The 142,777-nt window shown below is 42.5% G+C and overlaps 6 protein-coding genes and 1 pseudogene across 12 annotated transcripts in view; 3 read left to right on the forward strand and 4 right to left on the reverse strand.

Annotated features, from left to right (window-relative positions):
* The first annotated feature begins 2,109 nt into the window (after window positions 1-2,109).
* TMEM140 (transmembrane protein 140) lies at window positions 2,110-8,369 on the forward strand. The gene is made up of 4 exons (XM_056513332.1): window positions 2,110-2,576; window positions 4,478-4,595; window positions 5,810-5,961; window positions 6,771-8,369. Exon 4 carries the CDS (start codon window positions 6,794-6,796, stop codon window positions 7,406-7,408), a length of 615 nt encoding a protein of 204 aa, XP_056369307.1. The 5' UTR covers window positions 2,110-2,576; window positions 4,478-4,595; window positions 5,810-5,961; window positions 6,771-6,793; the 3' UTR covers window positions 7,409-8,369.
* Window positions 8,370-8,880: 511 nt separating this feature from the next.
* On the reverse strand, window positions 8,881-9,960 carry CYREN (cell cycle regulator of NHEJ). The gene is made up of 3 exons (XM_056513345.1): window positions 9,810-9,960; window positions 9,667-9,733; window positions 8,881-9,373 (listed from the first exon to the last, which is right to left on the reverse strand). Exons 1-3 carry the CDS (start codon window positions 9,920-9,922, stop codon window positions 9,140-9,142), a joined length of 414 nt encoding a protein of 137 aa, XP_056369320.1. The 5' UTR covers window positions 9,923-9,960; the 3' UTR covers window positions 8,881-9,139.
* A 1,673-nt stretch (window positions 9,961-11,633) lies between these two features.
* On the reverse strand, window positions 11,634-29,829 carry WDR91 (WD repeat domain 91). Of its 2 annotated transcripts, XM_056481963.1 has the most exons (15): window positions 29,663-29,829; window positions 27,921-28,100; window positions 26,742-26,949; window positions 25,812-25,894; window positions 23,585-23,709; window positions 21,677-21,854; window positions 21,254-21,412; window positions 19,049-19,248; window positions 18,459-18,609; window positions 16,903-16,997; window positions 16,428-16,596; window positions 15,613-15,721; window positions 14,059-14,171; window positions 13,129-13,326; window positions 11,634-12,273 (listed from the first exon to the last, which is right to left on the reverse strand). In XM_056481963.1, exons 1-15 carry the CDS (start codon window positions 29,783-29,785, stop codon window positions 12,109-12,111), a joined length of 2,256 nt encoding a protein of 751 aa, XP_056337938.1. In that variant the 5' UTR covers window positions 29,786-29,829; the 3' UTR covers window positions 11,634-12,108. The 2 variants fall into 2 exon arrangements, with proteins under 2 accessions (XP_056337938.1, XP_056337939.1); XM_056481964.1 differs by lacking the exons at window positions 26,742-26,949; window positions 27,921-28,100; window positions 29,663-29,829 and having other exon boundaries at window positions 25,772-25,840.
* Window positions 29,830-30,068: 239 nt separating this feature from the next.
* STRA8 (stimulated by retinoic acid 8) lies at window positions 30,069-44,024 on the forward strand. Of its 2 annotated transcripts, none has more exons than XM_056482411.1 (9): window positions 30,069-30,370; window positions 30,765-30,960; window positions 32,619-32,694; window positions 33,562-33,646; window positions 34,050-34,202; window positions 36,884-37,166; window positions 38,422-38,498; window positions 40,190-40,301; window positions 43,204-44,024. In XM_056482411.1, the coding sequence occupies exons 2-9, from the start codon at window positions 30,853-30,855 to the stop codon at window positions 43,276-43,278; spliced, it is 969 nt and encodes a 322-aa protein (XP_056338386.1). In that variant the 5' UTR covers window positions 30,069-30,370; window positions 30,765-30,852; the 3' UTR covers window positions 43,279-44,024. The 2 variants fall into 2 exon arrangements, with proteins under 2 accessions (XP_056338386.1, XP_056338387.1); XM_056482412.1 differs by having other exon boundaries at window positions 30,093-30,379; window positions 43,204-43,949.
* A 579-nt stretch (window positions 44,025-44,603) lies between these two features.
* On the reverse strand, window positions 44,604-66,602 carry LOC130248559 (solute carrier family 23 member 1-like). The gene is made up of 12 exons (XM_056482408.1): window positions 66,011-66,602; window positions 62,315-62,473; window positions 60,897-61,054; window positions 57,774-57,933; window positions 56,256-56,437; window positions 53,100-53,220; window positions 52,638-52,794; window positions 52,221-52,474; window positions 49,184-49,348; window positions 48,239-48,347; window positions 47,087-47,182; window positions 44,604-45,945 (listed from the first exon to the last, which is right to left on the reverse strand). The coding sequence occupies exons 1-12, from the start codon at window positions 66,062-66,064 to the stop codon at window positions 45,677-45,679; spliced, it is 1,884 nt and encodes a 627-aa protein (XP_056338383.1). The 5' UTR covers window positions 66,065-66,602; the 3' UTR covers window positions 44,604-45,676.
* Window positions 66,603-72,991: 6,389 nt separating this feature from the next.
* On the forward strand, window positions 72,992-78,645 carry LOC130266952 (sushi domain-containing protein 3-like; annotated as a pseudogene).
* Window positions 78,646-87,109: 8,464 nt separating this feature from the next.
* CNOT4 (CCR4-NOT transcription complex subunit 4) overlaps window positions 87,110-142,777 on the reverse strand; it is a 75,581-nt gene continuing 19,913 nt past the window's right edge. For 2 of the 5 annotated variants that reach the window (XM_056516221.1, XM_056516241.1), the window contains exons 2-13: window positions 129,915-130,158; window positions 122,475-122,672; window positions 119,633-119,719; window positions 118,995-119,096; window positions 118,123-118,248; window positions 113,405-113,529; window positions 109,291-109,446; window positions 106,633-106,690; window positions 105,947-106,196; window positions 103,582-104,079; window positions 89,026-89,238; window positions 87,110-88,243 (exon numbers count right to left, since the gene is read on the reverse strand). In XM_056516221.1, coding sequence (XP_056372196.1) covers window positions 87,942-88,243; window positions 89,026-89,238; window positions 103,582-104,079; window positions 105,947-106,196; window positions 106,633-106,690; window positions 109,291-109,446; window positions 113,405-113,529; window positions 118,123-118,248; window positions 118,995-119,096; window positions 119,633-119,719; window positions 122,475-122,672; window positions 129,915-130,088 — 2,289 coding nt within the window. In that variant the 5' untranslated portion in view covers window positions 130,089-130,158 and the 3' untranslated portion in view covers window positions 87,110-87,941. The remainder of the gene's footprint in view (window positions 88,244-89,025; window positions 89,239-103,581; window positions 104,080-105,946; window positions 106,197-106,632; window positions 106,691-109,290; window positions 109,447-113,404; window positions 113,530-118,122; window positions 118,249-118,994; window positions 119,097-119,632; window positions 119,720-122,474; window positions 122,673-129,914; window positions 130,159-142,777) is intronic. The other 3 variants (XM_056516226.1, XM_056516228.1, XM_056516235.1) reach the window with 3 other exon arrangements.

A 142,777-nucleotide genomic window follows, 5' to 3' on the forward strand; every position in this document is an offset into this window, starting at 1 on the left:
CTTGGCACTTCCTTCCCCAGCTGCAGATTTCATTCCTAGATGTTGTGTACTGTACCCAAGGGGAGGAACATAAGAGATCACATTCTTCTAGGCTTTCTTGGAATTGGTGGTATTTAGAGGAAGTTTAACAAACAAATAAATATATATCCTGGCTCTTAATAATTTGTTTCTGTGTTTTATAGCCAGACTGGAGTATTATCTGACAGAATCATGGGTGGGATAAGGTGCAGTAGTTTACTTTTAAAACAGGAGAGTAAAATAAGCAAAAAATTTTGGAAAGTCCCAGTTCATCTCATGGTTTCCTTGTGATTCCTAATATTACTAAATTGCTGAGTGTTTGCTTTAACTGCACAATGAGAAATCAAGAACTGCAGAGCAGTTAATTCCACTTTAAAGCCACATAAACCTTCTTAATGCAAGCAAAAAAATTACGTCTATTACAGGAATCAATTCCAGGAAGCAATGCTCATACAGGAATTCAGTAGAAGCTGGCTCCTGGAACATGGGCTTCTTTCCCACCCACAGAAAACAGAACCCAGCAGCCCAAATACTCCATCCAGTCTCTCCTACCTCCAGGCACACACGGGTAGAAGCCCTGCTCTCTTTCTCCTCTCCCTCCCCATTCTTTCTCCATGAGACATGCTGATGATCATCCCCATCAGACCTATCCTTCCCAACCACTCTATTATCAGACAGACTCTGGCACTGGAAGCCCAGGAGGCAGTAAGAACACACCTGAGAAACATCCCTAGGAAGGCGAATGGAAAGGCATACTGCACCCTGCCCAGCCTTTGGGCACAACATTCCCTGCACAAGCACTGGAAGGAGAAGGCAGGGGAACTACCTGCTAGAGAGGCAGCCAAAGGTGTGGAAGGAAGCCTCCAGAATCAGAAGGTCAGCTGGGACCAAGGGCAAGTCTTGAGTCAAATTTTGACTGGCCTTCTCCCGTCGGGCAGCTATGGCATCCCAGAAGGTATTAAAAGCAGCAGAGACTGAGATCCTGCTGGGAAGGGGACATGGGGCCCCTCAGGAAACACTGGAAAGTGTTTCTGCCACAGGTGCACAATCAGGCAGCCAGCTCTGGCCGTGAGATGCCACACTCCAAAAGTAACATTCCCAAATGATGCATTTTAAATATTTTAACTTTTAACCATCACCTCTTAAGGGCACACTAACCAGCAATTCCAAAATGCTGGAAGTCAAACAGATGAGGCAGCAGACCAGCTTGGCTGAGCAGAGCTCTTCTCTTGGGGAAAAAGTCAAAAAAGGAAGGTGTGTGACCAGGGGAAGCAAGGTCAGGGTGGGCTGGTGCTGGAACAGCTGCCCCTCTGTGGGGACAGTGGCTCCAGGGAGAAATGCTCTGGCATGATGGAGCAGACCCACTGTGGCAGCCTCAGAAGTCTCTTATTCCTCAGTTTCCCAGCCACCAGCCCCAGTCCTAGAAGATGGCCATGTTCAGCCCCAAGGCTTCCTCCTCCACTTTCAGCTCAGCAGCTCTGGACTGCTGGGCTTCATTTGCTGCAAGATTTCTGTCCCCACCCACCAGAACCACTGCCTAAGCCACCCATGATCTGAACTCCCTTGTACCAGACCCTTGTCCCTCTCCATCCTAAAGTAATTCCACACACAGAGGCACACAGGACGGCATCCCCCCACCACCACTTGCATGATCTCTCTGTCCACTGAGCTTGTCTTAGGACTTCCTCCCATATTTCTCTTCACTTACTTGGTGCTCTTGGATGTGAGTGCCAGTATTACAGGCTCACAACACGTGTACCACATGGAGATTTCTAGATCATGCCTAAACATGGAATTACTAGGTGAAAATCTGTGAACAGCTTCACAGCCAGGTGTCCTGCATGCATCAACCCCCAACACACAGCCCTGCTAACAGACCCACCACAAAGTAGGACAAACAGCTCCAGACTGCCCAGGAGGACTAAAGGAAGGAGACTTTTGCCCCTTACATAACGAGGTTTCAGTGGTTCCCTGTAGCAGCAGGCACCTAGCACTGTGCCTGCATTAGAGGCTGCAGGCGAGGGAACTTGGGCGGTGTCTGGGAAGCAGAGGGAGGAGGATCAGTGTCCAAAGTGCAAGAAGGGCCATGTTGGCAGTGAACTCTGGCATTGCTGAGGTACTGAGGTCCGTGCTGGGACTGTCAGTCACCTCCAAGAAAGTGTCCAAACAAAACTAAACAAATTCATCTAAGCCCTCATGGACACCGAAGCTACTCCAAAAACAGCACAACAATCTGGGTGAGCTTAGCCCTTTCAGTTATTGCTGCTGGTTAGCACAGCAGAGAGAAGGAAAGGAAACACAAGCCTGGCTCAGATTGTGGAGCTGGGCTTGGCTTGTTTTCTCAGTAATACGCAGCTGACTCGATATCAGGAAACAGCACTGGCCTCAGAACCGAAAGAGAAAGCAGATAACAGATATCTGCACGTGACAAAACAGGCTGTGGTGGCAGACGGCAGCCAGCAAGCACCGGCAGCAGCCACAAACTCGCTTGGCTCCTACAGCGGCACCACAGCCCTCGCCAGAGTGTTCCAGCTCCACACCCACCCAATGGGCAGCCCGTGAGTATCCTCCACTGAGCCCCCCACTGTTTTACTGCCACTGGCTTGGGGGAGAACTGCCAGCAGAAGTGGTGTTGGAGGGTGCAGATGTCCTGGAGGGTCCTTCCCCTGCTGTCAGATGCTTTAAGGGCAGTTCCCCCCCAGTCTGCTCCATTTGCTGCTGGTTGGTTTCTGTTTATCAGCAATCCTTAGCTTGTCAGTGGCCTTTCCTCACCCATGGTTTCTCTGCAGCTAATCCTGCCTGGGGGGAAAGACAAACCAGTTAGCTGGGGTGGGGAGGTGGTAACGGGCCAGGAGGAGAAGTGTCATGTCCAAAGCTTGACACTTTCCCATCATTCTTGTACAGCATTTCTCCCCTCAGCAGCCAGGGAGAGGGATGTGGGAAAGCCAGGTTGTTTGGGGGGGCTCTTCAGTGCAAAAGGAAATGCCCATTGCCTCGGCCCCTTGCACTCAGCCCCAGTGCAGTGGCACCCAGGGGCTCACAGAGATGCTCATCCCTGCACAGAGACCAGATCCTGTGCCACAGCTGGGTGCCTTCCTGTCCCCTTACCCAGCTGCTCTGCCAGCCACTTGCTGGAGGAAGGCACAGCCCAGCCTAGGAAGGTTGCCCACCTGCCTGTGAGCAGCAGAGGAAAGGGCTGTGCAGCCCCAAAAGCACAGGGGTTGCCTAGGAGCCTTATCTCCCCCACAAAAAGACCTCAGGGGAGACTGAGACACAAAGCTCTCCTACAGTGAAACCCAGTGTTTCCATCAATGCCAGTCCAGGAACAAGGAGGCTAAATCCAGGCTGGGGCTTGCTGTACCATGTTCAGGTTTCTCTTTTTTGCTCCATTGAGGAAGAGACAGAGGCATAGACACCTCCTTAGAGGCAGCGAGGCTGCTGCTGTCTGGGAAAAACCCAAGCTGTACACTGGTGAAAGCTCTTTCCTGTTTATCCCTTGCTTCTGAGCCAGGCTGCTGTGAAACCTGCCTCAGTGATGAGCTGCAGAGCTCACAAATGTCCTACCTGTGGCTGCACTGTGGCAGGGTGCCAGGTCTCAGCCCTCACTGCCAGCCCAGTCACGAGTTCTCTGTCCAGCTGGCACAGGGCCATCCCAGGCATGTTTCTGGTCCTATCAGTCACACGTAGGGACAGGGATTTACCTGCTGGGTTGGGCTGGGCAGATGAGGCAGCAGGAGGCAAAGACACCAGCAATTTGTCAGTGAAGAGAGGGACATCACTGGGAAATATATGTCCTTTACACACATGAGCCTCAAAGCAGAGGAGAGGGCAGAGATGGGCTTTCCCCACATTCCCTTACATGCAGAGATCACACAGCAGCACAGGGTCTCTGGCGTGGCTGTCCTCCACCCCTGCCATATGTTACCACAAACCTGATAGGAATTTAGTTCTCTGTCCCCTCTCTAGTAAACTTGTGCAACTAGGACAATTTTTAATAGCTTTTATATTTTATGGATGCCAAGGAAGTGAGAAAGAGAACAAAAAGCCACATTTCTACAAGAATGCCTTCCTTAGGAAACTAGTCCAAAGAAAAATGACAGCAAGGGTTGGTGGATGGGCAGGAGTAGGCTGGGCTGTAGTGGTCCCAGCCCTGAGGTCTAACAGAAATCCCTGGAGACCTGGTCAGCCAGCCAAGAGCTCCCTCCAAGTTCAGCTTGTTCTTGCTCTGAGGGCAGGACAGCATGGAAAACAATGAGTGGTGTGAGCCCTGGTGGAACAGGGAGAGGAAGAGCAGCAATGCCTGGGTGCAGGAGACCATGTGAAAGACAGGGAAAGCAAGGGGCAATACTAGGGGCAAGACAAACCACTGTGAAATTACATCTGGCAGAGGTCTTACTGTGCAGCACACTCTGTGCTCAAGCATAGGTTATTTTCCTGCTTGCTTGTGTCTTCATTGCAGATTCAGAACAATGGGCATCCTCCATGGGACTTTCCAGTCTCTCCAGATGCCTGTTGTGAAGAAGCCCTCCAAGAGACACCACAAGAAGTGAGGGGAAAGTGACCAGAGAAGTGGACAGGTTGGTGTCTGATGCTCTGAACCCTCTTCTAAGCTGTGTATGTGCTGCTGCTGGGAGAAGTTTGGGACTGAGAAGCTTCATCTTTGTGCTAATTAACAGAGCTGCCCCACTTCCAAGTTTCCAGGGAGACATTAGGAGTGGCAGGGGGATGGTGAAAGGTCTCTAGTCACCAGCACCACCACCAGACGCTGAGCACAGATTGAGTAGAATCTCTCCTGGCATTCTAAAACCTCTGAGGCTGTACCAAATTCACAATCAGCTTTGGGTGATGGTCTAGGAGGACATCCAGGGTATCACAGTGTGAGATGTTACATAGTGATTTGTGTCATTATAATCAATATAAACAAGAATACTGAATACAAAGTAAAGCATAGACACAAGAAAATCTAATTTCATTATATTTGTTTAAACCACTTTGTTGTAAATTGTTGTTTTTTGTTTTTATGTCTTTTTATTATTTTGTCACTATAATCATTAATTGTATCCACTCTTATGTATAAGGAAAACGTGGACTTGTTTGAACATGAGCAGACTTGTCCCTACTGTTACCTGCCTGCTAGGAGTGTAACCTGAGAACAGGTTCAAGGCTTGTCCAGACCTGGTGGAGGCTTGTAGCCACAGCTGCTGGAGTGCTAGCCAACATGTTTGGGCTTGCTCAGACTTGTACCCCAGCATCTGTGGGCATGTCACAGCCCACCAAGAAACTGCCTATAAAAGGGGCAGTGACCAAAGGTGAGATGGACATGTTGGCAGAGCACAGATTCCCCATGTCCCCAGCACTGCTTTACCTGTTCCTTATCAATGAATTAATAAATTGCCTTCTTGACTGACCTGCCCAATTGTGGTGAGTGATTTATAACAACAAACAGATTCACCAACTATTCTGAACTGAAAGGACTCAGGGTCGAATTTCTACATAAATGGCCCACACAGGTTTGAAGAATGACACACCACTGGGTAATAGGCAGTGGAAGGGGACAGTAGGGCCAATATGAACTTCTTGAAGGAAAGTGGCAAACGCCTGTCAGCAGATAAAGCTTGTCAGAAGGAGGAAGAGCTATTTGCAAAGTGTCAAGCCTGAGGCTGGGCTTGAAGCCAAGGTCTCAGAGTCCTGTGTCTATGCCTCTCTGCAGACTTGGGTGGACAGTTCTTCAATGCCATGTGGCCCTGCAGCCAGTGATATCCTTTCCTGATGCCACTTCCCTGTTTTTCAGTGTGAAGCAGAAGCTTGCAAGACAGCACTGAGGACAGTACAAGTTCCGGGGAGAGGAGCAGATTCGGGTTTGCCACCCAGTCTGAGAGAGGAGCAAGGTGGGTGGCAACCACAGGTGTGTCTCAGCAGCACCCACCTGGGCCTCAGAGGAAGGTGAGTGGCTGCAGGTAGATCCAGGGTGCCTCTCTGAGCTGGGCACTGTCTGTATGTACAGGACACTGGTAGGCAACCAAGAAAAGCACCATGTCTACCAGCCTCAGTGGGTAGCACAGCTGCAGGTATTCAGTCCTGCTGTGCTTAGGCAAGGACCTGCCTGTGGAGCTCAGATGCTGGAAGTGGTGATATCAATGGCACTGGGTCTCCCAGAGCTTTGGAACAAGGGCAGGGAGGCAACAGGAGCCCTGCAGCTCAGATCCTGTCATGTCTGCACTTTACTCAGTAGTCCAAAGACCACAAGGGATGTCTGATCTTAACTGAAAGAAAGCCATTTTCCTAGAACAGCTCTTAACCCCTACTTCTTTTACTCAATAGTCCAAAGATCACAAAGGATGTCATTGTCTGATAAAAAATGAAAGAAAGGCATTATCCCAGAGTAGCTCTTATCCTGCTTCTTACCAGACAGCAGTTTTTCTCTCTTCCTGTCCCTGCAGTTTGCTGACAAATGCCTCTTTTCCAGTGAGACCACAGTGTAAAGGGCATGTTTGGGGCTGAGTCATACTCTCCTCCCAGTTCTGGTCCATGCACAGGACATCATTAAAACACCTTTGCTGTGACCAAAAGTGCACCAAATGCACCCCCTCAACCCAGTAACACATGTGCAGTACAGTCCTAGGCAGGACTGAGACACTCCTGCTCTACTGGCAAGGGGAGTCCCTAGACCCCAGCCATAAGGCTCAGGGCCCATCTCAGGAAAGGTGCCATAAGAGACAACTGAGGGGTTCCATCTTCATGTTTTGCAACAGGCATCCCCACAACAGCTTTTACCATGGCAGCAGGAGAGCATGCAGGCACTAGGATGGGTCTGCTGCAGCAGAGGTGCATTGAGAAGCTGCTCCACGTGCTGGCTTTACTGGAGACTCTTGGGACCTTTGCCTTGATGTCCTATGCACTGGTGTACGAAGCTGGAAACCTGGTGAACCTCCCTGACAAACGCATTGGCTTTTACAACTTCTGCCTGTGGAACGACACAGCTGGGGAACTGCAGTGCCTGGACAACCAGCATCTACAGGCAATGGGCATCAGCCTACTGGAAATAGCACTAGCCAGGGTTTGTGTGTATACCTGCCTGGTCTTCATCCTCTTCCACCTCGTTTTTGTTTTAACTGTGAATTGCACTGGGCAGAGAGAGGGCTGGAAGATGATCCGCACCATAACCCTCATCAAGATGATAGTCCTGTCTGGAGGCCTGGGTATGTTTATTTCACAAACCTCACAGTGGATTCATCCCTCTGATTTCACTGGAGGCTTCCTGGCACTGCTTGGGACTCAGGCTCTGCTACTGCTCCAGATTCTCACTGCCACTGTGTACCTCAGCTGGGCCAGGTACACACATACATACCAAAGCTATTTAAATGAGGAGGCCCTGCCCACTAAGATTTGACAGTGAAGATGCAAGAGCTATTGGTAAGATGATTTAAAATAGCAGTCCCAATACAGCTTTACTCCCTAGCAAAAATCTGATTCCCAGTCCAAAGGGTCATGTCAAGCCATGTTCTGGCACATTGCTGTGTGCAGCACTCCTGCATCAAGCTGGCAGCAGACACCAACAGCCACAGCACAGAACCCTCCCAGGTACAACAGCATGAAACACCCCTCAGTTTGGGGAAGTGACAGCACTTCTGGGCCCCAAAGAGCAGTGAAGGCAGCAGAACCAGCATACAGTAGACACAGCCCTCTGCCCATATGTGGTCTAAGTAAAAAAATTTGCTAGTATCTTAAAGTATGTGACTAATCTGTAATCAATAAATAAAATGCTGTTATTACCTTTTGCTCTACCATATAACAAAGGGAGCTTAAAAACAGGATCTGCAGATTATGTTTAACTAAGAACTAACAAATGTTGAGGAAAATGTAATCAAATAGGTAATTTCTGTGCAAGTAGACATAAATCACTTAAATAAGCAGCCAATCAACCTACCTTCAAGGCTGTGAAGAAAGCCATCTAGGACGATATAGAAATAACACCAGATAAACCAAGTTTGAAAACAAGATAACAGACTGAGCATGCACCAATTAAGAAAGTGCAATAAAAGGACAAGTGATGAAGATGATTAAATGACCACCAAAATCCTGAAGGGGTTGTATTAAGCCCTAAAGGACACTAGATGGCAGGAAAGACTCAATAGTTAACTTCTGTTGGTATTATTTTTCAAAATAGGCCTTTTATGTTATTATATTGATTGTTAAACTGTTGTTGATATTATATTGATATATCCAATGTTGACTGTTATACTGATTTGTCTGTGTAGTGAATATTAAACAGCCTTTTAAACAGAAACTGCATTAATTCATGCAGGGCTGGAAGAACTTGTGCAAATAAAGAATGCCTGTTTTAATAGTGATATCCTTTGCTGTAGAGTGAATTTGCTTCAAGGCACATGAGGATGTGTTTTCTCTCTTGCTTCAGCCTTGGTGGGGATGAGGCTGGTGATGCTGATTTGACTGATTCTTCATTTCAATACATGCTCTCACACCTGGCCTCATGTGGTTTGTTCATCCCCTTTTTGGATTGGGAAGAGGATACTGAGCCATCTTCATCCCTTCCTAGACCCCCAGGCATGATGCCACAGGGTCAGCACCCTCAGAACAGTGCCAGGCCCTGCCAGTCTGCTCTTGCACATCTTCCCCAGCATTGGGAGGGCTGCTGGAGTCTGGAGGCAAATTCAGCCCCAGGCCAAATGGGAACAGCCTGCCAGGCCCCACTGCATCTGGGACAGAGGGACCACAAGGACAAAGGAACCCCCAAGGCTGAACCATGACCATGTAGCTCTGCCAGCAAAGGTCTTCCAGGTCAGCAACTCCCTGCTCCCCTCCATGCCCAACAATGACCCACCAAAGGGATACCCACAGAAATCCGAATGTCCTCCTTTAATCTGTCCATGCTTTGAAATGTGAAACAAACTAACACATCCCAATCTGAAGCCAAATCGCACTGAGCTCAGCATAGAGTGGGAGTAGCTCCTTCCCCCTCTGCCCTCCATGGGTATCCTACACAGGGCACCACCACAGCAGAGGGATGCACAGCCTTCCAGGCCCTCCTCCCACCGGGGCCGCGGGAGGAAACACCCTCTCCACTGTGCCCTCTTCTCCTGGGAAGCCAAGAGAAGAGATGTTAGCTGAAAAAGATCTCCCTGACGTATTTCAGGGCATCGTCCTCAGAGTCCTCCCCGCCTGTCCTCTCTGCGACAGCACCAGCGCCAGGAGGGGACGGAAGCGCCGGACCGCGGCCACCGCCTCCATCCGAGCTGGCCGTGCTTCCAGGAGCCTCGTTCGGTGTGGGCGGGAGCTCCTGCTCCTCTTCGCTGCGGGACCGGGCCTTCTCCTCATTTTCCTCGCACTGCAGGTTCTGAGCAGAGGGAGAACAACAAGCGGCGGCCGTGCGTGACTTCCCGCCGGGAGCAGCCCGAGGAGAAGCAGGGCAGCCCACCCCCGAGAGCCAGGCCGAGCCAGGCCCCGCGGCTCTGCTCGGCAGCGCCCGGCAGGGGGCACAGGCTGCAGCGCTGCCGGGACAGAGGGCAGGGGGCCGGGAAAGCCGTGCGGGACCCGCCCAGACAGCCGCGGGCAGCTGCGCTCCCCGCCGCTCCCCGGAGCCCGGCCAGGGCCAGGGCCGCGTCCCCGCCCGCGGAGCTGCCGGCTCACCTCGGCCAGGACCGCCAGGGCCGCCTCCACCAGCTCCGCCTCGTTCATGCAGTACAGCGCCGCGGGCCTGGGCAGGGCACGGGGGACGCTCAGCGCGGGCAGCGCTCGCCCTCCCGCCCTAGCGCTCCCCGCCCCAGCGCTACCTGCGCCCCGCCGCCCGCCGCCGCCCGGGCCTGGGGGACGGGGCCGCCGCCCGCTCGTCCCCCGCCGCCCCCATCCAGGCCGGGAGCTGCCGCCGCCGCCCGCCCGCCGCCATGCCGCGGGGCGGTGCCGCCTTCCGCCCGGCCCGCCCGCCTGCTTCCTCGGCTGGATGGGGCTGCGGGGCAGCTGGAAGAGCGGCCCCCAAACCCAAGTGACCGCAGAGCCCCGCGTTTGATCGGGCAGGCAGGCGCTCAGTGAGGCCGCGTCCCTCGATAGGGGGAGCGGACGTGGCTCTGGGCCTGCCGCGGAGCAGACGGCACGTTCGGAAGGGGCAGCCCGGTTGGCCGGTGAGGGGCCCGGCAGCTCCGCTCTGCCGGAGAAGCGAGGAGAGAGGGGAGCCTGGGCCAAGAATGGATCAAAGCCCCTCCGGGAATACAGCGCGTTGGGCATTGTTCTAGCAAAACACGTTCATTCCTTCCCCCCAGGCCTCTGGCACGCTATCGATGTTGTGCTAATGCGTCATTTTGCATAGGAGCCTTGGGCTGGCGCGTGTTTTTTACACTTTCTTTCCCTGTTTGGGGGTTTTTGTTTTGTTATGATGCAAACCTGAAAGTAGTCTCTCTTCAGAAATCTCAACTCACCCTCTGTGAAGGCTGGAAGACAACATCTGGAAGAAAGTAGTATTTATGGTAGTGGTCAAGGCCAGGTTGAATGGCACTTTGGACAGCCTGGTCTAGTGGAAGGTGGCAGTGCCCATAGCAGAAATTTGGAATGAGAAAAGCTTTGGGCCCCCTCCACTCCAGACCATTCTATAATTCTGTAATTCCAAATTCTAAAACACTGATGCAATGTAGTCAACCCTGCAGGGCTTGGAATACAGCCACAATCTTTCTTGGCCTTTTGAAAGGCCAACCAAGGCTCCCATTTGAGAGCTCTAAACTCTGACTAACCCTGGGAATTCCTGAAGCCAGTTTGAAGTCAGCACTGGAGTTGAGGAGACAGCTCAGACTGGCATGAAGAGCAACTGCACCGTTAGTATCAAATCCCACTGAGGTGGAAACCCCGAACTTAAATGTCAGTCTGGCAATCTTGGAGGCCCTTGAAATGGAAGGTGGGGTTATCAGATCAGTGTAGTCAGCAGGAGCAAGTTACTCCACGGACAACATACCATAAGCATACCTGTAGTGAGGACTTCAGTATCCTGCAGTGTTGCCCCTGAGCAGCTGTCTGTGAGTATGGCTACCCACACGGTTCATGAGTGGCTGTTCATTTTCCAGCAGAGTGCATGCTCTGCCAAGGAACACACTACTATAAACTCCTAACACAGGCCAAGGATAGAAGCAGCAGAAAGCTCCATGGCAGTGTGTAAGCAGATGAAATGTATCTGCTTAGTCCATTCAAAGACTATGCAATACATGAGCACAGCACTTGCCCTGATGCTGGGGGGCTTAGGGGGAGAGACAGCCCAAGAGACAGAGAGCCCTTTACAAGACCAGACTGGTCTTGGCCTCCCTCCCCCTATCCATCATCAGGTAGCCACTAGGCACAATGTAGATTCTGAGCTCCAACACAAGTATTTCAAAGTCTGACTCAGGATTTCTGCTCTGGTTGGTGGCAGAAACCTGTGGCAAGGTAACACAATACATCCAAGTGAACACAGCTGATTTTGTTCCTGGATGTTTGGTTCATCCTGCTGTGCAGGAGTGGGGCTGGAAGCACCTGATGAAAATGCAAGCACTTTTTTGCATGCAGGAGACTTGGCACATCACTGTCCTCACCACCCTCCATGTTTTGCAGCAACTGCTCAACAAAGCATAGAGTTCAAATGCAAGGGAATATTTTCTCTTTATGGAAAAAAAACACAAATAAAAACAAACTAGCAAAATCATAACAACAAATGTTATACCCAAAGAATACTCGGGTTTCTCATCAGCCTTTCCAGTTGGAGTCATCTTATTGTCATGCACTGTGCTGCCTCAAGCTTGCTTCCACCAGCCTCACCTTCTTCTGCAGAACCCTGACATGACCACAGCCTTTTAGCCCCGAGCTACTCAAGACTCCCTAACAGGGGGAAGTCCAGCTGCCACAATGGATTAGTGGAGACTTATTTTTCAGTGCTGCCACTGATCCAGTCCCACACTGGCATTCTGTTGCACAGTGGTTTGGCAAACATATTTGTCAAGAGGCAAAAGCTACAATGAGAAGAGGGACTTTGCTTTGCCTTCTCTCCCATGCAGTTGGTTCCTGTGAGTTAACACTGGTTTTGTCAAGTCTGTTGCTCTTTCCCCCCTCAGTACTGGGTTAAGACTTTTGAGCCAGTAAGGTTGTTAATTTAATTTTCCCATCCATAGAAGCAGTGAGGCAGGTCCCGCAGTCCATGGCTGTGCTCCAATCCACTGTGACAACAGGAGCTCGGTGTCCTCCCAGGGAAAGGCAGCTCTCCAGAACCTTTTCCTCACCATTTAACTAAAAAGAAGGAAAGCATAAGATTTTAAGGGGGTAAGTTTCTGCAGTGGGGGCAATGCACCTGACAAGACAAGCCAAAGCCTGATAGAGACTCCGTATCTCTAAGAGCATGCATAAGTAAGCAAAAATCAGAGAGATACTGAGATATGTGTAGCACACACATGAAAGGAAGCTTCCAGTCTCACTGTAGAAGTGTTCTCAAGCAGCTCAGCTTTTGACATCAGCTGAACTTCAGTAATTGAACAAGGCAAGCTAAGAGCATACACTGATGAGAAGCACATAAGCCTAAGCTATAGCTCATGTTAGTTCAGGTGCTCTGAGTGCCCCAGATGCAAAGTAAAAATTCTATCTAATCTGCCCTGCAAGAGCATGGGAATGTGATCATTAACACCTGTTACTGAAGCACAGAATTTTAGGCATTCAGAACCATTCAGCTATGCCCTTCATTAATTTCAGTAAGGGAAGAGAATCAAGCTGGGTATAATATAGAATCAGCAGGCACAGAAGGCAGATTGAACATGAACACCAATCAACAATCATACATTTTGCATTGAACTGAATCCATATTAAAAAGGTAATTAGAACTTTGTCCTAGGCACCTGGACTAAAAACTAAGTTTAAGAAGGAGCACAAATACTGCAGCTACACATATAGGACAAACACTTGCTGTACACCACACACTGCTAAAATGCACACTGTGAGAAACTAAACAACTTTGGCAGACCAAGGATGGGTATGTGCTGTTTAAGAACTTCCAGTGGCTGCTGCTGCACCCTTGTAATCAACAGCAGCTTGTATGGATACTTAAGAGTACTCCCCAACACTTCTCAGAAAGTGTCACCACTTCTCACTTACCTTAAAAATTACTCCCCCAGTAGAAGAACATGTCAACATGTAATTGCCCTCGGAGTCAAAAGCAAAAAGCCGTCCTCGTGGGAACTGGACTTGCTTGTAGCCACTGTACCCAGACAGAATAAAAGGGCCTGTAGCTTCCCTGGGAAGGTCATACTCAGACACCTTCAAGCCACTTTTATGGATATTCCACTGAATAAACTAGAATGAGAAAAAGAGATGACAAAAACCTATAATGAAATTAACTGATGCAAGTACAGTTGCCTTTTTTGCTTTTAAGCAAAACAGTGGGTATTCCTCACAAACCAAAGATGGCATTTTGACATCCATATCTAAGTGGCTGTATTAATAAAACACAGGCTGCAAAGGCTGTAAGAGTGCCTTCTATCCAGGCAAAGATATGCCCTGCCTTCCTCAAGCACTACTGCCTATGTGTCCTTCACATAGTACTGCATGCAGTACTCTGGTGAGAACTTGCTTAACTCTTCAGCCATGGTCCTCTTGAGCCACACCACTACTGCTGAAGACTGAGTAACTGCAGAACTGAAGTATTTGTTATAAACATAACAGGGAGCTGCTGATGAGATTATGCAAAGTGGTCAATGATATGCTTCCCTGTGAATTCCAGATCTCAAATGTGGTGATCTCGGGGGCAGAGAAAGGTCATCCTCACATGGACTATTTAGGAAAGGGATGTCACCAACAGTAGGATTTGCACACAAGGTCCAAGACAGCTCCAACTATTAATACATTTTCAGCCACTCTCTGCATATTGCATGGAGCAGGGTGGTATTGCACACCTAAGACTGCAATTAGCAGCCCACATTTCATCCAGAATCTGAGTGTATCTTTACAACTGTCCCCACCATATGGAGAAGACTCCAGCAGTGATCTCTCTGCCAGCTGACCACCAGGAGGTCATTCACAGCCTACCTTGCCATCCTCTCCTATGCTGTAGACAGTGTTCTCATCATAGCTGAACTCGACAGAGTAGACTTCTCCATCATGTGCCTTCCAGCTCATGGCGCACTCGTGCTGCTGCATATCTGAGGGGAGAACAGTACTGAACACTCCTTGTACTCACACAGAGCTCAGGTGAACACAGTCAGGCCTTCTATGTTCCTGAGGTCTCTGTGACAGCCCTCCAAACCAGCCTGGGGGAGCCCAGTCCAGTCCCAGCACTCTGTGCCTATACTCCCAATTTCACTTTGGCCACAAAAATCATTGTCTGTAACTACTCGACTTTACAGGGCTGCTCACACACTCACTGTCCACTGCAGGCATTCTGCATCCAAGCACCCACTGGCACTCCTCCTCCCCTTGTTATCATACCATCCTCCCAGCTGCTGACAGCTCTGTCCTCCCAAAGCCCTGGCACTGCAGCCTCCCCCTGTGCCAGAAGCAGATTCTTCATTCAAAGGCAGGAGGCCTGAAATCCTTCATTGCAAGGACAGGCTGAAGAGGACAAAAACCTGAGAAACAGAAATTGCTTCCAGAAGGAGGACTGATGTGAAGCCCTTGCATTTAAATGGAAGGTCTCACATGAATTGCTTTCCTTATGACTCTGCCTCTAGTGTCTAGTTGTACTGCTATCTGGCACAGCACAAGACCACAAGGGTTAAGCATAAATTCACTCTCCTCTTCAGCAGGAGAGAAACAACAAATCCAGAAGTAGTACCAGGGTCTCCAGCCAATGTCCTCTAGAAAAAGTCTGTCAATTCACTCCTGAGAGCTCCTGTGGAGACAATAGCTTCCACCTTGGTCTCCAAGCATATCCTACAGCTGCCTCCCTACTAGGGGCATCCAGCTGAGGACTAGGGGCCACCTCACTACTCAGTTTCACAGAAACATTTAAGTTAGAAAAGACCTCCAAAATAATCAAACCCAACTTTAACACTGCCAAGTGCACCACTAAACTATACTCCTAAGTGCCATATCTGTAACATCTTTTAAATACTTCCAGGGATGGTGACTCCAGCACTTTCCCAGGCAGCCTGCTCCACGCCGGACAATCCCTTTGGTGATGGAAGTTTTCCTAATATCCAATCTAAACCTCCCCTGATGCAGCCTGAGACTGTTTCCTCCTATCTGATCCCTTGTTACCTGGGAGAAGAGACTGACTCCAACCTGGCTACAACCTTCTTTCAGGTAGCTGTAGAAAGCAGTAAGGTGTCCCCTCAGCCTTCTTTTCCCTAAGCTAAAAATCATCAGTTCCTGCAGCCACTCCTCATGTTCTCCAGACCCTTCACCGTTTTGGTTTTGCTCTTTGGACATGCTCCAGCCCCTCAATGTTTTTCATGCAGTGAGGGGCCCAAAACTGAACATGCTGTTTGAGGTGCAACCTCAGCAGTGCCAGGTGCAGGGGGACAATCACTTCCCTCACCCTGCTGGCCACACTATTTGTGATACAAGTCCAGATGCCAGTTTTGGCTGCCTGCCCCCACAGCTGGCTATCAACCAACACCCCCAGGTCCCTCTCCACCGTACCAAAGAGACGAACGATGCCATCTGCAGCCCCGGTGACCAGAAGGTTGCCATTGTGGTTGAAGGCTGTGCAGTTAATAGCAATGGGCTCAGGCTCCAGGGAGAACTGCAGCTGGAAGGGAAAATCTGCATTAATGCTGAGAAATGGAGCTGGAGGTGCTGAAGAACTAAACTCCAGGGGAAGGAAGGAAGAAAGAAAGATGGTATTTAGTAACCAGAACTCTGGTTTGGAGCCCTACACCTCTACTGACTACAAACTTCAATGTCTGGCAGCTGTATTTTACTGTGACACTAAACCAGCAATTCACCTCAGCCAAGCCACAGCTTTCTTGGCCATGGCCTCAAGGTTGCAAAACCAGCTTCTGGCAGGCATAAGCTTGAGTATGTTGCTTTCTCCTACATGTCAGAGATAGCACTTCACTTAAAAACAGGGAAGGCAAGGGAAACAGCAGCAACGAAAACCCTTCAGTACAGCTCTACTGGAGAAAGCCTGAGCAAAGCATCATTCAATCCACTTGGGATATTTCCAGTCACAAACTCTGCAGCCAGGACAGAAACAAGGCCATGGACTACTCTGAAGAATTCTTTAGAAAAACCCCAACACACCAATAAAACAAAAGAAAATTTCACCCAATCCAGCAGCTACTTACATTATTTATTTTTATCCTGAATGTGACAAAGGGGAAAGGAGGAAGGAGGAAAAAGAAGGGTGTTGAGAAGAAAGTCAGCATAATTTAGAATGAGGGCTCCTACACATTGAAACAGAAGACACTCATTCTTGGCAAGCAACTGAGAAAGTAAAGCAACCCAGCAAGTACCTGCTGTTTCATTGTCTTTGTGTCCCACAGTAGCAGCTTCCCAGGAACCTGGTTCATGCTTTTGCCCCCAGAGTTGATTACTGAGAAGTCAATGTGGGAGACAGGGCTCTGGGCTGCTGCAGAGCAGACAAAGGAAGCACCACTTGGGCTGCAGGCAAGCGAGAGGATCCTGAAACACAGATACAGGGTCTGAATTACCTTCCTCCTGCAACTGCCTCAAGCAAAACACCCACCTATGAGCTCTCCTATTAAGACCCCACAAGACAGGGTGCACTGTAAAGGAGGACAGGATTCATGTGCTTAGTTTTTGAGTGTCTCACATTTAACTGAGCAGTTTTGCTCAGGCAGGGACTGCCTCTAGGAGACTAGATAGTCCTGCAGTTGCAGAAAAGCAGCAGGAACATTGAGATGTTCACTATTAAAACCAAAACCATTTATTTATATTTATATATAGAAGTCAGTATTCCAGAGTTACCTGGGCATGTCTTCATCAATGCTGATTTCACAGAGATTCTTCTTTGCTTCTGTGTCATAAAGACGAACTGTCCCGACCCCACTGCCAAGCAATAGCTTGAAACCAGCAAGGAAGCAGATGGAAAGAGTGAGTGAGCAGTACAATGATGCTGGCCAACAACCACCAAGACTTAGTATTTTTTTTCTATTTATGCATTCAGGCTAAATATTACTCCATTATGGTACATCCTGTCTTCCTGTGCAATCACACTGAGTAGGACTACCCCAAAGCCACAGAAGTCAGAGTAAAAGCCCTGCTTCCCAGTGAGAAAAAGATCTAATAGGCACCAGGGTGGCATAAACACCACTTTCTAGATCATGGCTCAACCCTATAGGATGGAAAACATGTATGGAGTCTCAATATCTAGGGGTCCAAGGAAAGAAAGGCTTGAGATTGTTAACTGTATGCTAAAGAGAAAATCAAGCAGAAGCCAACTCCCTTCACCCTTGGGAGGGTGAAATCATCCAGAAGAGCTCAGACATGTTTTATCAGTGTTGCTAAAATTTCAGTTAAAATTTAAGTCATGGAGAGATGCATTATAAAAGAAATTTGAGCAAGCCAGATCTTTGTCACTTCAGTGTCTAATTTGCTGGTGAATCCTACATGTATTTCACAATGAAGAATCTTTCTGTTAGCAAGAAAGAAATAAATCCCACAAAGCAGAAGAAACATCATCACAACAAACAAAGCACAACAAGTACATCAACAACTTGCTTTCTAAAAGCAAAAGAAGAGACAAGCTGTAGCACCAGCTCTTGACAGGTGGCATTTTGGGGTTAGCAAGCCACACACTGTCTGTGCCAAAATGTGAAAAATACTGCCTCATTTGCAGGCCAGCCTTCTCATACAGGCCTGTATGTGCCAAGGGAGGGCATGAAACACTAGCAACAGTTCTAGGACTCAGAGGAATGCATATAATTTAAGGCTCCTCTCTAGTAACAGAACTGGAGAAAAAGGCATACAGGAAACATTTAAACTGCCACGTTATTTAAACAAGCTCCAAGCTCCTTATGCACACACAAACCCTCAGCTCTTAAGACACCAGTTTAAGCTCCATGGAGCTTTTTTTACACCTGCACAAGTAAAATGCCACCCCCACAACCCCGTTTCCCCTTCTCTGCTGCTGGCTCAGGGTATGAGTAAAGCTCTCTGCTGCAGGCCTCCCACAGACTGTACTTGGCTGCCTCTGCCTGTCTTCACAAGTTGCTGTGTGATCTGTGTGAAAACAGGCATTCCTCTCAAAGGCACTACTTCTATCCTGCAGCTGTACCCACACTGCAGCTTGGGAATTTCTGTTTCAGGGCAAGTGCTGGTGAACTCCTTGCCCAATACAAATCATCCACTCCTCACTGTACTTTTCTTAGACCCTAGAGGCATTGGTTCCCTGTGTGCCACTAAAAGTGGAAACTACCTGCTGCCCCAATCTTATCCACATGCAGCTGTCTAGAAGTGAACATGCAACATGTAGCAACACAGCCCCAAATCAGCTGCTGTTCTTCCACACACACACTACTCACCAGCCGATCCCGCTTGGTGGCCCATTCCAGGGACAGCAGAGGAGATTTGGAAATGGATGAAGCTTTTGTTTGCATTATGGGGTTAAAAGACCACACTTTGATGACCCCATCCACATCCAAGCTGGCCACCCTCCGTCCAGAACAATCAACCCTGTGTGTAGAATGAAACTGATGGGATATTTTTCTCCCTCAAATTCTTAGATACAGCCCATTAATCCTTCCTTTCCTGGCCAAACACCAGTTCCTTCTGCAGGAATTAGAATTTCTTTGCACTACTTCTGCTCACTTCACAGTAACTGGCACAACAAAGCATACTAAGCTCCAGACATAAAGCATAATGCCCTTAAGCAATACCTGCTTTCCAAAGGAGATTCTTCCTGGCTAGCACTGCCCAATCACAAAAATCTCTGTCCATCCTCACTGCACAAGCTACATGCTATTTTCAGTCACACTGACTTGAGTGCCCTACAACTGAGAGTATATGTCCAACTCACTGGACAGAACAGAGGCTGGGAGAAAGAGGCCAGACACAGCTGATCCTTCTGCAGAGGCTTCTACAAGACAGCCCCCTTCTGCCAGGGCATTGTTACCTGCAGTACATGATGGATGAATGGTGCTCCCCATACTCCTCCTGGCTCAGGACGATGAAAGGCTGCTCCTGACGAACCCCCACAGCCTCTGCACTGCTGCCTGGCATTTTGGATGAAGTCTCTGTTTGCTCAGCATGCAGCTCTGAGACTGGTTCTGCCTCAGCAATGCTAGTATCTGTTTTCTTCTCAGCACTTTGGCCCTGAAGGAAGAAATCCTGTGTGAAATACAAGGAAGCAGCTCCATATCAAGCTCCTCAGCTACCCCAGCCTGCTGGGAGAGAAAAAAAAAAAAAAAAACAAAGAAGCTGCAACAAAACAGAAGCACTGTCAGCCCAACACTCCTTCTGCCAGGGACTTTTCTGAGTACAAGGACCATTTGTTGCACCGACTGCACTATTTAATAGGACCTGCTTAGTTGCTGAGTTCCTTATATCCCTCTCCATGTGCCCAGCTATACACTTTCCTGTAAGAATTAAAAGAACCTAGCATAGCTCAGCCAATATCAGAGGCCCATTTACATGCCATCAGAGCACAGATTCACAAGTAAATCAACATATTTCAGGGAATTCTTGCATTCAGCAATATAAGTTAAGTCTGTATTTTATGCAGTTCAAGAAGAACTTGGCTCTCAAGCCCAGTGGATGGATTATCTTCATCTGACAGAGATTTAGATTGTCACACTGGAGCCAACTGACTGATGACAACAGTAGAGCTGACACATGAGTCCAAAGGCTTAAAATCCAATTTGACAGGGCACACAGAACAAATGGAGTTTTAGGAGGTGATGGTATCTGGATGAGACAAAATCTGCACTGCAGAAAGATCTGGAAGCAGCTTAGTCTTCCCTTTTCACCAGAAGTTGAACGAGAAGCAGATACAGCATATTAGGTAATAAATCATCTGCTAGCATTCTTTTGATAAACCATCCTCTGAAAACTAAGTGTCCTCAAAATGGTATTGGTATTGAGAGTTATGAATTCCTGTTCTCTAACCCATGCCTGCCTAATTTACAGTAGCTTCTCATCAGGACCAATGGATCAAGCACTGCATAATCAAATAATCTGAAATCACAGAGCTGGAAAAGACTGGGAAATAAATCCAAGAATTATTCTGCTAGTTAATGTGGAGAGGTAACAACCAGTGAATGACACTCATGTGAAAGAAACAGTGCTGCCTTTCAGTTTTCTTTTTGCTCACATGCATTTGAGTACAAGAGAAGGAATATCAAGATTCCCAAGAGCGCAAGGACCAATCTTCACACAGCCCAAAAATCACTGCCTTAGCCTGGAACATTGTAGAAAAAGAAAAGTCAAAGGAAACTTACTGGGAAATCAGGCTTTGTAATTTTCCAACCAATGCTGAAAGTGTTTTAGATGAACCATGAATAAAAAAGTTCTCTAGAGGCCTTGAATGCTGAGTGATAGAGTAACATCTCTTTAACCAGCTCTCCCACACACACAACAGCCACAAGGCAACAGTTCCTCAGCACTGTCCACAAGGCAGAATCTCATACAGACAAAATAACAACAGCTGAGATGCTGCCTGTGCTCTGTATTTTTTGACAACATGGCTGCTGAAAGCCAGACAACACACAGGTGAACAGAAGTAGTGTGCTGACCTTCAGCAGTTAAAATCCAGGACACAGTTTTATTATTTCATTTGATTTTAGAGCAGGGAATACCCCCCAGGCAAAACTGCAACAATAAAGTACAAAAAACTCCAAAAAGCAAATGTTGCTAGGAAAACAACTTCCATTCCTATCCAGGAAAATTTTCTATTCATTTTTATTGTCCCACACAGAGCCTGCATAAATGAGCATAAGAACCTCTAGGAAAAGAAGTCACTTTGGCTGGATGAGTGAGCCAAGTTCATTACCATTGAGGAATGGGGATTTTAACTAGGTATTTGAAAACAACCATTAAGAGTGAGTGAAATCTTAATGAAGATTCAGGATCAGGCTGTTGAAAAACATGGAGAAAAAAGACAACTCTTCTTCCATTTGAAATGCCAATACTGATTAACTTCCAGGGACACAGAAATAAACCAAGTGCAGAAAGAGTTGATTAACTACACACATTAACCTTTGATACAGTTATTTCTGGCTAGCAATTCCAAAGCTTAAAGGAAACACTTGTACTTGTTTTACCACTCTGTTTTACAGAAATCAAGCCTTCTGCTTCTCAGCCTTGCAGTGCTGAGCAGTACCTGGAAAGTCCCTTTTGACAACAGCTCCTTCCTTTCTTTTCCATGCTCTTGCAGACGCTTCTGCCGCTGCTGCAGGGAACTTGACTCGCCTGCCACTAAACCACTGAAGTGGCTCTTCCCATCCTTACAGCTCGCTGTTCCTTCTTTTCCTTTGGCACTCTGGAAGACAGAGAAGTGACTGGGCAGTTATGCTTCTAGTTAGTGCAAAACAAAGAGCAAAAGCAGCAGCAAAGCAACCAAGCACCTGCAAGGGTCCACAAGCTCTTAGAAAACAATAGCTGTTCTTGTGCTGCATTCAGGCCCAGCATACATTTCCAAGGCAGGAAAGGACATTTAATTTTTCAGGTGGAAGCAAAAGCTTGGAGCAGTGCCACACTGCAAGTTAACTCATTGGAGACTGAGCAACTTTCAGTTGAGAATTACCTGGTGATTTGTGGGTTCTTTCTTCCCCAGCAGCATACTGCCAGTCTGCACTGGAGAAGCCCCAATTGAATGGGTTGGTCTGGAAGGGCCCTTTTTATTTTGGGAGAGAAAAGAGGACAGAAAGCCTCCCCGAGATTGAAGAGAATGTGCTGTACTCCTCTGATTGCAGGTCATATCACTAATGAAAAAACAAAACAGAGTATGAAAGTGTAGCGAGGCAACCTGATCAGAGATCACCCAGTTAAGTGAAGTGGCAGCTGTTTGAACCACTGGAAGACAGACACTCATTTCCAAGCCCCTATGCAGTAAAAGACTATTTGAAAATACCCTGTTAGTGCCTGGAGCAGGTGATTATAGTTACTGTAATCAAAAGCTCACTTCTAAGAGATCACACTGAGACAGTGAGCTCAAACTGTTGCTGAATCCCCTGCAGGGCCCCCTAAAACTCCTTCCACTCCATCTGGTTTATTTAGAAAGACCCTAAGGGAAAGGTAGGGGAATTCTGTAGAACTCATTCAGATGGGATTCCCAATTCAAAGCATAAAACAGACCTACTTTGAGAGACATTCAGCATCCAATGTTTCACTGAAACATTGGTAATCAGCAAGCTAGGTTCAATGATTTTACAGCACAGGCCCTCAGTATCTCAAAATCCAGACCCAAAGAGAACAAGAGTGCTACAGCCCATTTCTGTGGCTATAAACACGTCCTTTCTCAGTCCACAATGCCAAGAGCAGCAGCTGCTTCCCAGAACATAACTGTCTGACCTCACTCTGCTACAGCTTCCTCTGAGAGCAGAATGATAGCAAGGGCAAGGGGAATACAATAATCTTCACTGTCTCTATCCACTCTTCAAGGATGGAACTATTCTACCAAAGCTGGGCTTTGGGTTAAGCAGAGACACAAAAATAAGCAACCAGAACTGGCCCCCAGATTAGGAGATAAGTTGCACAGGCGAGAAATGCCACTTCTTAGGCAAGTTTTTCTAATTCAAATGGACAAAAATAAATACAGGAATAAATTACCCCATCCCTCATGTCACACTCCTCCATACATGCAGATAGCATCAGGGCTTTCCACATAGTTAAAAAAAAAAAAACAGCATAACAAACTAAATTCTGTAGTCCTGTGCAAACACTGCAGAGCAGTTATCAGGATAGTTCAATAGACACTTGAGTCTATTCAATCAAATTTTAGATTAAAACATTTTGTGTGTAGTTCCTGCTACAACTTCTGTCACTGGCAACAGGATAATTTAATCAATCCTATTCCTGTCCTGTGCTGGGATAAAAAAGTAAAAGTTAAAGAAGATGTATCACTGTGTATGTTGCCTAATTTCCAGAGATAGGCATAAAACAGATGCAGCCATAAAATGCACTTTTAATTGCAGCAAGTTCATGGGGAATTCTGTGCCTAGCTGAGCCTCACAGAAGAGAAGCTCCTTTTCCCTTGACTTTGCAAAAGCAAGAAAACATCCCTGTGTAACAAGAATCCCTTTGGTCATACAGTAACAGTATCTACAAAACAACGCAGGGCATTCACCTATGGCACTGCAGGCACTCAAGTAAATTGGAGTCGAGACAATCCACTTCATTTGAGCAATACTGTAGGTACTGCATTGCTACCAGTGCCCTAGATGACCAGAACACCTTGGTGCAATGCTGACAGCAAAACAAAATCACTTCCATGTGTGCTTGGGCTCTCACTGGTTTGCAAGAACCTCCCAAATGATGGGAGTGACACTTGTCATGAATTCCATTAACCCACTGAAGTCACCATAATTTCTGCCTGGATGTCTTTCTGCGTTGAATCCCAGGGCAGGGGGCATGGAAATTACCCTCCAGGAAGCTTCCTGACCCAACAAAATTAGCAGAGCCTGTCCCCAGTTTTTCTCCTGCAGGCACTTACAGTTCAGAGTCCCCAAGTCGATCCATGTTGGCCACATATGCAGGCAACTTGTGATGCATAACTGCTTGTTCCACCTCCAGTTCCTCTTTCTTCATGCGGGAGGATTCAGCCTGCAGAGCAAACAGCTACACAGGAGAAAAGAGCCAAGTAAACACAGGGTCACTGAGATTCACCTCCTTCCCACTCACTGAAGTGTTTACTCCTTTTATTTCAACAGCTCTAGAAGGGTAGGGAAGGAAAAAAGCTGCTCTGACTGGCTGAGCACCACTTTAGTGCAATTAGTCAAAACAATCAGTACTTTATGCACATGAAACTGGAGCCTACTTAAAACCCTTCACTCCTCGGGCTGTGGGGGCATTAGTGGAGCTGGGAAACAAGAGCTGGGCAGGGCAGAGCCTACCAGTCCCTCTCTGTGCAGGCACTTTGGGGCCAGGGCAGGAGCCAGGAAGGTAATCTTCTTCCCACAGCCAAGGGTTTGCTGAACTGGTAGGGTGCACCAAGGTCAGTGAAACCAGGTCACCCTGAAATCCAGCTCCATACCCTGTGCAACTCTTTCCCAAGCATGATAGTGAGATTTATCTCCACATTATGGAGAAAGAAAACCATCTGTTTTTCCCTTTAGCAGAGAAGAACCTCACAATGAAGTTTTCTGGAACAGATGTGGTTTATGCCTGTGACTCTTACTCACACAAAGAGTTCCTCAGGCTTTTCTGTTTCTGTACATTTGTTTTTCAGATAAGTTTCATTTTAACATAGTATTTAAAGAAAGAAAATGCAGGAAGAAAAACGACCTTTAGAAATCTAGCTTGCTGTTTATGCATTTGTATTGTTTCAGCAGCAAAAAACAGAATTGCTACTTAATTTCAGCTAGCATAAAATTCAATATTTATTGACATCTTATATTAAAACTTGTATTCTAGAGGTAGCTGGTTCCCCCTCTGACCTGAGGAGCTGACTAAAAGGGAAAGTCTAGTTTTACTTATGTCAATTTGCCAGAAAACTCTTATCCAGACTGCAAATGATATCAGCCAACAAGAAAAACATAAACCATAGCTTTAATTTGACTAAAAGTAAAGAATACAAAATTTGAGGAAATAAAAGAGCTCTATTTCAAAACCTTATCATCTGTCCCTATTCACTGACCATTTTGCAGAACCCTCCTGTCAGTATTTGACTAACCTACTAACTCCATACAGTACACAGTGAGGAATCTTCGGTTTTTTTCCCCAAAAACTGCCTCCTTTTTGAAATCAATTATTCTATTTTACTTCAATTTTTAGGACAGTGTTGAGCAGCTACTAACAGTACCAACAGGAAACAAAACATGCAATGTTTTGTAACACAAGAGTTAAAGCACAAACTTTACTGAAGTATTTATACAGAAAGAGTTTTTCTTGGTATGTTTGAGGAAGTGAAATTAAAGTTCTGCTTACATGGATTAGCCTTCCTGCTTGTATGTGATCATCCACATATAAGCTACAGTTTAGAAAGTTCTTAAAATGCAGATTTCACAAATTTCTCTAATGGAAGTTATACTTGGAAATGACTGACCCATGTTACACCCTTTCCCTAAGTATCTGCTGGTGATACTGTCAAACACAAGACATGGAACTGGGCAACATTTTGTCTGAACCAACAAATCCTTCTTATGGTTTACTGTAAGATCTAGAGTTGGGAAACGGACATTCACAACATTTCCATTAGCTGGTCTAAACTGCTTTAAGTGCACATCAAACATGGTGAAGGAGGCATTTCAGAAGTAACAGTTTCTGTCTCTTTGCCAGAATTACTGCCCATTTCTGTTGCTCTATCAGCTAAAATCTGGAAGTGACTGAATACTCACAAAATCAAGGATACATCCCTTCCAACCCATTCTATAACTCTACAACATACATACTTCATCTCCATCAGTTTCACTTTGCTGTGACTTTGCAGTGTAACAGAAAAGGAGTTTGTGTAGTTGTATAGCATTCAGTCACCTGTTGGACAGCACAGGGAGGGCAGACAATCACCTCCAGCAGAGGACAAGCATTTCACAATATAATCACAACCCTAAGTCTGCTGGAGACAATTGAAAGATTAATCAAAATAAAACAAAAGACTTAAAGAATCTGCCTTAGAATAACTGCACCAAACAGAACAGTTACAATGTTCTCAAATGGACGGAATCAATTTCACAAAACTCACATCTCACAGTCAGCAGCTAAAGAGTGATCTCAGTTCTGACCTTATGCCGCAGCGATTCGTTTTCTTCTTGTATGAGACTGCTCCTGAGACATTCAGCTTCGAAGTTCAGTATGACTGGAACTGGTAAGCAATGTTAAAGAAAATCGAGGCAATAACTTGTGTGCACCTGGCTCAATTCTAAAAGCCAGCACTCCACACCAGCCATTTATCTAGAAAAACAAAGCTGCCCAGTCCATACAATAAGGAAAAACTACGTGCATGACCAGAAGATTAGCAACAGCTGAATTACTTTAGTCAACTTTTTACTTTGCTGTTGCACAAACTATTTCATGCAGACTCTGCAAGGTTTTTTAGATTATTTCTTTTTAGAGTTAGAAGTGGAGGTCAAGACAGGTTCTGTTACTGTTTTACTGTATACTGAAGAAACAGTTCAAGATGAGCTGTATTCCAGCTGCAGCATAAGCCTGCCCATTACCAAACAAGTAAGACAGAAAGAACTCTTTAGAGTGGGGCAAAAAACTTATTTCTGCCAACAACCAACTGCTCTATTATAATGAGCTGTCACTAGGCAATGTTGTGAACATAATGTACCCAAAGAAGGATGTAACATAAGATGCCAGTACAGTTATGGATTATGACCCAAGGTTCTATGCCTGTTTAGTATTGTGTCAAGCAAAGAGTAAAACCATTTCAGAACAAGGTGTGCAGACGATTTCTAGTCACTAGCATCAGAATGATTCAGCATCAGCAACGACCACAATTGTTTTACCCAGGGAATACAACAGATCATCAGATAATTGAGCAGTAACTATTCCAACACCATCTGGTAAACACCAACTTTCTATTTAGTCTTGGCTGTAAAATATCACCTGAAAGCAGAGGGTTCAATAGTACTATATCCTTGGCATGACTGTTGAAAGTATAACACCAGGGCAAGGGAGATTTAACTAGTAGCTGCAAAAAAGGATATGCATGCACTGAAATAGGACGCTCAGGAAGTTGTGCAGAGACACAATGAATGTATCTGCCCACTGGCGTGAGAAATAGGTAGCAAAGGTGGGGTTGGAGTCTGGAGTAGGGAGGAAGGGCAGGACAAACCAATCCTTCCACTCCACCTGGTTCTGGAGCTCAGAGGCCTGCTTGAGGAAAAACTCTTGTGCCTTGTCATTGCGGCCATTCTGAAACACAGCAAGAAGAACAGGACTCACACTTCTGCTAATGCCACCAGGGTAGGTCTAGGAATGTTTGCTTTTTGTTATGAACACAACAAGAACTGTTTTCACCACCCTGACACAACAACTGGTTAGTTACAGATTCACCAGGAAATGAAGGAATCCCAAATACACTAGGAGAAGATCACAAATGCACTTAATCCAGCCTTCTTTCTAGCCCCCAAATCCTGTTTTAAGGCTGAGGCCAATCGAACCAAACACACTGATTTCCAGTTCAACCAGTGCAAAGTGCACTGACATGAGACATGAGCTTTCATATACAGAACCACAGTATAATTCAAATTACTCAAGTCTGCAGCAGATGCAGCTCGAGAAGGTTTCCATCTGATACATTATTCAGATAGGACTGTCACACCCCAGGCTAAGCACCTAGCAAAACAAAACCACACTTCTGGAAAGCTGGATTAGATTTTGACTCCTCCACCAACACCCAGAACCTCAGTCAGGGAATGGAACCAAGAAGAATCAAGGGGACAATATATACTCCACTGACTTAAAGGGTCTGAACAGAAAAAATCTCAGTTCTATTTTAATTTAAGCTCATTATTTTCTGTTCTATTCAAAGCAAGCAAAAAGATATTCATTTTCTCTCCCACATTTCCTTGTTCTGGTTTGAACCTTGTATTCTCTGCCAGAACCTAAGTTAATTGAGCAGGACTGAGCTAGCAGTACTGTTATCCCTTCTGAGGGAAAACCTGAGTGTGAATATCTTGCACCCAGCAAACCATATTTCCCTATCCTGCACACCAGCTTGTCATGTGAGTCTGCATCAAAAACTCCATACTACACTCCTGACCATGACACACGAATTGCTTGTTCCTAATCCAGCAGGCCTGGCAGAGGCTGCCAAGGGTACTTCATTGCTTTGGTTTCAACCAGGATGTTCATAAAGCAGTTGCCTAAAAACCAAGCACTACCTGAACAGCGTGGACGAGGTAGTAGCGGAATAAGCTGGTTTTGAGCTTGTTCACCGTGGGCCGATAGACGTCCTCCAAACGGCTGAAAAGGCGCCGGTCCAGATAACTCCAGTAATCCCGCAGCGCAGCCAGATCGTAGCTCTGCACAAACTGCTGCAGCTGCTCCACTATCTTATCCACCTGAGGAGGGCAAACCAGGGAAGGCTTCAGTCATGGGAGGGCTCTGTAACAGTGCTGAGAAGCTTTAACTGTGCAAGTAGTACGGTACAATCCTTATGCATTAGCTATTTTCTAATCCTGGAAACACTCTGCATTTTGTATTAGCATTCTTCCACTCTGCAGCACTTTGCAAATGAAGGAAAAAGAAATATGACAGAGCATAGCCAACAGATTTTGACAGAAATACATTTTGTTGAACCCAACTGATGGGTTTTATTGCAAGTAAGCAAAACCTTCTACCTCTTTTAAAAGCCAGTTGATAATAAAAAACAATTATGTGACTAAATGTTGAAAACTCAAGTGCAGCACCTGAAAAAAAAAGTATTATTTTTAGACTAAAAGGAAAAATACCTGCATTTAGCCAACAGAAAGAGGAAGTCAGTTCTGCTCTATTACAGTCTTTGAAGTACCTTCAGCTTTAGTAACATCATCTACTAATATAAAATTTTGCAGAAAGTTTTTTTTTTTTTTGTCATTATGTCTCTTTGGAAAACATTTCTGCAATATCAATAAGGCAGAATGGTGGTGTGGGAATAGATTTTTTTTTTATTCAGTGGTTTCTGATTGCCAAGACAGGTGTCAGAAAAAGAAAAAACTGCATCCTGTATAAAATTAAAGCTGCTTAATATGTGGTTTGCTCTCCCCTCATCAGTTTGTATCTCAGGACATACCCAACTTTTATCTCTGTGGTTTCCTACAGATGCAGAAAACTGAAGTTTGTAACCCTAGCAGACCTTTCTTGGACAACAATTCCGATTAAGTCAGCTGTTTGCAGACCTCTAAACATTAGCTGGTGTTTTAAAAAATAAAAGCAAGATATTACATTAATGAAAAAGTAGTGCTTATTTGCAGGTCAAAGAAAAATCTGACTGTTCAAAGCATTAATTTCGGTGCCCAAAACTTGATGCAGGAATATGAAGCTCGCACAATGGACTGAAACCGTATTTTTGAGACTGGTAAATTCTGTGCCAACTTCCTCACGTTAGCCAAGGCAGCCGGTACTCAAGACATACAAACTAAAGAGCGGAGGGGTAAAGCCGCTGGATAAGAATCTCATGACCGAGAAAAGATGCGGACAAAGGAATGTCTTCCTGCCCTCTCGGTCCGCGGGGCTCCTCGCTCTTCTCTGGAAGCCGAGGATCGGCTGGCGGGTCCCAGCCCGGTGCAGGCTCGGCAGGCAGGGGGGCGAGGGGATGGAGCCCTGTGCCCGCGCTGCCGGCGCTCTCCGGAACGGGAGCGAGCGCTCAGGGAATGCTCAGGGAGCGCTCCCCCGCCAGAGCGGCGCGTCCCGAGCGGCGGCAGGGCGGCTGCGGGATGCGGGTCCCGCGGGCCGGCGGGCCGGGCCCCGGCACCCAGCCCAGCCCAGCCCAGCACACCGGGGGCTCCCCCCGCCGCCAGGCCCGCGCCCTCGCCCAGCCCCTGCAGCGCCGAGAGGCGCCCGCGGCCCGCCCGGGAGCGCGTCCTCCCCGCGGGGCACCCGCGCCCAGCGCCCCAACGGGAACGGGGACGCGGCCGCCGCTCACCCGGAATCCCTTCTCCCGGTCCGCCTTGATCTCGGCGTCCAGCTGCTTCAGGGCGGCGGTGAAGCCGCGGAAGAGCAGATACTCCCGCACCAGCTCGTCCGTGCGCTCCGCTGCCGCCGCCATGGGGGCCCCGCGGCGCCGCCGGCTCCGCCCGCCGCGGGCGGGAGGGGATGGCCCGACCCTGCACCACGGGACTACAGCTCCCAGCGTGCCTTGCCCGCCCGCCCCTTCCCTGCCCCGCTCCCCGCCCCGCTGACGCGTCCAGCCCGCGCTTTTCCCGCTTTCTGATTGGCCGGCGCCGGGCGGCGGCTGCGTGCCGATTGGCCGCCCGCCACGTGCGGCTGGTGTTGCTCGGCGCGGGCGGCAGAGGCGCGGCGGGCGGGGCGGGCTGCGGGCGGCGCGGAGTGATTGATGGAGTGATTGATGGCTGGATTGATGGTCAGACCGAGCGACACAGCCGTCCCTGAGGCTCCGCCGCGGCCCCTCACGGGCTTCCCCCGGCCGGCCTGTCCCTCCCGGCCTCCGAAGGAGCAGCAGGGGCGGGACTCTTCCCTCTAGGCTGTGCTTGCGGTCGGTAGCGAGGCAGGGGGCGTTAATCCAGTGGAAGGCCGGGAAGGGCTTTCCAGGCGGGCGCCTCAGGCTGTGTCAGGCCGGCGAGGCAGCTGCAGCAGGCCCGGCTGGGCCTGGAGCTGGCCCTCTCGTGCAAGAGTATGTCTGGTATCGTTGCCCACACCAATGTGTCACAATTTATTGGGAAAAAAAATCAATGTCATTTAGCAATATCGGTGGGAGCAGAGGAGTCTCTGCTTTGTGAAGCCAAGCCCTGGATATTCCATGGAAATGAAACATAAATCATTGTAGGGAAGGGTGCAGAGATGGGAGGCTGGCTTCAGCTGGGTTGCTTTTGTTAGTGGTGAATTAGGTTTTAGTAAGAACAGGCAAGTATCTCTCAGGCAAAGAGAATATTTCAAACTCCATGATATTCTACAGAAAGATAAGCTGTCAGTCAAATTTTTCTTTTAGTCTATCCACTATGCAGGCTGTAAGATTTCTTTCTCTTCACTTAAACATTTATTCAGTATAGATAAATGTTGCATTGCAGCTTTCGACAGGCACAGCTGGAGACTGTAGGAAGCCACATGCCAAAGTGAGTCAATCCCCTGAGACACCTGCAAGAGGTAGAACACTGCATGGCAAAGCAGCACTTGCCACAGGCACACCACTGGGTTCCTCTGGCAAGACTCTTCAGCAGCTTGCGGGGAAGAGTTTTATCCCAGTCAGACAACTGTGCCTCAAAGGTGCGGAACAGTCACTGTTTCTCTGTGCATCATTATAATACATGAGGGTGTTCAGATTTAACCAGGTTTAGGCTCAGTCTGTGAGGATAATCACTCTGTCTTTATGGGTGCCAGTATGTGTGTAATTTCACTGTATGCACCTTTCCTGGACCTCTTTAACGCTGCCAACTCAGCCCAAGCGAGTTGTTCAGTCTGTAGTTGCTGGGTCATGGGTTTATCATGTGCCTTATCTGTACTTTTCTTACAGGCTTTTTGCAGCATTTTTATGGCTTTGCCTTTTCTTTTATAGTATTTTGAAAACAAACCAAGGGATCCCATGATGAAGCTGATGTCAAAGCATTTTGTTCTGAAATCAGAACAGTGAGTTTAGGGACAGAAGGAGTTAGAGGGAAATTAGTAATTCATTCAGCTTTATGAGGTGCACTTTATTTTCAAGACACTGGAAAAATAAGTTCAGAAGTAAAAACAAGCACCAGTACTTTTTTGTGCTCTCTACTAAAGGAAGAAACTATTTAAGCAAAATTGTTTATAAAGATGAAATTTACTCAAAATACTGCTGAGAAGACTGAAATTACCATGCTCGAGGCAGAGGAGTAAACATCAGGAATATTTTCTCAACTCTGCTACTGATTCATTTAGTGACGTTGGTTGCCTTCAGTTTTCCAGTTTGTAAAGTAGAGGGTGTAATGATTGTTTAGGATAGGAATTGTCTCCTGAATATGGTAAATACCACTATATGTGGCTTGTGCCTGTGAGTCCCTTAGCCCTCATGTAGGTTAAGGTAAGGGTTCAGTTTGCCATGTTCTGAGCAAGATAACATGTTAACCTGAAATCAGCATGATCTCAGAAGCCAAGACTAAACAACTTCCTTTGCCTGGTCTAAGGGGACTGTGTTCACATGCCTGTTCTTAAAATTGCTTTTTCATGATGTCTTGTGCCCCTTGTGTGACTCTTGGGAGCCAAGGAAGTTTGATATCTTAAAAAGCCTTAATATAGAAGGTTGCTTGTAATCCTAGTGCTTGGTGCCTGGCTAAAATATCCAGCATGAAAGCTCTGCAAGGTAGTTATGGATGGTCTCACCACACACAAAAATCTTGAAATATTTCTTGGTATAGATGATGAAGGAATGATGTGCAGCACTGAAGTTAATCCTGTTAATCCAGGCTTTTGCTAGGAAAAGCCTTTGCCATCTTCTACACTGCTGTAACCTGGATTACAGCAATGTAGAAGCTGGCAAAGGCTTCTCCTAGCAAAAGTCTCATGGGAAATCGTTAGTAAAATCTTATGCCTTAAGTTGGTAGGCATCCAACAAGACTTCACAGCATGGTATTTCTGGACATGCTCCAAGAAGAGGACCATTTGCTGATGAAAAAAGATCAGAGTTAAGTAGCAAATGTCTGTGTGACTTGGTGTTATGTGTATGTATTGCATAGTATATACCCAAATATTTATATTCTATATTGAAGTTTACTCTCTTATTAATTATTTCCCCTTTTCATATGTATAAGGGTAACTAGTGAAACAACACAGTTGTTTTCACAGAGACATAGAAATTACTGAAGGTAAACATGAAGGAAAAGCAAAGCAACAAAGGCATGTTAAAACATGAATCTAGTTAGAGCAGAGAGCAATCAGTTCTGTTTTCTTCTTATGTTTAGTATCAGGTTTTGCGTAAGGCTAAGACATCTATCCAGAAGCTGGAGCAAACCTTGTGTTCTTTGCTGAAGATGAAAGGTAACTGTATGCAAGTATTTGCTTGGACAAAGAGCCTGCACTTGGTTTTTATGTATTTTTTAAACAGACAGAGGTATACAGCTGAGCCCATTAAAGCATTGCAGCCAGCTGTGGCTTTAGTTGTAGCAATAAGTAAGGGATAGTGAGTCTGTCAATCCACTGAGCACTGTATCTCAGAAATCCCCCTCTGACTCAGAGTTTTTAGTCCCTTCAAGTGTCCAAATTCCTGTCAGCTAGAAAAAAGAATTGCTATTCATGTGACTTGCACCTCCAATAATTTGCATCAGTTATAAGTCTCAGTGCTTAAAATTAACAACCTCATCTGAACCCATAATCCTTGGATAACCCATGAAAGTGAGTCACAGGTAGAAAGAATAGTTTGACAGAGCAAAATTGAAAGGATAGCAAGCAGTGAGGCTGGTTGAGGGGAGTCTGAGGCAAGCTTCCCCTTGTATGTACTTGCATATATGTCAAATCCATACTGCTTGTGAATCACAGATTGGATGTCAGGGTATTTCACATGCAATTTGTTCATTAAGGTAATCAAAAAATACTGTATTGAACTGGTGCATGCCCAGAGTTTGATTTGCAGGTTGTTTTCACCATCAGTTCTGTAAAGTCAATGTTAGGAAGAATGCATTGATTCTGAGTTCCTCAGTGTTCATAAACTCCCAGTAGTGCTAGTTACATTGTAGGAGAGACAAATGTTTCTTCTTTTATGTGATTTTTTTTACCTAATGAAAATCTCTGGCTTGTGAAGAACCCGTTGTTGACAGTATTCTTCTTGTTTGGGGCTGAGGGTGAGAGACAAGCCAAAGGTGCCATTGATGTGACAGTAAATGACAGTAACCTTTCTGCTGCCAACAGCGAGCTGCAGTCTGGAGGATGGGAGCCCATCCAGCTTGGAGGAAGTCAGGGAGGAATATGTCAGGAGGCAATTCGGCAGTCACAGGTAAGGGCTTATACCAGCCAAGAAAAGATGATAATATTTTGCACTTGCTTCCATCCCAGCATCTCTGAAACTCCTTGTCATTGCTACTGTATTTCCAAGCAAAAGTTTTCATCATGAGGAAAGGCCAAAGAGGTTTCATGTGGATCGCTGTAATCCCACAGAGTGCACAAACATTCTAAGCATGTTGAATGAACATTCTCATTTCCAATCAGTGCTTGTATTTTTTCCCCTTCTATGTAGCTGATCTCTGGCAATGATTTCTCATTGCCTGAAAAGCAAAAGAAGGAAGAAAAAGCTGGCTTGGGAAGAATGGCCCTTGGTTCTGGAATGACTGTGACAAGGGCGTTATTAAACCAGTTGAGAAATTATTCACGTGGCTTTTTTACCCTTGTATTCTTCCCAGCACTACATCAGCCTCAGAAGATATGAGTGAAAGTGACTCTGCCATCTGGTATTTGCTTCAAGAATCTGAAAAACAAACACCAGAAGAATATGAGAAGCCAGAATTCATTCAGTTTTCAGACTCTTTATCCCCAGATCTAGTGGAATTTGAACGGTAGGTGCACCCCATGTTGCCCTCAGGTTTTTAACTCATTATCACTATGCATCCAGGCAGTGCTGTTCATGCAGCCCTGCTGGAGCCTGCATCTGCCTCACAGAAGCCTTGTGCCAGCAGCTTTGGCCTTGCTGGTGATGAAGCTGATCACTTCCTAAGTCCCTGCAACTTGCACGTGAATGGACTCTTAGAGTTGTAGCAGCCCACAGCTTTTCAGACCTTGGTAAATCCCCGAGGATTTTTCACCCCTTAAGAAAAAGAAGAAAATTTCTTTCAAGTATGTCCCTGTGTTGCCACACTTTGCCACTGCATCCCTGCCATGGGGCTAGATTTGAGGAGGGTAAGAATTGCTGGCAGCTTAGAGTACTTTTTTGGGGGATCAGAGTAGGATAAGGCTGGATTCAACCAAGGATGATCTTGTAGTCCTCAGCCTCTGGGCTGCAGAATAGTGGTTGTCAGGAAGATACCAGAAGACATTCTGCAACAATGCAAAATTGTCTGCAACACTGTGGGGGTGGTGGAACCTAAACAGCTTGTGTGTTACACTTAAAGCTAGTGGATGTGAGTCTGTAAACCCTATGAGCTCCTAAATGCCTGATGCAGGACCTAAGAGTCAAAGACCACTGTTCTCATATCAGTTGTCCATTTTATTTGAAAGTCATAATAGTAAAATTACTGGTTTTTTCCAAAGTTACTGATATCTTAAAACTGAGTATTATACTCCATGTTCTTCCCCTTCCTGTCAGACAACACTAGGAGGTATTTAAAGGTTTTATGCTGCATTTCCAACAGGATAAACAATTATTTGATTGCCAATATATGAGAAATAAATGCAATGTAATCTATCCTGTACCACCAAGCAGTCAATTTCCCCCTAACCATTCCACAGTTAACTGCAGTGCAGCAGAATCCAGAGCTGCAGCTGGCATCCTGTTCCATGCTCCCAAAAGCTTCTGCAGTTCTTTCTTCTTTGCTTTGAACTGCTGTGCATTTCTAAAACCCCTTCGATCAGCGGGTTTTTCCTGCAGCTGGACCAGCAGATGGCACCAGCTTCCCACTCCTGCTCCTGCTCCTGTTAGAATTGGAGGTGGCTGCGGTTAAGGTATCGTTTTAGAAGACCTTGAAATGTGCTGAATCAAGATTTTCAAGATTAGAAAAATCTGCTTCATCAAAGACTGCACGACAGAGCCATAAACACCTGACTGTCATGTTTTTTACTGACGAGCTAGACCAGGGTCTGTACTGTGTACAGACTCTGGCACTAATCCTGTAGTCCTGGGGCAGATTGCATTTGCTTTATAGTTAATTCTTGTCCAAAATGACCTTTTATAACAGGCATAAAAGGACAAGCACTCTTCCGCAAAGAAAGCAACAGCCTTTTGGTTATCATTTAGTAACATTATTTGGGAAGCATCAGAAATGCTTTGACCTTCAACTGACTGGGGTTTTTGCCCATGTTCAGCAGCAGGAGATGCATTGGTAGGACTTCACAGTACTCTGTCCAGTGCAAAATGGGGCTGTCTTCTTCCAGCTGGGAAGAAAATAGCTGAGTCGTGCTTCAAGCTTAATTTCTTTAGCAGAGCAGTCTAATGGTAGTTCATGTTCTGCTTGAGAAATTCCAGGTCCTTTGTTTGGAGCTGGACATCCAGAAACCTTAGTGAGTGCAATATCTTACATGACAACACTTATTCCACTTATGGTATTTTGTCTCCAGCAGTGGTGGAAAATACCCAGAGTGTAGAAACTGGGGTTCAAACAGGTTTATGTTGCCTAGAAAATTATATTTTCAATATTGGTCTGCTGGAACAAATATTTACAAATAAAAAAGAAACTAATTACCTCTTTTGAGTTACTTTCTCATGCAATACTGTTCAGTTAATCAGGAAATGTGCTCATTTGGGACATCTTCCAAGGAATCATTTTGAGCCCAAACATAGTAACAATGACTGCTGTTTATAGAACTCTTGGTTTGTACTCCTTTGTTCTTTTTATTTTCATCTGAGACTCCCTAAGGATTTAATGAATGTAAAATAACCTTCATTGCTGCTTTTTGAAGTAGACATGATTACACAGTGCTAACAGAAGAAGCAGGCTTGTTCTGAGATTTAGACACTGAGTTGAAATTATGACCCCTGTGTTCCACCATCAGTTTCACTACAGACTGCACAGAAGTCAGTCTTAAGGGATGTGTAAAAGGGAGGAGATGGAGTTCCCATGCTTAAGTCAGAGCATCCAGACCTGGGGTAGTGTCTGTCTGTTTGCAGGTACAGTACCTGATGCATCAGGATGTGACCTCAGCCAGGGCTTTAAAGTGTAATGCAGTAAAGTAAGTGCCAGTAAATGTATAAAAAGTGACTTGCAGTGCAAAAGGTTTGGGATACAAAGGCAAGTAACTGAAAATTTATTAAATTCCAGGATGAGGTTTGCCTGTGCAACCCATACAACCTGCAGTGCCTGGAGCTTCTGTTGTGAGGCAGTCCTGCTGAGGCTGATGCTGAAGCCTGCTTTTTGCAGGTGAAATAGTCAGTGTTGGGCATCATACAGTAATTGTGTGAAGTCTTGGAAGCAGAGTCAGTGAAGCAGTTATGGATCAGAGCTACTCCCCAGTGTCCTGCTGGTTTTCAGTGGACAGCTGCCTTATAGCCTGCTCTTAAGAGATACTCCCTTTCCTTTCCTTCCAGATACCTGTATTTTTATAAGCACACAGTGGACCTGCTGATAGAGCATGGGATTGTTTGCACTGGAGAGGTGCCTCTTCCTGAGGTCTCCACAGCTATTTCCCATCTCTGGCAAGAGCTTTCTGAAGAGAGCAGGGACAGCATCTTGCAGTACTGTAGCCAGAGAGATTTCCTCATGGATCCCAAGGCTGCTTGCCCAGAGCCGGCTTGCACTGAAGGTAGTGTGAGGGACAGCGGAGGTAACAGTGAGGAAGCCAGTGGTTCCTCAGTCTCCACACCAGAGGAAGTAAGTGCTCAGCAACTTTCACAGCCTGCCTCTGAAACTCCAAGCCTTCAGATGCTAATTGGCTTTGCAGCTTCTAATTGCAGACATACAGTAGTTGTAACTAAGATTTCTCAAGAATGCCTAAGTGGAGACAATAAACAGTCTTTGAGTAAATGTCTGCACCAAATTTTCTCTTGGTAAGATACCTAGTGAGCTACAGTGCAGTAATAGTAATCCTGCTAGTCTCCACTGACTTGTGGAGTTTCTGTGCTAAGTAACAGTTAAATTTGCTCCTACCTTGCTCCAGGGACAGGGAGAAAGAGCAAGAAGTGTACAGTTACTGTGCTCTGCAGACCCTCCAAAGAGCACAGATGATCTAAATCCAGAAGGGATACCTAGTTTGCCAAAGCCCACTGTGTTTTGGGTTGGGTGTTTTTTTTCATGAAAGCACTTTGGTAGCAAAGAGAATGTATTTTTAGACCAGTCCCAGTGGTACAGGGCCAATGACTGCCTGCACGTCTGCAGAGCCAAGAAGTCAGTGACTGAGTAGACCAGAGCATTATTAATAAAAGATTGATTAAATAACAGCCAGTTCTATAAATGGTTCCTGGAGCACTGATTGCTGAAGTAACTAGCTGCTCAAAGAGGTATGTGTAATTTCATTAGCTGCAAGGAAGGGACAGATGTTTACCTTTAGCATATAAGTAAATTGCATTGGCAAGTTCTTTTTGAGTCACAAGACATAACTCATATTGCTCATTGCCTTAGGAAATGTCGTGGGAATGTTCCCTGTATGGTATTTCTGGCACAGAAAGCATGTGAACTGCATTATGGCAGAGTGAACTAATGAGTTCAGTGGTCTGGCACAAGGAAAATCCAAACTCCTTTGTAAACTGCAGTCAGTTTTGGAGAGACTGGCTGGTACAGCTGAGATCTCCAGCCATAAGCAGCAGTCCACAATCAAGTCTCTAAAGCACTAATGCAATTCATGGTTTTTACTGATTTTTTGGGAGATGTAATGTGAAGTCTAATTCCTAGAGGTTGAAGCACAGGCTTAAGGGAGTGGACTGACCTTGTGTTCCTAGACATGAAATGCAGTTGTTCCACATTATTCCTGTCTCCACAAAACCTCTTGGTTTACTCTAGCTGTAACCATACCTGTTAAATGTAAAGAAAGAATATAACGTTTTTAAAGACTTCATTATTAAAAATTATGCCCTAAGTAAAACTTTTAGGTGGCTGGATATGCTGACATCTGAAGTGATTTCTCTGCCAGGTGATGTTTGAAGATGCATTTGATGTTGCTGCTGGTTTCCTTGACAGAAGCAAGGCTCAGGGAATGTCCAGCCAGAGGTAAATTACAAATTCCCCTCTTTTTGGCAGACACAGTGTGTTAATAGCCCACTGTCAGTACTCCAGGGCAAGTGCTCTGTGGAGTAAGACAACGGCTCTCTTTTTGAATAAATGGTTAGAATAGCAGCTTCCAGCAACTGTGCTCACAATAATACTTCCTTTTAAAGGGAAAAAGTGAAATGACTAGTGGTCATTTACAGCAAAATCAGTAGAATCACTTATTAAGAGCAGCCCATTACTTCAGGACAAGTGAGGTCCTTCTGATTTTCTTTGCCACTCTGCACAGCTTTCTGTCTTTTCAATTTACAATACTAATATGTTTTCTTTTTCTCTCTGTTGCTTACCAGGCCTGTGAGGACCAAGAGGCATTCCCTGATAAATCAGCTAATCATAAACTGCACTCTCATTTAATGAGACAAAAATTATACTTTTTCAACATTTTCTCCCTTGCCTTACCCTAATTCAATCACATGGAGGTGATCAGGTTAAAGTGTGGTTGACCTGAACAGTAACACCAAAGAAACACAGGACCTTTTAAATAATGACACCTCTTTCCTCTTCAGTTCAGAGGAGTTACCTAGAAGAGAACATGTAAGACACAAAGCTGGCACTGCCTTTGATTTTTCCCAGTAGAACAAAGAAAGAAAGTGTTGTTTTCCTCAAGAGGAAAATCACATTATGATTCATCTGTTGTGTATTCTTTCTACTTAATCTTTGTTAGGATTGTTTCTCTTTGCAAATAGTGTTTTTAATCTGTGGGTTTTTAATCCCATTTTCTACTTATTTTTCGACATTTAGAGTGATCTTTAATGTGAATCTCTTCCTTTCACCACCAGTCCAGGCTGTACTTCTCAAAGAGAATAAATTAAAATAAGGTTGTTTTGGCTTATGATCAGAATACACTTGAATGGATGAGAAAGCCTAACAAATATTTATTTATTAAATACCATTTATTAGGTCACAATTTCCATTTGCTTTTAAAATAAGATTGAGTATTCCTTAATACTGCAAAGTATTACTATAATCTTTAAAGTCTGTTTTAGGTCTCAAATAAGTTTGGTATTTCAATAGTCAGCATTTATTGTTTTCTGTTTCTTGCCTGTTGTTCTGTTCCTTGTAATTCTGGACAGAGGTGTGATGGCAGAACGTTGTAAAATCCCAGGAAGAATACAGAGGTGAGGTTTAGAATGAAAAGCTTAGCTTTGTGCCACAGTTCCCTAAGAACAAACCTGCCAGTTACAGCTAACATGTCATTTCATGACCACAGGTTACTGCATTCACTCAAACACTTTACAGAAGTCAAAGCTGTTCCTCTGAACAACCCTACCAAATACACTCTCAAATAACCATTGTTGCTATCTGTTTTAATGGATATTTACTTTCCCCCAAAGCAGTGCTACTGTGCTGTAGTTTATCAGCAGATCTCCTTGTCATGACACCAGTTTCTTGTATTTCTGTTCTGTTCTTACATATCTGCCTTGCACTTGGCATCAATACATCATCAATACATCAATACTCATCAATACATCCATCACAACTCCTCCCTGTCTTGCTTGGCTATTGTCTTTAATATCAGGATCATCTTGAAAACCATTTGAATTTTTTTTTTTTAATTTATAAGTAAAATATGGAGGAGAGAAACAAGGAGAACAGAACAGAAAAATAAATACAGTATCTGATTCCATTTTCAGTTCAGCATTTGCAAGCTGCACTTCTGAAAATCCAGAGGATCACCAGAGACTCTATCTGCAGGTCACTGACTTCCTGAAACACCTCTTCTTCACTAATACACAGTTTTGCCAGGTAAGCCTTGCCAAAGGATTCCTTATAGAAGGAGCAATGTATTTCAGAGCAATATATTTCAGAAGCAAAGCCAGAAAGGGATTTTTGTATTCAATGCTTCTGGTCATATTGTCCAGAATGATTACAAATAAGAACTTGGTGTTCGTTATTTTAGATGTGTCATTCCAAAAGGACAGTAGGATTGCCTTTGTAAGAGGCTAAGTGTGAGTGAACACTGCTTTGAATATTATTCAAAATGGCAAATGACATGAGGAATTGTAAAAAAAAAATAAATGTATTATTGATTGCATGGAAGTTCCTTGTGGAAAAGCTTGAGTGATCTCCTCTGAGCAGGTAAAGCTCACTTTCCAGTTCTCCATCAACCCCCAGCTGCTTCATTCTGAGCTCATTAGAACCACCTTCTGCTCATCTGGGTGTCAGGTTCCCTGCCCTGAGCCCTCCACTGGCAGGCCCTAAAGCAGGATATCCGTGGTCTTGAAAGAGCTGATGAAGAGTTCCTGAGCTTCCCCTTAACTTCAGCCTACTGTTGCAGGTTTGCTGAGCCAGAAGTCTTTGTGCTTGCATTGTTCTTCCTCCCCTTCTTGTCTCCCTGCCATGGAGGTGGCTCAGAGCTTGCACGTGGGTGAGGAAGGGAAAGGGAGACAGCCCTCAGGCAGAGCGTGCTTGTTTTGGCTCTGAGTCAGTGGTACCTCCCCAGCAGCCATTGGTTTGCTGGTTCCTATTGCCTAGCTCCCACCTGGTCTTGCAGATGCTCCTTTGAGCACAAGATATGGCATTTTCTGGTTTAAAATTTCTTTTGTGAGTGTCATGCCTGGCGTGGTCCCATCTTGTCCTTCTGCTCAGGGCTGCATGCTGTTATGTGTGAGCCCAAGTCCATCCCACAGCTCCCAGATGAGGTGGTATGGGAAGAGGTAATGTCTCTTTCAAGGTTTAAAGAGGCATATTTAAAATAAGACTAGGAGCATGGGAGTGATGGGAAGGCAAGCAGCAAAAGAGTCCAAAGTACTGCAAATTGGCAGTTGACTGTACTGTGTACTTTATTTCCAAAAGGAAATAAAAAACTGCACAGGCTTCTTTTATGCAGGAACTTATAGTTATCTACAATAAAATAATAGAAAGGGAGTTTGAGCAGAAATCATCCAGGGTATATCATATGAAGGTCACAATCTGTTTTGATTTAGAGTGCAGAACAGTACATCTAGACAGTGCTGCCAAGAAAAAAAAAAGTAGAAAAAAGAAAATGTGACTGACAAGATATTTTTTGTTTTGAGAGCAGAAATTCGGATCCATCCCAAAGCAAACAGATTGAGACAGTTATGAAAGTGGTTGCAGAGCAGGGATAGAAGATGTTCCAGCTAGCTTGAAACACACCACCTCAGGCAGCAGCAGAGAGATCAGTATAGGCTACTCACCTTACCCCAGAAATTGGGCTGCTCAGAGCATCAGAGACTCCTGGACTTAACAGGGAAAGGAAGCTTACCGTCCTGCTTACCTTATGGGTATGACTGAACCTCTGCAGACCATTGCCCTTCCCTTGATGTGGTACCTGTGCTGCTGCTATGCTAGCACAGGAGTTTGGGCAGTGCTGGCATAAATTATCTCAAGGATAAAGCAGTGTCCCAGTACACTGTGCACACACCTTGTAGAAGATGCAGAGGTGGGTAGCAAGTACAGTAAGTACCAAGGTAAGGCATGTGATGTGCACCCCACTGAAATGCAAAAGGCAGCCCATGCTGCCTTTCATCTTTCATCATCATTCATTTCATCTGCAGAGCTGATAAGGTGATGGATTTTATTGCTGGTCATTCATGCCACTGCCATGTCCTGTCATTTCTGGTTAGCTGTCCAGGTACAAACTACAGCTACTGCTGTTGGATGGTCACTGTGTCACAGTCACAGAGCTAACTGAGCACAGCTCCCCTTGAGCCACTGTCCTGGCTCTCAGGGCTGCCAAGGACATGCACCCCACTGGAATAAGAAGCTTCAGAAAGACGCACGCAAGAGGAGGGGGGAAATAATTTAGACAAGGAAAGGGAGAGCCCTTAAAAGGGCAGGGACCCCAAAATGAGGACAGGAGCATGCTTCTACAGTATATGATAGAGAAATATTTTTTAGCATTAGATTAGTTAAGCTTTTCGAGAGCTGTTGTCTTAAGGTCACAAGGTCATAAGAGAAGCTTAAGAGCAAAGGCAGTAAAGAGTTAATTTAGACTGAGATCAAAAGGTTTCACCTAAATGAAACTCAGTGGGGTTTTTTTTCTAAATAGCACTGAGCACCTTTGTGTCTTCAAAGGCACACTTTCTTTTAAAATTATGGATTTTAGATGAGTCACTTGACAAGCAAGTAGTATTTAGTGCTCTTTAAGCTATACATTTTTAAACAGCACCTATTTTTAAAAGCAGTATTTCACTGAAGAGTCTTGCATCAATGCAGAAGGTGGACTAGATGGACTGCAGGCATGAACACTTTCATCTTCTAGACTTTGATTTCTCAAGAGCCACTGGTTCTTTGTATACTGGTGAAAGAGAAGACTATTTCCTTCTGTTGCTAAAAGTGGAGGAAGCCTGAAGTTGGTAGAAGTTCAGGCTGCAAGGAAGCCCTCATACCTTCAGAGCCTGTTATGTGATATACTTGCTACCACAGTCAGTAATAGCTGTCTAGATGATGTAAATGGACACAGGGTGGAGCCCTGTGATTTTAGAAGGAAATTGGCAGCAAACTTGAACCATTCTTCATCAGACACCTCAGGAGCTCATCAAGTGCTGCTGGCTGATTTAGAGAGGAGGGAGGGCTCATGCTGCATGAGCTCAGGTACCTCAGCTCTTGACCAACTCACTGTGTATTTGAAATTCAATGAACTCCTCTGGTTTTTAATCCTGCTTGACTTTGGGGGGGCTTTCAGGAAGAAGATCTTCACTATGATCATGAGACCGTGATGCTGCGGTGCACTGAGACCTTCGATGATGAAGATTTCTAAACAGTATCTCCACTACCTCAACTTGGCCAAGCACTTCCAGGCACGCCGGGCCTGTGAGGAGGCTTCACCTCCTTAGTACTTCTTGATATATCAGTTGAGTAATTTATACTTTTTAAAGGTTTTAAGGGTCTTAGCTATTTATTAATACCTGTTTTTACCAATTGCTATTTAATGTTTAGCCTTGCTTCACAAAGAAACTGAGGCATGCACAGTTAAGTGACCTTGCCTTGCACAAGGTGTGGGAAGAGCAGCAGAGAGGCTGGATCAGTGGTAATCTGCACACTCCCACAGGATGCAGGTCTCAAACTGCAGCCTGCAAAGTCACCTGGCAGTGATTACTTTTCTGGTGCAATTTTTCATCTTGGGCTGACAAAGAAAGAGGGATTTCCTCACAGAGAGTGGGATGAAGCTCTTCTCTCTCTTTATGAGGACAGCAGCAGTGAGCACCCACTCCCCAGTCACCCAGAAAAGTGCAGGCACAGTAATACACTTTGGATTATTTACTTTGGTGAAGTGTGTAAAGCCAAGTGATCAGTCCTGTGCTCTTCTTCCACATCTAATTCTTGGATGAGTAGTGCTGCTCAGATAGTGTCTTGCAATTAAAAGTGCTGTGAAATTGAATAAAGTCCTTCACATCTCTGAGTTATCATTAAAGGCTCTCTGTGGACTTGAACAAACTGTGTTCTGATAGTGATTATGTTGAAGTCATGCTATCAGCCATCACAAACAGAAAAGATTGAAGTTTTAAAATAAAACTTAAACTAAAGCTGTCGTGTCTAGCTATCCAACTTCAGTAGCCAGCTTTTAGACTGAGTCCAAGAGGCCTGGACTGTGGCCCAGCATTGCCTTGGTGCATAAAGGCATGATACATTCAGGTAAAAACACGTGGAGCTGAGTACTGAAGTACAAGGGAAGGATAAACCACAGGGCCCTTTCTGTCCCTGCAGCTGAGGCTGTGGTAGCCCCCCCAGATGAATGTTTGCCATGCTGCTGTGTTTGAAAAGGGGGATGCAGGGGTCCTGTTTGGGTTTAAGAGCTCTTCAGAGTTCTCCAGTGTGCAGCCTTGCCATTCCCTGGCCTTTCCAGTCTGCTTCATTTATGAATGCTGGCATTGCTTTGAGGCTAGAAGCATTTTAATGACATTAAGGAGAGGATGAAGAACAAGTTACTTTGGTCCCTCCTCTTGCATCATCATAGTTCACAGAAGTGCAGGTCTGCAAGTGATATTTTGAATGCCACCTGCCACTCGCTACAGCAACCACCCTGAGAAACACCATTACAGTGTACATTTTATTATTTATTATACTTACAAAAAAGCAGGTATTTATCTCAATGAAGGAAACACAAGCTTGTGCTACAGCAACAATGTTATTACACACCACCAGCAACCAGGACCACATGTGATCACATTGCATGTGGCCATACAGGTTGAAGCTAATAGGGAATAGGAGCAATAACCTGCACACCTGTTTTCCAGAGAAGTGCTTGTCACCACACAATCACCACACCAGACCAAACAGGTACATCAAGGGTACACAGGACATGGCAGTAGCATACAGATGTACAAGATTGTGAGCAGAAGTGTTTTGTCCATTATATTTGATGAGAATTCCTTCATCTTTGTAGGGTTGGGCACCCTACAGGAAACTGGTTCGCCTGAGACTCCTTCCCAACACTCCAAAGGTGGAATACAATTCAGTGAAGCTGGTTTTTTCTGTTAGGTCAAGAACCTAACTAAGGTCTCTAGAGTCCCTTTGTGGTCTGAGACAGAAGAGACGAGTTCAGAAGACAATCCAACCCATTAACTTTAGATGCCTCTCTTACAACAACATTCATTTGGCTGGCTAAATTATGGGAATATGGAATGAGATGAATTATGATTTAGAGGCACCTGCTCCTTCCCCTTGGCCAGGATGAGGTATAAAGCACAAGGTGAGAGGTGAATGTTGCTTTAAGGTGCTGGGGATTAACTTCAACCCAAGGGATGCCTGAGACTGGTACAGGGCCCACATCAGGGATGCCTTCTCCATTGGCTCCTTCAGCTGCCATATCAGGGGACAGGAAGCCCTTCTGCTTCAGCTGAACATCTGCCCCTTTGGGTGCCCAAGGGTCAATGCAAGGAAGGAAACAGAATATCTTTACTAGGCATCTCTTGGCCTTTGGTGTTCCTTGAGGAGGAATTAGGTTCTTCCTAGAAGTGAGCAGGCAGGAAGAGAGGAGGAAAAAAATACTTCCTCGAGGCCATCAGTGATGCAGTCAGCAGAGCTGGGAAGAAGAACATATTACCCTTCTCCTGCTCCACCCTCTAACAGCAGCCAGCTCATGCTGAGATGATGAGGGCTGCAGACACACTTTCAGACCTCTGCTTCTGAGATGAGTTCATTTGCAGGCCAGGTGCTTATATCCTTGTATCATCACCAATCTCAGAGTTTCTTTCTAAGCTTGCTTTAACACTGTTTTTCTGCCCAGCAGCCTTCAGTTCATTCATTCTCTTGTCACAAGGCAGTCTTTTGGGGCAAGCAGGGAGATAGTGAAACCAAGAGACATTGCAATATTTGGTGCCTATGCCAAATGGAAGATCATAGACCTTGGAAACAAACTGAGAGCTCTCCGTCCCTCCCTCATGGCTTTGCTTCCATGCCAGGAGCCCCCGCTCCTCCTGTGTTCCTGCAACAGCAAAGTGAGATTGTTGTGTTTGAAACAGCAGGTGGTCGAGCATAGGGCTGCTTGTGTGCCTCACAGCACTGCTCAAATCCCAGCAGATCCAGCACAAAATACAAATCCCTTCTACTTAAACCCTTCCAGCTCCAAAGAGCTCTACAAATATTCACTAACGAGCTTCCAGACAACATCCCTTTTCCTGCAACAGCTTCCAGATAGGCAGCCATCTCCACTGCTTTCTGTGGGAATCATGTGTACCAAGAAGTTTTCACCTGCCCTAGGAGATCCCAGAACAGTTCATGCAGTGCTGGGAAAGCAAGGCTGGGTGTTAACTGCCCAGACACTTCAGAGTGGATTTAGTTAGCAGTTACTGGTCAGCCACAGGTATTTACCCTAGCCAAAGGAATTCCTAAGTACCTGTAACTTCTGTGGGAACAAAGTCCTCTTGGGAAAGGGAGCACAGCTGTAAATTGTGCCCAGAGGAGCTGACAATTGAAGGCTACAGGGAAATTAATGAGCCAAAGGGAGACTGGCTCACTGAGAAGCCTCAGACAGTGACAGAAACTGTTTAACAGTGTCCTTCCTTCTCTTTTCCTGCAGCAGAAAAGAGGGTTTCCTCTCCTATTCTTATGCCCTCCCTCCCCATGCTAGCTGAAAATCCAAGACTCTTTGCTGCCTGTGAGGATCAGCTGCATGTGGCCTGTCTTTGGCCACTAGCCTTTGGTCACCTACTGCTTTCCACTGCTGTGGCTTTAGCTCAGCCTGTTTTAGCAGCTCCCATACTGGCACACATTGGCTCCTTCCACTTTTTATAGCTGCTTTCCTCTCTCCTTTTAACTAGCAACGTGGTTTTAGGCTGGCATTTTCCCTAAAAGACATATTTGCCAAATAAACCTTTTCCTCAGTCTAGGTTGTTCCTAAAAAATTATTTAATTATGAATTATTTAACTTTTGATAAGCTGCTGTTTTCTAGCCAGAGACCATTTCAGTGAAGCCTCCTGTTCCTCACCCCTCTCTGGGAGGAGTGCAGTCACATGATGTTTCATGGTTGCTGGCACAACTTCTATGCATAGAACAAAAGACCAAAACTATCAGGGAAAAACCCTAGTACAGGCATAAACTAGAAGCTCATTTCAGCAAATCCTACCTGGAATGGTGTTATCCAGGATAAAGCCCAGAAGTCCACCCACAAACATGCCAGTGGTGAGAAGCACCAGGATCACTTGGTCAAGCTGTATGATTCCTAGCAGAAAAATAAAGCTTTAGATCATGGTGCAGGAAGATGCTTTTCACCTGTTTAACCAGCAACATTTCTGGTGCCAAGAGGCTGCAAGCTGCATGCTTGCTTGGATGAGATTTACAACTCTAAAACAGAGTGTAAAATTTGGCAGTGGAAGGGAGAATGATGTCACAGCCAGTTTCAGACCTACAGTTTTATTCTACATGATTATTCACAGACCCACAGTGGGAAGGAGATGGCTCATAAATACATTAAGAGCCTGTTAACAGTGAAGACCCCAGCAGTGTGTGAGAAAAAACCACCTTCTGCTCCAAACACATTCAGCACATCCACAACACCTAACAGTACCCTACAGGACCATGAGCTTCAGTTCCCAAGGAAATATGAGTAATTTAGCATGGGATTTCACCACAAGTTCATCAGCTGTGATGTTTCCCTTTGAGGGCTGGTGGCTATGAGCAAAGCCCAGTGGCACTGAGCATCTCCTAGAGCATCTATAGAGCATGTGGTCTGTGGGCCCAGCTCTTTAATCAGCCCACCCAGCACACCACATACACTTTAAGAGAGGATTCTCTGGCCCTTGTGATGAAGACATTAGTCACACAAGACACAGCAAAGGGCCAGCTGTTGCAGAACTGAAATTTCAATAGAGTGAACTTGACAGAATTTAGTAGAGGAGTATGCTCTTGCATTTTGAAAGCACAGCATTTTATTGTGTATGAGCATATAAGAAAGCCTTATTCATTAAGAACCTTGATCAAGATTCAGCCCTGGAGTATTCTCTTGGCCTGCCCCAGGAATGTGTCCCAGGGAAGTGCTCTGCAATCCTTAACCCAAGAAGAATCTGCTGAGGTGCATTCACTAACCACAAGCTGAGATTTCTGCATCAGAGCTGTGCATCAGAGCAAAAGGCAAAAACAGCCCTCACAGAAAGAAACAGGTAACAGTCAAAGCACAGGTTTCAGCATTTTGTGAGGAAAAACTATTTTAAAGGATTTCTCTGGTCAGCCTTTCCTTCAGTTTTATGCTACAGAAAATGCTTCTGATGTCACTTCTTACCTGTTTCCAGCAGGGTACTATGTTTGTTTGCCCAGTTGGGAATTGTGAGGCCAGCAAATAGAGAAAATCCAAAGATAAAGATGTTTCTTGAGGAGTTCATATCTGTGTACTGCACAGAGAAATTTCATACAATGAATGCATAAAACTGTGGATTACTGTTGTGTTCATGAGACATGGTGGGATGCAAACACTGGAATCAGGAATGGACCAGCCCTGGTGCTGCTGGTGATCCTGCAGTCCCATTGCCAGGCAGCCCTGCCCTTACCAGGGAGCCCACTGTGATTCAGCCCCTCTGGGTACAGCCCCTTATCTTTACCTGAGGAATTGCCAACATAAATGTTTATATTTGCTGCAGTGTGGTTATAGCTGACACACTCTGGTAAGAATCTGACTGGAAACTGGGAGTCCAGTGCAGTTTTGGGCACCACAAGATAAGATGTAAAGCTATTAGTGAGTGTCCAAAGGAGGGCCACAAGGATGGTGAAAGTTGTGGAGGAGAAGCTGCATGAGGAACAGCTGAGGTCACTTGGCCTGTTCAGCCTGTAGAAGAGGGGACTGAGGGGAGACCTCACTGCAGTCTGCAGCTTCATTGTGAGGGGAAGAGCAGGGGCAGGCACTGATCCCTTAACTCTCATGACCTGTGACAGCAAATAGCATGAAGCTGAGTTAGGGGAGGTTTAGGTTGTACATTAGAAAAAGGTTTTTCACCCAGCGGGTGGCTGGGCTCTGGAACAGGCTGCCCAGGGAAGTGGTCACAGCTCAAGAAGTGTTTGAATGATGTTCTCAGGCACAGGCTGTGACTCTTGGGGTGCCCTGCTCAGGGCCAGCAGCTGGACTCAATGGTCCTGATGGATCCCTTGCAACTCAGCTCATTCTGTGATTGTTTGTTTCAATGAAATGAAGTCCCCTTCAGCAGGGATGACACAGTGCTCACACAGCTCTTACCTGTAAATTGGAAATGCCCACTGCTGTGATAACTCCAAACATCACAAGGAACATGCCTCCAATCACGGGGATGGGAATGCTGGCAAGCATTGCCCCAACTTTCCCGAAGATGCCGCTCAGGAGCATGGCACAGGCACCAGCAATGATCACCACTCTGCTCCCTACCTGGGGCAAGAGGAAGAGGAGGCACTCACACACTGACTGACAGAAGGGTGAGGGGTGGCAGGCTCCAGTGCCAGCCTGCCAGGCAGGTGTTGCAGCTCTGGCCCTGGGATGCTGACACTGAATGGGAAGCATCTGTATTTGTGTACCATAAATATTTATCATGCACTCTGAGAGCACCACACCTATTTACTCAGTGTTATCCTCTCTCCTACTATTGACAGAACTTCAACAGTTTGCTATTAAGCTGAGATTTAAAAAATTAAATTAAGAGCACAGTAATCCCTACCTGTTCTTGCTTGTTCTTGCTTTAGCCTGGAAATATCTTGGCATACATACAAGCCTGGCATTGCAACCCCCCAGTCAATTCACTGGACATCCACATGTGGCTTTCAATTAGGTGTCCCACAGTGATCCCTCCATTCCCTGGAGACCAAAATTTCAGAGACAGAGCTGGCTGGCTGCTCCATTATGAGCTCTGGGATCTTATACATCCTTTCTATGGTCAAGAAATAAGAAGTGAGGAAATCTCTTGGTCTGTCCCTATCTCTCAGCACCCATCTATCTTCAGCAAAATCATTTTTTCCCCTAGAAAGAGTCAGGTTGGCCTTTTCTTGGTTGAACACTACAACAAAGATGGGATGAAGCACCAAGCCATGCCTTTCATTCAAGTCTGCTAGAGCCTATAAATAGGAAAGAAAAAGAGTATCTGCCAAACAACAGGTTGAAAGAGACATTTATATGGAAAGTGTAAAGGAAAGCAGCAATATTTGTTAAACTTCCAAGTCAAGATATGCCTTGCCCACACCAAAAATTGGACTGCCTAAAGAATCATGCTAAACTTACAGTATTTGTGTCAGGGAAACTCTGTAATCCTCTGCAAACATTTAATAATTCAATTAAATATTTTAATCCTCCCTTTAAATATCTGAAGAATGTCTACTTACAGGGCAGGCTTTTTGCGAATGTTTTCAACAAAAACATTCTCAGTAACTAATATTCTCTCTTTTTAGGTATTTCTTAAACACATCCCTTTAAAATATTTTAAGTCTTTTTTGATTATGAAAGATAAATTAAAAAGATTTAGTATGGAGTTTCAAAATAATGCATCAGGTGCTTCATTGCATTTTATACTCTTGGCTTCAAACCTTGGGACACTATTACCATCTAAATGTTACTTAATAAAAGCTAACAGATCTATTTGTTCCAGGATGAGAACAAAGATTCAGAGTCTCAATTTGCTAAAATGTTGAATTACCATGTATATGAAGTTGGCCTTAAAGGCAAAAGACCTAAGCCAGTGATAGCACTGTGACCATATTCTGCTAAAACCACTAGTTTAGAGTTTGTTTCAATATTGGAAAACAATAAAATCAATTCTCTTTCTTAAGGCTGAAGAAACTGCAGGCTTCCCCATAATGTGACGACTCTGAGGCCTTTATCTCTCTTTAAAATGTACTGAGTTCTCAGTAGTAGCATACTGGGCCTGATCAAGCAGTTTAAATATTGGTGCCTGGTGCCCTGTAAGATGTTGCATCTTGGCAGCTTCTAGCAGCTTCTCCTTGCCTTATCCATCAGCCCCTGTATGTATCTGAGATCTCCAAAGACTTCTCAGGTGGTGCTAGGCATCTTTGTTTAAGTAGAGGAAACAAGTCCCTTGTGTTTCCATTTGTTATGGAAAAACGTGTTTCCCACGTAAAAAAAGAAATTAAATCTGCCTTGTGCTCTCAGCATTGCCATCTGTCCCAGCCAGAGTGTTTACACTGATTTAAATTGACTGAGATGGCACTCCAGGTTTTCAGCTCTTTCAAGTGTGGACAGAGTGAGCAGAGGTGGGATCCAAGGGAAATATCTCTCCTGAATCAGCAAGGATGGCATGTTCCCCTGGAGGACTTAGCATGCATTGTGAGAATATGTGTTTTATAATCTGGTAATTATGAATGGGGACAGCATCCCATACATACAATGCATGCAGCAAACTACACATCAGGAAAGAATAGATTGATAGTATGCACAGACTTCCTAGTGACAGTGCACACGTGGTGACAGTGCACACGTGGTGACAGGCTAAACTGGGCTCCATGCAGACATCCAGACAGCCCCTGGTGCTCAAGGCAGCCACCTCAGTCAAACATTAACACTGCAATGTGTGAAAAATGGTTAGAGTGAATGAGGTTTATAAAATCCAGTGAATAAGAAATATTGTAGAGTGGAAGCTGTAAGGAATCTGCAATTATTTACTGACTCACAGCTCTTCTGGCATGATATTGCTTATTTGGCAATGATTTGAAAATGTTGTCCAGTTAGCAGCTAGATATCTGTGAGCCTAACCTCTGGCTGCAAAGCTTAGTGAAAATCTATGATCTGATTGTCAAGCTTATCTCTGGAAATTTCTTTCCCTGATAAGAGCAATTAATATACTCAAGGGACTCACAAAACTTTATAGAGACATAAAAACACCAATCTTTGCTATCACATTTTATAACCCTGATGAAATAGTCTACCTTTCACAAGATTGCCATCCTTGGGTTATAGAAGCCGGGGAATTTGAAGCCCTAATTAAGTCTTCACCCTTTCTCTCCTCTCTCGGCACCAAGGTTAGCATCGTCTCTTCAGCCTTACCTAGCTCAGGTGCCACTGTGAGTGCACTAACTCCTTATGTGGGCCAGAAGCAGAGAAAGGAAAGCATCTATTGAGTCGTTGGTCGGGCTGCTGTAGGTCAGCGATGTGCCAAGCACAGTTTTGCAGCGTGCCCTTCGGAGGTGGGCTGGATCAGTGCCCGGCTCCGGCGCACGGCCGTGCGCGCCGCTCTCCGCGCTCGCCCCCGGGGAAGCCTCGGGGCGGCACCGCAGCCTCCCGGCAGCAGCGAGCTCACCTTGGTGATGCCCAGCGCCCCCACGTTCTCGCTGTAGGATGTGGTGCCGCTGCCCGTGCCCCAGGCCCCGGCCAGGAGGCAGCCGATGCCCTCCACGCCGATGCCGCGGCTGATGGCGTGCTGCGGCGGCGAGGGGGCCCCGCACAGGCGGGCACAGGCGTAGTAATCTCCCACCGACTCCAGCATGGACGAGACCACCCCGGCCAGCATGCCGAAGATCCCAGCCAGGCTCACCGTCGGCCTTCCCCACTGCCCTGCAAGTAAAGAAATGGGTTTAGCTGGGTGGGCGCGCTTGCCCTGAAATCTGAGCAGCGGGAACGCCTGGGGGTGCTCGCCTGATTTTTGACTTTTCATCTCCTGCTGGCAGGCGAAAGTGGAGGTGCAAGCAGGAGCAGGCAGGATGGGGAAGGGAGGTACCTGGGTAAGGCAGCCGAAACCAGGGAGCCTGTGCCAGAACGGCGCCGCGGGTGTCTGTCCGGGCCAGGTGTCCGTAGGCAGCGGGGGCCGCAGGCAGGACGCTGGCCACTGTCAGCACGTAGCACAGCAGCCAGCTCAGGGACAGCCCCAGCAGCACCTGCCCAGCACAAGCAGCAGTGGGGCTGGTTAGGGCACGGCTGCGTCTTCTGCACGGCGGGGAGGGCACGGCGACCCGCCCGACCCTTTCCCTGCGCACGGGATGGAGCAAAGAGCAGCAGGAGCTCCTGGTGGCCCTCCTCCTTCTCTCCCCCCCTCCAATGGTCAGGGCCATAGGGAGCTTTTCCCCTCTGCCCCTTATCACACAGGCTCATCTGGACACGAGTGGAAAGAGCCCAGGCAGCCTCGGGGCAGGCGGTGCCAGTCCCTGTCACAATTCCCTGCCGTGCAGGAACCCCAGCGTACCGGGAAGATCTGGAAGAGGTAGATTGGAGAGAAGTGGCACTTCTTGTCTCTCTGGTAAGATGGCAGTGGCACAGCAACATCTTTCAAGTACTGAGAGAACAGAACTATGAAAAAAATAGTCCTAGAAGGAGGGAAAAGAGACCAACATAAACAACGTGGGTGCCCAGCTGCCACCTGTTCCCACATTAAGTGAAGACCTGCTACCCAAGTACCCAGGACTCCAGAGGATCCATAAAAACAGGCTCTCAGCAGCAGAGGGTGGCTCCCCACTCCACCAAGCCAGAGGTGGAACAAGCTTTCCATAATCTACAAGCTTTCCATAATCTACTGATAGCTCCACATATTTGCAAATAACTCTTCTATCCTTATTGTTTCAAGACTGACACCAGAGATCTTACCATCTGTAAGTATGACACAGTTGCAGAAAGGTTAAAAATGCCTTCTAAGTGAGACCTGACAGACTTACAAGGTTCAGGTTCTGCCTGTGTAATTCAGATATACTAAAAATACAGGATTTATTGTTTCCTGATTTCAGGTTTACCTATGCTGCTCTTCAAGGAGCAAAAAGCTCCTGTAACACAGAGTAAAAGAAGAGGATTTGGTTTGGCTGTGCACATCCCAGTTTTGAAAGGGAAAACCATGGTGGGACTGTGGGGCTGCACATGGTGCCCACGGAGCCCTGCCAGCCTGGCAAGAAGTGGAGAGCAGAAGGGGAGAGCATGACTCTGTCTGTGAGGGCTTTTCAATGGACCTCTGAGGGGCCTCTGAAGGGCTTCTCATTATTTTATAATAAATCTAAATTTCATACATTGAGCAAATTAATCTGGATAGGATTTGATGAGAAATCAAGGGCACTGACTTCACTGTTTTCCCCATGTGTGAAAATGACCAACTGCAGGTGCAATAGTCAGGGACAGGCAGAATTCCAACAGTGCAAAGAAAACTCTATCCTCATTTCTCTGCAAAGACACTCCACAACATATACAATTCAAAGCACTGGATGACTGGGGGGAGAAAGTCTGAAGAGGAACTAGTTTCCATTTGTGGTTTCTAATGCTACAGAGTTCAACAGACATTTTGTGCATTTGCATGAACAAAGGTGCTCAGCAGCCTTATCACTCACCACAGAACCCTCATCTGTCTCAGGGAGGTGTCACTGCTTATTATTCAGGTTGCCTGACACATTATATTAACAAACTCTATTTTCAGTTGTTTACAGTTCTACTTTAACTTTACCCATTCAGGATGAAAATTTCCATGGAAAAAGTCTGCCTCAGGGCAAATATTTTTTCAAAAATATATATCAAACCTATTTCAAAGAGTGGCATTCAGGAACTAGACATAGCATATAGCCTTGCATTGGAAAAGTCATTTTGCCTTAAGCAGTAACAAGATCTCTATCTGACCTACCAAATCTGAGATTTAGTAGAACTTGTTCTTTGGGGCAAAGGATGTTGTTTCTCACAAAAATCTGCTCAGGTATGCTCAGTCTGCAATAATGGTTCCAGGTCAGCAGAAATATCTCAGACTTTTGCATTTTCAGACCATAAAGATTCTGAGTCTTCTGAGTATGTCCAGGCATTGCCCATTAATTAACTGTATGTGCATCATCACCAGAGAGTAAGTCACCACACACTAGGGAAATTTCTTGAGGAAGCAGTGGGTATCTTCCATCACAAGAGCACTGGGATGTGGTGGGGCTGAAGAACAGGCCTGAGACCACATGGCTCATATCTTCCTCTTTCTCCATCCCTGCTTTCCCTCTTTCACTATGGAGTATGAAGAAGGCAGCAAATGAGGACACATCTGGGATGGCTCAGGGCACAATGATCAGGCTGGGACTAAGGTTCTGAGTCAGGAAAGAAAGTATTTGGATTACCACAGGTAGAAGATGAGACAGAAATGAACAGGACAGAAAGGTGATTTGGGCTGAGAGCAGGGACTCAGGCTGAAGGGTTGGGACCCTGTAAACAGTGGCACAGGTGGGCAAAGAGGTCAAGTGTGAGTCTGAGGTTAGGAGCTAGTGGCTGGAGAAGAGCAGCAGAGAAAGGAGGTAGCCCAAGCAAGGCCATACAGTTTGAAGAGGAAAATTCACATTTGCTAAGCTAAGGGGTTAGGACAAATCACCAGAGCTGGAGAACAGGACAGCAAGCCAGGAGTATGATGGGAGAAAAAGTGGTGAAAAACAGCTGGGTTTTAAGCAAGGTTGGAATCGTATGGGATGCTGATGGAAGAGGTCAGCTAGGGAAGGAACTGGAGAGGGAGAAGAGAGGTTTTGGGTTCTGGGAGGGCAGGTTGCAGGGAGAAGAGACCAGGAGAGTAGTGTTCTGGAGTATGTCCTCACAACAGTGTGCAGTCTTCCAAGGGCTACAGTCAAGTCTGTGTCTGAAGTCTCCAAAATCCGCTCTGAAAGCACCAGCAAATAATGGGAGCCCATAGAGAGGTTAACAACCTACTCCTGCTGTATTCTATCCCATGCTGAAGTCTGCATTAGGGAGATGAAGGTGCCAAGTCTGCAAGGCAACCATGGAGTGGCATTTCTCCTTTTTCAATCCATTTCTGAAATACCAAGGAAATTTTGCTTCAGTCTAACTCATGCACAAGGGCAGGCACATAAATGTCCCTGAAAGAGCACTCACTGCTGCAAAGCTACATGTGTAAATAGACCTTTCCAGACCCCCTCAGGCCCTCTCTGCAGAGAACAATTCCTCCTACTCATGTGAAGACAATACATAAAGCACCTTCTATTTCAACACAGAATACCTGGCTCTGAGTGCTCAACCTTGTCATTTTAGGAATGCCTTCCAAACTTAAATAATGGGTGTGTAAGACAGTGTGTGTAGACAGCTCTGACAGACTGCACACACATGGGAAAGGCCTGTATCTTTACTGACCTATGAACTTTGGATTTTTACAAAAATCAGGTTTTTTAAACTCATTTTTGGGTTTTGATTAATTGCTGAGGGCTTTAGCTTCCTGGGGGTTGGAGGAGAATGGCTGTGTCACATGGCTGCCTTGCACAAGCCTGTCACATGCTGGTGCTCAACAAATAAACCTCGAACCCAGGGGAACTCTGCTCCAGACTGTGACAATTGGTTTCATATTAGAGGCAGGTGATTTGTGTACTGCCAGCTTTCCCAGAGAAGTGAGACTTACATGAATGCTATGCCCCAGTGCTTCCCAGCCATATTCCCAGCCGACTCAAACAGAGGTAGTGCAACCAGGGTGATGGTGGGGGCAATTGTCAGGGGGCCAATGAACCTCATCAGAAATCCAATCAGGCCTGAAAATCCAACGACGATTTGAAAGCAAGAAGCTACAATGATAGTTCCTTGCACCTGGAAAAGTGGAGGATGAAAACAGAGGTTGGAAGGAGCTCCAGCTGCTGAGCCTTTTCTTCATGTCAGTGCAAATGCAGCGTGAGAGCCAGGCTCAGTCTCCAGTGACAGCCTGGCACAGAGGCCACCTGCTGACAGCAGTAAAACCTGGCTGAGAATTACCTGTGGGAAGGACCACCAAAGCAGCAGCACAGCAAATCCCCCCTTGGCTGATGCATTTAGTCCTCACCAGGGCTGATTTTGTTTCAGAGATGCTTGTCCCCTTGGGCCACCCAAGCATGCATCACCTGCCCTGCACTCTCCTGCCTGCTCCCCCAAGAGAGGGGAAAGCTCTTGCCCTAAAAACAGGAGCAGGGCCATGGTCTCTACTGATCTCCCTTTTGGGAAGGGCTTGTATTTCTTCAGCACATTGATGGGGCAAGTGACTGACCTCAGCCTATTTTTCTTTTTTTCCTCAGTATCAGTTTCACTCTGGGAACACATTTATCACCCTGAACTTCCCTGTGTTTGACAGTCTTTGCCAAGGAGGCAGCAATTACATTCTGAAATGCTGCTCACCTCAGTGTCAGCTTCAAGCAGGGGTGAGGCTGCTCTCTGCCTTCTCAGATTTGGTGACAAGCCCTGGCTGGGACCTCAGTGGTGCTGAGCACCTTCCTTCCCTCAGCTCCAAATGGAAGAGAAACACAGGGGCTGGGTGAATGACCCAGGCTGAAAGAAGATGTCAACAGTGCCCTTAGGGTGGATTTATGTGGATCAGCAGAGAGCAGCCTGTGCTGCACAGCAAATCCCCAGGTGAGCTTTCAACACTTCTTAAGTGGTTTGGAAAGCACACCAACAAATGGATCAACAGAGGCAAATGTAGTCACTTGCTCTGATAAAGGCCATTGATGTAGAATAAAGCAGTGAGACCCCTGACCTTTCCTCCTCCCTTCTCATTACCTAATAATGCCCTTTTCCTTAATATTTATGATAGGTTTTGCCTTGGATTTTTTTACTAGGGTTCCTGTCCTTAGGGTTCTTTCCTTGGCAATATTTTCCCTTCCTTTCTTCTTCTAGGCTAACCATGCTTTATGGAGAAGGGATCTGACTGGAGTAGTGGAGACTTTGCAGGGACCATAAATCACATGAAGAGGTCTGTATGTCCCCTGTTCAACAGCAGTGAAGCACCTGCTTTTTTGATTAGAGCATAGATGCTTAGGAAGCTGCAACAGCATGAGGGCCAAGGTTCATTGGGAATAGGAATTTCTCCAGCTGTGATGGCCATGACATGGTCAGGCACTTTACTGAAACCAAAGAGCCCTGATACAGAGCAGGTGTCACTGAAAATATCATATACCTCTCTCATCCGTGTCTGCCAGATTTGGATGAATTCAGGTGAAGAGGCATTCACCAGAGTGGCATTCTGTGTCCAGGCAGGACACTTCCAACTGGGGAGAGACAGCATTGCCAAGGTGGGGGTCAGGAATGTGAAAGTCCCTCCTTGAATAATAGGCAGCCTGGAAGGAAAGCAGAGGGAAAAAATAACAAATGACAATGCTAGAAACTCTGCTCCATAAGAGTGAGAGAAAGGAAAGCAAAATAAATTTAAAAATCCATCTGCCCATGGCCTCTGACAGTATCTTTTGGATTGTTGTGGCAGGCCACCATCACTGACCATGGGTGGGAATTGCTGCCCATTGCATGCAAGAGCAATGATGTGGGGTAAGAGCTGAGCTTCAAATACCAGCAAAGGAGGGGCACATTGGTGCCACAGTCCAACCCTCTACCCCATGTTAAGGAAAAAGTAGTGCTTCTAATGGCTCATGAGACCACAGACCTTCACAGAGTAGGAAAAATCTGGTGGAGGAAAGAAGACCAAGGAAGGAAGAAGGTGAGATGCTGAAGAAAAGCTCAGCATCAATCTTGCCAATATCCAGTTCTTCCTCTGCCCCTTTTGGCTGCTTTGGTTTTCTTCACAATGTGCTCATGCACACAAGGACAGTCACTAACTGCTCTCCATGTCACAGCAGTCCTCATTCTGAGTGTGATAGAAAATGTGATTTGGCTTTTAGTTCACTGGGTTTTAATGCCAATTCCTGTTCTGCATTTTCACTGACACTAGAAAGGAAACCTGCACAGAGGGGTCTGTGGGCACTGACTGGGTGAGACCTTGGCTCTCCCCCCACAACATGTCTCCTAGCTTGGAGTATCTCTCCCTCTGGGAATCCCTTGTGCTAACAAGGAGCTTGCATCTCCAGAGCACTGGCTTCATGCAGAGATTTATACAGTAAAACAATGCTCCTTTGACTACACCAGCCTTTTTCCATGTATGAAAATACAGAGACAGAGACCTAAAAGGCCTGACTGGCTCCTCAAAGCCCCACACAAGCCCCAATTGCAATGCAAGGGTTTTTTTAACCATTCCTCTAGTGTGCTTGAAAAATCCTAAGCTGACTGAGGGTGGGCACAGCATTCCTGAAACAGCCAAAGGAAACCTCCAAGGTGCCTCTGTTTCCTCTCTTCAGGAAGCACCCATAGGAGGAGCCCCCAAAGCAACCTCTCCTTGTGCCAGGAGCTCTCATGGCACCTGTTCAGAAAGGCCATGGCACAGCAATTCAGGTGACTGCTTTTGAAGGGCACAGCCTTCCCTGAAACATTCTTGAAATAAGAGATGGCACAGCTATAACAGACCATGTCTCTGTTACCTAAACCAAATATTTGTACTAGTCATGCACAACGGAAGCACTGTCAAAGCTTTGAAACAATTTTGCTGGACAAGGCACAAAAAACAAACAAAAAGAAACAGAGAAGGCCCAAGGCCACGACTAAGAATCTAACAATGGGTTTATAGTTCCTGCTGTACTGGTCCTTAAGATATTTCACAGCTCGTGTTGGCATGGGTGGGCTCAGAGGAAAATGCTTAAGGGGCACACTGAACGAAATCTTTCCTGTGAGGTTTGCAAGAGGGAAAGCTGCAGAAATAGAGAAGGCAAAATTATGTTTTGATAGTCAGTGTATGATATCCAAGCATTTACTAAGCAGGGATCACTGTAATGGCAAATGACCTGTGTCTCCCCTCAGGAGCCTCTCAGGAGTGTCTCCAGTGACTGACTGGGACCCACTGCTGCTTTTTCATGCTGTGCAATATGACTGAGCTGCAGGTTGCAGTGGGTCAGCTCTTCCCTTGGCTATTGCTTCATGAATGTCCTCATGTCTTGTGGTTGGGGTCAGCAACAAGACAATTGCACCCTCAGCACGGCAAAAGCCATTCAAGTGTATCCCATGGGAACAACTCCTTACCAATTAATTTGATCTGTTGTGCTTCAATTAGCTATTCAGCCATGGGAGAGGCTCTCTGCTACTCTTTCATCCCCAGTTAATAGAGAGCAGGGGACATTACAGCTATCAGGAATTCACCAAGCATTTGGAGGTTGCTTGGAAGATCTCAGAATGCCTGAATTGCACCAGGAACAATGATCATGCATTCCAGCCTGAATTTAGCTGAAGAACTAGTTTCTCTGTTTTTTGTGGTCGAGGTGCTCCTCCTTCCTCCACTAATCCTGTAACAATATAGGAGCAGGGTAGCACCCTTCAGGAAGTTTGTCTACAGACACTTCTTAAGACTAAGAGAGATAGAAAAGTTTCAGTAGTGAATGAAGCAAGAGGAAGGAAAACATTTTGTGGAACTGGCAGTTGACCAGTGATTTGATGGTAGAAGTTTTAACCAGAGTCCTCAGATTCAGAAGCCAAAGAATATGTTTGTTTTTGAAGCAAGAAACACAATGGTTCCTGCCATACTGGAGGAAAAAACAGCTTATGGAAAGAGAGAGATGGCCCAGAGTCATGACAAGAAGAATAGAAGAAATTTTTCAAGGTCAGCAAAGATACAGGATCTTTCTGGAAATGGGGAGTACTTGCAGTCATCTCTCTCATTAAATACTTATTTTTCTGGATACTGAATGGCAGCTCCATAGTCATCTCACTGCTCATCAGCAAAGGATTTACCTTTTATGCCACAAATCCCTGAACACAGGAAATGGCATCACATAACAGGACATGATGCTGAACTCTTCCCTGAGTCCCTAAGTGGTGGCAGATGGATTTTGATTTCTCTTAATTATCCCCTCCCCTAGAGTTTCCTGTAGAATCTGTACTCTCTTGACCCTGGATCCAAATCAGAAGGCTCCTGCCTCAGCTGGAGGATCCCTGGAGTAAGGAGCAAGCAGGTACTTTTTACTGCACGTTGCAATGCTCTATTATTTTGAGAACAGATTCCTTATAAGCCCAAAAAAAGGTATGTGATATATCAGGAGATGCAAAATTCAGAACAACAAGGTAGCCCTGCAAAGCTCTCAGCAGTTTCAGGGTGCTTTGGCACGGACCCGTACTGCCCAAGGGTAACAAATGACTGTCACTGATAAACTCTGCAACAGGGTCACTCAATAATTGCTCACATTCCCAGTTCTTGCATTTGACCTACCTGACTCCAAAGAGGACTTGCAGCAGGGTGCAAATTCCTGAGACAAAGAAGATGGTGCTGATCAGGTGGCTCTGGGTCAGTAGGTCATGCTGGAGGCAAAGCCCTTCAGAGAGGATCAGCGGGATGGCTACGAGACCTCCCATGGCTGTCAAAAAGTGCTAGGAGCCACAGAGAAAGACTGGGTGAAAAGTACACAGAGCTGGCTCTATGTTATTATCATGTTGTTGAGAGAACTCACAGATTTGTGCCTTTTTTTTTTTTTTTTTTTTTTTTTTTTTTTTTTTTTTTTTTTGGCAGCTTTAGTGCTCTGTTAGGGGCTGTTCCAAAGCACCTACAAGAATTACAATGCACCACTGAAATGTCTCCTCCTGTACATGTCCAAAGACCTTTTGTAGTGCTCTGGACTTCCCAGGCCACTGTCAGACACAACCAGTCTATCCTCAGCACCTGCAGACAAAGCTGTTGGACATACTTTTCCAGGAAGCTGGGGACCTCCCAAGGTAGAGGGAGATAGCAAAATCAGGCAAAGTGAATGCAAATATTTCAGTCCCTCTTATTTGCACCACAAAGCTGTGGCACATTGGAGCTACACACCAGTAGCTTTTATCACACAGTGCAATTATGGATGACCATAAAAAACAAGTGCCAAAGAATGGAGGAATTGGGCACTGTATTTGTCAGAAGAGTCACATACATATTTCTACAATGACCTGTAGTTAAAGACTAAATGTGAAAATTACTTTTAAAACCTCTTTTTGTTTTAATTATTGTTGTTCACTCTCACTTGGGAGCACAGGACTGCCATGGTGAAACTGGTGGCACTCAGAAATACACACTTTATTTGTTACAGGCATGTTTTATTAAAATTATGATGCAGACGTGTTGGGTTAATACACTCTAAATTTCCATTTAAGGAAACAAAGGTACAAAATTCCACCAACCTCCAGGCACAGTCTGTCATTACCTTAATGACTCTGAGGTCTCTTTTCCCATAGACTCCCTACCCAGCATGGCATTGGTGGCACTGGGTCATTTAACACAGACACCAGACAAAACAGTGTGTGCCCTGCTGCTCAGCTTTTGTTGCTGTGGGAAGGCAGAAGTTCAGAAGCCCTTACATGTTTGGCTGCCTTTAGCCAAGGTACCCAACATGTTCTTATTAACTATTTGACCCCAGCCCCAGGACTCTGCCTGACCATTTGCACTTCAGGTGCAATGTAGCTGTGGGCATGATGATAATAGTCAGTGCTCAGGATGTGGACCAAAGGACTTGAGCTCACTAAGATCCAGCCTCAGAGCTCCATTCAAGTCCTGTGAAAAGTAAAGCACTCCCAAACTCAGGTTTCACCCCAGTTAACTGGCTGAACAGCCATGTAACTTTCACCTACTCCCAGCCCTCCACCTGCATCCCATCTCACCTGAATGCCCAGCAGGATGCACAGATACCAGGGGGGCACATCTGTGACAATGTAGCCAAGCTTGGTCCCTCTGTGGCCAGTGCCCCCACCTTCCTCCAGGGAAGGTGGGGCCCAGGCAGCATGAGCTGGTGAGGAATGGCAGTGGCTCCCATGTTCACCCTGGACAACAGGAGAGACACTGTTAGCCACAGCCTGGCCCTGCAGACACCCAGCAGCTGCCTCTCTTGCAGCACACTCCACATCTGGCAGGAAAACCTGTGTAGCTTTCAACAATGCCACAATATTAAAAAAAAACAACAAAACAAACAAACAAACAAACAGACCAAAGAGGGGAAATTAAAACAGATGCACAAAACAAATATGGAAAATTTTTGCATGCACTGGTGTGTCTAGGCCTGAAGAAACATTAGAGGGTGTCTCAGTCTCAAAGGGACATCCAGAAAAAGTGTGTTAATATCACTAAAATCTAGTTAAGGATGAAAAAACTGCAACCAGAAGCAAGGAAGAGTGTGCAGTGGGCTTATCAGTGAAAGCTGCACTGTCCTTTGGTTTCTGTACCTCCTGGCAATTCCAACCAAAGAGCATTTTTGATAAAATATGCTAAAACACCTGGCTTTCACTAATTACTGAGTAGAAGCATGTTTTATATTTAATTTCCTTGGTCTTCTCTTTCAATCTCCTTATGCTCACCTTTGCCAGTGTTCTGCCTTGATAGACACCTTCCTTTTGTCTTACAAGAAAACCCTGCTCCTGCAGAAGAGCTGGGTGAAACACAGGGACACCAGTAGATAGGAAATCCCAGCATCCATCCCAAAGGAGCTGGCTGAAACTGCTGCCCAGGAAGGCTTGGGTCTCCTCCCAGGCAGCCAGAAACCCCAGGGCTTCCCAAGGAGCTGTATGCCCTTCAGAGTTATTTATATAAAGATGCATTCTGCCAAGGAAAGCAAAGTAGTGCTTTGCTTCATTTGCCACAGCTTTTAAGTTGAGCAAATTCTCCTCGTTCCCTGTGCCTCCTTCCAGCTCTCTGCACACACATACACACTCACATTGTGAGAGGAGGCTGCCTGGGAAACCACAACACTTAGAACCAGATGCAAAAGCTAATTCAGATCCCAAAGCATTTATTTCATTGACCCATCTCCAACCAGCAAGTTCTCAGCATCCTGGCAGCAGAGGGCTTTTCTGGGCTGAGATGCCCTGCTCTATCAGGCAGGGACAGAAACCTGCTGTCTGGAGAAGCTTAATGAGTTTGTCTACACCAAACTTCTTAGGTTTTTATCCTCCAAGTCCTGCAGGAACCTGAAGACACCAAAATACCCAACACAACAGCAAAGTGTCTGCAGTAACACTTCTGGCCTACCTACTGATGGAGGCAAACAGGTAGTGCTGTGATCAGGAACAGAGATATAAAATTGATGTTGCATTCTGTTGTAAATTTGCAGGTGTGGCAGATTATTACTGGATTCATTTGCCTGAAACCTCCAGGTTTGCATTCCCTTGGTTGAGTCTCCAAAGTGCCATTTTAGGGGACGCTGTTGAAAACAGGCCATGTAATCCCTAAGACCCCAGACCCTAATATTGTTATTGATCTGAACTGTTGTGTGAGGGGTGGGGAACTCAGGTTGTAATGGTGTAATTGCTCATCAATTTCTTTGCTAGAGGTCCCTCCCCAGCAGCACCTAGCTCAAGCTGCTTTTTACTGCAGTACTTAACTACCTTAAATTAAAGCCCAAGACTGCTACAGGATAGCTATGGTGGAGAAGCCTCTTTAACAAACACAGGGTATTTTTACAGCTTAGGCAAACTGGGAGCATTAAAGATACTTGAAAATAGATAGGTGAAGGCAGAGTTAATTCAAACTGAACTCAGGCATGAACTTCAAGAGCGACAGATATTCCTTAATAAACTCCCTGTGCAGGCATTTTCATTTTGGAACAAGAGAGCCTGAGCATGGATTAACCAATATACAGCAAGGTACTTAAGACTGCCCATGCATGGAGTTATTTGGGGACAAATACTCCTGAATAGCACCACGGGTAGACAAATGCTAAGCTAGGCAGACAGCAGTAAGCTCCTTTCTTTTCATTGCAATTTTGCCTGTATTAACCAGGAGGCATATTCCAGCCAGGCACAGCCTGTGCCAGTAACAGCCCTGCATGACCATCACATGAGTGCCTGACACTCCCCAGGAGCTGGAGGGGAGTGAGCAGGGCTCCTCAGCAAAAGGATGGAGTGGAGATAGCAGGATGAGAAAGCAGCAGAGGCACTGGACTCAAACTGAAATGTAGAAGGTACCATCCTAAAATCTGAACACATTTTTGCTGTGAGTGACCAAGCACTGCCTAGAGAGATTGTGGATTCTCCATCCTCAGAGATATTTAAAAACTGTCTAGACACAGTCCTAGTCCTAGTCCTGGCTCTGGGCAACTCTGCTTGAGCAGGGGTTTGGAGAAGGTGACCTCCAGGGTTGCATTCCAAGCTCAGCCAGCCTGAGAGGCTGAGATGCTGGCAGGAGGACAAGGCAGGAGCAGTCTGGAGCAGGGAAGGGAAACCACTGTTGGGGGTTCTCATCCCAGCTGCTCCCATGAATCCAGGGGACCGGTACACCTTCCATGTGCCTCAGGCTCCAGATACAGCATGAGGGCCCTCAATCTCATTTTAAATAAGTGCATCAGGAAGGCAGTCAGGAACTGAACTGCTGAACTGCTTGAACCACAGGTAAAAGACTTTTGTCTTCTACCTTTTTTAGGGTGATTCAAACCATAAGAATTCACAAATCTGCTATAATTATGGCAGAACAAGTTGAAATGGAGAGCCTGTTAAAAATAATGAAAAAGAACTGATTGACTCTGAGCACTTCCTGAGGCTCTGCCCACAGCTGGCACAGCACCTCCACTGTACACAGCAAGCCCACACAAAGCTACCCAAGGAATGTGGGACTTGTACACTAGGAGGTTAATTGTTCCCTCCAAGGTAGCACAGACAGGTAGTCTGTACCAAGATGCATCTTGCAAACCCCACTCCTTCACATCTGCTGACAGAAAATAAGCAAAGTTTTTAGTTTCTAATGGAGGTGACCCCTGCTTTGGGATAGGAAGGGGGCTATCATGTTCCAGGACCTTGCCCATGACTGTTATAGCTAGCAGCATTCTCAGTGTACCACACACCCCTGGACTGGCACATCATTTACAGCTTTTATTACACCTCTGTAATTCTACAGGGTGCCCTCCTCAGCTGACACCCAAATCCCTTCTTCACCCACCTTTCTAACAATTCACCTCACTGGAAATAGGTCCAAAAGATAAAGAAACACAGTCTTTACTAGGCAAAATTTCTACTATAATTTTTCTAACTAATACATAAAATGCTTTACCCAGGAACACAGCCACAAGCTCATCTGCTTTTCAGTATGGATACACTTGTGCTGCCGTTCATCTACATTATCATTTTAGAAATAATGGAGAGAAAAAACATTAAAAGGGTGCCAGAGAGTAGAAAGTATGCTGAGTCTGCAGCAGCAGCAGAGGCTGTAGAGAGGAAATAATTCTTTGGATTCTTGTCAGTAAGAGCCGAGACAGAAATTAACCACACACCAGAATAATTGCAGCAGCCCGAGCCCTCAGCTTTCCCTTCCTCCTCCTTCCACAGGATTTGCACCTGTTTATGCAAGAATTACCCTTCAGAGAGCAGACTCACCACAAAGCTGGGGTTATCCAGCCCGTTGAGATCTCTGTCTGAAGAGGGGGTCATGCCTTCCACTTGCCTTCACCGACTACCTTGAAAAGGAATCAGTCAGAAGAGGAAAGCCTCCCAAATTCCCACTCCTTCCAGTCAAAACAGCCCTAAAGAAACAGGCTGAGAAGATGCAGATGCTGGATTTCAGTGCTCAGTCCTAGCTATTCATGTGAGCTGTATTGCTGAAGCATTTCCTTTTCTTTGGCTTATACAAGTGACTCCTTTTCTCCAGTTGATTAGAGGACTGGCATTCAAATCAAACTGGAAAGCAGCCATTTCCTGGAATGAATCAGAAACTGATGATAGAAAAAGCTTCATCCATAGGTAAGGATGGTGGAGGATATCAGAGGGACATTGCACACAGCCTTGGAACTTGTTGCTTCATTACCGTTTCAACAGCAACTTGCATTTTTCGTGTGGGTTGGGCCTGTTTGAAGATCTTTGTCATCATCTTTGGGAGATTCAATTGCTACATAGTTTCACTTACTTCATATGTAAACTACTGTGTATTTTGTCTTAGCTACAAACATTATCATCTTGTAGGATACTCCTGTTACAGCCTGAAAAGAATTAAGCTTTTACTGGGAATTTATTTATGGCAGCAACCAATGGCCAAGTGCTGAGATGCAGTAGTGGTTTAGCTTAAATAAATTTTAAATAGAATGAGTCATAGTTGTAATATTGGGTGATTTAGAATACAGTTTGCTTAGCTTTACTTGCTTAGCATGAGTAGCTGGATTTCCTGAAGCCTTGGGCCACAAGCTGTGGATTTCACAGAGATATGCTTTTGGCTGAAATACAGTTAATTTTCCTAGTAACTGGTACAGTGCTGTATTTTGTCTCTAGTATGAGAATAATATTGATAATACACTGATAATTTAGTTGCAATATTTATCCTGAGTCTAACACTTTTTTAGTTCCCCATGTTCTGCCAGTGAACAGGTGCACAAGAAGTGCAAAACAGAATGGGGATGATACAACCACCAACTCAATAAAATAAGGGATGCTACAACCATCAACTCAATACAATAAGGCAATGGCCTCCCTGCATGAAGACAGAGTCCAATAAGATGTTAGAAGACCTAGACCAGAAATCACCGTTGGACTAAAAAACTGCATTAAGAGCACATGAAGGGCAGGTGTGTAATCTTAAGCAGGTAAATGCCTGGGGATTTCTTTGTTCATGGTCCCTCTCTGAAGGTTTCCAGCTCAAGCTGCCATGCTGCTTGCTCCTTTACTAAAGTATTTATCTAATGCCTGAGACTCTGTTGTAGGAAACCTATGGTTGAGCCTGAATGAGGGAGTAGTGCACCTGGGAGCATGTGTGTGTGAGTGAGGAAAGGGACACCCTCTGGCTCATGGAGCTGCTTACTGTGGAGGGATTTTGGTCTCTGCTGTTATAGTCTTGGAGGGGTGTGTGGGTGTGGGTGTGACTCCTGAAACACTAAGGCAGCAACTTCTCCTTTTGCACAATTTATTGGAACACGACAGCGAAGAGAAATAGAAAACATAAGACTGAAAAAAGATAACTTCAGGTCATCTGATTATCCCCATACAGCTAAGGACCCTAGCTCAGGACCATCAGATGGCCCAAAGCATTGTTACCCTCTTCTTAACAAGTAGCAAACGGTGTTAATGCTCTGTGAGACCATTCCAGCCACCCTCACCCCAACCTCTACTTAGATTAAATACTATTTACTTGAATGGCTTCCCAAGGCAGTGAGCTTCCCAGACCAGTTGCAAAGAACTCCTTTAGAGAGGGGCATGTTATCACCTGCACTTAGTGACCAGCCATTGGAAATATCTCCTGGTTTCTATGAAGGATGCAGTGAAACTGAAACTCAAGTCCTTATTCCTTCTGTAGAGCTTTGGTATTCTCAGATCTTCTCTTGAGAACACTTGAGAACACTGTTAGTGAAGTTACGACCTACTGGACAGATAAATTCTAAGACATCAAAATCATTGAATCATAAGATGGTTTGCATTAGAAGAGACCATAGAATCATAGACTCAGAATGGGCTGGGTTGGAAGAGACCTTAAAGATCATCTAGTTCTAGACTAGAATGTCACAATATTTCTTTGGGGCTTTTCTAACTTCCCAGTAAATTTTAATTTTAATAAAAAAACCTCTCCTACCTCATAATTTCAACCCAGCATCTGTTCAACGACTCCTCAGTCTTGTCATAACCTTGTTTTCAGGTGAGACCCAGGCATTCAGTGACCCGGGCTTCTTAAACAATTTTTATAAACATTCAAAAGGCATGGGTGCATTACAACACCTGTGTCACCTAGCATATGAAACTGCTCACCCAAATAGTATTAAGTGAACAGGATGAGAAGAACAAAATAATAATAATAATAATAACAACAATCCTTTTCTTCAAAAAAAAAAGCTGGACAGAAAACGAGTGTGCCCACCTGGGAAATCCTGCAGTGCAAAAAATTCACTTTTAGAGTACCAAGAGATTGTAGTTTTTAATAAAAAACACAAGAAGTCCTACATAGCCCAAAGCCTGAACATTAGAGTAAGCCTGTTAGGAATGAAGAGTTTAACAATACCAACCACTGGCCAAAAGAGGGTTAATAATCTGGAATCTAGATGCAGGTTATGAAATAGCACAATATATATGTCAAAATTCATGGGGTCCCTGTGAAATGCCCCAGCCTGGAATATCCTTACTTTGTAAATAAGCAAGAAAAGTAGGAAGTCTCTATGTACATGCAGATATTTGTATACATAATGTATACATGCACATTTATATGCATATTTAAGTATATATAACATTATTATTAATAAATTAGTAAATTGTGAGTTTTTTCAGAACAAGAAATTATCCATTAAGCAAAAATGCATGTTTGAACAGAATGATATGAACTACTGATTATTGATGACAGTCTACTCATGATACAAATGACTTTTAAGTATAAATTGGCAGGTACACACCATTTCAAGTTATTCATAATGTTATAGAAAAGAAAACAAAAAAAATGTAATATAGATTGGCTTTAGATTTGTGTGTCTGGCATATTACTTGCTGTCAGTCAAGTGACCTGGCCAGCTCTCATGACAGCAAAGGCTGGCTCAGTTTATGCCCCTGAGGGGAGCATAACTCCAACTTTATGCCTCTGCAATGCAAGCAGTGATACAGGAACTCCCTTTGCCTTCAGTGGGTACCTCCAAAACTTCCAGTGCACCTTAAAATTGGAGCTCCAAGTGGGATAGATTCACAGACTCACAGAATATTCTGAATTAGAAGGGACCCACAAGCATCATTGAGTCCAAGTCTTAAGCATATGGTCCCTATGGGGATTGAACCCACAGCCTTGGTGTTACTAGCACCATATTCTTTCCCAAATTATGAACCAACCAAGAGTGACTGGCACAGATGAAGATGCCTAAAGCTGAATGGGAGCCATCTCTCCATGCAGGGCTGTGCACATGTAACCCAGATAGGTGCAGATTTGCTGAGTTGTGCCAAGCCCCTTGCTGAGAGGGCAGGTTCATCCACAGTGCTCTCACAAACCTGTGACACTGAATCCCAGCTACTGGGGTCGAACAAAGATGCATTTAAAGAGAACTCAGGGCTATGAAATAAAAGCAGTGCAGTATAGAAGAGGCACATTATGGAGACTTTGTGCTAAAAACCCTAATGAAATGCCAAATACTGCAATCCACTTTCTGGAAAACAGGTTGTTCTTCCATAGTTGGTTTGCATGAAGGATGGACTAGCAAGAGAGCTAAGCAAGTGACTTGCAATCACTAATTTAGTTGCAAAACACCTCTATGTCCTTCTGCCTGCAAAAACTTCTGCAAGCAAAAAAGGATTACCCATGGTCACTGACTTGAAATTACTACCTGTGTGTTCACTGAATCATAAAGTAGTTTGAGTTGGGAGGGACCTTAAGTGTCACCTAGTTCTGAGCCCCCTGCCATGGACAGGGATGCCTTTAACTAGACCAGGCTGCTCCAAACCCCATGCAACCTGGCCTTGAACACTTCCTGGGACAGAGCATTCACAATTTCTCTGGGCACCCACAACTTCTTTGAAGCTCAGAATTCAGTAGTGGGAGTGTGGGAGAGGGACACTTTTGCAGAGGGAAGAATTAAAAGGTTCAAAGGGACACAAGAGAAGGTAGGGGGAAATGCCACTGTGTCTCAGGAAAGGTTTACTCCTCAGTGCAGCCCCATCAGCCACCAGGGAGAACACAACACCGTTGAGGCAGCTTTGAAAACCATGAGCTGAGCATTGCCTTGCAGGCTGCTGTGATGGAGAAGCAACCCTTGAAGGAGACCACCCACAGGAAATATACTGCAAAGGTGGAACACCCCAGCCAAGACTGTGGAGCCAGGAGAGCTGCAGCCTTGTGGTCATGACAGCTTCCCCACTAGCTCTACCTTCCTCTTAGCCTTCCTCACAAGGAAAGGACTTGCTGACCTGGGGCATGGACAGACTCCTCTCCTGAGCCGAGGGTCACTCCCTGCAGGAACAGCCTGCTCTGTGCCCAGCTCTCCTGCTTGATGCAGATGCCTGCCTCTGGAAAGCAGGAACTGGGAACAGTTGAAATCCCACTCCAGCAGGATATTGATTTTGTAATAATAAGCCCCTTTATCTCCCTCAGCTGCAGGCTAGCTCTTAAGAGCATTAGCAAAGGGTTAATCCATGTCATCTACTGAGCACTTTGAACACAAGCGTGGTTATTGTGCCCTGGGGGTTTTGCTGAGCCTGTTCATTCCCTGGCATGACAAGACTTACTGCAGCCAATCCTGTGCAGAAAGCCATGCTTTTAGCATGTGCTCAGTCCACAGTATCCTGCATCACACATCCAGCAGCAAGGAGGGGCACTGCCTTAGGCTTTTCCCACTGTCCTCCAGCCATCGGCAGCAGAGGGACCAGCCCGTAAACCCCAGCAGGGGAAGGTACACAGATTCCAGGCTCAATAGAGGGACCACTTCAGGGTCGCTCCTGTTCAAACAGATACATTCCCCGAGCCCAGGGGGCTGTCTGCGCTCCAGCTCCCGGCTGCCAGGAGATAACAGGGTTTGCACCCAGGGCATGCCCCAAGGCTCCTCTGCCGGCAGTCACACTGACACACAGTCCAGCCTGCCTCAAAACTTCTACCTTGACTGAGCAAGCAAACAGCAAAATCCCTGCAGTCAAGTGGAGAAAAGAAAAAGAAGAAAAAAAAAAAAGAGAACTCCCAAGAAACCAGCAATATGCACTGAGACAGGGAGGAACATACCTCCTTGGTCTGCTCTCCAGAGGGAGCCAAGGAAAGGTCACTGTTTAAGAAGGATTAACCAGAAAAGTGAAGAAATGCAAGTAGTTTCTGAGCAAGATCTTTATGAGTCATGGGGAGTTGAAAGAAGTTTTTCTGAGAAATCCAGTAAATCTCTTGGAGAGAAGCCTAGAAGTACCAGCCCAACCAAAACACACAAAAAAACCCAAAACGACTGAGAGGTGGATGGACAAACAGAGCAGAATTAAGGCATTCCCACGTCCAAAGTCCCGTGGAGGTGACAAGAAACCTCTCTGCAAGTGCAAAGAGGACCAGAGTACTGCTGAACTACCCTGAGAGGGAGCAAGAGCAAGTCCCAGTGCTGAGGAGGAAGGCAAGCAAGGTCCAGCCACTGCCTGGCCCCACAATTCCCTTCCACTCCACAGACACCCTCATCTGCATCCCTGTGTTGGAATATGACAAGAGCTTGCTTCTGTCTGACACTTTTATTTCTCCTTTATGCACTACAGTAACTCACACTAAGACAGTAAGACCACTTCTGGGTTTTAGAAATAGAAGCTGCTCACACATCCAAGGCAACATTTCCCTGCTCAGAATCCACTGGGGTAGCCACAGGCAGCCAAGTACACTGGCTACAGCTCAAGGCCACAGATAAAAAAAGAGAAATGAACAAAAACTGACCCATCTCAATGCAAAGCTCTATTTGTGCCAATGCTATTAGTGAATAACAGCCTCTAACCCTCATACCTGCAGTAAGTCCCAGGACAGACAAGGATGCAGCACAGGAGTGGCAAAGGAGACCCACAGGACCAGGGGAGCTCCAGAAGAGAGCCACAGCAGGGGATGCTCCAAAAGTCACCCCAAAGTCCTGCTGGCCACACAGCTGGTGTACTGGCTGCTGGGGAGAGCCTTGGCACAAAGGCATTGCCTGCTCCAAAACACCTGGCTCTCAAGTGCTCAGGAAACATGGAGCATCTTTTGTCTCCATGGGGGTACACAAGTGAGCAGGCAGGTAGGGGTAGGTAAGAGCATCATACATTCCAGGAGGCAAGAGCTGATTACTACTACAGCCCCTCCACCTATAAAACATCAGAGCCTAAAATGACAGGCAGAAGGATGCCAAGAAGAAAAAAAGAAAAGGAAAAAAAGATTTCTCTGCAGTTCCCATAGTGGCAAAGCCAGCAGAATTGCTGCTATGAAACCCTTTTGATTCCCATGGCTCATATGCCACTCCACTGCTGATGACAGAAAATCAGCCCTAGGTTCTGGCAGGAAGGAAGAGACGAGTACAGGAGGGTCTGCAGCTTAAGTCTCAGCAGTAAGCTCGAGCATGGGCTCTGGCAGGTAGAGGAGGGTTCCTGATGTGCAGCTCCAGCACCTGGGAAGATGTTAACAGCCAGTCTGAGCTGTAAAGGATGGATCCTAAGGGTTTGCTCTTTCTCACTCCCTTTCCCACACCAGTTTCCTTTCTCTGCGGGGCTCTGGGGGCGAGTGGCCAGGGCAGGGCTGGCAGTGCTGGGAGAAGGGACACAGGGCTTGTGCGGACGCGGAGGAGAGGTAAGTCCCGGGGGAAGAGCAGCTGCTAGCTTTGCGTCTGAGCAGGAATCAGCTGGGCTCTTAGTGCGTTAAGCCCTGAGCAGCAAAGGGAAACCTCAGGCACTCGGGGCGGCCGGGCACCCAATGGTGCCGTGTTTTCCCCAACCATGACGGGACAAAGGCTCGGGAAATGCATCATCGTCCTTTGCCTGCTGCCCTGGAGCTGCCTGAGCTTTGCCTGGAGCGATGCTGCTGGGCCCGGGACCGCCTCACTCGGTGCAGGACACGGCAGAAAGGGGCTGCCCAGAGACGCCGCCAACGGGACCGATGTGCAGAGCAACATCTCAGGTACTTAAACGAGCGATCCATGTCCCGCCCCTGCCTCTGCGGGCTGCCCGGGGCCCCTCGGTGCGCAAACACAGGGAAAGGGCGCAGGGACGTGCTTATTGATGAAGCTGATGGTGCTTCTTTCGTCGGACACTCCCAGGGCATGCAAGGGGCCACAAGGCTTTGTGTGGTGGCCACAGCAGCTTCTGTGGTACGGGAGAGATGTGTCACATCAGAAGCAGGCAGGAGGCACAGGGAGGAAACTGGCCGGTTGATGTTTTCCCTGGAGAGCAAAGTCCTCCTCCATGTTAACATCCAGCTGTCTGCTCAGAGTATGGGTGCACTGAACACACCCCTATCCCTAGAGGCTGAGCTGGGACCCTTGGGAAGAAATGGAGATTTTTCTTAAAAAAAACCCACAAATAATCTCAAAATGCTGAGGGTGATTATTTTTCTTTAATCCACTTTCCAGGGCAAAGCACGTGCCATTCCCCAATGGGTGAGACACAGCCCCAGGGCTGCTGTGGAGTGACCACCCACCTGGGGCTGGCAGCAGCTCAGAGAGCCCATGTCATTGTCATGCTTCAAATCATGGTGACTATTGGCAAAGGTCATAACAACCAGTGCTGGACAATGTAATCAATACAAGAGATCCAGTCCAGGCACTCAGCAGCCTCCCTGGCACCACTGAATTACCTCAAATAGCAGCATCTGTTAACAGCACTGCTGAAATTAGAGAAAGCCTGATCTTACTCAACCTGATTTGTTTTTTATCAGCCCTACAAGCCTACACTATCTCAGTAAAAGCATAGGGAAACCACACCTCTCTTTCACATTAGCTTTACAATTCCACTCGGAATTCCCCACAAAAGTTCCTCCTAATCTAGATAAAGCGCATTTCTGCCTGCAGGTTTTAAGCTTGGTTAAATTAGAGTTGATCAGAGTATTTTCCTTTAATTTAGGATATTGATACTCATGATACCTGTTACCACATTTTCTTGGCCTTGTGATAGAATATCTGGAGGCGAGGGCTGGCAGACACATGGTCCGACTGCCATTCTTTTTGGAGCCTACCTAACTTTTGGCTCTCCCTAGGTATTAGTGCAATGCAGAAGAGATGGTCTAAGTAGGATAACTAAATAGTTCTGAATAGCTGTGAGTTATAAGGTAGTTAAAAAAATTAAAGGCTAGGATGAAAAAAAAAAAACATCTCTCTGTAGCAGAGAGTAATATTTCTTTGTTTTGAGTTCCAACAAACAATATTCTCCCAGAACACTGTGTTTTTAGAAAATATTCTCTTCCTTTCCCTCCTAAAAATTGCTCTTTGCATAGTTTCCCCAGTCCCACTTTGCAGTCTCTCTCTGCACCTTTCCAATCTCACTTCTCCTGTTCAGTATCTGCCCACACTGGAGAGTCTGCAACTGAAAAACTTGTTTTCCAGATAAAGCTGCTAGACTTTCTAATGTATTTCCTTTGGGCTATCAGAAGAAAAAAAAAAAAAATCCACCAAACAAACCACCCAAAAATAAACAAACAAAACCCAACAAAACCAAAAAAAAAAAAAAAAAAAAAAAAAAAAAAAAAATCCCAGAGGGGCCTGGCAGCCCTTTCGACAGCATCACTGCGGGGCGGCGTTTGTCACCACCCACATTTAACGTGTCCCCTTCTCCCCCAGTGCCATGCACAGCTCTGCCCCCACCACGCTATGGATACTACTACGTGGACAGAGGCTCCGGCGTCTCCCTGGGCTCGGTGCTGGTGTACTGGTGCCAGGAGGGATACCAGCTGGTGGGCAGCGACAGGCTGGCCTGCCTGCGCCAGGAGAGCGGCTCATCCTGGAGCCACCCCCCGCCCCAGTGCCAGGGTAAGGAGCGCTCGGGCGGGACCAGCCCCGCCCCACGCCCCGCTAAGGGCTCAGGGGCAGCGCTGGCACGGGTGGGGAGCTGCAGCCACGGGCCTCATAAGGGCTTTCTCACTCTGACCGAGCAGTAGGAGGTGGGGTGACACAGCTTGAACGGGGACGAGGAAAGTCCGGCTTGACCCAGTCAGCTGTGGGCAGCTGAAATGCCTGCTCCAGCAGCAGCACTGCAACAGCATTTCAGGAGCTGCAGAAGGCACGGGGTACCAGGGGGTGAATTCACCTGGGATCAGCTCAGCAGATAACCACACCTTCCCTCATTCCCAGTAACTGCTGCTCAAGCCATCAGGCTGGGTCAAAAGTTGTACCAGCTGAGACCCAACTCCTGGTGCCAGGCTCAGGGAACCCAGGGCACTGCCCAAGGCTTGCACAACAGGAGGAAAACTGAACTTCACAGTAACCTGGCACATGCTGAGCACGAGCCAGTTGCAAGTCGCCCTCCTTAATACTTTTTAACTTTTCCTTTTAACATCTTAACTTTTTCCCCTTTTTAGCTTTTTTCTTTCATCCTTTTATATTTTTTTCCTTTTTTACATTTTTCAACTTTTTTTTTCCATTTTTAACTTTTCTCCCTTTTGAACTTTATTACATTTAATTTTTGTTCTATTTTCCCTATTTTTTAAAAATATTTTTGCTTTCTATTTTTTAGGGCTTAAATTGTACTACCCTTATGCTTTATACAAGACACATCAAATGCTTTATATTTTTCGCCCCGTGTGATTATTTTAGATGAATTACCTGAAGAATATATGCCGTGTTAATATGGGGGTGGGGGGTGGGGGTTTCTATTAACTTTCTGGTGTATTGAGCCGGCGTGGCATCACCCACGCTATTAACTTTTATAATGGTTATTAATAAATGGTGTCTGGAGCGCCACTTGGGGGCTACCTGCAATGGGGACGGGAGTACGGGCGGTCCTTTCCCCGGCCCCGCTCACCGGCTCCTCCCGCAGCCGCCCCGCAGCCCTCGGGCAGCGGGTCCCGCATCGCGGTGGCCGCCGCGCTGCTGAGCGGAGCCGTCATCCTGGCGCTGTCCGTCTCCTTCGCCGTGTGCTGCTGGCGGGACAGGGCGAGGAAGAGCCGCGGGGGGTGAGTACGGAGGTGTGTGGGAGCGGTGGGGGTTTGGCGGGGTGAGGAGCGGCTGCGGGAGCTGAAGGAGTGTCGCTGCTGCCATCTGCTGAGACACGCGGGACACTTGTGAGCCACCCACAGCCCTCCTGCTCACACATCTGAACTATCGAGCATAAATAAGGCTCCAAAGCCAAGGTAAGCTTGACTGTGGAAGGGGTTTCCATCAGTGGGGATGCTGCTGCTGATTGCAGAGGGGGGCTCCCGTTACATGCCTGAGGAATGGGATGCCATACAGAGGGACCTGGACAAGCTCAAGAAGTGAGACCTTGGAAACCTCATGAGGTTTAACAAGAGCAAGTGCAAGGTGCAGCACCTGGGTCAGGGCAACCCCGGGTATCAACACAGGCTGGGGATGCACAGATGGAGAGCAGCTCTGCTGAGGAGGACTTGGGGATACTGGTGGATGAGGGGCTGGACATGACCCAGCAATGTGAACTCAGCCCAGAAGGTCAGTGGTGTCCTGGGCAGCATCCAGAGCTGTGTGGGCAGCAGGACCAGGGAGGTGATTCTGTCCCTCTGCTCTGGTGAGAGCCCACCTGCAGTGCTGCATCCAGCTCTGGGGTTCCTAAAGTAAGACACAGAACTGTTTGAATAAGGCCCAGAGGAGGCCATGAGGATGATCAGAAGGCTGGAGCACTTCTCCTATTGAGAGCTGGCATTCAGGCTGCAGAGAAGGCTCCAGGAAGATCTCATAGCAGCCTTCCAGTACTTGATGGGGCCCTACAAGAAACAGGGGAACAAGCTGTTTAAGGGCCTGTTATGACAGGAGAAGGAGCAATTACTTTAAAGTGAAAGAGGGTTGGCTAAGGTTGAATATAAGGAAGATGGGTTTTATAATGAGGCTGGTAAACAAGTTGCCCAGAGAGGCTATGGATGCCCCATCCCTGAAAATACTCAAGGTCAGACTGGATGGAGCTCTGAGCAACCTGATCTAGTTGAAGGCGTCCCTGCTTATTGCAGTGGGATGACTTTAAAGGTCACTTCCAACCCAAATTATTCTATGATTCTGTTAGCTTAGTGATTTACAAAAAGCTCCCCATTACCAGAGGAAGAAGGGAACAGAAAATATGTGGAGGATGGTTGATAGGAATATCACTTTCCTGAGACTAAGTTCAGTGCAACCGTCTGCACACAGCCAGGGTGGGGGAGAGAAAGGAGGAGCATTCTTCTCTGGAAGGAACCGGGAGAAAAGTCATGGTGGGAAGCAGGACTGGACAAGCACAGGTAGCAGGACCACAGTCACAGAGCACCATCTCTGCAGCAGCACTGCCCAGTGTTCCTGGCCTACATTACGGTCCAGCAGGGCCTCTTTTGTATCCTGGGCAAAGGATCACAGTAACAGGGACCACGCAGCCAAGGAATGCACCTTTAACCAAGAGCCTAACCCAGTATCAGAAGTGCTCAAGGACAAGCAGCCATACCTCTGCCCACGGCCTGCTCTTCCCCAGGTGGTGCGACCTTTTCTGCAGGTCTGAAACAGCATTAGTCCTTTCCTCTGGGAACAAAGAAGGGGGGAAAAATCATTGGGTGACAGCATTGCCTTAGGATACAAACACGCCGGGTGTTTCCAGGGGTGTGAGTAAATAAAAGCCAGACCACAAAGCACGAAGCAAGCGTCTGATGGGCACCTCTCTCATCCCCTGCAGGCAGCAGCAGCACAGAAGGAGAGCCAGAGGACGGAAGCGCGGCTCCTCCAGCCCCGAGAGGGGCAGGAACGCTTTCGGAAGGCTCACGCACTACCACCGCCGCGATTACCACCTCTCGGCCGTCTCCAGCTCCGTGTTCCCGGGGGCGTTCGCAGGCTGCAGCAACCTGGCCTTCCAAAGGTACCGCTCGGCTCCTCCCCTGCCGCGGCCTCGCCCTCACGGGCTCCTCGCGCAGGGACAGAGCTGCTCCCAACCTGCCTGGAGGCAGTAAAAAAGCCATTGCCGGGGCAGTCAGCCCCCTGCTTCCCCCTCCTAACCGCAGTGAAACCCTTGCACCCGCTCTTTTCCAAGGGGGAGGGAAGCCAGAGGCCCAGGGCTCCTCTCTGCCCCCACCCGGCGGGGTGCAGCTCCCTCACCATGCCTTGCCTTTCCCAGCAGCCCTGCCCAGCAGCCGAAGCTGCCCTTGGAACGATGGCGCTCCCAGGCACAGGCACAGGCCCTGCCCCGGCCGCTGCTGCCGCCCGGCTCGGCCCCGGACAGCGGCCTGCCCGGCCACCTGCCCGGCCACCCACCTGGTCACCTCCCTGGTCACCTGCCCGGCCACCCACCTGGTCACCTGCCCGGCCACCCACCTGGTCACCTCCCTGGCCACCTGTCCCGCCACCCGCCCCGCACCGCCCTGCTGCCGCCCCACCTCCACAGCGACCTGCTGCCCCTCTACTACAGAGGCCTGGAGGAACACAAGGTCTTCAGCAAGTTTGGAAAGCCGGTTTGAGAATTTAAACTGCCATTCCACTTTCCTTCCTTTTTGTTTCTTTTATTGCTATCAACTCCTTGAGCTCAGGAAAGAATTTCAGAAGAGCCAATTAGTGCACCTGGGTTTTCAAGTGGAGAAAATCCAATACTTTATGCTGAAAGACATGTTTTTATATAATCCTTTTATTTCCCTCCCCTGTCCAGCAGTGCACATTTCAAGCAGGAGTTTCTGGGTTATAAACTTCTTAATTGATCATTCTTGCATAAAGCATAAAGTCAAGTCTGAGCAACCTCAGCTTAACCCAAAGTCTATGTGTAGATTTCTAGGTTTTGAACATGAGCCTGATTTTCTGTTTAGGGCTCTTTTAAAGACTGAAAGTGAAAATAGACAGTCACCAGGAACAAAGAATGAAATTAGATATCTGAAAGCATTTACAATTAATTGCACTTGAATATAGATGGAGACTTAAAGGTCTTTTTTGTTGGCATTCAGAACTTACCACATCCACTTCTATACAGACAATCTTAAGACTTGGAAGATGTATTGACAAGAGTGCAAAGCTAGCCAGTCAAGGGGAAAACATAAATTTATCTTTAATACAAAGAACCTAGCACATCTGAAAAAAAAACAAACAGAACAACACACCCTCCAAAAGGAAAAAAAAAAAAAAAAAGAAAGAAAAAAAATCTCCAACCCAAGGTCCAACAAACCTCTTGGGGGTTTTCTCTCCAGCATTAGAAATTCAAATCACATATATCAGGACCCATAGCAGGACTCAAAGAGCTAACTTAAGTGCCATCAATTGTGTTCAGAAAGCAATGACCCCGTGTTTCTGTCCAACATTTCCTGGGTGGAAGTCCAGGGGCACGTTCCAGGCAGCAGATGTAGAGCCTGGCTAGGCAGCTTTGGGACACCCCAGCCCCTGCCTGCACCCCAGGACAGTCCCAAGCCTCTGCAGCATACCCTGGGCACACAGGGCTTGTGGAGTAATATGGCCCCAGGTCTGCACAGAGATGCTGCTGGTATCTCAGGAGGTGCTGTGGTGTTGGACAGAGGAGGGAAGGGCTGGCAGCCCCAAGAACTGCTGCATTCATGGGGCTGAGAATAAGAATAAGCACCCCCAGCATGTCCTGTTTGCTCGAGGATCTAAAGTGCAATACTCAAACAATATTGCTACAAAGGCTGGGAGTTTTAGTCTGCTGACTTCATTTCTGTCAACATTTGCATCACATTTCAAGGAAAGAAGCCTTAGAAAGATGCAAGGTAGCACTTCCCTGTGAGAAGACAAGGTTTGATAGTAGATGTTGATACCACTGCCACTTTACCCTGGAATAAGGGCTAGGGACACTGTTTTTTCTAATTATAATAATAATAAAGGAATCTATCCCAATTTCACCTCCTATGTAATTTTTTTTCACATGACCAAGCTATGGGAAGTCTGGAAGCAGTGGTAAAACTTTTATAGATACCTGGAAAAAGATGATGTTGACAGTGGCTGCTTACCAGCAACTGCACAAGAAGGAAAAAAAATATTTCATTCTCTTAAGGCAACTGACACTTCAGAAAGGGCAGGGAAAACAAGACCTGCTCTGAGCTTGCCTTCAGCTCATACCCTAAACTTACCTTCTCCTCCCTCTTTTTTCAGCCAAGTCTAATGCACAGGGAAGGGAATAATCCTGCTTCAAGGTAAACTGTTCAAAAGAAAAATTAAATAGGATGGAAATGAGGCTTTTCCTATCTGTTTCTTTCTCTGATCCTCTCCCTTGTTATGTTTTAATGAATCGAAAAAACCTCACCACAATCTTCTCTCACCAAAGATATTTTTGTTCAAAAAAATGCATTTGGGACTCAGTTTGTTCTTCCTTGGATCTGAGGGAAGCTTTAAAGCCAAAAGTGTGATTTTTCTTGCTACCTAATATTAGAGATTGACACCTGCTTTCACTACAAGCTGAAACGATGTACATTTCAGATACAAAAATCTTTTGCCAAACATGTCCAGAAAGTTGCTGATTTTGAAGTGTCATGACAAAAATTTAGCATTTTCAATAAAAAACTGACATGGTAGTTTTTTATACAGAGAAAACTGTCGACTTGAAACAAGAATTTCATACAATTGATATTTAAAAAATTATTTACTTGGCAAAATTGAAAAGTTTCCTTGGAGTAACATTTTCCTGACTTTTTTTTTTTTTTTCCTGCATGTATGGACAGCTCAGCTTCCTAACAAATTTATTTGATCCCAAAACATTTTAGCCAAATTTCTCCAGCAAGGAAGAGCACAGAGCTAGGTCTTTCTCAAAAGTCCTCTCCAGTAGCAGGAGAAGCAAGAGAAGAAATATGGGTTAAAGACAGGAAGGTCAGCTCTATTACAAGGTTCCCTCTCTACCCTTTAGTCTTTGCCTCAGTTCCTTGGACCAGCACAGCAAAGAGCTGAGTTAAAGTGTGAAGAGCCACACTCAGCTTCAACTCAGGAAGGCACTATCAGTGAGGCAACAAGAAGCACAGTTTGCATTTATTTTCCAAAGGAGGAGGGAGGAGGAAGGCAACTGTATAGTAGCTCTAAGTAACTTGTAAACTGGAAGAAACAAACCTCTTGGATTATAAGCCCATGTATTTTTGCCATGTTACTCAGAGGTTCCTGTTGGAGCCAGCATCCACTGAACCACATATAACACCTTATTTTTTTTTTAATTTAAATTATGTACATTCAATATCCTGCAGAGGTGGACCTTGGAACTGAAGGAAATCATCTGAAGAAGGATGGAGATAGCTGCAAGGCCAGTCACTGCCCATTCTGTCCCAGGAAAACCTCATAAGCAGTAGCTTTCTGCTGAGTGTCTGACCAAAGCACCCTCAGTTGGTTCTATTTTTAAACAGGATTTTAAGCTTCAGACTTGACACTGTAAACCTCAGCCTGCATGCTTACCTCAAAAGAACTAAACAAGTTTTAGTCACAACTTGAAATTCTCCAGTGAAGGTTAGTGTACCAGCCTCCTGTGACTATTTAGCACTGGCAGAAGATGTTTCAGACTCTCTGGAGATCTGACCAAGGTTAATGCTGGGACCTGTAATATCCAAATGCTAAAATCTAAAAAGATACTCACTGTGAGCTTGAAAAGAATGCCACCTTCTGATAGTAAAAGCTTTCTACAGTAACATTTTAAGTGCTGGTAGGAAATAAAAAAAAAAAAAGAGTTGAGCAAATCTCATTCTCTCTCCATGCACCTCAAACACACACATTATTTGTCACTTTTTAAAGTCTGAGGAGTGGGAAAAAGAAATTGTGATCTAGCAAGATTTCACAGGAGACAACAACAGTAACTATGTGATGCCTGTATCCCACTGAAAGACTCATCTGTGCTGCAGGAGATGGAACCTCCTGACCATTAGAAGTCAGGCAGATCACTCTCCCATAGATTTTAGATTAAAAAGGACTTTTCTGTACTGTTTTCCGCTGCAGTGACACCACCTCTCTTCAAATGACTTCCACACCTAAGTCACTTCATCAGACCACCCTAGACCAGTGCTTTTCATCAGCAAAGCCACTAACATATCTGCAGCTGCCAGGTCACCCAAGCCACCTCAAACCTTCACAATGCAGCAATTCAGAGTCCCACAAGCCACTCTGGTTCCCTGAACTTGTATGCCAACAACTTCGTATGGTCATTTCCATCTCAAGGGCCTTCAATTCACCACAGAAACAACATTTGTCTAAGGCAAAGGCAAAGCCCAGAAAGTAGGGAAGATGAACATCTCACTCATTTACAGTACTCTTGCATGTAAATCATAGCATTCTGAGGCTATGCCTTTTCTGACACTGCAAACCAAAGCTATGATACTTCACTTTTTTATTCTTTAGAAGCTTTATTTAAGGTCTCAATTATTAAGAGAACTCAACAGCTCCTTCCTATTGCTGCCTGGAATCCAAAGACAAACTTTCCAAACAATATTAAGAGTGGCAAGATAATAAGCAATTCTTTAATGAAAGCTTTTGGGAGCACAGATATGGTTATATGCGCACCCATGATAAAGGATTTTTACAATTTTTGTAAGGTTAATTACTTCATATATGTAGCAGGTACATCCAATAGGAGATCAGTTGCCGCAGTAACCCACCCTTAGGTCAGCCCTTTGTAGATGGTCCAGGGCCTTCTTTGCCCTAATTCTTGTTGTGTCTCAAGTTCTGGTGGAAAACAAGATGTCCTTGTCAGAAATTCTCTTTTTAAGAATAAGACCAAACAGAATTTCAAGAATGTGTTAGAAAGGTTTAGCTTATTGTTCTAAAATGTGAGAAAGGGCAGGAAAAGTACTAGAAACCATTAAACCGTATATTTAAAAATCTACAAAGCTACAAACATATGGAAAAACTAATAATCTTTAGGAACAACTTCAGTTGACATCCTAAAGACAGAAAAAAGATGCTGAAATTTGAGCAAAGAGGAAGAAGCACAAGCTCTTACAGTTCCTGCATCTGCATTCAGCTCGAACAGATGACCATACACCAGTGAAGTGGAAAGCACATCCACTGCTGGCCATGCAGCCACACTTTGCTGGAGATGTAAAGCAACAAGCACTCAAAGCAGAGATTCAGGCCAAACACCACTTTACAGGACATGCTCTGGCCACACTGAAAACTCATGTCACCAACAGCTGGACTGGAGGAGAGGTCACCCCCCTCAAGAAGTTACAAGTACCTACAAGCCCTTCATGTAGGGCTGGTGACAACCCCAGTCCCTCAACCCTTCAAGCCCTCTGCCTGCCACCTCTCAGTTTCTTGACACACTTCAGTTCTGAGCAGTGAGTTTTTATTCCAGCATGACAGCTTTTCCCAGAAGGAATTAGTCTCAGAAAATGCAAAACCTGCCATACATTGGATTTATGTGTGCTAGAGACCAACACCAGTGCCAAGCTCCTTTGCAACTAAAGCAACTTGCACATGTTCTGAGGAGAGGGATGAACAATAAGCACTCAGGCATCACAAGCTTTTTAAGTGTATTTTTCTAAACTCCCTTGCAAGGATAAGGATGGAAACTAATGCATGACCCTTTCCCTCCCACTCAAAAAAAAAGAAATCTCCACAGCAGCATGACAAGCTCTACCAAACTATAAAAAACTCCAAACTAAAACAGAACAAACAAAAACACAAAGCCATCCCCCATTTTCCCTAAAATCCAACATCTTCAATGTTTATGATTAAATGAGCATCTCAGGGAAAGAAAACAAACCCAAAACTTATTGGACAACAGAGTCTGTGATGGAGGAGAAGAAAAACAAAAGTTGAGTTCAGGAAAACTCCAGATGGGGACAAGGAAAACCAGCTTGATCTAGTCAGCTGTGGGCAGTTGAAATGCCTGCTCCAGCAGCAGCACTGCAACAGCATTTCAGGAGCTGCAGAAGGCATGGGGTACCAGGGGATGAATGCACCTGAAATCAGCTCAGCAGATAACCACACCTTCCCTCATTCCCAGTAACTGCTGCTCAAGCCATCAGGCTGGGTCAAAAGTTGTACCAGCTGAGACCCAACTCCTGGTGCCAGGCTCAGGGAACCCAGGGCACTGCCCAAGGCTTGCACAACAGGAGGAAAACTGAACTTCACAGTAACCTGGCACATGCTGAGCACGAGCCAGTTGCAAGTGGCCCTCCTTAATACTTTTTTACTTTTCTTTTCAACATCTTTTGTTCCCTTTTTAGCTGTTTTCTTTCTCCCTTTAAATTTTTCTATTTTAAGTGTGATTAAAACAGCTCTGTCAAGACACTGCATTTACAATGCCACATACCTGCTGACACTTAATTTCCAAAGAGGCAATGAAAGTTATTAAAGGAAAAAGAATTCATGCAATGGCTCTTCACTTCAGCCACAAGGTGACATTTTATTCCTTGCTGTAATCTAGAAAAACATCATTCTCTTGCTCAAAATTAAAAATATGTGGGGGTGAAAAAGACCATAGGGCAGGAAATCCTTACTATCAATACAGCACTACTCACCCTCAAACTACTACACCTGAATTGTAAATTTGTTGAAAGTGCCATACAGCTTCTTATACCAACACATTCATGGCCAACAATTCCCTTCCTTCCCTCAACATACAGTCATACACACTTTGGAAGAGGAGTCTGGCCCATCCTTTATCTTCACCAGACATTATCTGCCAAATTGCTAGTCCTGGTTCACCAGCATTTCAGCCAAGCACTGTTCTTTGCTTAGTGCATGAAAGAGCTGCAAGTATCCATACAATATAAGAAACAACAGACCATGAACTGAGATGATCACACACGTGTTCCTGTACAGAATTTCTTGTCATAGGAAAACTCCAACAATTTATTAAAGTAAGAAAAAAAAAAAAAAACAAAAACCTAAAAAAACCCCAAAACCACACCGAAAACAAACCCCAACCCCCTCAATAAAACAAAACCAAAATCCCACCTTTCTCCCCCCCACCAATAAACCTAAAACTTCAGGAGAAAAAAAACCAGGTGAACACACAGTTGAACAGCATGCAACACCAGGCTGGTTCCCAGATGAGGGGATGCAGAATCCACATCAGACAGTACACAAAACTAAGCTAAATGTGACAAAAGCTGCACCCAACACACATCAGTCTGATCACTGATACATTACTGTTGTAATGCCAATGTTACCTACCAACAGGTCTTTCTTGGGAAAGCAGCACCATAAGGAGAAAATGTCATTATAGTTGCAAACCTTTCTCTGAAGGTGAAGGGTTTGCTGGTAGGCAACTACACAAGCTGCTGCATGGCAGCAGGGAGTGTCTCCCAGGCAGCTAAAGCCTGGTTTCCAGTGGCAGCAGACCATGGGGACAGGGTTGCCACAGCACCTCCTAAACTGCAACAAAGGGACAAGCGAAAAACTGAAGAAGGCAGCAGCTTCAGCAATTGCTGTGGTACATAGAAAGCAGTTGGAGCTGCTTTGAGAGCCTTATAATGTTCAGGGTTAGGAAGGGCACCCTTCTAAAACAAAATGTTAAAGGTGGAAAAACATCTAGCAGCTGGAAGGAGACACCAAAAACCCCAAACCAAAGATCATTTACATCTTCACCAGCACCTCTAGCACAGCTCCTGCTGGGCTGCACCCCCAGTTCAGGGGCACCAGTAGGCACTGCCACAAATGAGGCCATTCCAGCCCACAGCACTTCTCTTTGCACCACCAGCAGTTACAGGAGATGGCTGGGTGACAAAGACTTAGTTTGCTTTTTGGGGAGCACTGGCACCAGAGGGTGTGCACCTGGTCCCCCAAGTAACCAGGGCACATGAGTCATCTGCAGCAATGTTGCCAGTTCAGAAACAGCACATACAGGCCCATAATAGAGTAATAAATACAGCACTAAAATGGCAATGCAGATGAGAGAAGAGCAAAGGCACACAATCACCAAGTGATGTTTTGCATAACAGGATATTTAGAAACACTTTCTACAGATTCAAGACTTGGCTCCTCTGAACAGTGACTGATTCAGGATTTGTTCCCACTTCCTGAAAGGCCAGTTCCTCACCCCCCACCCCCATTTAGGTGTTCACAGTTCATCAGTGGAAATTCCCTTCCTTGCCCCTGCCAGCAGCAAACATTTTCAGAAGGCTGCCAGCCTGAACTATACAGCTCACACCAGGTGACAAATCCTTCCACAGAGGCATCATTAGAATTTCAGGCTCTCTGCCACCCTTGTAAGCTACATCAATTAGCAGCCCAACCACAAGGCTGCAGGTTTTAAATACGTCTGCTTGTAAGTATAAAAGCTTACTGGAGGCCTTGTGTTCATTAAGAGCTCTTCATCCCGTTGTGCAGTGACAGTATTTTACACCTTTATGGAAGGCTGCTGATGAACACAGGAAGTCAGGACAAATTCTCTGCTGCATCTTCAGGCATATTATTGCATGCTATCTACCCCGACTGCCATGGCATTTAATTCAGAAAATATAAACAAGATTTTCATGCTTCAGATTTAAAAGGATACCACCAATAACAGTTAGAGACTGACTGCCTCTAGCTATTGCTATGAGTAAAGACAACAGAATCCCTTTAAAAGATCTAAGTTGTTATTCTTTTTCTACCCTTATACAGAGAAGTTACCACACAAAGCAGTATTTCCAATGATAAAGTAGTTCTGGTTTAGATGAGTAAGAAGAAAACCCCAAACAAGCAATGGCATATGCTTTTTACCAGATGGAGTAATTAAAAATCCAAAGTTAAAAAACACCAAAAAGCAAACATGAAGTCATCATCAAGTTTTCTGTTTTATTTAAGATTTTAGTTTTAATTCTGAAGAAAGAGGTACATTTCCTTGGTTTTAGTTTTAGCGTCAGGTTATAACCATGTTTATTTATCTGTTTCTTTTTTCCTGTCTTTTCAATACTGCACAAACGTCCAGAAACTACAGGGTTAAGTAAAAGCTGCAGGCAGAGGAGGTCAGAGGTTGCTCCTGATGGTGATCATGTGGCCCCAATGCAGTGCTATCCCAGAGTGCCCTAATCAGGTGAATCTTTTTTTTTAAAAAAAAAAAAAAAAAAGAGAGACTGACAGAGGAGACAGAAAGACTGAAGTAAATATCACTCGTGTTTCAGCTGCTTATAATTATATTACGTATACGCTAGGTATTAAATCTGTGAATACTTTTAAAACATTAAAGTTTACTTGAAATCTAAAGCCAAAATTAAAGAAAAAAACTTATTCTCCCCTCTTTAAAACACTCTTTAGCAACATGCCAGTTACTCATAGCTATAAGTGTTTTGTCTTTCAACACACTTCATGTCAAACTCTGACTGATGCAATAAAATCCCCTGCTCAAAAAAAAAAACCAAAAACAAAAAAACAACCAACCCCAACATAGCAATTTCCCTGTGTAGTGCCACACTGAATGCAAAATAAATGCTGGGCCACTGCTTGCCCCACATGTTCAGTAACTTCATTTAAATTAAATACCTTTATGTTCTTGCATTTGATTCTGCATTGCACTTTTCCCCCTACTGCAGATTGACACTTTTCCACTAGCAGAAATACTCATGTGCAAAAGAAGTAAGACAGTAATATTCTCCTTAAGCATTGAGACTGCATTTTGATTTCTCTCTTTTTTTTTTTCTTAGAATGGTTAGAAAGTATTTCAAACAGTGTATTTCAAACACTGGTTCTATAGAAACTTAACAAAAAGAATGGTCATGACCCTGTGATGGCATTGCATTTGGGGGGGAAGTTTGATCAGGAACTGGATTCTTCAGAAAGAAAGATATGACAGGGAACAGTAGGTGGGCATGGGGAGGAGTCAGGGTGGGACACTTCCTGCATTTCTAACGTTTTGGGTCTTATTTTTCTTTTTTCTTTTTCCTCCTTTCCTAATGACGATCCAGCGCTGAGCTCTGTAGTAGATCTGTGGGGGTTTTACTGGGGGGTCTGAAGGCTGTCTGAAAGCCTGGAGGTGGGGAATGGAAGCTGGTGGGGTTTGAAGGAGGAGAGTAGGGATTCCAACTGGCTCTGTGCAGAGGGATCTGTGTGCCGAAGGGGTTACTGTGGTGCGTCTGTGATGGCGCTGCACTGGGGCCGTCCACCTCTGTGAGGGCCTGGAGAGATTTTAGCCAATGTGGAGGATTGTCATCTTGAAGGGTGTCTAAACTGTTTCCTGTGGAGGCTGGGATACCTAAGAAAAGAAAAAAAACAGGGATATAGGCAAGTCAGAGGAGAAGCAATAAATTGACCAGGAAGGAGGATAAATTTTAACCTAGCAAAAAGCAACAATGAAAAAAACATGATTAGTTTGTACAGAAAATGCATTTTACATTATTATGTATAATTGCCCTGCCCACAAAAACATTTACCATTAAATCAAGATAGGAGAAAGTTCACCCTCAGAGTACTTCTTCATGAAACACACATTTTTCTATCAAACATTCTGCTCAAGACCTGCATCCCTGTCAACCTGACTTTACCACACCAAGCTGCCAGTACACTACATGCTTCACCTTTTACTCTGCCTACTTGAATCATGCTTCAGCCTCTCTAACAGGGAAACACAACCAGACAGCCTTATAAAAGAGAGCTTTATAAACAAGTGGAGTACAGTCCCTTTTTTAAATAACAAAGCCCAGTGATTGCCTTCAGTGCCTCAGGACCAGCGACGCACATACCGGACATGCCATCCAGCAGAAGGGACACCTTACAGATTGACCTAGAGAAAAGCACTGATCCACCTGACTGCCTGCAAAGGTCCTGGGCATGCATTGCAAAGTCCTAAGTGACGCTCTGTTATACCTAGACGTTCCACAAAAATTCCTGGACCCTTGAGGTTTTGTGGATGGAAGCTGGAAGAGACCACCGCATACTGACTTTTTTTTTTTTTTTGTTTTCCAGACGTAAATCAGTTTGTGCCAAATACCCATTTGATGGTTTGCCAGTGGAGCTGAAGGAGTGAGAAACGGTTACCTGTGATGATTGCGGGGTCCATCCAGCTGCCAGGGCTGTCCCAATTCAGGCTGTCGGTGGTGGCAGTGTTGGACGTTGGTACACTGTGGTTGGCGTTGGAGGGGGAAGAAGCATTGGGCAGTCCACCAAAGTTGATGTTAATGTTCGGTAGAAGTGCCCTTAGCCCGTCCTGCCATTCCTTCATATTTAAACTCTCTACAGAACTGCTGTTGTCTGGGAGATTTACCAACAAAAAAAAATGAAAGATAAAAAAATAAAAAGCTGAAGTTAGAAACAGATGTCCTTCTTTGGTGGGGTATGGGATTTTGCTTTTACTTTTTAAGCTAAGCATTCAATACTTTCCCTGTCCAAAACATAGGGTCAATGTTTCCATGATTGATAAATTACTCAGAAGGGCTGGCAGGTTTTAAACAAAGTGTAAGGGAATGGGAGAAAGATATAGCTCCTCCCCCAATATATATTTCCCCATTTTGATTCAGAGACTTGAATAATCAAGGACACAGTGGCTCTCACTCTATTACTAACAGGGGAAAATCTACCAGGTATTTGATGAGAATACCTCTGCTGCTATTTGGCTGCTTATTGCTGGGCAGCAGGCTCAAAACGGTTGTTTTGTTTGACGTATATCAAAATGAAGAAAGGCTAGGTAGGGCTTTGCAATAAAATGGAATGTGAGAAACCAGGGAGGCTGAGGAAAATCACAGATGTCTTTTGTTTTGTTATAGCTTGCTCATTCACAGCCCTATAGATGTTCTTCTGAAGGAAATGGTAATGAAGTTGGAGGGAGTGAAATTTCCTCTTGCAGTTGAAGAACAGTAGTGAAAATTCTTTAAAGACCTTTCAGAATAATTTCTGACACAGCAATATCCTCAAAATTCTGGTAAGAAGCAAACCAGCTGGACACCAAAGCAGTCAAGTCTCAACTACTTGCCTGAACGTTTCAAGACATACTGATAAAGGACAACAGGATAACGTGGCTATTAGCACTACAGCAAATGATCCCTCAACTCCAAAGTTACACGATGCTATCTAGAACAGACTATCCAGTTCTATGATCCACCTCTCCCTTTAAGTATCTCAAAGCAGACATGAGCATTCCAGTATTTATCATCCAATACTGGACGTAATACTTCATTAGCTTGGTCAGTTATATTTGGAAAGGAAGTGCTGGCAGTATGTTGGCACATGGTTGTCTTTTTGACAAATATCTAGAATACAACCTTTTTCTTAAAAACATCTCTGCCTATCTTGATTGAAGAAAGGACCTTGATCTCAATCATAATTGTTATAAAGAGATACTTTCACAATACTGCTACTTCATTAACAACAGAAGAGATCTAAGTCTTCCTGAACAATTAGAGGATATTACTAACTCACAACCTTATGTTTTAGACTAAAGAAAGCAGTCTTGATTGCTATCTGACTATTGACTGCTATTGACTGCCCGGGCAGTTTTTGTTAAGCTGAATGTTCAGAAAAAAGTGGTGTCTCAAGCAATGACCTTTTTGTAACTAGGAGGGGGGAAAAAATCCAAATCCAAACAAAAAAAACTACCTCTCGAAATCCTGTCCTTTCACGCCTCCTCCTATTTTCACTGCAATGATAATGCACAAAATAAGTGCTTTTAAAGAATTTGGCGCCATACATTTTTCATTGAAACTTAGAATCCTGGGATGAAAAATAATAAATCAAAATTTTAGAAAGTATTAGCAGAAAATGTCCTCAAGAGGTATTTGTTCACAACCCTCTTGAATATCCATAAGCCCATTGGAGACCAGCTCTAAATTAACTTTTTGGCACAAAAATAGCCAGCTCATGATCACAGAAATAATTGCAACAAATTCTGCATTGTACACCATTAGTCCCCATTTTTTTCCCCACACTGTTGCTTCAAAAAGCTTGTGCAAAGAAACACAGCTCTGTTTAATTATTCATTTCTACTGCAACCCAAAAAGCACACAAAAATGCTTATTGGGTCCATGCATACTCATCTCAATACCTGAGAGCTAGGGATCTGCAAGGGTCTCAGTCACCAACTTGACTAAGCCTCAACACATCCTCAAAACTCTAGTATAAGAAAATTAACGTGTAGCAAACTACCTGCAACAAGTCATTGAGGAAGACTCAGACAAAGAATGCAGGATGTTACAAGGAACAGGACAGGAAAATTAATGTCACAGGGCATTAGGCCTCCTTGGGCTAAGAAAATAGGTATGTTTTTGTCATGTTATTCTCCATTTTAAAAAGATATAATACAGCACACATAAGAGTCAAAAAGGCACCAAGTGTTTAGATACAAGATTCTCATGAAATGGAAAAGGCTGGCACTTTCTGGTGGAGGAGACACTGTCTGAATAAAATCTACTTGGGTTCACAGAAGTCAAGAGATGGAAAGCCTAAAAGGATTCACTATCTGCCAAAATAGTGTTGTTTGCTAGCTGTAAGAAAGTTAGTTTAATAAAATCTTGTGCTCCTAGGTATAAAAGTGACAGAATTACAAAAAAATTGTCTTTTCCAAACAGGGGTGTTTGTGACGCTACAAGGTAAGCTAGAACTTGTGTCTCCTGACACAAAAAAACCCAAGCATCACATGTCTTTGCTGGAGTCTGGCAAGTTTTAAACAGCCTAAGTGAAAATCCACCCCAGAGACAAAAGTTACTTCTAGCAACTGAAGGAAAGTAATTTCTTCAGAAATTATTACTCATCCCTCAGCTAGCTGGTTCTTCCTGTTAAATAAGTCTATACTTCATGATGAAGCTTGGACCATAGTAAAAAGTGAGTAGAAACTATCTCTCAGTTAATACAGATCTATTAAAAAGGCTCATCTTAAAAAGCTTAAAGCACCACACCCACTGACAGCAGGAAAACCCAGAAGAAAACAAGGTAAAACTGCAAAGAAATTTTTATATACCAAGAAAAATATGAGATCCCTCCCCTCATGCCCTAGCTTTGTTTCCCAAAAGAAAGTATAACCTGGGGAAGCTGAAAAGCCGAAAAAACTGAAAGCGCCACTACCCACATGAGAACCATTCTCAAACACACACTCTGAACTCTGGTCTTCCCTCGATGTACATTTCATTATCCTGCCTAGCGTAGTGGAAACTTGTATTTACAGGGGTGAACAGACCCCACCATTCTAGCACTGAAATTTTCCTGTGTCTGAGGTGGTACGTCAGTGTGAAATAAAAGCACTTGTATGTAAAATTTACAGTCAACCACTCTTAGACTGAAAAAAAGAAAGAAAAAAATACTTCATCACAAAAGCAACTTGTCTAGCTAATCTAAATAAAAAAACCACTTGATGTTAACTTAAGCAAATGAATACATCTGAGAAGTCTGAATACTAATTTGTATAAAACTGTAGTCATTTAATTAATTTCTGAATAAAACCACTGCCCCATTAGCACATCCTACAAGTGTTTTACCTCATTCTCTACCTGCAATGCTTTAACACCATTTCTTCAAATCGGTCAAAGCAGTGTGCATTTGAGAGAGAGGCCATGAAGAGGATTAATGGCTGAGCCACAACAGTGTTGTGTTGCACATAACCAGTACTTCTGAAGATGTTTGCACAAATGGCTGCTGCACTGTTATGGGCTGTTCTGTGACTTCCAAAATTCTGACAATGACACTGCAATGAAGATCCAAAGGTGTATCAAATTTGGCTGTGTCACTTTGGTGACATTAGTGCACTAGATGTTTTATACTGATGGGATAGCAAAATTCAGTTTTCTTGGTGTGAGACAAGCCCACTAAAATGAATATTCCACAGTGACTAGACCATTTCAAATCACTGCACAAATTCTGATACAAGCCTATAGTAAAATCCAAAGCAAAATTCACCCCAGTGCATGCTTAAGTAAATACAACCAATAGGAAAGATCACAAGACTGTTACATAAGGTCTTTTAAGGTACTTTGCTCTACCAAACTTATATTCCAAGCCATTACAAAAGCCTATTTTCATGCTAACTGAGTAAAAATATTAAATACCTTTACACCAAGTCTTAAATACTCTAGTCCCACTGAAAAGCAAACAGTCCCACAAATCTAGGTTGCAATCACTTATTTTTAAAGAACCCATCAGTATGTCGTATGTGTGACCACAACACACAACACTGTGTCAACTAGAGAAAAGCTTCAAATAAGCAAAATAAAATCAGAGGAAAATCATCATATGAGAGAAATGTAAATTTCTAGCCAATGCCACATACCTGACTGCAAAGAGTGGCAACAAAAGAAGTAAAGAGACTATCAAGGTGTATTCAGTAATAGAATAGCTGTTTCAACAACCTGCCTGTAAAAGGCCCTTGTGAAATCTTCAAGGACACTGTACAAATTTTGAAGCCAAAGAAAAATTAGATAATAAAAAGAACAGGAAAGACTACCAGGAGTTCACCAAGAGTCTTGCAACTCAATTAGAAACAAATGGGGCCACCATAGAAGCATACCCTTTCAAGTGACACCTCTGGTCCCAGTCTCTACTTTGTTCACAGATAGCATAGATCATATGTGCTTTCCCTAAAACAACCTGATGTCCTATTCTGAGAAGTGACTGGGGCTTCTCTATTTTGATCTCAAAATGACTTTCCACTATTGGTATTTCTGTTTTGCAAACAGTTGTCCAGTACTTCCCTTTGAGGTGGAAAGACAACAAAAGGACAACTTATTGCATACAAAAAAGAAATTAAGACCATCACATCACATAAACTCAAAATCTTTTCATCCAAAGGTTGTATAAACATCAACAAAACAGTTATGATAAGAACTATACCTGTTTCACTTTAGTATGGGTAATAAGCTTGTTTGCTCATGAAATTTTAACCATGAATAAAATCTCATTTAAACTTCTATGACCTGAAGGATTTCTCTCTCAGCTTCACTGACCCGCTATACAATTCCAAGGAATCCTACAATGCTTAAACCAAACAATGAAGTTCCATCCATTCACAGAGGCCTAAGACTATTACTGGCAGATTAGAGAAGATGAAAACTGTCCACATTTAAACAGCATGCTGTCATCAGGAATACAAGTAGCCACTTCATCATATTAGGAAGACATAAGTGACAGGAGGAGCATTGGAAGGCAAAGCTGTTTGCAGTGAACCCTTAAAAGCCTTACAAACATTGTCTATACATGGGAAACAAATTGACAATTCACAAAACCCAGCTTTCTAAGCGCCATTTCACAGTGTGAATTTCAAATGAAAGTCTTACAGTCATGAGCTCTAAGAGCTGGGCAAACAAAAGACGCACACATACATACTATTTATGTACATACACACACCTACAAAATTAGCTTTGGTAGACAAGAGACACCAGTCTACTCCCACCTTAAAATACTGCAAATAAAGCACATTTTTATCTATTCCATATTGATTTACATGGTTATAGAAATTCCACTCAATTTAAAAGACAGACATGTAAACAGAAGCACACTATTCTTCAATGTCAAATAAATTCAACTGCAATTTTACTTGCCAGTTAGCCAAACTATCAAGTAGAATATATTACTTCTAATGTATACACTTAAAGGGGGAAAACAAGATTTTTTCTAAATAAACTTTTTTAATGATGATCTGACAGCACAACTTTTAAGCTTTCTGTGACTAAGTGTTATGAGTCAGAAAATGTCATTTATTTTCAGGGAAAATTCCTTCTACAACATTAGTACAGGGACAGTAAGAAGACTCATATTTGCTTGCACGTACAGTGCAAATTTTATTATGCTTGAGAAAAGCAGTTTTACATCAAGTATTCCAGAGAGCTCTTGTGATTGACTTACACTTACCACAGCTCAAGAGACCAAACCATAATTATAGCAGCCAGCAACCCAATTTTCACCTACAAGCAAATTTCAAACTGAGATTCCAAGCTGCTTTGAAAAACATGTTTGACTTCCTATAAAATGTTCCCAGAGAATTCCACTATTTTTCATTACTGACTCCATAAGAAAATAGGTTTTGGTGCTGATAATCTTTAATACTACTATAAATCTAAACTAAGTGCATAAAGACTTAAGATACTGAAACAAATGCAATAGATTCTTGAATCCTACACACAGAACAGTTAGATTAAAAAGCTCAGCAGGCATGCAACTCCATTCTGAGAAATTAAGTTCATTTTAACCTGAACTGCTTCCTCTCACATCATGCATCAGGGTTCAACCTCACCAGGTTACCCTGTCTCTCAACAGAAGAAACTTTGACTTCAAATGAAAAGCCCACAAATACAAATGTACCTGTGGGTACATGGTTAGATACACCCATAAATAAAAACAAAATATTTGAAATTTGCCCTATGCATAATGAAATAACTAAAAATAGCAATGAAAAAAAAATTAGATCTTCAAAGCTATAGTAACAATTAGCAAGAGCTTATCTTGTTACAGAGGTTCTGGATTCCAGGAATATCCAACCAATCAACCAACCCTCTGACTTCAAACTGCGAGACCAGCATTAGCACAATGAAGGCATACTCTGGCAAATGATAAACTCATTTTTAATTTTCTCACATCTGCAAACAATTAAGGCTGATATATATTTGTAGATTATTTGAATAGTTCTGTGGGAAAATTAGATAAACTGCAAGAAAGCCAAGTTTTCACCTTCCATGACATGAAATTCATTCTGATTACCAGATGCTGTCTTCTAATAGAAGCAATCTATTTTTTAAACAGACAGATCATTAAAATAATTCCTATGAGGACAAAATGAAGTTCAAAAGAGGCTGTGCAGAAGAAACTAAGAGATGGCAAGGGATAGGAATTTTTTTTTTTTCCCCTCAAATGTGATTTGTCAGTTCTGGGAGGAGAAAGACTATTTGCAAAGCTGCTCTTTCAGTTGTTACTATTCTTTCAGGATTCATTTATGCTCCTCCCCCAATACAATTTTTAAAAATATTATGTTTGCTCTGTCAGCTGTTTATCAAGCTGGAGCACTTAAAGTTTATGCAGAAAGCCTTTGAATAATTTGTACTTTCTGCTGAAATGCACCAGTCATTATTGGTATTTTGTCAAATGGACTTAGAGCCAAAGTTTCAGTCCACACCTTTTGTTAGACACTGAAGTGGCAGTGCCAATTCTTTAAAAGGAAAATGCCATGTTTTTAATATCACTAAGATAGTTGCACCTTTTCAGTCATACCAGTGACCTACTGCATATTTTGAAGTGATTTCAGAAAACATCTAAGAGAACACAGCACCACAAGGCCAAGCATCTGCCTGCCATAGGAAGGAGACACTAGGTAAGACAACAGAACTGCAGGGCCATCCCAAGATCTTACCAGTTCCCTGTGAAGGGAAACAACTTTTCTTGGAGAACCAGTCCTAAAGAGGTTCTATTAACAATAAATGCAGTCTTCCATCCCTAAAATCCAGGCAAAAGCCAACATTTAGTTTAGCTGAAGCTCCTTTGGTGACACTACTACAAACACAGTCAATGAAATGTGATGTGAAAAACCTCCTGTCTGCTTGTTTCTCCCTGTTTCTGGAACGTTACCAAAAAAGCTGTCAGGACTAACACTCCAGAATGTAGACTGGGTCAGCTACTCTGGCCACCTATTTCAGCCAACCCCATGTTTATTTCAAATGTAGTAGAGTTACTGGGATTAGTCACTCCTTTGATACATTACAGCGAAGTTGGAGGATTTTTTTTCCCACTTTTTCCTTTGTCACATACATATTTTTCTTCCAAAATAAAATCACACAATTAAAAACAGGCATCTTGCTACCCAAAAAAGCAGGATGCCTGTCTTTCACTGTCATATCTAAAAATATTGCAAAGATTTAAAAAAATTTGTAAGAGCTTAAAACCAAGCTAGAGAAATGAATACAGATACTTATGTATCAAGCCTTATTTGAAACAGTATCACCTACATTATCATAGGAAAAAAACTCAACAGTGCTTAGAAAACAGTTGCAGCACTAGCACTGAAAAGGCACTGGAAGGAAGGGTGGGTGTGAGAGATGAGATTTCGAAACAGATGGAAAAGTAGCAGGACTTAAAGGACAGGTGCTGTGGATGAAGTTCTCTCAGAGATAAAGACAAGATTACACCAAGAAAGCCAGGCCTCCACAGTAAATGTAGGAAGTGTATGGGAGTTAAGGGACAAGACACCAGAGCTAAGAAAAGGAATATCTACAGCGGATTTCAATCTTGATACTGATTTAATATTCTGGAAATTAATCTGAAATCCCACTTCCATTTAATTCAGTTTAAACCCAGATGCATAAAAAATCCCACTAAACTCCTCCAGAGAAACAGAAATGAGCAAGCCAGAAGTTCATTTTCAAAATAGATGAATTCCATATTGTGCTGAACACTACTTACACATACCAGTGAAACAGAAAAATCAGTTATGATAGGAAAGAAAAATGAATTTCAAGGTGGGGATACAGACAACAAAGCATCTCCTAAAGAGGAAGGATGGAGGACTAAGAACCTCCATGATAAAAATGGGGTGCTCTGAGCAAAAGGACTGATGAGAAGAACAAAATGTTCAATGGCAAAGGCAGTACTAAGTCATCTTTGTTGAGGAAACCAGGATATACAAGCATCAGTAGAAGCACGAATGGAAACAGCTGAGGATTGTTTACAGTAGGTACTTTTTTCTTTACAATTTCAAAGCTATTTCAAATGAGGAGTGACCCTGATATCAGGGCAACACATCCACTTCTGAGAGCAGCTTCTCTGCACTCTGGAAAAGATAGAAACTTTGGAAATGCCATACATGGCACCTACAACTATTAGTTGTATCAGCCAAAATATTCACCAGATTTCCCATTTTCAATATTTATCCCTAACCTGAAAAAGGCAGGCATAGATCTAACCAGGGGGCACAGAAAAGATGACATTCAGCTGCCATGCTTTCTGCCCAGCTGCTGTTGGAAAGCCAAATATCAAGGAAGACCACCAAGTGAGCAAGTGGTCTTCTTTAAAAGATTAGGACAGAAAATTAATAGACTAATTAATGCCTCTTTGCTGTTAAGAGTAAGAGGCATTAATTAGTCTATTAATTTTCTGTCCTAATCTTTTAAAGAAAACCAATATTAAAACAGGCATTAAAAAACTTTCATATACTGTCACGTCAAGAGGAAAAGTATAGGAAAATGTTCGACTGTGGCACCCAAATAAAGGGATGTAAGGCACACTGTTTAAGTCACATTCTTGTTGCTAGCATGGGATTAAATGCCTTTTTTACACGGCACTTGGAGAATTTTTACAGCATGCTGACCTCAACAGCCACACCACACGGCCAAATCCTCTTTTAGAAAGGCCCAGTAACAGAACACACCCAAAACTCCATATCAAATTATTATCCTGAGACCATAGGAAAATGTCAGCGCTATGCCACAAATTCTGTTTCCTTCCAAGATTGTATAAAACAAGGCATGGAGTATGTGTGTGTTTGTTTTCAGGAGACAGAAACAACTCAGGGAGAGGAGACAGAAAGACAAAGACCAAATAAAAAAAACATATGTCTCAAATGGAAATGCAATTACATTTGCAAAAACAGAAAGTCGATAGTAAGGAATCTTAGTATTAAAAGGAAAATATGTTAACCCTTATTCTGATATCTCATCCTCTTCTGTACTGTAAATAGTCTTTAAATAATATGACCACAGCCAGCACATAGGGATCTTCCCTTGTTTTACTAAAATCTTGTCTGAAAGGTAGCATTAGGCAAGAAAGGATTTGATGTTCAAGACGAGTTCAATGGCTGGGGGCACAGAGGCCAGAAAACCTAACACAGCCAGAGATGCAACACCATAAATTTTTCAGAAATGGAAGAGCTCAGTACTTTAAATAAGTGGGAAGATGTTGGACCTTCCTAATAAAACTGTCATTGCTTTGCCCTCTCTGCTACCAGCTACTGCTTCACAAAAACCACATGCAGCCACGACATAAAAACACACATGCTAATCTGTGCCTGGATAAGGAATACAACACCACTACCACAGACACTTCTGGGGGACATCCAAAATTAATAGAGCTGTCTACACATTCATTGTCTCACCTCTAAATACACATAGTATCAATAAAGATGCACATTTTCAACAGATATAAGCTACAGTATCAAAATGAAACGGTCTTAGGAGATTTTGACCTTAAGAAATTTAGATTCTTCATTATATTCTGTTACACAGACTTATTACATTTAACCCTCATGTTTTGAAATATTAGGAACAGCTCACAGAAACCTAAGGCAGCTTCTGCCTCAGTCAGCTGCATGGTTAATATATCTTCATGAACTTTACAATGGTTATCTTCAAAGACAATGAATAAAACATTTTTTCCCCATCCCAAATAGGGTTTAATTCTTTATGCTTCTTATCTGTGTCCACTTGACTCTTTCCTCTATTTAGATTTTTAATATATGTGCGATATACATAAATTGCCTCTGTTCAACAAGAATCTGGACAATGCTTTGAGATGTATGATTTAACTTTTAGGCTATCCTGTGCAGAGTCAGAAATTGGACTTGATGATCCCTGTGGGTCCCTTCCAGCTCAGAGGTTTCAATTATTTTTTTGGGGGAAGAATACAGACATATTATTGTGTAGGAGCAATCTTGGAAGAGCTTGAACTACCTCATTATTATGGACTACAGAGAGCTTACAATTCAGTTTTACATTCAGGACAATTATGAAATTAATAAATGAAGTAATAGCCAGTGTTTCAAAATGTCAAGTATTTCATCTTGCACAGAGCTGATGGGGAAAGCGGACTAACCATTTTCAACTTTTTACTAATACTTTTAGCTTTGTGAGTTTGTTACTGTACTTCTATGTAACAAAATCAATGACTACCAACCATTCAGTAAATACAATAAATAAAACTATATATATATATATTTATCTATTTTCAAATTAATATGCATACATCTCAATCCTACCTTATTCTATGCTCCCATTCTATACCTACTATTTTTGAATACACCACCAGGCAGTAGGGTAGCAAAGATGATAGTGTACTAGCTATCAAATTATAAAGCTTCCTGTTATATTATAGTAAAATAAAGGCACACACCCACCCACACTGCTGTCAGTAAATCAATCTTTCCCTTGGCATTATCTGCAGAATTAAGCATAGCTCCTGGCCAATGTTCTTAGGATAGTTTGCATACAATCTAGGGTAAGATTGCTTGTAGCAACAATCACACTGTCCATGAAGAAGTCACTGAACTTCTCTCCTGAAGCACAGTTACACATTTATAATTTCACAGTAAACCATCTAATCAATCCCGCTCCAGAGAGCAGCAATAAGCTTAAATTGTCCCTGAAAATGACAACAGGAAACAACTGCTACAGTTTGAAAAATGACACAGTGGGGGAAGGAAAAAAATTACTTTGGGAATCAATCAATCAGAAAGTTCATTTAAATATGGGACAAATGTATGCCCAATGAATATGACACATTTCAAGTACATGCATAATAAATCCATGAAGTCAATCATGTGTCATTGTGCCATTTCACTAGAAACCACAGAATTAGTTAATAAATACTACTTCCTCTGTGAAATAAGTAACCAAATCCCACATAGAAATTATTTTTAAATGGGAGCCTAATTTTTTAAAAAAATGCAGGTAGTGCCTGTGTTTCTCCACTTAAATCGGGTACACATCACAGAACAGCCCTGCCTGAAGCTGTGAGCTTATGAATACAGCAAAGCTCTGACTCTCAAATAAACAAAAGGCAGTTTCAGCAAATTACATTTGACATGTCACACACAAGCATTTAAAATTCATGTGAATAATAATGCCTAAAGCAGAAATGGCAGCAGTTGAAAAGATACCATTTTCTTAATACAAGCTTTCACACCACAAATATACCTAGTGAAACCAATTCAAATTTAGAAAGCCTAGAATATATTATACTAATATATAAATTTATAGGAGTTTTTAGATCCGCTTGTTTTGACATAAATAAAAAGCTGCAAAAAGGGTTGATTACATAGAGCAGGCAGACTTAGACTAATTTCTCACCGCACTTTTTTTTTACCAGTAACTGGTCCAGTATTAGCTACTTCAGGAATTTATAATCCTGTAAAAATCTGTGATCAAAGACCTAAGAAACATGTGGCTTTTACAGCAGTAGAGGGTCTCTACTACAAGACAGAATGTGAAGTTCCACATGCATTTGGTTTCTTTTCCTGTTACATCTAAACCAGCCAAGTGGGTAGCATTTACTAGAACACCCTAATATGGACTAACAAAAGAGCCAAGAAAAAGGAGCTTCAGATGTACTAACTGTTCCATACTGGGAACAGCTGTTATGATATTCACTGCCTTTCTAGCAGGTGAGCGAGGGTTTGTTATAAACTACTATAAAAAAAGTTCTCTGTACTTGGACACCACTTTCTTTCCCCAACCCCACCAGATGGATGTATCTTTAAATTACATGAGGAAAGCAGGAAAATTCTGCAATTAAATACTTGCTACTTTTAGATTAAAAGCAAAGAAATAATAGGAAATTACTTTTTCAAACCAAATATAAAAGGGATTAGTTGAGAAACCTGTACTCAAGATGCAGATTAAAAAAAAAAAAAAAAAAAAAAAAAAAGAGGTCTCCTCCTGACTTTCAAATTATTTATATTTCTGAAGCAGTTAGAGAACTATAATAAATATAAATAATACAAACCCATAACCCAGAAAACTAAAGCAGAACTGAGACTTCAGCTGACTTCTGAGAGGAGGAAAATAAAAAGGATTAATCTATCCTTGTGCAAATTACTCCTTTTTCAAGGGATAGCAAAGCTGACATACATCAGCTGAGAACTGTTTGCACTGCAGCAACTGCTATCTAATTGTCAGCCGTCAACTAACAATGTTTTCTATGAGGAGAAATTAAAACCAACACAAAGGAACTTTCCATGGTTACTACAGTAGATGTTTATTTTGGTTTCAGCATGGTATTTGCCAAAATTATTTTTAGCTTAATTGGTTGCAGCAGTTGCATTAAAAAAAGACACTTAAATATCAATTCTGTTACCTTAAAACATATGGGGGAAGTACATGGCCTGGACTGTGCATCCACCAGTACCACACAACTTGCTCTTCAGAAGTTGAAAAAAATATGCACAAGTCTTCTACAAACACAAAAAACTTCACTTTCAAACTGCTAACTAAAATTAAAATAATGCAATACTTTTGCAAACTTAGAATCAACCTGTACTATGAACAGATCTTTTTCAACACTAAAGGATTTTTCTGGTCCCCCAGGCCATAAGACAGTCTTGTTACTGACCCCTCGAAGTAGAAGTTTTTACAATTGAGTGGTAGAGTTGAAAAGCAATGTCCTGTTGTCTTTCTGAAAGTTCTATGTAGCTTAGGGGAAAGAGAGCAACAATGCAGCTGTGGATTTGCTGGAGCTGTACTTTGTTACTCCACGACAGAAACAATTTATTTTTTTGTGCAACCAGTATAATTTCAGGCTTAAAACTCAGCTGCTGCCAGTATAAAGAGTTTTGAACTACTTGCATTTGTAGTATGGACCATGTTTATATTTGAATCAGCACAAAGACTCTACAGCTATGGTAGCTGCAACAACCCTTCACAGAGGACAAAGTACAGCAAATTAACAGCCAAAATTAGTTCTTGTACTAGAGCATCAAAAAAATACTAACTTTTCCCAGGCCACTTTCTCATAGTAAAGCTAGTACTTGCAAAACTCATGAAAAGAAAATAATGCTCAAGGAGCAGTTTTCTCCACCTCAAGGCTACAAAGAGTCAACAGACTTTCTACCTGCAGTTCATTATTCATGTAACACAATTTTTTCCTCTGTTACAAGAAGAGAATCTGTTTGGCACAAGGCAAATTGGAAGTATGGAAGAACTTCAAACCCCAGAAGTGAATTTTTAATCAAGACAATTATTGTTACAGTTAGCTCCTTAGTAGTAATGCTTGATGCAAGAGCCTATTAATCCACTCAGGGCAGCCTAAACTGGCCTGACTGCACATTCATTTTTCTCCAACATCACGACCCTCAGAATCAGGATGAATCCTCTTATACACATTGCAAGCATCCATTCAGTGAAGATTAGCATAATATTAAGGCCATCTGAAGTACAGAAATGAAAAACACTGAATGTTTTATTGTGCAGCCATTCAGTTATACGCAAGAGGGAACAACCCAGCCAAGATATCTGGCACAAATTACCATCATTACAATTTTTTGCATGACTCTAAGAACTCTGGTCAAAACCTGCATGCCAACATGAAAGTCACAATGCACTTCCAGGGCGTATTTTTAAGTAGAGCCAGTCTGGCAATACTGAAGAACCAAAATACCAATCTGCTTTGGCACAAAATTAAGCGGGCACATAATACTCCACCTTCCTTATAAAGCTCAATATTTACAAGGCTAAATATCCAGTTACTTTTTTTGATACAAAGGACCTATTTAAAACAATATTCTTCTCTCTGTTCATAATATAGTATGACAGCCAAGAGATAACAGTCTACTGCTTGTTGCTGGCTATTTCCTTTTCCTGTTCTGACTCAGAGCAGCTGAGAGCATGAATTAAGTCATATTCACCGCCGTCCCTATTCACCTACCTGATATAGGGATCCCTCCCAGACCTGTGCTGTGTTGTGGTGGGAGATTCAAGTCCAAGAAATTACTATTTGAGGTGGGATTTGCTGTGTGGTTCAAGTGCATGATGCTATTGCGTGGGAAGGCCATCCAAGGATAGCGAGCTGCTTGGCCTGGAAAACTGAAGGAGTTGTAAACTGCTCGATGCTGTTGAAACTGTGGAAACCTCTGTGGCATGACTGGAAAGGTGCTACTGAGAGAGTTGGCATTTGTGGGTGCAGCAGGATGCAGGAATCCAGAACCTGGCCCTTTGGCAGTTGTAGTGTGTGGGGTAGGGTTCTGAAGAGATGTGGGCGAAAGGGAAGGTTGGTCTTGGACTGACAGTTCCTTCTCAATCAGGTCTGCTAAGGCTTTGCGGGTGATGTCAAAGGGATCAAACCCTAAGTCGTCCTCTTGCTGTTTGGAGGAACCAAACCCAAAAGCTGCTTGCCAGTCTGTGGAGGAGGATACTGGTATAGTTTCTGTTGAAGAAGAAAGGAACAGGATTTAGAACCAGAATTAGAAATCATTTTTCCATATAAAAACTTCAATCTGAGTATCTGACTGTGGTCTTTTATCTTTCATATAATACTACTTTACAAGTTCCCCAAAGGCACAATCATCTTAGAATGCCATTTTCAGATGAAACTGTCAGATTTCTACTAAAGGTGTAATGCTAGAAGTAGGAAACAGCATTTTTACTGCACAGTTGTTCTGTTCTTGAACTACAGAAGAGCCTTTTCCAGAAAGTATTTTCGGGAATAGTCCCAAGTAGAAAGAGACCAATGACCACTTGCTTAGAACCTTCTTTACTCCATATTACTTCATGGAAGTGTGAACAAGCAGAATTTAAATAAGGTTGTTAACCCAGTTCAATATTTTGCTTTCACTATTAATGCTGTGAAAAAAGATAAGCAGCATTTTCCCTCTCAGAATAAAGAACTTCAGAGCAGTAGTTCAAAAACAAAACCAAAAGAAATGAAGACAAAAAAACCCCACCAAAAAATCCCAAACTGTCTACCATTACAAAGAGAAACAAGCCAAATTCTTGAGGAGACACAATGATAAAATAAAAATAGGAACTGCATTACATGATATTGTTAAATATTTTGAGGCAGCATTATAAAAAAAAATAAAAAAAGCTATCAGAATGCGTCTTCATTTTCAGTTACTACTTCTTTTCATGATTGTGTGAAGTTTGGTATTCAGGTTCAGTGAATGCTGGTCTATCTTCGCATTATTTTTCCTCAAAATTGTGGTCAAACAAGCTGCTAAGTACAGGATAGCATCACTACATTAACTCCCTCTGCTGGTAGGGATGTGGTCTGCCACTTTAAGAGGTATCAGTATTCTTTCAAAGAAGAAATCTACACTTCTATTTTCATTCTAAAATCCATGATGGTAAGAGTTGCTAGACCAACAAGAACTTGTCCTTTGCATTCTTATTTAAACAGCAACCATATGCTTTATATTAACTATGATCTCTATCACCTGGAAATTGTCTCTCACTGCTACTTAATCCTCACAACACTGGTACATCAAGTGCCCTAGCAGAAAGGAATTTCCTTGGCAATAAATATTGTTTACAAACAATTATGTTATACAGGTGCAAGATAAACATCAAAAGATGACTCATCACTAAGTAAATTAACTATATTATAACATTATTTACATTCAATTTTTTACTGATATTGTTTCATCTAGTTTTTTAACAGACTTATAATTTGTGAGCTCTTAAATACTGTTAACCATTCCGAAGACTATATAATTACAACTAAAATGATGTTTCATGCATATAACAAGATATTTCATAGAAGAGTACCTGGAAAATACAGGTATTTTTCAGCTAATGAAATTAAACATAACTTGCCTGAATTTACAGAACTTCACCTCAAAGATTAGAAACCTTCACATAACTATTCAGGATACTAAGAAAATTCTGAATTCCACAGAACAACTTCTGATATTAGAACTACAGATTATCACACCAATATATACTGATACCATGCATTTCCCCCACTCTCAGTAAAAACCTGTTAACACTAAATATTAAAGCATACATGTCACATCCTATGTATGTTGCTAAGAAAAACTAAAATAAGCACTCTGACAATTAAGCCAGGCAGCTTGAAAGCTCTGCAAAGTTTCTTTAAGAAGAAACCCTTAGGACAGTGCAATTCATCTGCAGTTAAGTGACAAATTTTAACCATTTGTAAGGGGAAAAAACACAGTATGGAACATGTCCTTAAGTTTCAGGTTCTACAGAGTTTTAAGCTCTGTACAACTCTGTACAAGTTTTAAGCAACTGCAAAAGCAAGCAATACCCAGCCATGTAACCTGTGGATGTACCTGATGTGAAGAGGCTCTGTGGTTCTGGTGCTGTGGGCCAGTCACTTGAAGTCTGTGGAGAGCTGGGGAATGGAGGAAGCCCACTAGGGATGGGGTTAGGGTGCCGGAAGTTGTCAGAGAAGAGTGACTGTGATTCTGTTACAGCCCCTTCAAAAGGAGACCGTGCACTGTGATTAGATGAACTGATGGGTATAACTGGATTGGGTTTTGTTAAACCAGGTGGTGGTGAAGGCGTGTCACTGTTTGTTATCTACAAACAAGAGAGAAAGAGAAAAATTAGGACGTGAGTTTATATATAAAATATTCTGCACTAACTTAGATGAAAAGTTTCCTCAGAACTTCTAGCCTCAATTAGGTTTGTTAATATATAGATCAGCACAAGGTTAAACAAAAAAAATCAATTTAGCAATAGCATTTTAAAATTATTACAAAATCAGAGTGGAAAAAGACCTCTGAAATCACAGAGTCCAACCTATGACTAAACACCACCTTATCAACTAGACCATGGCACTAAGTGCCACATCCAGTCTTTTCTTAGACACTTCCAGAGAAGAGACTCCACCACCTCCTAGGCATTCCAATGCCCAATTATGCTACTTCAGAAAATACTTGCTTCTCCAACTGCCAGTTGCACTAAGTCCTCAAACCCACTTGTTACTTTCAGAGCACTTATCTTTGTGTCTTACCTGCTGAGAGCTGTCACCATTTCCTATACTGAGGGAATCTGAAGGTTTATCGATAGGGCTGCAAAAGTGGGAGGGAAAAAGACAGTAAGAGACTCAAGTAGCTAATGGGAAAAATCAACATTTGCTTTTGTAGTGGAAGAAAAGCTTTAAAATAAAGACAAAAATTAAGAAGTAGGAATTAAGGGAAAAAGTCCACTTATTTTTTATGAGACTGCTTTTTTAATCATAAGCATTCCAATCATTTGTCATATACTGTAATACTTCCTTTCATCACTCTCCATTCTACTTGCTGACTGCCGTAAGGAACAAAAGGAACTTTGAGTGTTCATAGCAACTCTATGCCATACAAAACCCCAGAACTCTATGCTATGACAGTATTTTGTAACAGTCAGTTCCATCTACTACTACTGATACTACTGTAAAGAAACTGGAAAATACCTATTTTCCAAACACCCAAGTCTTCAGTTTCCCTACAAATCCTAAATAAATCTTGGAGAGATAAAACATTAAATTAACAATTTAGTTGTGGTGGCAAGTTAATCTTCCCATCAGTCATTAAGATTTTAACTTGCAGACATTAGACCCAAGTTAAAAAAAACCTGAGTTTTGAGATGACAGAAGGGGTGAAAAACAAAACATAGCATTAAAAACTGCCAAAAATAAGGATAATATAAGACACAGCAGAAAACCACCTCAGAAATCCATTCGCTGCAAATTATTGTGACTTAGCTGAAATGGCACATCTCAGGATTCAACATTCTTACGGGCATCTGTGAGTTGCCTCACACTAAATACCTCACTAAAGAAATGGTATTATTGAAGTTCACACTAAAATATTTGCTTTGCAACTTCAAGGTACTCTTCCATCTCCCCACAAGGAAAGATGCACAAGCATCAGGCTACGCAGGCCAATACACGGATTCTACAAATAAGTATCAAAAGTAAGAACATGAATTTCAGTTCCATTAAGAGGCCACAATGTGATGCAAGTCAAATTACAATCACAACATTGAAAAATATATGTAACAATTTACTTTAATCAGGTGCAGACTTCAGATTCTAGACACATCTTGCTTTCAAATAGCCCCTGCTGCTGTAAAGTTTAATTACTGCATACAGCCATACAGTAACATCAACAATTCATAAGATTTCTTCCACTTGTAATTTCTCCCCTCAACCCAAAATGATTAACTGAAACCCAGCAGAATTAAAAGAAACTCTCTAAGAGTAATCATCAATACATTTTTAGTGAAAAAAGAGAATTGGTTGACCCAATATCTCAAACAGATAAATTAAGCTGAAATATTTATGACTATAAAAGGAAAAAAAAAAAAAATCACTGTGTTACACCAGTGAAGATTTACAAATACTCTCTAGTTAGTGATCCAACAGTATGAAAAAAAGCTCTTCCATTTGAAATACACTGCTTTTGATTAGTAATTTCTAAATACCTATACCAAGGAAGCTTGGTGTAGACTCTTTATTACACAACCAATTCTGATTGAAGAAGTGATATTCAGTCAAATTCTTTTCCTACAGAGCTAACAGTTCAAAAAGCTATGAGTAAGACAACTTTTACTGACAATCTAAATGATGAAAATGTTTATTATACTTGAACCTGCCTAAGGAGCCTTTATTTGCAAGACAAGTTTTCCAGTCCTCAGGAATTAATTAGGCTTATTATCTATTGACTACAATATTTTTATTTACATTAAATACATTCTTCTCAGGATAAAAAAAGAATTGCACATCACTACTGAGATGCAATTCACAGGCTCTCTGACTGCTCCTCAGTGGGACTGCTATTTAGCCCAATAAGAAGGTACCACTTTCAACACCACTCTCTATTTTACTGCATTGGTTCAATATTGATTAGAAATGAAGGGTGTCTACCTAATCAGCAGCACCACTGCTTGAAATACTAGGGTTTACCTTGCATTTTTCCAATCCAACCTTTGAATGAGCCTAATGTTTATTACTTAAAGAGCAAACCAGCATGACTAGAGACTTAAGATTGTAACTGCAAGTGATGCATAAGGTGGAAGAGGACACCAGTTCTATTCAAGAAGGGCATCAAAAAAGAAAAAATGTTGGCTGGCAATAAGAGATTATTGTAAACAGATTAATTACTTCCTCTACACAAAGAAGCCTCAGTTGAATCTGCTGGCCTGTTGTCCCTCTAAGTGGTAATTGGGAAACCCTTTCCTCTGTGCTGTGTTTCTGGAACACATCACTGGAAGGAAATGACAGATACTTTAGCCCTAGCATTTAACTTCCCTCTATTGAAGCTTTTCCAAATGACAAGCCTCCTGATGTACAGCAAATAGCATGTTACTTTTGTGGAAGCTTTTTTATAGAAAAAAAGGAAGGGCTCAGCTCTGACTGGGACTGTGCAGCTATAGAAGCTGTTGATCCCCTGGTTATTCTGCTCCCCTTAGCCATTACCTGTACTGTCACTTATTAATTTCTTGTTAGGGTTCTCCTGCACAGTCTGCCAATCAGTCCTTTTAACATGGGCTATATTAAGCCCAGTTTTCTGTGACCTGATCAGGATTTTTATCCAGCTCTCCAACCAGAGAGACTGAGGAATAATTCCCTCCACACCAATCAGTGAGAGAGAAAGCAAGCTATCTGAAGTATAAAAGGCAGCACAATTACCCGAAATCTGAGTCTGCACCATCTGGAGTCATGTGTTCTGGGTCTGTGCCATTTTCTAATATAGGAGGCGTTTTCCTGTGTTCCATTGTTAAACCGTTGGCTGATTTACTTGAACTCTGTAATGATGGCCAGGCATCTTTGTTATTACTGTTGGGTCTGGAAAAAGGCAAGAGTAAAATAAAATAAAAAAAAAAAAAAAATAGAAGAGTTCAAGTTATGAAGAAAGTGTTTTAAAAATTGTAAACACTGGGGAAATAAATGCTTGTGCCAGACAATCCATAAGAATAGATTTATCTGGATATTATTTTTCAGATTTTAAATGGTGATGACTTGAAAAAATAATTAGTGGCATAGGAAGGGTAGAGAGAAAACCAGAGGGAATTCTGTTTTCTTTCCTGAATGGATAGTTGCTTTGCCAATCCTCAAGCCCAAACTTGCCCATTTGAGGGAGAGGGAAAACAAAAAAAAGTAAATAAAAATGAAAAATGCCATCAACAGTTCAAGTGTCCAGACCTCTGCATACCTCATTTAGAATTACTTGCTTTTAGCCCATAACTATTTTTAAGTTCCGTAAGTCATGAGCTAAGCAATTCTTTTTAAAATATGTTTTATATCCCAGGTTCTATCAAGCCTGGCCACAACAGACGAAGTTTTATGTTTTACACCTACACAGGAGTCCGCAGCTTTACTAACAGACCATGAGACCGGCCAGACAAGCACACTGTTCAAGTTACTGCTCCCTTCATTTCTAGTTTAAAGCCATAATTACTTCCCTTCTATAAAGTAGTACTAAATTTCATTTTAGAGTGAACATTAGAACTGAAAAAAGTTCAAGACTCAAAGCCCAAATTTTTGCTGTACTTACATTCTGTACAGATTTAAGCAAAACGGAATATACTCTATAACCAAATGGATTCAAATACAGTGCTGTCTGCTAAACCTGCAATCTTATTATAAAAGATCTCTTTCAATCAATACCCAAGTTCTTCTACATTACCTGTAGCTTTTCATTTGCTTCTATTAGGAGCTGGTTTTAGTGTCCAAGTCCTGTCCTCATAAGGAAGCAGCTTTCACCAAAAAAATGTTTTAACATACATGTCCCTCCTGATGCCCCCTACATTAGTATGTTCCAATTACCTGGTCCAACATTTACTCTACATCTTTAGGTCAATTTACTAATTTCACATCAGAATCTGGAAATTTCAGTAAATGCTTATAGCAACAGAAACATTTCCTACTTCTATTCAGATAAAATTAGTAATAGTAGATCCCCTCAAATCTCAGTATTTTAAGATTTGCTATTCTGTATCCATCTTTTCTTAACTATGCATACAATACATACATAGACAAGTACCTTGACCTGATTTACAGATCTCATCTTGGCTTTGCACACACTTGTACTAAGTTAGAGCTAGTGAGCTGATCAGATACAGAACACCAGGGAATGAAGAGAGAGCAGCAGCAGAATTATCTGCCATTAATAGCCTCACTGGTACAAAAATGAACTGAAATCTAGATATATCAAAATTGTCAATCCATTAACAGATTTATTTTAAATATCCAAATTTATGTTCACTACAGCACAAAGCCATCTCCATACTAAAACTAACTTGAAAATGCCAGTTTTGCATCCAAGGAGAAAGGTAAAGAGAGACAAATTGGTTCATATTTTGAGGTGGGGGGGTTTTGTGCATGTGGGGATTTTTTTTGTTGTAGTTAAATTCAGGCTGCATGTCTCTGAAGGGCTGTTCTCTAAAAGATCAGCATGTGCTTGGTTCTTCTTGTAGGATATGAAAACAATCATTCCAGTTCTTCAGAAAAATGTCATCAAGAAAATAAAAAGGTTGATTTGTTTTAAATGTGGAAGATATGTCCAATTTTAAGAGAACAGTCACCGTGACTTATCCATACTAAGAGATGAATGGTCCTAGGAGATTTTAACAGCTTTCTCCAGCAGGAAGAAAAGGTCTGCAGGTAGGACCCTTCAAATTAAAACAACTGTGGAAAAACAATTATCAGAGTTTATTTCCTGGGTACTTTTAATTAAGCATCTACTACTTCGAACTCAACTTCAGTTCCATTCCATCATGAAACAAATTCTGCACCCCAGAAACACAAGAACCACTTGAGAGATGTCAGAGGCTGTGACAAACTGCTAGAAATATGAATACCATATCAATGACTCCTACATAAATAATCCTACAAGAACCCAGTTGGACAGAAACAGTGAAAGAACAATGTGCATTCACCAGTGCAAAAGCTGCATTTTATACTGATGGAGGGTCTTGACAAAACATGTCAAAATCTCAGCTGAAAGAAATTCACTTTTCAACCCTAAAGTTTGTACCTGGGCATTAGCAAAGAACAGAGTCCAAGCTGTGATTATGCTGTTAAACTGACAAGAGAAATTACCTCTAGAAATTACCATTTGCTGCCTTTAGAGTAACATGCCATTTTTTCCGTAAGTGCTAAATGTTAGCACCATAGACTGGCCAAGCTCCAACTCCTAATTGCTTCCTAAAGGCTTGAAAGTTTGCTGCAGTTTCAGATAGTGCATTCTCCCTTTACTGGTATAATTTATTTTGCTGGGATCTAATTAGGTTTCAAATTAAAATTTGAATTTAGTTCAGATTTCAAACATAAAACAATCAGTACCCAAATTCAAGAAGTGGTGTATTTGTTTTGCTTGCTGCACTTTACCTTTGAAGTCAATATTGAACCAGTGCCTGAGAAATAAGAAGCTCTGTCCTTAAGAAAAAGATCCTTCTGGAAGTCCTGACCACTTGCAGTCAAAGTGCCTATGAAACTGCCTCCAGAAATAAAAGAAAATAATCCCAGTACACTAGCTAGAATACCAGTTCTCAGAATTGCATTCTGATCATTGAAGATCCATTGACAGTATTTTAGATACAGTATCCACCTTCTTCCTTAGACAGTTGTGCAGCCATGCTGTCACTGGCAAACTATTGTCTGAAAAATTCAGCAGGTGCATGAACTGGCACACAACACAAACCCTGAATACAAGGCCAAGGTACATATGAAGTGCAATCTTTTACATTCCACTCTGCTCACCTGCTTTATCCAAAAAGCAGTGGAAGAAATAGTCAACAGTTTTTATTGCTTTATCTTAAGTAAGACATTTAAATGAATAATTAAGGACTGGTAACCTTACACTTTCATTTATCTTTGTGTGACTATAAACTCACACGGAAAAATCTTTTCACAACTTACTGAACAAACTACTTCAACAGAACATCATTTTAGCAAGCCATAATAAGTAAGTAATATCTGCAATTACAACATAATAAATATATGAACTATAAATCATGATGTAAAAAAATATATTAAGGTTATAAGGTATCTCAGATATAAAAGTACAGACTGCATTTATAATGAACCATACCAAGAAAGTAGACATCTGGCCTTTAACAAATACATTTGGTTTTACAAATAGAAAATAAAATATCTTCTTTCAGAATATCCTTGTTCTGAACTACTGATCCAAATGCAGAAACACGTTTCGTTCCTAAGACACACACACTATTTCAGAAAAAAGTGGTGCCTGTGTCCTGGTTCTGGCCAGGACAGGATTAATTTTTTCAGTAGCCAGGAAGGCATGGCTAGGACAAGGAGGCATCAATTCTATACCACCTTAAGTCATTTTCTGGGGACTGGGGAAGAGCTCTTTTATGGGTCAGCATAGCCTACAGAGGAAGTGGGAGTACTGTGGGGTGAGCAATCGCTTGTGAACCATTTGACTCCTGTGCCCTCTGTCCTTTCTGTTGCTGCTATTAGTACTTGTTTTCTTATCTCACTGCTGTTTCCAGTAAATTGTTCTGATCTTTACCTTCTGTGCCTCTAATTCTCCTCTCCTGCTTGGTATAGAGGAGGGCAAGGGAGAGGAGTGTGGAGTGGCTTCAGAGGGAACACCTACATTGGAGAATACCACTCCTAAACAGTACATCTCTCCACAGAGAAAACCTACCATATTTTATCATATAATAGGTGCTAAAACCAGCAGGCAATTTGGGAGATCAAATAGGAATAAAACTTTTCTTTGGAATAGCCAGAAAGAATAACCAGGCAGTCCAGCATCACTACTTATGCATCATACCTCTGCAGTGCTGTCACTTTGTTCTTGTTCTTGTCAACTGTACCCGTAGATAATTGGAGAAAGTTGGGGTTTAATTTGTATAATTCTTGCAGTAGTTTCTGTTCATATTCCTGGTGCTTACCCGCCTAAGGAAAGAGAAACTCACAATGAATGAATACTGGTTTAATATATATTTATAGTTACAATTTCTCATATAACACAAATATTGTACATAACATGCCCATATAGATAATGTGTCCCAAAGCTTAGTAATTTAGCCTTTATAACTTAACAGGTCACTCCTGTCAAACAAAATAGTACTTCTCACTCTCAGCACAGATATGACCCCAACAGCTGCTGAGAAGCTTCCCTAGAAATCATTTGGATGTAGCTACCTATTCACAATTTTTTGAGACTTTTAAAGCAGAAAAGCACCTACAACCTTATCAGAACTTGCTCCTCAGTTCTGATCAAGAGCTTCATAAATACACCACAGAAATTACCAACAGTGGTATCTCCAAGGCAATCTGCATTTCATACTTCAACCATACTAAGCTTTTCAGAAGATGGGAAAGAGCAAAGAATTCCTTGTAAACAAAAAGATCTTCCAAAATGAAAGTAACTTTATACTGGCTTAACAAAACAGGTGAGGTGTATGACATGGTAAGCCATATATTCTAAGCAATAACTGATAAATCACTTTTTAGTAAGTGAAAAATTGAAATATTCTTTCAGCGAATTGAATCAATTGAGAAAAACTTCTTGCTTTCAGAAACTGTGGAGGTCCAATCTAACTCCAGAGTACTAAAATCTGGCAAGTGAAGGAAGAGAGCATTTTTCAGTCTAGCTTGCAGATAACCTTGTGTGGCTTAATATATAAAACAAAAGCAGCAAGATCTACTCCCTACCCCCAGCATTTTAAAGCAACATCTGAAATTCAAGATTAGCACTCATGGTTTTTGTAGGTTGTTATGACACCCCAACCTAAGAATTACTACTTGCGAGTTGAGTATTGTTTTGAGTTGAATCAAGATACAAAATAAAACAGTGAATTTGAAGTTGTCACTACGTTTTCTCTACTGTTTCCAAATACTAGAAGATGGCCTCTAGCAAAGGAAACAACTGCCAAGATTTATGGTCAGGTCTCCTGAATCTTAGTCTGAAACACTGAAGTTATTATTATCTATCACATATTCAGTACTGATTTAGAAGCTCTCACACACTACTTGTACATATAAAATTTAACTTTTTTTAACATTAATTAATTCCTTAATATTTTGTTGGAACAAGAATGGAATTAGTTCAATGTGGACATAGCCCTACAAAAATTTTAGGGCCTAAAAGAAACATATAACTTGTGGGGCTTTTTTGTTTGTTTTTTTTAATTAAGCATGAATAGACAAAATACAAAAAAATGTACTGTTTATAAATTATATTCTCCTTATGAGTACCTGTATAAGGCCAACTGCATATCTCACTGGAATACTCCAGGTCAAACCCTACCAATGCCTCCATTCTTTCGCTAATTAATTCTCCAGTTCTCCATTACTTTTTTACTCTGAACATGTCCTTATGTAGTCAACTTCAACACCTCTCAAGAAGGATTGAAACATCTGGTGTATGCATTATTTTACTCACTTGGTCAGTGTCTACACCCAAGCTGCTACAGTGTGGTTCTACAGTATGGCTCACCTAAAAGCTAACCTTTAGATATTCTGCACCCTGGAAATGCTTCTTTCACCATCCAACTATGACTGTAGCAACTAGATTGATGCACAGATTTGAACAATGAAAAATTTTCAAACATTAAGCAGCTGAGTTAGAAGAAGCCTCTCTGGATCTCTCAATTTGCTTCAATGACTAAAGACTGAATATCATGGCCAGGTACATCAGAAGTCAGTCTTAAGTTCATTTACTTGCCACATAAATGCAAGAAAGAAACAAGATTAAAATCCTATATAGAGCTTGCAGTAATTGTGTTTTATTTATAACAGACAACCTAGAGGCCAAACTTGGCATCTCCAATTCACCTAAAATTCCCAATTTCACTTTCCAAGACTTCCTGGAGTTCTACCAATTTTTTTTAGTTTGCCACAATATTTAGATCTATTAATTATTTAACCTAGAATACAAATTCATCCACTGGCAATTTCTTTTAAAATACAGAGTCAAAGTCTGCAATAATGAACATTCAATCTCATTAAATGGACCTAGAAATTCAATGACACTAACCCAAATGCAGAAAAGCTGGCACACTGAAAGAACAACATACTTAGCATACTTCCAACTACTCCTAAGATAACAGTATGAAATTAAAAAAAAAAGAAAAAAAGTTTAAGCAATATAATATGGAACAGGGAAGGAAGATTCATGTAAGTCACCAAGATGATGTAAAAATCCACTTGAGACTTCTGAAGAAACTCATACATGAAAATTAAATCTTGGCCAATGTACATAGCCTATCAATTTTAACTAGAAGTCAGGCCAGAGGACTGACAGTTTGCCAATGACTTCTACAAAAAGAGCTGCAGAAAAGATTCTGTGAACTACAGGCTGCTAAGTAAACCTACATCCTTCCAAAAATTACAAGGTAATAATAATAATAATAACAGTAACGATTTTTAAAAACACAAGTTCACAGATAAACCCAAGCCACTGGGATTGAATCTTAATATCTTTTGTAAAGGGAAACCGTACATCACTAACAAGAATTCTACATAGAGTCAGTAAGCATAAATAAAGAGGCTCCACAAAACTTTAAAAGAAGTCTTTGATAAGGTTTCACACCAGTTATTTATTAACCAGCCATGGAAGAGACTGTGAATTGAAGTATAACTCTCAGGGTGCAGAAGGAAGCAATGAGGACTGATGACTGGCATCAGTCCTATGCAATACCATCAGCACACATGAGAAAGGACTGAAAACCAAGTTCTTTGCTGACAATATCAAGCTTTTTGGGTAATAAACTGCCACGCTGATAATGAGGAGCTCCAAAAGAATCCCAGAGAAACTAGCAAACAAGCAAATGGTGGCAGCAAATAAGCTTCACCGAGGACATGTCAGATGACATAAGGGAAAAGCATCTAGACCATAGTAACCCACTCCTGATATGTGAACTGGCTGTTACAGCTTAGAATAACGATGCTGAGGTTACTGCCACTAGACCTCTGAAACTGTTAGTTGATTATAAACTAGCTATAAAAGGTATGCTGGGCATCACTAAGAAGGCCACTTCAAATAAACCAAAACAAAATGAAAAAAAGCACATATCACACTACATATAATGCACTGAGAACTGATAAATTAAACTTTGCTTCCCCCACATCATGCATCTGAGCTTTTCATCTCAAGGAGGATACAGCTAGAAAATATAGAGAAGGGCAACAGATATCATCGCAAAAATGGAGCAACTGCTTTTAAAAAAAGTTTAAAAGACCAGAAACTATGATTCAGATAGAAAGTTGGGAGAGACTAAATAAAGTTTTGCCACATCACAAAGGCAAAGAATAAGGTGAATAAGGGGTTTTGCTTTCAGCAAGCACTACACAAAGCTAAGATGAAGGGACACTTGACAAAACTAACTAGTTAGCAGTTTAACACAGGCAAAAGAAAGCACTTTACAAAACAACTAGTGAATTTCTGTGGCTTGCTGCCACAAAAGACTAAAGGGTTGGCAGTATCGATACATTCAAAATGGATTAAATTAATTCATGGCTGACAGGTCTATAAAAAACTAAAAAGACTAGACAGGAGCATACCCTCAAACATGTATGTAACAGAATTAGGTGGTGGGAGAAATACAGGGAAACAAACAAGGAAGGTGGCCTGGTTTACAACTTGTCCTTGAGTTTCACCTTCTATTGCAATTATCTGCTGAAACTCTCAGAAATAATTTGTGGAAAGAATTTAATAGATATGGACATTCTTCTTTATTCTCTGGCTTACATCAGCCTAACACATCAAAAAAATTCTACTAGAACAGCACTTGTGCTGGCACTAAGGGTGGGGACTCTCTGTTTCACAGACAGACCACATGCAAAAATTACAGCATGGATGCAAGGCTAGCATACTTGAGTTTAAAAGTTTCACCATACCTCATGTAGAAGGATGGAGGCAGACCAAAAGACCTCAGAATGCACTGCATTTGAAACAGTAAAGCTATGCATTTACTTGGTCCCTACCCTAGACAAGCATTTTGATGTTGAGATAGTAAAAAAAAAAAAAAAAATCCCAGCATCTTATTTTATGTGCTATTATAGTTACCCTCAACATTTTATTTGCAAATGGCTTCTTAACAATTCAAAGGCTAGAAGCATTACTGGGATTCAGAGAGCATGGTCAGACACAGCACAACAGTTAATCCATGATAACTGTTCACACCAATTTTACAGCAAAACTCCAATCTGCACTAACTTCATTCACAGAGGTTTAAAATGACACTACCTTAATTTAGTATAAAAAAAGGGAAAGCAGTTAGCTCAGGTTATCTGAATTCTTGGCTAAGAGTATCTCTCCATCTTTCTGCCTCATGAATACTCACTAGACTTCCTGACTTTAAAAAACAGCATGCAATGAAAAAAATTGAACTAACTGTTCTTTGCAATATTCAATTAGTTAATCACCTTTTGGATTTCAAAATTCATTGCTGCCATAACACTCAAACACATTACACATATTAGACTAAATCATAGTAAGACATACATGCCACATTTCATGTGTTTCCCAATCACTCCACTTACCTGCATTTCTTCTTTTGTGAAACTGGCTGCTTCATCACCTAGTTCATGTAGATACATGCAGTCTGGTTTTGGACACTGCATATTTTTTAGAAAATAACTGCAATATTTTGTTGTACCTAATGATGCCTGAAGAGAAAAAATAAGTAAGTACTGGAGGTTAAGAATGCCTTTAACCATATAAGATAAAAATAGTATATTCTAAAAAAAACTACCTCAAGATTTTAAAATTTCATCATTATGCATTTTTGATGCAGATGGAATAATAAGTCCATTTGTAAGAAATCTATATATTCTTGAGGATTAGATAATAAGGATGCATTTTTATTTTCATCCAATCTAAATAAATGCCTAAGTAAGAGCCTCAGTAAGTATTTGCATAATCATAAGGAGACAAGTAACAGGGCCAGGAAAAGTACAGTAACTAGATTTTCTATAGCCACCAATCAGCCTGAACACCTGTTTTACAGACACCAAAAGGAAAACACTTTGATTTCCCAGGGAGCTTTTGAGAAGTGTAGCGCATGGACTACAGAAATGTTCCATAAAAGCAAACGGTGGGCATTCACACTGTACTGGTATGCTACACAATAAAAAAGCCACTGCGAGCATGGGGAGGAGATAACTTCTCAAAACAAAGTTTGAGACAAAGATAGTATCTGCTAACCCACCAAAACTGTGCGTGCTGGATGCTCACTGAACTTCCACTTTGAGATTAATACCAGGAAAAGATGTCAGAAGCCAATGCACTGGACATTCTTGTTCAGCAATACAAGCATACCCACACAATGTGAAGACCGTATACTGATGATGTATACTAGTCTCTAATATTAGTGTTCTAGAACACACACAAGAAATATTAGAAATATTACCACCTTAAGTGTTCTGCCGTCTACCACCACATTATTGACGCACTGTATGGCTCTGAGGGCATCTTCTGACCGGATGTAGGTTACATATGCACTGGCACTTGGACCCTAGGAAGAAAACATACACTGTTTACTTGCTTTTCTCTCCCCAGACAGACCTGATTATTAAGTCATCTTTTTAGCCATTCACTTCATAAACTGGTATATTCAGGGCTTAATGTTTTTAACAAGAAACTGACAAAAAAGGTAGAAGCCATAAAAACTCGTATGTGATGCATAAAGAATGAAGAAAAGAAGAAATGCATCAGTATGTTGAATGAATGTTCTAAAAATACTTAAAAGGTATTTTATCCCCAAAATGAAGATTAGTGACTAAATGCCATATTGCTGCTTCTCTCAGGTTCTCATCCTGTCTCCCAATTTTCAATCTTTCTATATTGAATAATGCAACCAACCTTGAGAGTCTCGTTGGAAAATGCCTCAGTAACTTAACAGTACTTTGATTCTTGCAAGGTGCTTTTTTCATTTTACACTCTTATCTATTGCTTAATCAGAAATAGGGAACCCTAAATTCACGCTGCATACATGTATTCTCTAAAGGAATTAAAAAAAAAAAAAAAAAAAAATTAAGACCTCTGACTTACCTGTGAACCTGCATATGATGTACTGTTATTAATGACAACTTTATGTATTTTACCAAACTTCCCAAAATATTCTGGTCGTTTCAAAACCTACAAGAAAAGAAAGTTCAAGTGTTATAAATCAAACAAAGGTGTACTTATTCTTCTGTGAAACTGCAGCTAAAACCTTTAGCTAATAAAAATCAGGTCACTCCTAAAAGGAGAGAACAAACATTTTTCCCACATAAAAACATGGTTACTTGCAATACGAAGTACTGTTGTCACTGCAGAGCTTTAATGACAAATATCTAACATTTCGTGTTGTATTTTAAAAAATTCTTTCAGTACTCTGATTACAGAAATCCCACCCTGGCAAAATATATTCAATTTAGCATAAAAAGTTCCTGTATAATGTGTTTTATAATTTGATTTAAAAAATAAAAATCACATTCATTCTTGTTTCCAAATAACCATACACCTTAAACTAGGTACAAGATGCTGAATCCTGACTGCCATGCCCCACACTCCAAAGAACAAGGGAGTAAACCAATTAGCTCAAGATAATCTCAAGTTTTCCAAAGACTGGACTAAGTAAAGGAAGACAATAAGGACAATTTCCAGGGACAAGAAGAAACATTTCAGAATCAACATCAGGTTGAAATGAGTGACTATCACATCCACAAAGGGAAAAAAATACTTGTCTTGCCCTTCCTGGAATGAATTAGTACTAATACATCATTTAGGGACCCTGTACAAACCAAGAACATCACCAGCATATTAAGCAACTCTGCTGAATAAACATTACCTGTGTGCCAATGAAACTGGCAACATATTGGACTCATTTATACCAAAAGCTTTTTTCCCCCCCATTTTTACCATGGAAGAAGGTACAAAAGTACTGGCTACTCAGACTGAAGCTAGACAAAATAAGAGCATTTCTAGTTTTAGAAAATAACCTGAGAGGTTATAAAGAAAAATTTGTTTCCTATGCTCCATCTTCATATTAGCATCGGATACTGCAATTAAACTGTACTGATCCAAGAACTAAATTTGGATCTCCCTTCCCAAGCAAGCACCAATGCCTTCAAGAACTAAGAGCATCACACTTGGAACATCCCAAAGACCTACAGGATATGGTGTATAGACGACCAGTCATTCCCTGGTCTCTTCTGACTGCTCTTCACTTGGTCTAGACACTCTTGAAACACCCACCCTCCAGGCATCATTCTAGAAGAGAGTGACAACCCTAAAGAAACCTCCCTTTTACCCCAGCATACAGCAGATTATATCCTGGATTCATCCTGCATATTATATGCTGTCATACAATATGACAGCATAGCCTTCACAATTCTCCTAAGAGCATGTTAACAGAAGAGGATCCACCTGTACTCCATTATGATCCACAGACCTCTTTCCAGAAACAGCACATAGCAGCCAAGCTCCCACTCCAAATAATCTTAATTTATGACGGGGTTTTTTGCCTGCTTAAGTAGAAAACTTGAATAGATCATATACTTTTTAGCTCATCTTTCTCAGGCTAGGTTTCTTGAAGATCAAGTCACCTTGTGCTATATGCAAATTCCTTAAGTATACATGATTTTCTGGTATGTCATCGAGAATATTGCTACCTAATACAGCACATCCCCACCCCTGAAATAAACCCATTCCTAGTTACTTCAAGTATTCAGTGTAAAACTATCTGAGGTGTTTAAAAAAAAAAAAAAAAAAAAAGTAATCAACTGTATTTACAACTATTTTTCTTAATTACAAATCCTCGATCTGGTGAAAGAAATTACATTTCAATAATAAATTCATAGTGAATTTTTCAATGACAAATAGCCCCAAGCCAGTGCTGGCAGTTGCTTACCAATATTTGCTGCTATATTTTAGTACATACTGTACTAAGTATGTTTCACCAGATCAGTTTTAACTTGATTTTTTTTTTCTCTTCCCTCCTTATCCTTCCTTTCTTTCTCCATCACTAAAAGCAGCTTTTTACATTTGTTCTTTACCAGTCTACCAAAATACAGATGATATCTGAGACCTCAGAAACAGCCACTTCTGTTTGAGACTTCTTCAGATAATTTAGTCTGATGAATTTAATCTTAAAATTCAATTTTATCACCGTAATTTTGAAGACATCTATCTTATCCTGCAGTACATTCCTCCATATTCTAATTCAAGATACTCCTATGCATTAGCACTTACTCCATTGGCCACCTGTAGCTATCACTGATGATGGATGTAAATAAAGCATTTTAAATATAATCAGTTTTCTCAAATGAAAACCTTATTTTTGATGCTGCAGAGTAGTAAGCCAACTTTTCCAGGGGTCTTCCTCTTATTAACTCTTTCCCCATAACTTCTTAAGGACATAATCCTTATGACTCTTCCTAGTATATACTTGCAAGTGTTGGCTTTTTTCTTCTGTCCCTACAGGTCTGTGTGATACTGTATTATCAGTTCTTTGTAGTCCAACCAAGCTCCCATCTTAGAATTGGTGATTCATGACATAGCTGTACAGCGCCAGCAGATCCAACCTAGGAAAATGAGTACCTGAAAAGTCCTTATGCTTATTTTTAGCTTAAAACCAAACTCCCATTATTAAACAAAGAACAACTTCCTCCCTTCCCAAAAAAATAAAAAAACCCCAAAAAACAGAACACCTGTACTCTTTAAAATAGAGACAAACACTTATTGACGTTATTATGGAGAAGGAAGCTAATGTCCCTTAAGAAGAGGGGGGCCTCATGGCAGCAGCCTTTTAAGCACAAATTCATTTTGTACCATTCAGGGAGACACAAGGGTATTCCAATGTTTCATGGCAGCAATTTAAGAGCAAGGTCTGCAAGTGTGAACTGCTCACCTCTGGATCTGCTAGGCGCTGAGACAGCCCTACCACGAAGACAAGGTTCTTCTGTACAACCCGTACACTGGCCAAGTGTTTGCGATTCTCTGATATCTTCTGTTTCCTCTCATTTTGCTTCTGTTTCTTTTCATTTTTTATCCTCTGCAGCTCTTCCTGGGAGAGTGGTTTGTACACTGCTGGATCTTCTGGATATGGCTAAACATAACAAAGAGCATTAAAACCAACCCATAAAAGAAACAACACCTTTGAAAACCATTAATCACCATGTTTTAATGCAAATGTTTCTTTATTCTACTGATCTGACTCTTATGGCCACCCACATTAGAGAGGCATATTCAGTCCCCTGGCAAAGGTAAACATTTTGCATATTTTAATGGAATTCTTCTATTTATAGACAGAATATTGATTTGGGCAACAACCACATTCTAACCCAGCTGCCTAGTCAATTTGGTAACATTATAAGTAGCTGCAATATGACAGCAAACACATCCTGTTAAAATTTCACTAACAAGAGCTTAGTGTAAGCAGGATGAAGGCATGCAGTTGGTATTTATTGTCTTATTATTTATCTGTATTATTGATACAGATCTGAGTAGTTAAATTTACTCAAGACTGAGGTAAGAAACCAAAATACAAATGTAGTTGCAGTGGTCCACTAAGTTCAAGACAGTAACACTATTATACTACTCAAACTTTACATGGTTAATTTGTAGTGAAGAGACGGATTTCAACACAATTAATGCACACTGACTTAACAGTATTCTTGCCATGTTTATGCACCAGTTTGAAATTTAGTCTCTCCCTCCCTACAGATAACTCCTCCAACACAGATATAACACTGTATATTTTAATCTCAAAAGAATACAGGAGAAGTACAAGTATCCTCAGAGTAACTTAGAAAGACTGCTCTATTCATGCTATAAAGGCACAATTTAGCTGGGTCTTGCAGGCTACAGTGCACTGTCCGCTGCCTCAGATTACTCCTCAAAGCAGTCCCACATTGCTTACCTGTCCCGGTTCTTTCAGACTGAAAAGTCAGGTTTCACACTGTACACAGAAAGCAATGCTAAGCACAAAAACAAGTACATAAAATATACCTCAAGCAAGAAGAGTTTCTAAACATCAAGAAGTAAAAATGAGAAGAGTATAGGAGATGTGAATTAAGACAAAGACTTAAGACAAAGAAGCAAAGCTCAAGCTCACCAGTATGTTGAACTAAGGCCTTGTACTACCAGAAGCAAAGGTTTCAGTGTGCAAGCCCAACAGAAATGAACTGAACTTTTTCCTAACTGTTCTGTGTTAATGATGAAAGTACAAAACTAGCTGTCATACTAAATAACCTGAGAAAAATCTACAGCAGCAGAAAAGGTTTAGGTTAAAAGTGTATCTATCTTCATAGTTGCATGATGTTACTCTAAGAGCCACCAAGTGCTCAGACCTGATAGTCTTCTGAGTACATCCCCAAACAAATCAAGATCCATTTTTCAGTTTGAAGCTCAGCACTGTTACGCTACACGTGAGATATCATCTGAAAATATGCTACAGCTGACTGGAGCAGATGGTATCTCCCAGTCAAACATCAAGTCCTCTGGAACATGTTTCAGTATCACAAAGGAATTTAAATGTCTAAGATACTTCAGCAGTAGCTGAAGGTGTCCTTAATATGAAAACACAGTAAGGACTCAAGATATCTTTGAAGAACAATCAAAATCATAACATTTCTCAAAAAGATATGTTACTCAGAGTTAACACTGAATATGTTGTATAGATTTCAGAATGTACTTGATGAACACCAATGACCAACTAGTAAGGTCATTTGACAGCCAATTATTATCTTGTGTTTTAACATATCTACATATGAGGACTTCTGAGATGCAGAATAACTTTACACTTAATGAGCTTCTCAAAAATCTGTATTAATCATGTAAACTGAAGAATTAAAATGTTGGGTTTTCACAGGAAAGAAGACTACTCAGGGCAAAGAGCAACTTAACTCAGTTATCAGAAAGTTCAGGTAGGAATGGGAAGAAAAGTGCACCAGTGTAACAGATATAGTTTCAAAAATATGGCTTGCCCTACATCAAGTGATGTCCTACCATATCCACAATCCACTCTTTCAAAGATTTACTCCTATTCCACATCCCATACTATGCAAGGCAAAACTAGCAAGAGTGCTACTCTCTGGTACAGTGCAAGAAATGCATTAATGGTATTCAAAAGGTTCAGTAAGGCTCCTGAAGGAAACTACAGCAAACAGTGCCAAAATTTACCAGCTAAGCCACAGTATAGCCATATTTAAGTATTACATTATCAGTATAGTCACATTCAGAGCATAGTCTCAAGTGAGTAGCAAGTCAGACAGGCTATTTCTTCTCTGTACTGCTATTTGCTGCTGGAGGTCCTGAACATGAATCAGGAAACATCCTGGGTAGTTCAAGCATAACCCTGAACACAATATTTATGTGTCCAAATTGTAGCTTGTACATCGACAAGAAAGCATAAAAACTCCTAGTATGAACACAACTAGGCAGCAGCTTCAGAATCAGGGGAAGAGAAAAAGTCTCCATCTCAGCAGAAAGCTTGAGGCTAGCCAAATAGGAATTTCAATCGTTAAGCAGCAGCAGTAATTGGTTTGCCACTATGGATAACCACACTTGTTTGAGCAACAGAACCTTCCAAAGTTCTCACCAGATACTGTAGACCTGTATTAAATACATGGTTTGCATGCATATCACTCATATGACATGCTTATAATGCTCCCAAGGAATGGAACTAGTTTGATATGCTGACTTGTAGGACTTGTAAATTAATCTACACACATCTCTTGAATCCCAAGAATAACTCAAATACAACTGAGTGGTAGATGATTCTCCTCTATGTATCATGTGTGGTATCATAACGAATTAGGAGATATCGCACATTTAAAGAAGTGGAAGGCAAATAACAACATTAACATTTCAGAAACTAATTCTAAAAAATTAGTATTAGAAATCATTTTTGTTTCAAATAAAGGAGAAAATCGGTCTCAAGATAAGGAAATAAATTATTTCATCTTCAGAGCCATTGCTTCCCACAGTGCTGAAGTTCATGAACTTGGATGATGGTTCAGCTACAAAAAGGTGTGAGCACTGAAGACCGCTGGAACAAGTCTCTGGAAGAAATCCACCAAGCAAGGTGGAGTGACAGCTGGTGTACCTCACAGCACCATTTGATATGTTGTTTATGCTGTCTAACCCTACAAATCAGAAGCAGAGAGAGGACTCTACATACCAGTACATACCATACATCAGGTCTTGCGAGAACTAAAGTGGAAATGCTACTGACATGCCTACATCTTGTTTTTTAAAGAATATACTTGCTTAACACACTGTCTCTAATGCCTTAGCTGATAAAGGATTTGAGATCCAAAGTAGCTACCTCAAGTGTTATCTGCATTGATGCATTTTCTGATGCAAAATATTAGGAGATATCAACATCACTGATCCACTGACTAAGTTTTGCTGACACCTTTTGCTTAAGTTATAACAATGCCTTTTACAAAAAAAAACCATTGAGGTTCCCCAAACAAGTGTGCCATCACGGAATATGACCAAATTTTCTTTACACCAAGTGCAAGGTAGACCCTACAAGAACTTCAGCAAAAGTTTGAATCTCTCTTTTAAAGTCTTTGTTTCTCTAATCAGAGATGGCCCTTGATGAATTCTCAGTCTTCCTGACTAATTTTGTCTTGTTATTTAAGGTTTGTTTTCTTTCAGACTCTCTTCCCCGTTTCCCAATTGTTGAAAGCTGAGCTGTGATTTGTCAAGCACTTGGCTTTTGTCACTCCCAGATGGGTCACATTCCTTCCACACAATGGATGCACCAACATTTCCCACTTGTTGTCTTGCTGTCAAGTAGGTCCTAAAACGAGAAATACAAAGGAAGTCAATAAGGTTTATACACAGTATAAACCATTATACTTAGAATTTTAAAAAAGCGATTTCCTATCTATTTCAAAATATCAATTGTTGCACCAAACTACTCAGTTGCGAGATTAAAAGCATACGAGGAAACACTGATATTTGGAGTCTGTGCATTAAGACTAAGTGTTCCTTCTACACAGAAACAGTAAGACACACATGGACCAAAACATGCTTAAAGCATGTTAATTTCTAGATCATACATCTAGCAGTATACTATTTCCCTCCATCTCTAACACAAGCTAGAAGAAATAAAAGGAACTGGAGAAAAAGTCAAAGCCACACGACAGGAACAACTGTGTAACAAGTTACATTATTTGGTGAAAGAGCAAAGTAACATACATGAACAAGCTAGGCTTTTTTATTACTGGATTTAAAAAGTGCAGGAACTGACAGTAAGGGCTGAGAGTGGCATGTTCTAATTAAGCAACTAAGACGGTATATATTATTGATATGACAAACAGGTCCTAGATTGCTGAATTTTACAAAAAGGAAAATAGAAATATCACTGCAAAGACAAAAATCACTGGCTTTACAATCAGAACCAGCAAGTCTGCCGACCTGCAAACCAGCTTTCCGCTACAGAAATCTCTTTTGAAAACAGCATATTTTCATTCTAATTTGACTAGTTAGCAGCTATTTCACTCACAGTTACGAAATCAATTAACTAGAAAAAACAGGAAGCCTTGCTTAGTATCTTACAACTGGCAACACCTACAATTCCCAAGAGCATCAGGAACCCAAAGCAAGATAGTTCCATTTCTTTTAAGTAGGTATTTTTGCAGTGAATTAAACAGAAACAATTTCTATTTCTCTAAAAATAGACTATTTTCCAAGTCTATTTCAAAAGATTTGAAAAGTTTAGAAAGTTTAATATATTAATACTAAGAAGAACCAGTTTCCAACCAGCATTTAATTCACACTAGCACCTTACTGAAGCAAATGTTTGTGTACTACTATTATTCACAGGAGGAAACTTAAGGCAGACTAAATCAACGGACTGCAACCACATGAACATATTCTACACGTGCAGACGTTAAGCTATGTAACAATTCAAACACGTAGAAGTAATCTCTCCCAGGTAAAAGAAACCACAAGCTAACATCTTTTCAGTTAGAAGTGAATTAAAGTTTAGGAAGACAATGGTATATATATATATATATAATGCACAATTAAGATCTAATGGCATAGGCGCCAGTATAGCATTTAGCCAAGCTATTTTATTACAGGCTTCCCCAAAATCTCCCCTGAACACTTCAACCAAAACTCCTGGAGAGGAAACTTGATCACTGCTCCTCTCCATGGACTAGTGCTCAAATTACTGGGTAAATCTCACTGCAATCAATAACACTGGCACAAAGAGCAGATTTGTTTTAATATATGTTTATCCACAGTCCATTTCACAGTAAGTTTCCTCATCACAAAAATATGGCATACCTGTTGACACCATTGTACCTACTACAAACTTTCCTGCTAAAATGTTGCTGCTTTGCATGTTCTGTGCTTCAGCAGTTTAAGTGGCCACAATCAATGCATTGATTGATTGAATACGAATAGAAAAATGCTAAGATCTTTCTCCAGAAGCCTTACTGTGCACAGACAGGGACTACTTAGACACACTGAACACAAATACACATACCTGGTTCCTTCTGTCCAGCATACTTCAAAAGACTGTGTCTTCACTTATTTAATGCTGCAACTCTGTAGCTCAGATGACTTATTCCCAAGATCCTGGTGTGGTGTCTGCATCAGAAGGTCTTTGTCTATCCCACAGAAGAACCTCAGCCAGCCTTCTTCATGCCAACCTTTTACAATCCAGCCACAAAGCTCCAAATCTGCTCAAGACTATCTTTCAGTCCATGGATGAAGAAAGTATCAACATAATCCTTGTCTGTTATGAAAGATGACTCCTTTCTCTCCAGGAATGGTCAGTATGTTTCATTCCAATAGTAGTACTTATTCAAGGTCTCCTCATGAAACCATGTTTCTGAGCAAATTGTATCCAATTAGGCAAAATATCTGCACATCCAATCATAGGGCAGAGTACTCCACATTTAAGAGTTCAGCATATCTCAAAAAATTCAGATATCCAAAGACAGCACACTGCTTCTGTATTTCTTCAAACACATTTCACAAACTTCCAAAAACAAACAGGTAAAAAGCCATGTAACAAATCCAGGAAAAGCAATTTAGACAAGGAAATCCCAGAAATCTCATGTTGTATCAGAGAAGTAAAAATTTTCTTGTACTATGGGAAATTACTATACAGCGTGTGTCATCTACAGTAGGTATCCCAAGTGGAGAATGATTTGGCTGATGACATGTGGATCTTCCTTGCAGAACAGAGAGCTCAAGTATTGCAGCAAATTTGCAGGATTTTTAAACAAATTTAAACATGTTGCTGTGGGAGAACCTTCAGGCTTACAGAAGCATCCAAACACAGGTGAACAGTAACAGCTCTAGTATAGCCAAAGCCCAAAAGAGCAAGATAGTATGACTGGAAGTGCTTATAAAATACTGTGGCAGTGAATAAAGACAGTGAGACCAAGTAAGATTACTTGGTGTCTGAAAAGGAAGCTGTAACATGAGACAGGAAGACAAGAAAGGCATAAACTAGGGACAGGATCATGATTAAATAGTAGGAAAAGACATAAGTAGCTGCAACTACATGAAGAGAAAGGCCTGGCAAAAAAGTTACAATCAAGAGAAGTCATTAAAGACAAGAAGACACTGAAAAAGAATTTTATTAAACACTGAAGATAAGAAAATAACAAGTTTAAGCAAAACACTAGAAGGAGAAATAAAATAATTCAAAGGAAATAACAGGCAACTTAATGAAGCTGAGATTTACAGTTGTGGCCAACCAAATCAGCCAGACATCAAGATACATAGAGATACCAACTACTACCTTCAGGCATTTGGCAACAAGATCACAATACTAGACAAAGAGACAGTTTAGATTTTGAAATGCTCCAAAATTTAACACCACTGGATATCTTTCCAAAGGTTTTATACATTTAGTATCCACTAAAATATGGATTAAAAGCTCCAGTGCCTCAAACAACACAAGCAGGTGCTTTATAAACTTGTCTTTCAGTCAACTCTGTCAGTTTAGCTGAACCTTAGCTCTCAGCAAACCCCTGATGGAATCCTCACTGCTCTTCCTGAAAAGACTGTGTTAATGCATAAGCACCCCAACTCAAAGGATTTTTATTTTTGCCAGCTCTCTCAGCATGCGCCTTAGTTCTGATCCGCAGCTTCCCCTATCAATCCGGTTCTGAACTTAACAAACCAAGATCAGCTGCTTCATAACAGCTTCAATATACATGCAGAAAGAATCTCAAAGATCCAACACCTCACCCTTGATCTAGGCCATGACTAGATGACTGTTTCCCTCAAGGAAAAGGATGTCTTTGGTACCACACAATGCAAGAGCCTTGCGAAATATGCAAGACAAGCTGCTGTTCCAGGGATTTACCTTTCTGCAAGCAGGACAAAGTCCATTCTCATCAGTGCGAATACGATGCCAACAGAAACGACAGATTTGGTAGCCACAGGTGCAAGGGAAGAAATTGATGTCATCAATTTCCAGAGGCTCCATGCAAAGAGGGCATTCCACAGGGTCTTCCTTAGCGTCAGGGCTGCGAGACATCTTTATATGTTCGCAGAGCAGCAAAAGTTTATAATAACTTAATAGACCAAGAAGGTCAGCACTTGAAGGTCTGCAAGAGGGGAAAAAAAAGGAGAAAATATTATTAAAACCATTGACAACTTTTCTTTTGTATCTTTCAACATCTCAATTTTTCATCATTTTTCTTCTCCTCACACAGGTTACCTACTAAAACGCAAGTTTCTGCCAAATCAACTTCACTGTTTTTTCCTACTTATGAGCCTCACAAATAATACAAAAGACGGTATTGGTAATGCACCTTCCCCACCTGGACAGACAAGGACTTTAGCAGTTCACTAGCCTGTTTGGGTTTCAAAATGTAGATTGTGGAGAAATCAGTGTACAGCATACACTGCTGCATGGTATACTGTGTATGTTAACCTCCTTTAACTATTGCTTTTTGGAAGTCCTTTACAAATCCAAAGTCAAATCCTTGAACACAGGACTTAATGTTTAGGATCAATTTATTCCTTTCTTCAGAGACTTGGAACAATGAGATTTGAAGTAATATTTAGGTCATCCATTCAGTCTTTTGAGTATGTTACAGAATTAACAAACAAAAACAATGAAAGCTTCTTACTCAGGACAATTTGTTTCTTTTTTGTCTATCTCACTGTTTTCGACCAGAGACTGATCTGAGATCAGCCTTAGGACTACACTTCAGTAGCCATGATTTTTCAGGTACACATCTTTCTATATATGCTAGAATTTCATCCAAGTCAGTTATGCTTTTCATCAGCACTCAATTCACACCAAAGCCAAAACACAGGCAACGTAGTAAAAAAAATCTCAAGTTGTAATTTGGAGTGCAGCCCCAACAAGGTATTTCTGAACCAGAATTTTTTTGAAGTAGGCCCAATATTCAAGTCACCATTTTCTTCATTAATTTCCTGAACTCATTTATTTGAGTATGCTTCTATTCTCAGTTTAAGGATGCAGCACAGGAAATTTCCTTTCAGACTCAAAACAAGACACTTGGTGTCACCACTGAGAATTAGAAAAAAACCACCCAAATTCTCTCATTTCTTTTAAGTACCACTCTGGATATGTGAAACTCTATCCAATCTCAACAAGCTGTCTCCATCTGCTGCATGAGACACACATGTAGACGGGGCAGAAATCAAGGGCAACAGTAGAATTTTTAGATGGACCTTTGGAAGAAAAAATGAACAAAAACTAAAAACCCATTGAAAAATACTGAAAAAATGTGACCAGAATTGATAGTTAGATGGTCATACTAGCTCTAATGAACTATACCACTTCTTTAGAAATAAGTGACCTCTAATTTTTTTAATCCAGAATTCTTTTGGCAATCATGTTTTTCTCAAAATATCAGTAACTGAATTATAACTGAACCCCACACAATCTGGAGTCCCCCTCTACTTTCCCAAAACATTTTCTGTTTCATTGCCAACCAAAAACTACTAGACTGTGTACTATCCAATATTTCTCCAGGCTTTTAGGAGCAAATCCAGAAACCAGTTTTCACACCCATTTATTTGAAGAAGAGTGACATTTAATCCTGTCCCTGGAAATAAGATGACAATGTTTTAAGATCAAACCCTTGCTCACAGACTTCAGTACGGTCTGATGTTAGCCTTACATAGCATTGATTTGATACTTTCACCATCCCAGGAAAAACAAACAAGTGGTCATATTTTGATCCTGGCTCACCCCCTACCATATTTCCTTGCATGAATTCTGTCTTAAAAAGACCAAGATGTCCCGGCTCAAGTTGGGACCCTCCCCACTATACAGGATTAGATCCATTTAACATCAGTCTGCAATATTTGTCCCTGTCTGCACACCACCTCAGGAAACAAATTCCTCTATAAGCAGCCAGGAAAGAACCCTGAGAAGGAAAAAACACATGCACGCAGCCAAATCGCCATCCAAATACACAGAACAGAGCATATAGTTTTGTATGGGAATGGCTGCATTGTCACCAGGTTAACATGCTGATACCAGAAGTCCAGACTACCTGCAATTCCAACTAGTTTGATAGGGAGTATATCCTCTAAGTGCAAAATGTTGTTCTGGTAAACATATACCACTGCCCTTCAGAGAAAAAGTTCCAATGGATGACCACAAAATAAGGATAAGAGAAAAAATTTTAGATGCTGCAAGTATAACTTCTCTATACAGCATGAACTAACAACAACACTGTCCTCTTTCTGATCGTCACAATGACTAAAATCAAAAAGTTAAACTTTATGATAATACAGCAGCTTTCATTTCATTATCTATGCTTTCATTCACTCTCTATTCACAATCATTTTGACAGTCTCAAAACCAAGTTCGGCAATTTTACCAGTGTTTTCTACAAAGAACACCAGCAGAATCTGACCTGAAGGGAAAAAAGGATTAGTTTGTTTGGGAGCTTTGTTTTTAAGAACACATCCCCACTGGCTGAAGAGTGGGAGGGACTGTTACAAGGCCCCAAAACATCATTTAAGTGGTTATTATGCAGATTACACACATTTTTACAGTAGCCTGTAAGCATTCCATGTAAACTTTTCACACTTGTATAGCAGCAAAAGTATGACAATATGGAAGTGACTTTAAATCAAAGCATGGGATAAACTCAACAGATTTTGTTCACTTTGGCTTTGGATTTAACTTTGCCACAGATCTCTCAACAACAGGTCAGTATGCACTCACCATATTCGCTTCTGCTGCATACTCATTCCACCACATGCTCAGCAGCTCTGAGCCTATTGAAACACATTTAAATAAAACTATACTAGCACTAGTGAGACTGCAGTTGAAAGAGCAGTTTTGAAGAAATTTTCACCGCTACAGTAAAATTACTGAACTTACTTAGGAAGTTATTATTTGGAATCTCCACTAAGAAATGTCATCAGCTCATGCAGAAAAAAAGCATGACATATTAGCTAGTGCCTCTGGGATATGCAGATGAACTCTAACAAAACTGCAACATAATTAACATTTATGAGCTGTTTAAGTTAACACTGAGAGTTCAGCAGCTGCTAGCAATAATGCCAATAGCTTGCTTCAGTCAGCAAATGGCCTGTTATTTTATAACAAGGAGTAAGAAGCAGCTGTGTGCCATGTTGCTTGAAACTGAGGAAATATTTATTTACTTGGCCACAGACCATTCAAGCATCCCAATTACAGATTCCCCACTGAAGTGTGTCTCCATTTCAGAAGGGTTTATATACCAGGATTTGTGTCTGAAATCTGCATCAGAACAGTGCTTATTTTCTTCAAAACAGGAATAACATGCATAGTAAGGCATCAAACATGCATTCTGCATATAGTTCATGCACAAACAAGAAACACAGAATAACTAGCTAGCTCTAAGGCTATTCCAAACAGTTTCAAATTAACAACATGGGAAAAGTAATTCAAAGAGCAAAAAACAAAAGGCAGTATTACATGTTGTGCTTAATCCAAAGTATATGGTCTTTAGGATCAAGTTCAGAGAGATTAAATTAATCACGTCTCGGGAAAAGAAAAGAAGGAAGATTGTGCACATGTACACATGCTTTACAAGCAGCTAGAATTTGTACATACATTTCCAAAACTCCACTAACTGTAGTCAAACATGGCTCCAACAGTTCTACGTCCTGTTTACAGGACACTAGGCCAAAACATTCACACAGGAATGGAGCAGAAGTGGACAATATCCAGCAGCACGCTTAGGTGTAGTGATTTTGTAAAAGGTAATACTCAAACTACAGAAATATGAAGCTGTGTGCTTTATCCCTTCTACTCTACCAACTAATAAGTTCTTGTCCAAACACATACAGAATGGAAAAAAAAAAGAAATTTTTATTAACTTTATGTGCTTACTTAGCAGATGACAGCTGTGTCTAATCAGCTTCACCAAACAATTGTTACTCCTGATAAAATCCTCCAGACTTTGCAGTCGAGGAAAAAGTGATCCTACTGCTTGAGGGTGCTCACCTAAACACAACTTAACTTCTAAAATACCTAGTGATTTCAGCCCATTTAGGATGAAGATGCTTGTTGCCTTTCCCTTTTGCACTTGAGGTGAGCAAGTTTAACTTCCAGCAATTTATATTTCCTATTTAATTTTAAAAGGGATCATAAAAAAAGGGAGGGGTGGAGGCAGGGGAAAAAAATAACTTGTTATGCATTCTTTTTCCTCAACAGTTTGAGACTTGACACACACCCCTCATCTCTCCAAAGCAGACATGAGGACATCTCAATTTGCTAGCAGTACATTTTAGTAAACACAACCCTTTAAGGTCTCCTCCAGGAGGGCCTAGGTCCAGGGAATACAGACACATTCTTCTCACACAATGGACTGAATCCAGCCTTGTTATTTGCTTTAAGAAAATACAAGTGTCACAGACAAAAGTTCTCAAAATCTAGTAATGAAAAACCTCAGTGAAGACTCACATCCCAGAAAGTATTTGGAGACTTAGGGCCTCTCGAAGGAAAAAATCCAGACATGCATTAGCTAATGTTTCACTTAAAGTTCAAACATACCTGACACTTGAAGTGAAACAGGTCGGAGTCTATGCACTGAAGCTTTAGCAAGGACTCATTAAACTTACGCAAACAAACTCATGCTTTTTTACATGGCCTTATATCTCTTGAAACTCATCAGCCATGAGAAGTCTCAAAACCACAGTGTATGTAGATGCTTGCCCCCATAACGCTACTGGGAAGGCAGCTCCCCCTGCCAAGACCCCTGCTCCCACTCTGCTGAAGGATCACTTCCCTTTCTACCCTCCACCTCTGTGTTGATCCACATACAAGCTGGAGAGAGAAAGACAAGCAGACTATAGACAGCAGCTATAATGGGTTATCCCTTCCTTGAATCAGGGGAGAATCAGCAGCTCTGTTAGCACAGCACTCTCCTGGCCAGCATGGGGGCAAACAGTGGCTGAGACACGTTTAAGACTACCTGCTCCCACTAGTGACTGCTGGAAGGAAAACACCACTCACCTTTTTCAGACTGCAAGTAAGAAAGGCTATCACTTCATTGCATTGCACTGACCACTTGAAGCTTTACATTAAAACCTTTCATAGGCACACTACATAGAAAAGCCCATATTTACTGATTAAAGCACACAGAACTGAGGGAGATTTGGAGAGTTAGTTGATAACCCATAGGGCAGAAAGTTCACACAGGCACATTCCAAATCCTTGTAACAGACAAGATTAGATATTTCCAAGAAGTCATCCACACAACTCAGAAGAAATCTGTGAAACTTCCACAGAACTTTCCATCTCTTTGACATGCTACCCTGTATTTGGCTGTCATTTTTTTGAGTCCTACCAAAGAAGAGGAGTCCTTTTCTCCCACCAGCTCTTCACTCACATCAAAATACAGCGATATTTTACAATCACCTGGTTAGCAACACTGACGTATGAGACAGCCAAAATTTTCAGGAGTACTGAAAAGGGGCTATGCTTTTCTGAGTTTTATGGCTCTGTTACCAGCTGGGAACAAAGACTTCAGTAGCAAGCAAGCAGGCTCCTGAATTCATCTAAATTAATTTTCATTTGAGACCAATGAAAAGTTCACTTCCTACTTCTATTTCCTGACTGTGCTGAATATTTAAAGCCAAATGTACTACTGATTGTAAAATCATGCTCAGTAATTACAAAGTCCATTTTCCCCATGTACTCTTTCTGGGATGTTTATTACTCTGTTTGCGACCTGCAATTACATTTTGATCACAGTACAAACAACATCTAAGAAAAGTTAAGCCGCTGACAAAGTCTCAAATGTTTGGAAAGTATGACCAGGAAGCAGGCAGTCATCTCAGTATTTCTAAAAACACTGTTAGACTGGCTAGGGATTATCCCCAAGTTATTTAGCTCAGAGGTCAAAACTGAAGCCTCTAGACTCCTATGCTTTGTGTCTACCTACAGGTGCCTAGGGAGCTCACCCTCACAGTCTCAGACTTGGAATTCTGCCAGCATAAGCAGTTGTACTGTCACCTGCACCAAAATACAAAATCATAACTATCTTGGCATGGTCATATTTAACTAAGTCAATCCTCCATCTCCTTCATCACACGGTCATACAGAAGTTTGCTTGAGTATTGTGTAAACATGGAAACAAACATCTAGAGGTAGCAGCTGCTCAAGCAGCATATTCAGCACTCAGAAACTTCTCAGGTGATGTCTTTGGCTATCTAATGCCTTCAAGGCAGCTAATAACAAAAATAGTCATATGACACCTGCTAAATGAAAAGGGAACTAACCATTCTTTATAAACCCAATGTGAACACAAACTATTTCAAGACAGGCAAAGAAAAAGAATTTATGGTCCACAAAACTTAAACTGAACCAAGAATTGGTCATTATAGGCTTATTGCTACAACACCCTGAACACTGCATAAAGGGCTACATGCTACCAGTGACACATGAATGCCAAGTAAGATATTATTTACTCAGATAATTTACTTTTACAAGTTATCAACAGAATCAAGACACTATATTTTATTCAGAAAGAAAAAATGACAAATAAGATTTTGACAAATTCATCCACAAGCTCACAAAGGTCTGGACATAATTATACAAGACAACACTATCCCAGCACATAAGTCATCTCACTCAGTGAAATCATAAGCATAATATTGTTCTCTATTTGTAAAAATTAATTTCCTACATTCATTGACATTCAGTTCTAGGATACCTTTTTTCCACTTTCTGCATGCCCTCATTTCTTTTTTGTACTTACAGCACCACTATATATAGAGGTGATATGTCTAAATCAATTGGATAATGAATTAGAAATGGGCTATACAATTATTAGTTCACATATTTTAAGTCTGTCACACAGAGACCATGTAATATTGGTATACATATTCCAGCATGGTTATTTTCTCCTGACAAAGCAGATGCTCACACAAGTGAAGCAAAATAGCTATACCTGTACACATTTCATATATGTAAATATAATACATTTATGATATCATGCACCACAAACTGTTGTCAAAGGATGTTGCAGAGACCATAACATGCAATACTAAAAACAAAAAAAAACAAAAAAAAAACCTGTCAGCTCCCAGTCAAATATGAAAAGAAATATGTTCCATCTGAAGTATTCTGAATTCCCTAAATCTCTCATTACTAGGAAAAAAGGGTACTACTCCATTCTTTGTAGTTTTCTTCAGACCATCTGCTACCAGTTCACTGTCAGAAACATGACCTAGATAGACTGACTTGCCAATCATGCAGCAGCCACAGGTGGCCATTTAACAGGCTGTCTGGGGAATGGAGTGTCTTTATGGTGCTCTCAGCACTCTAGCATGAAACTTGCTTTGCAGTTGATCTATCTACACATCAGTGCACCATAGTTCAATTTTTCCACAATGCTGTGTTCTATCTAGTCCCTATTAAGGTACTACATACTCCTACACATGATCTACATTGATTTAGAACTTGAACTCCAAAATTCACAAAAACTCAACATGCCAGCCCAAGTCACCACATCACCAGTACTCATCCCCTTTGCACTACCATGCAGGATACTCTTCCATCTCCCATGACACAGCTCAGCTCTCTGCCTGTCCCCTAGGTAGTCCTCTCACCATCTCCCCTTTTCATTTGATCTCCTGGCACCATTCAGGCTATTCACATTTCTGTGGGATGCCTTCACTCAAAAAAAAAAAAAAAAAATTTGTTCCAGGCTTGCAGGTATCAGAGTTATCAGTCCATTTCTTCCTTCACAGAAGAGGTAAAAACATGTCATTCTATAATAAAAGTTTCTTGTGTTAGCTTGTATTTGATTGCATAGTTAATAACAATGGCAAATATTCTCAGATCCAATTAGAAAGGACAGCTCAGGTCTGAAGAGCTCCATATCCTTTAAAGAGCAATGACCCAGAAATTCTTACACACACAGGAAAAATCAGCCCACTTGAGGCTGTAAGACTGTATTTGAATATAACCCATTTGCCTAACCCTCCCTGCAGCCATCACTTCTGGATAATTTTCCAGAAGGATTTGCTTTTGACCTGTTGCTCCAGCTGCATTAGTTCACACAGGCTTAATATTGCAACTGGTCTGATCTGAAAGTCATACCATCATGGAAGAACAATCTGGCACAGAACATCATCAATACAGTATGCTCAGAATGAAGCATATGATTTTCTTTTAACTTGCATTCAAGGACAGCTCAGCTTTTACATTATAAAAAACTCCTGATTTGTATTTTCACAGTGCAGAACTAACAAGACCACTGCAGCATCTTTAGAAGTCCTAGCCTGCCTATCCAGCTGTACTCTCTAAAACTACAGCTGTTATACTGTCCAGTGTAAAAACCTGTACACAGCTTTCTTCTTAATTCCTTGATATTTATGTTATCCAAATGAAGGAAAAAGAATATTCAGTTAAACCTCCTGCAAACAGATCGCCAGAGATTTAAATATCTATTAGATAACTGACTTCCTCTACAGCAGAAGAATTCTCTCTTATTTGCCCCAAAGAAGCAGGTACAGAAACAGTACTATACAAAGCATAACTAAAGAAACTAATATGCCATCAGAGCAAAAGCACACTACACATGAAATTTTTCTCTGGATTTTTTACAAAAATTCTAAAGATTTTCAATTGCTAACAGGCAGCACTTTAGCTCTTAGGGGAATAGTATCCAGCATCTAAATAATAGTATCCAGTAGCTTTCTGAAATTATCTTGGGAATAATACTTGGAAAGTTAGAGCTGCTAAGGGGCAAGGGAGAAAAAGCACAGATAAAGGGGATAGAAGCTGATCACACTGAAGAGATATGCATTCTTATTTGCAGCACCATGCATTATAAGGACACATATTCCTTTAGCCAATCAGAATTACCAAAATGGCTTGTAGAAAATTAGCTATAAAACCCAAATCAGCATGATCACAGCTTATGGCTTCTTTTCTCAACCTGCTAAATGTATCAGGAAATACTTTAACTTATACTTTATACTTCCAAATACTTTAACTCTCTTTACAAAGTGCTAAGTTGTCACAGCAATATTAAGTGATAATAAACCAGGCAAGTGTAGCAGTCACATACTAGTATTATCAAAAAACTCTCACACAAGACACATAGGAAGTAGTAAATCTTCTGTTTACACATAAGTGAGGGGATTGACCAACCCACACACATTGCTTCTAATCAAGAGCCCCCCTGAACATTGTTGGTGACTTCACAGACTGTTTGAGATGCTCTTCCTGAATAGAAAGAGTATAAATCAATGTATGAGATAACCTTCTTTCCTTGTTACTGAGACATGAATAAAACTAAGAATTATTCACTCTGAAGCTTAATAACACAGCTAAATACACTGGAGATCTAGGGTATGGGAGATCCAACTGGGTTAGTAACTACTCCTCAGTTCCCTTCCATAGCATCCTTGAAATCAGGAAAGCAAACTAAGACACCAGAAAATCTGAGACAAAAGAAAATTTAAGTAATTCTCAAAGTTTTTAATGTACGTGTTAGAAATTTATTTAAAACAACCTTCAAAAAATAGGTAACAGAGTACTTAATGTTTGTTTCCTCTCTGCCTTCTCAATTAAAAGGTTTTTATTAGGCTTCAACTCATGCAGTTGTCCAGTATTTTCAAATAACTTGACCTTTACAGAGCAACAGAGTTATTATGCGACTTTCAAGTCATTTTAAACAGCAAACATGAACATAGTATCAGCCTAATTACTGATTTCTTAGCAACAACCATATTAAGTCTCTCATGTTTTTCCATAATCCATGAAAGCAAAAAGACTTTTTAGTTGGGTTGGAAGGGGAAAAAAGCACCAAAACAAGTTTAATATAGAGAAAGAAAGCATATATATATATATATATATATATATATTCTGGATGAGTAGTGATTCCAGCTTGAGTGCTCCTGTTAATCAAGTAATAATGCAAAGCACAGAGCTCAGAAGAATAAAAACTTTTAGTCAAAGTTCACGCACTTCTCAGTGCCCACAACTTCATCTTGAAACTCACTGGCAGCTGATGCCAGAAGTTAGAAGACAGGCATAAAGTATGCTCTATGACACACTGACTGACAAGTCAACAGCCACATAAGACAGCATTTCCAATGTAGTACTCTATACCAGTAAAACATGAACTATTACTGAATCACTTCCCTGGTCACAAACTGAAGCACCTCCCTTAGCACTTTGGACTTAATGTCTAACATTAACTCACGGGAAAAATAAAAAAATAATAAAAAAAAAAATCACTCTGAAATTATGTGGAGGCTCACAAAGAATCCAAATGAACATCTGATTCTCCGGATTGTAGCTTTGCTCCTCACAATTCAGTGTCCCACTGGATGCCATGAAGCAATGAAGCCTTCACAGGTCTTTAAGTATGAACTGTGATAATCAGAATAGTTTAAATAGTACAGATACAGTATCAGCCAGAAGCATGCCTCACTCCTGAAAGTTTCTAAAGAGACCCCCCAACAAAAAAAAAAAAAAAAAAAAAAAAAAAAAAAAGGGGAGAACCAGCCTAATATGTATATAATAAAATCTACATTCTTCAAACAGAGTCAAAAAAACAATGGAGGAAATTCCAGAGATCCCTCTCCTCCACAGGTGCAACTGCTCCCTGGAAAGCTAACAGGAACCACACTTTTCTGTCTCAAGGCAATGTTTCTACACCTAGATGAGCCCTAGGACCAGGAGCATCAGCAGATGGCTACTAACTAGACCTCTTGTCTTTAACTGAAGACATCACAAGAGACTAAGTAGTGACAACGATCAAACTCCTGCCCAGTAAGCACCATACAAGCCATTCTTGCATATGTCAAGATGAAGCAGAGACATTAAAATTATTTACTTAAAAACTATGACAAACTTTATACTTCTGGACCTAGAGATATGGTGTAGGAGCAATAGTCAGTTGCTGTTATTCCTCCACACAGGACAGAACTCAAGGAAAACTGCCAGAACAGTAACAGCTTCTGACAGACTACCAGTTTTTTGCACTACACCATTTAAAGTATTTCCAAATCCGAATCAAGTATTTTGCCTTTTAGTGTCTGATTATACATGCTCAAACCAAGATGAAGAGTTTGGAGGTTTTTTTTTAAATCAGGTAACTCAGCAGTAATTTCTCTTCATGTAACTCACACTTTTTGAATATGCTGTGGTCTACAGCTCACTTAGAAAAGAAAGAAAGAAAAGGAGAGAAAAGAAAAAAAAAAATTGAACAGATCTCCTGACTGTGTTCCTGATTCAGCACATGAAGAACAATGCCAGAATTTTCTCTTTAGGAGCACCAAGCCAAAGTCAATGAAGTTGCATTTTGAATTTTCAAGAAAAATACACAGCTTGGGAAAGAGAATGACAATCAGCAATCAGTTACAGAATGCTGACACATGAATTGACATTCCCAATCACCAAATATTACAAAAATCTTAAATTTATTAACCCGTAGTCTAGACCTGAGGATTCTTGCCTCCACTGATAATTATAGAAGGTCCAATGTGTTAATACACTTGGTCTGAAAAGCTGGCAGAAGTTTTTCCCTCCATATATGCACATTCATTCTTTATCCAAATTGGAAATTAATAAAATCAAATATAATTAATGCTTAATCTATTTTGAAACAAACTTGAATGAGATAAAAAATAAACCTCTTCAAAAACTTTTCATGCAAAAGAGCTATTAATTCTGGTTCATATTTATTTTAAAAGGCATTTAATTTACGAGTTCGACTGGGTTTGTCTCTACAAGTTTATGACTTATTTCCAGGATGAGACAAAGTCTTATCAGTGACACATGCTGATCAGACAGCTGGGGAGGAGCCCAGTTCTTATCTGCTGAGCCTGTACTTCACACAGAAAACATAGGTAAAGTATAATGATTTTCATGTCAAGTAAAGCTCTCCCACTATACTTTTATTAGAAGTCCTGAAGATGGTTAGCTAGTCAGGCAACAGCTACACAATCTCATGAAATTTCACAGCTCTTTGAAGAACTAGATCAGGAAATTATGTTGAATGTTATGACATCTACACAAACCTAACTGAATGTTACAAACTGCTGAATCAGCCAGGTAACCACACTCACACTAATGTGCAGAACTGCAGCTGCATCACACTTATTTTCATGCTGCCAGTCCTACCTGACATTCCCAGGATTTACTGCTGTATCACAGTGCTTTCATTTACAAGACTTTAAAAGACATCATAAGCAAATCTACAGCACAAAGCATTTCTGTGTCCAGCAATATCAGATATTATTAAGGAGAAATATTTACCAACAAGACTGAGATACTGTCCATAAGTATGCTTTTCTAGTCACTAGGAACTGATAAAAATTTGAAGAAGACATTAGTTACATCAAGATTGGTTTGATCTACTTGGAAACTAGGAGGACAGATGTTTCTGTAGTGTTACTTGAGCATCATTACACAAGAAAACCCAATTCAAAAACTTTAGTATTCACAGAAGATACTAACTTACCCACTGCTAGTATCACTTAGAACAAGCTGCTTGTGACCATACTATTCTTCCTTGGTTTGCTAGTTACTATAAATAAAACTTTTTTCTTGGCACAGCAGTATCACAAATAACCAGATCCAAGCACCTCCTAATATACTCCAACTTCATACATAATCAGTACAGGCAGCCAAAACTGAAATCTTAAACATTTGAAGGAAAAGGAAGCAACATATCTACAATCAGTAAATTACACAGCCACATACTACCCAATTAGAAGGGC

The sequence above is a fragment of the Oenanthe melanoleuca genome, chromosome 1A, assembly GCF_029582105.1.
Source record: "Oenanthe melanoleuca isolate GR-GAL-2019-014 chromosome 1A, OMel1.0, whole genome shotgun sequence".
NCBI classification, from domain to species: domain Eukaryota; kingdom Metazoa; phylum Chordata; class Aves; order Passeriformes; family Muscicapidae; genus Oenanthe; species Oenanthe melanoleuca.

Excerpts from the sequence above, each read along its gene's own strand:
- TMEM140 (XM_056513332.1), top strand. The coding sequence starts at position 6,794 with ATGGCAGCAGGAGAGCATGCAGGCACTAGGATGGGTCTGCTGCAGCAG.
- CYREN (XM_056513345.1), bottom strand. The coding sequence starts at position 9,922 with ATGGCGGCGGGCGGGCGGCGGCGGCAGCTCCCGGCCTGGATGGGGGCG. Across the intron at positions 9,734-9,809 it reads CGGCGGGCGGCGGGGCGCAG|GCCCGCGGCGCTGTACTGCA; the intron begins GTAGCGCTGGGG and ends TGCCCTGCCCAG. Across the intron at positions 9,374-9,666 it reads CCCTGGCGGTCCTGGCCGAG|AACCTGCAGTGCGAGGAAAA; the intron begins GTGAGCCGGCAG and ends CCCTCTGCTCAG.
- WDR91 (XM_056481963.1), bottom strand. The coding sequence starts at position 29,785 with ATGGCGGCGGCAGCGGAGCGCACGGACGAGCTGGTGCGGGAGTATCTG. Across the intron at positions 21,413-21,676 it reads AAGAACCCACAAATCACCAG|AGTGCCAAAGGAAAAGAAGG; the intron begins GTAATTCTCAAC and ends TCTGTCTTCCAG. Across the intron at positions 19,249-21,253 it reads TGTCAAAAGGGACTTTCCAG|GGCCAAAGTGCTGAGAAGAA; the intron begins GTACTGCTCAGC and ends TTCTTCCTTCAG.
- STRA8 (XM_056482411.1), top strand. The coding sequence starts at position 30,853 with ATGGCAAAGCAGCACTTGCCACAGGCACACCACTGGGTTCCTCTGGCA. Across the intron at positions 30,961-32,618 it reads CAGACAACTGTGCCTCAAAG|TATCAGGTTTTGCGTAAGGC; the intron begins GTGCGGAACAGT and ends TCTTATGTTTAG. Across the intron at positions 38,499-40,189 it reads CAGGGAATGTCCAGCCAGAG|TTCAGCATTTGCAAGCTGCA; the intron begins GTAAATTACAAA and ends TTCCATTTTCAG.
- LOC130248559 (XM_056482408.1), bottom strand. The coding sequence starts at position 66,064 with ATGACCCCCTCTTCAGACAGAGATCTCAACGGGCTGGATAACCCCAGC. Across the intron at positions 47,183-48,238 it reads TAGTACCCTGCTGGAAACAG|GAATCATACAGCTTGACCAA; the intron begins GTAAGAAGTGAC and ends TTTTTCTGCTAG. Across the intron at positions 45,946-47,086 it reads CCTGGATAACACCATTCCAG|GAACACAGGAGGAGCGGGGG; the intron begins GTAGGATTTGCT and ends TTGCTGTTGCAG.